Here is a 144,179-nt window from a genome sequence, read left to right as displayed (position 1 = left end):
AATTTCAAAAATCATTGGGGGAAGTGGCAGCAAAACGACTGTTCACGTTGGTGTGTAGAATGTATGGGTCTCGCGACATACCATCTGACTTTCGGAAAAGCATCATCCACACAATTCCGTAGACGGCAAGAGCTGACAAGTGCGAGAACTAGCGCACAACCAGCTTAACAGCTCATGCATCCAAGTTGCTTACAAGAATAATATACAGAAGAATGGAAAAGAAAATTGAGGATACGCTGGATGACGATCAGTTTGACTTTAGGAAAGGTAAAGGCACGAGAGAGGCAATTCTGACGTTACAGTCAATAATGGAAGCAAGACTAAAGAAAAATCGACACGTTCATAGGATTTGTTTACCTGGAAAAAGCGTTCGACAATCTAAAATGGTACAGGATGTTCGAAATTCTGAAAAAAAGTGGGGTTAAACTATAGGGAGTACGAGGGGACGGATATCTCTTCTGAACAGCACTTGCAAGGCGTCCCAGACATGCTCAATAATGTTCATGTCTGGTGAGTTTGGTGGCCAGTGGTAGTATTTAAACTCAGAAGAGTGTTACTGGAGCCACTCTATAGCAATTCTGAACGCATGGGATGCCGCATGGTCCTGCTGGAACTGCTCAAGTCCGTCGGAATGCACGATGGACATGAATGGATGCAGGTGATCAGACAGGATGCTTAAGTATGTATCACCTGTCAGAGTCGTAAACGGATCAGGGGTCCCGTATCACTCCTACTGCACACGCCCCACACTATTACACAGCCTCCACCATCTCTGCTGACATGGAGGGTCCACCGATTTAAGAGGTTGTTACCATACCCGTAGGCGTCCAGCATCTCGATACAATTTGAAACGAGATTCGTCCGACCAGGCAACATGTTTCCAGTCATCAACGGTCCTATGTCAGTACTGGCGGGCCCAGTCGAGGCGTCAAGCTCTGTGTCGTGCAGCCATCAAGGGCACTCGAGTGGGCCTTCGGCTCCGAAATTCCATATCGATGATTTTCACTGACAGTTGTTGATGGTCCAGCATTGAAATCTGCAGAAGGGTTGCACTCCTGTCACGGTGAACGATTATCGTCAATCGTCGTTGGACCCGTTCTTGCAGGATCTTTTCCCGGCCGCATCTATGTCGGAGATTTGACGTTTTACCTGATTCCTGATATTCACGGTACATTCGTGAAATTGTCGTAGGGGAAACTCCCCACTTCATCGGTACATCGGAGGTGCTGAGCCGACTATAACACCACGTTGGAACTCACTTAAATCTTGATAACCTGCCATTGTAACCAGACACTCGTTATCTTATATAGGTGTTGCAGATCGCAGCGCCATATTCTGCATGTTTACATATCTGTGTATTTGAATTCGCATGCCTACACCAGGTTCTGTGGCGCTTCAGTGTATGTGATGGTCTGTCTCACAGGTTTTTCGGAAGTGGCGAATCCATTGTTTCCACTGATTGCTTTGCTCTTCTGCCGCGATGTTATAGTGAGCCACCCGACGCTGGTCCATTTAGTGGACGGATAACAAATTCACTTCGAGCGACCTGTCACAGCTGCAAAATTATCACTCTCCATCCGTTCTTTGTGCCTTTTGACTGGGTGTGAGCAATCACAGAACGCAACGGGCAGCGACTTTTCTCATGTTCAAAATGCCGTGCAGTATGTCAGAAACTGGGTCAAAAAAATGGTTCAAATGGCTCTGAGCACTATGGGACTCAACTGCTGTGGTCATCAGTCCACTAGAACTTAGAACTACTTAAACATAACTAACCTAAGGACATCACACACACCCATGCCCGAGGCAGGATTCGAACCTGCGACCGTAGCAGCAGCGCGGCTCCGGACTGGAGCGCCTAGAACCGCACGGCCACCGCGGCCGGCAAACTGGGTCAATCACTGAGAGTTAAGAAAGCCACCACAGCTTTTATTTTTGGTGGGTTTGTTAAGCCACGATCCGTTTACTTCCATCCGAACATCCTCGGGTGAACAGCAGTTCAGCAAGCCACAGATTATGCTGTAAGCTACCACACCGTTCCCACGTATGGTATATAGCGTGTTACTGTCACAACCAATATTCACTAACAGCCCTCTCAAGAAACATCCACAAAGTGGCAGAAATGTGCCGGTGCCATGATTTAAAATGCTTAATCGCCCAATAAAACATAGGAAGATTAATGTTGAAATGCAGTTACAATGTTTCATTTGTTTGACTTAATCTGTTGTGAGTATAGCCAGCAGTACTTGTTGGGTACAGAAAAACACGTAGTGCTATGCTGGCTTTTCCAGTAGTGCAGAAGTGAGGTGAGTGATCACACAGTATTCTCAGCTGGTTCGCCACGCACCTGTTTTGAGGACGCAGTTTTCCTGAGTCCGATCTTGTATACTTCCAACTTCGACGAGATTATTGCGCTCGATGATGCAGGATGTTTTTCAGCCTCTCGACCAACTTCCCGTACACCTCTGTATGAGGACATAAATTGCAGCATTGTCTTCGACATTGTTTTGGAGGAATCTCGCAATCAAGTAAGAGGTGGAACTTAATTACTTGCAAAAGATAGCTAGTAGGCGGTTGTTATATCCGAAGGCGACTAATTGCAGTGTTCGGAAAGATAATGTGGTTACTGCCACTGGCATATTATACCCAGTTCGAAACTTTTAGAGAATCTGCTGTTGTTACTTACTGAGGGCAATGAATCCGTACTTTTAATACCATTCTGCTACAGTATGTTAAGGTTTGCACGTAACGTGGATTCCCTGTGGTCTCATACACCTTTATGCGGGAGACACTGAGATCAGATTTTCGTGAGTTATAGTACGCACATGCAGGGGAATTCTAAGGTATAGACGAGTGGCTCCCAACATTTCTTGCCGGCCGGTGTGGCTGTGCGGTTCTAGGCGCGCCAGTCTGGAACCGCGAGACCGCTACGGTCGCAGGTTCGAATCCTGCCTCGGGCATGGATGTGTGTGATGTCCTTAGGTTAGTTACGTTTAAGTAGTTCTAAGTTCTAGGGGACTGATGACCTTAGCTGTTAAGTCCCATAGTGCTCAGAACCATTTGAACCCAACATTTCTTAGACCATTACCCCTGAGTCCACTCAGATATTAGCTAGCATCCCCGCTCACCCTCGGCCGTCTGTTGCACCCCCACCCCCTTCTTCCCTGAAGGACAGGGTTTGACAACGGGACACTAGCTAACACACACTGTAAGCTAAACGTTTCGGACAACAGTAGAGTAATCTCTAGCGCGATTCCAGTCTGTCGTGGATGCAGTTGATCGTCACACTGAACAACGTTTGTAACCTGGAACTTAAATACAGTACACAATTAATAAATGTTATCCCTCATGTGCAAATTAAAATGTTTTAACCGTTATTTCTCTTCCACATGTCCTTAAAAAATGTTTCCAAAAGGTTTAGTTGTCCTACTACCACTCCTTTCATATGTGAGCCATCTCAAGCAGCGCAAGTTTAACTATAAACACCCTGTTTGTTATATCTTGAGACTGAAGATCTTTATAATTTACGCCTTCCTGAGAGACAGTCTCCACTCCTTCCAAATTAACAAAGTGCAGACCAGATGTGGCTTGAATTCAAAGAAATAGTATCGGCAGCAATTGAGAGATTAATACCAAATAAATTAACGAACGGCGGAGCTGATCCTCCTTGGTGCTCAAAACCAGTCAGAACACTGTTGCAGAAACAACAAAAAACATGCATATTTTAAACGGAAGCCAAGTCTCCAAGATTGGCGATCTTTTACAGAAGCTCAAAATTTAGCGCGAACTTCAGTGCGAGATCCTTATAATAATTTCCACAATGAAACATTGTCTCGAAAGCTCGCAGAAAATCGAAAGAGATTCTGGTCGTATGTGAAGTACGCTACCAGCAAGACACAATCAATGTCTTCTCTGCGCGATAGCAATGGAAATACTGTCTGCCAAAGCATAGTTACTAAAGAGAGCTTTCCCAAATTCCTTCAACAAAGAAGACGAAATTAGCATTCCAGAATTCGAATCAAGAACAGCAACAACATGAGTAACGTAGGAATAGATACCATCGGAGTAGTGAAGCAAATTAAATCACTTAACAAAAGCAAGTCTTGCGGGCCATGCTGTACATTAGTTAGGTTCCTTTCAGAGTGTGCTGAGAAAATAGCTCCATACTTAACAATCATACACAATCGTTCGCTCGACGAAAGATCCGTGCCCAAAAACTGCAAAGTTGCACAGGTCACACCGATATTCAAGTAAGGTAGTAGGAGTAATCCACTAAATTACAGGTCCATGTCATCAACTACGATTTCAGCAGCGTTTTGGAACATTATTGTGCATTACTTCGAAGAGAACAGTCTATTGACACACAGTCAACAGGATTTAGAAAACTCCGTTCTTGTGAAACGCAACTAGCTTTTTAGTCACACTAAGTATTGAGTGCTATTGACAAGGGATTTCAAACTGATTCCGTATTTCTAGATTTCCAGAGGGCTTTTGACGCTGTACCACACAAGCGGATTGTAGTGAAATTCCGTGCTTATAGAATATAGTCTCAGTTATATGACTGGATTCATGATTTCCTCTCAGAGAGGTCACAGTTCGTAGTAACTGACGGAAAGTCACCGAGTAAGACAGACGTGATTTCTGGCGTTCCCCAAAGTAGTGTTATAGGCCCTTTTGCTCTTCGTTATCTATATAAACGATTTAGGACACAATCTGATCAGCCGTCGTAGGCTGTTTGCCGATGATGCTGTCGTTTATCGACTAGTAAAGTCATCAGAAGATCGAAACAAATTGCATAACGATTTAGGAAAGATATCTGTAAGGTGCAAAAATTGACTGTTTGTAACCTCCCCCTCACTTATCGACCTTAATGACAGTAAAAATTAAACCGCGTGTACTTAATGGAACTTTGGGAAAAGCAATCGTCACCGAAGTTGATCTGTCGGTAAAGAGGGAGGAAAGAGTTACATCTAAATTGAAAGGAAAAATGCAAATGAAACTGGTGGAAATTAATTTTAAAAGGGGGTAAAGTAAATAAAGAAAGTAAATGTGCGGTCGTTACGTTAACAGTTTGAGATTTGGGGAGAATTACGGTCGCCAGTCCTACGGACAAATACTATAATAACTGAAAAAGAATGGTTATTGCACATATAATTAGCACTAAAAGCGTGGCAACTGAAGGTTGACACGGGTTGTGTGAAAACTGAATGTTTGCCAAAAGTAATAAGTTTTCTACACTCTGACTTAACAAAAGAATTAATAAAACCGGAAAATCGAAAGTTAATTTAGTGACTGAAATTAATAGTGAACTTTGTTTCTGAAGCACTACGAAATTCAATAAAATAACGTTAGTCTTGGGCCACCTCAACAATCATTTCAAAAGCTACTTGAATCTACGCAATTTAGAAACAAGAGATTTAACTTTGAACTAGAATTAAATGATTCTGAACAATTAACAATAGTAAAATTTAGTACGTACCAAGCTGAGCTGCAGTCACAAGTAAGCTAAAATATGGTAACAAAACTCGCACTCTTAATTTCTGCTTATGTAATCTAAATATTTTAGCCAGCTATGAATACTTTAACTGAACTTTGAAATTAAAGCAGTGAAATGGAATGCTATTACTTTAATGCTGGCGTATGAATTTCAACGACACTCGAGTTCATTTCGGAAAAGGAAAGGACCCTGCTTGGTAATGCAATTGGGACAATGAGCAACAAAGGTTCATGCTACGTTGCTGTAATTTAGTGAGAAAAATGTAACAGTTTGAAAAGCTGAGGTCTGCCATACAGTTCTAAAACTTTACGTGCTTTTAGTCTTCCTTGTTGGTTGATTGAAGGTTTGAAAGCGTCGGTCGAGGAGGTGGCGACAATCACTCATTGTCAGCCGTAGCTGTTGCAGAAGCTGATGTTGGTGCGCCTTCTTCTCGACACGGTCACCAGCCGTAACAGGCTCTTGATGTGTGCAAGCTAACGTTTCCCGTCCGCGACGCCATGTCAGAAACTAACATAGCAAGTCGAGCGCAATTACATGTTGCAAACCCCGAAATCGCGGCAACTCGCGGGAGCGTCACACAACACACCTGCTCCACTGCCCTACTCCAGCCAGACTCTGCTCTGCCCGCGCTCCATGCGGCAGAGTTAACACTACCAAAGATCCTAAGCACTTTGGTTCTCCACACGACCTATCTATGTAGTCGTTCGATAGCATAGTTTTCCCTAGGCCAGACACAGCGTAAAAATACAAATAATATATACAAAACAAACCAATTATACATCGAAGTAAATGCATATACACTCCTGGAAATTGAAATAAGAACACCGTGAATTCATTGTCCCAGGAAGTGGAAACTTTATTGACACATTCCTGGGGTTTGATACATCACATGATCACACTGACAGAACCACAGGCACATAGACACAGGCAACAGAGCATGCACAATGTCGGCACTAGTACAGTATATATCCACCTTTCGCAGCAATGCAGGCTGCTATTCTCCCATGGAGACGATCGTAGAGATGCTGGATGTAGTCCTGTGGAACGGCTTGCCATGCCACTTCCACCTGGCGCCTCAGTTGGACCAGCGTTCGTGCTGGACGTGCAGACCGCGTGAGACGACGCTTCATCCAGTCCCAAACATGCTCAATGGGGGACAGATCCGGAGATCTTGCTGGCCAGGGTGGTTGACTTACACCTTCTAGAGCACGTTGGGTGGCACGGGATACATGCGGACGTGCATTGTCCTGTTGGAACAGCAAGTTCCCTTGCCGGTCTAGGAATGGTAGAACGATGGGTTCGATGACGGTTTGGATGTACCGTGCACTGTTCAGTGTCCCCTCGACGATCACCAGTGGTGTACGGCCAGTGTAGGAGGTCGCTCCCCATGATGCCGGGTGTTGGCCCTGTGTGCCGCGGTCGCATGCAGTCCTGATTGTGGCGCTCACCTGCACGGCGCCAAACACGCATACGACCACCATTGGCACCAAGGCAGAAGCGACTCTCATCGCTGAAGACGACACGTCTCCATTCGTCCCTCCATTCACGCCTGTCGCGACACCACTGGAGGCGGGCTGCACGATGTTGGGGCGTGAGCGGAAGACGGCCTAACGGTGTGCGGGACCGTAGCCCAGCTTCATGGAGACGGTTGCGAATGGTCCTCGCCGATACCCCAGGAGCAACAGTGTCCCTAATTTGCTGGGAAGTGGCGGTGCGGTCCCCTACGGCACTGCGTAGGATCCTACGGTCTTGGCGTGCATCCGTGCGTCGCTGCGGTCCGGTCCCAGGTCGACGGGCACGTGCACCTTCCGCCGACCACTGGCGACAACATCGATGTACTGTGGAGACCTCACGCCCCACGTGTTGAGCAATTCGGCGGTACGTCCACCCGGCCTCCCGCATGCCCACTATACGCCCTCGCTCAAAGTCCGTCAACTGCACATACGGTTCACGTCCACGCTGTCGCGGCATGCTACCAGTGTTAAAGACTGCGATGGAGCTCCGTATGCCACGGCAAACTGGCTGACACTGACGGCGGCGGTGCACAAATGCTGCGCAGCTAGCGCCATTCGACGGCCAACACCGCGGTTCCTGGTGTGTCCGCTGTGCCGTGCGTGTGATCATTGCTTGTACAGCCGTCTCGCAGTGTCCGGAACAAGTATGGTGGGTCTGACACACCGGTGTCAATGTGTTCTTTTTTCCATTTCCAGGAGTGTATATACAAATAGTAAAACAATTACAATATACAAAGACATAGAAACGTCATATCTTCAGGTAACAAAATAAGGAAAAAATTTGTAGTACAATAGATGGAAATAGGAGGATATGCATTTCCGGCGTTACAAGTTGGTGCTAAATAACGAAAAGTGTGAGGTCACCCACATGAGTGTTAAAAGGAATCCGTAAAACTTCGGTTTCACGATAAATCAGTGTAATCTAAAAGCCGTAAATTCAACTAATTACGAACAATTTAAATTGGAAGGAACACATAGAAAACGTTGTGGGGAAGGCTAACCAAAGACTGCGTTTTATTGGCAGGACAGTTAGAAAATGTAACATATCTACTAAGGAGACTGCCTACACTACGCTTGTCCGTCCGCTTTTAGAATACTGCTGCGTGGTGTGGGATCCTTACCAGATAGGACTGACGGAGTACATCGAAAATTTTCAAAAAAGGGCAGCACGTATTGTATTATCGGGAAATATGGGAGAGAGTGTCACAGAAATGATACAGGATTTGGGTTGGACATCATTAAAAGAAAGGCATTTTTCGCTGCGACGAAATCTTCTCACGAAATTGCATTCACCAACTTTCTCCTCCGAATACGGAAATATTTTGTTGCCGCCTCCCTACATCGGGAGAAACGATCATCATAATAAAATAAGATAAATCAGAGATCGCACGGAAAGATACAGGTGTTCGATTTTCCGCGCGCTGTACGAGACTGGAATAAAAGAGAATTATTGCGAAGGTGGTTCGATGAATCTTCTACCAGACACGTAAATGTGATTTTCAGAGTATCCATGTAGATGTGGATGTAGATCTGTTCAGCACCTTCTGGATGCTGGCAGATTTACGCTAACAATCAGCCAATGCTTAAATTTGTAGTGAAACATGATTAATCTATAACCAATAGGGAATTTGAAACGGAAGCTGCGTGGAGAATAATCGTTACGGTGCGGTTCATAACGCCGCAATGAGTAAAACAACTCAAATTTCGACATAACGACAGAACTGGACATATAACTATCAATGATAGTGATGTGTGGAAGTTATTCGTCTTCTCGTCACAGTGCCAGTATCAAGCGCAACGTTACAGAAATAAAAATGTGGCTCCCATGCGATAAGCCCGAAAATATTTGGAAACTAGTTTACGGAAATAAACATATATTCCAAAAAGTGTCCGGTCGTAGTTTTCTGTATTGATATTGGTAGAAAATGGTTTTCACAATGACATAAATTGTCTTGAGATTCTTGATTGTCAGCAACCAGGTAACAATTTTAAATTCTGAGAATGTACTAATTAACGAGATGTAGTATCCATAATGGAACAGCAAAACTTTTAAATTTTGTTTCCTTAAACAGAATGAGTAGCCTTTTATAGTAAATCTCAAGTTATCTGCAAGTTTATTATTAGCACGAAATCCATTAAAAAGGTCAGGTAATGTACTTTTCTTGGTTGCACACTCGCACCTAGTGAAGAACTTGTTATATGTAAAAAATTATAAAAAAGTTAAGAGAATGTGTGGTGCGGTAAGTAGGAGATTATGAAGTAAAGTAAGGAAGAAAACAATGCTGCGTTTGTAGAAGATTATACTCATGAAGAATATACTCATGAAGTAATTAGTGCTATCGACAGGAGATGTCAAATTGATTCCATATTTTTAGATTTCCAGAAGGCTTTCGACACCGTTCCTCACGAGCGTCTTCTAACCAAACTGCGTGCCTACGTAGTATAGCGTCAGTTGTGCGACTGGATTCGTGATTTCGTCAGAAAGGTCACAGTTCGTAGTAATAGACGGACAGTCATCGAGTAAAACAGAAGTAATATCCGGCGTTCCTCAAGGAAGTTCCTGATCTATATTAACGACATAGGAGACAATCTGAGTAGCCGTCTTAGATTGTTTGCAGATGATGTCATTTATCGTCTTGTAAAGTCATCGCCGGCCGCGGTGGTCTAGCGGTTCTGGCGCTGCAGTCCGGAACCGCGGGACTGCTACGGTCGCAGGTTCCAATCCTGCCTCGGGCATGGGTGTGTGATGTCCTTAGGTTAGTTAGGTTTAAGTAGTTCTAAGTTCTAGGGGACTTATGACCTAAGATGTTGAGTCCCATAGTGCTCAGAGCCATTTGAACAATTTTTTTGTAAAGTCATCAGATGATCAAAACGACTTGCAAAATGATTTAGATAAGATATCTGTATGGTGCGAAAAGTTGCAATTGACCCTGAATAAAGAAAAGTGTGAAGTTATTCACATGATTACTAAAAGAAATCCGCTAAATTTCGACTACGCAGTAAGTCACACAAATCTGAGGGCTGTAAATTCAACTAAATACTTAGGGATTACAATTACAAATAACCTAAACTGGGACGATCACGTAGATAATATTGTGGGTAGAGCAAACCAAAGACAGCGATTCGTTGGCTGAACACTTAGAAGGTGCAACAGGTCTACTAAAAGGACTGCTTACACCACGCTTGTCCGCCCTATTCTGCAGTATTGCAGTGCGGTGTGGGATCCGCATCGGGTGGAACTGACGGATGACATCGAAGAAGTACAAAGAAAGGCAGCTCGTTTTGTATTATCGTGAAATAGGGGAGATAGTATTACAGACATGATACGTGAATTGGAGCGGCAATCATTAAAACAAAGGCGTTTTTCGTAGGGACGGGATCTTCTCATGAAATTTCAATCACCAGTTTTCTCCTCCGATTGCGAAAACATTCTGTTGCCACCAACCTACATGGGTAGATGACCATCACGTTAGAATAAGAGAAATCAGGGCTCACATAGAAAAATGTAAATGCTCTTTTTTCCCGCGTGCCGTTCGAGAGTGGAACGGTAGAGAGACAGCTTGAAGGTATTTCATTGAGCCCTCTGCCAGGCACTTTATTGTGAATAGCAGAGTAATCACGTAAATGTAGATGTAGGAGTGAGGACATATGGCGGCCTCTCAATGTTTATAGCTTAAATGATGAAATCTTAGAATAATGTGAAAACTGGAGATATCATGTCTACATACCAGCATCCATCAGAACAGGCCTCGGAAGGCCCAGTGGTACTGACCGACCACCGTGTCACTCTCATCCGTTCGACGTCACAGGGTGCGGAAATGGAGGAGCATGTGGTTAGCACATCACTCTCTCGACCGTTCTCAGTTTTCGTGACCTCTGCGTCAAGTAGCTCCTCAATTGGCCTCACAAGGGCTGGCACCTCGGTGGCCAACAGCACTCGGCAGACCCGAACACGTCACCCGTTCAAGTGGTAGCCAAACCTGACAGCGCTTAAATTCGGTGAGCTGCAGGGAACGGGTGTTAACATGGCAAGGCCGTCGGCATGTCTACATCTGCATAAATATTCCAAAAGCAGGCATACGGAACATGGCGGAATGTGTCTTGTACCACAATTTGTTCCGCAGTTGTCCGTCGGCCTCGCCCAGCAACAATTCCCGAACTGCCAGCTAATTCGAACTTTCGAATCACGTTCTTCAATCCCGGTGCGAGAAGAGAACTTCTCCGTACTCCTGTAATGTGTCGGTACTCGGGAAGAACAGCAACAGTGTTGCCGCTGTTTTGATCAAACAGATTTACGAGTAATGTACTGTTCTTTTTTCGAGATTCACATTGTCTGTCAGCAGCTGTAATGCACACTGAATGGTTGTGCTTCAACCCTACATTGCCTTACTAGTGCCGGGGCCCAAATGCTACTCATATGGCTAACGCTACTAACAACAGAAATTCTGCAGTGCACAGTTTGAAAATCGTTCGTATGAAGCTGAATATGCATATGGTATTTTGTTTTCTGTCTAACGGGCTCAGATAGCGAGACTTTAATTACAACCACACTGTACATTGGCAGCAGCAGAATTGTTCTGCAGTCAGCTGAAAATGCCGGTTCTCTTAACTTTCTCAATAGCGTTTCGCGAAAAGAACATTGCCTTTCTTCCAGGGATTTCCCTTCAAGTTCACAAAGCATCTCCGTAGTACTCACTTGTCGATCGAACCTACCGATAACAAGCTATCTGCTCGCTTCTGAATTGCGTCGAAGCTTTTCTTTAATCCCACTTCGTAAGAAACCTAAACTCTCGAACATTACTGCAGAAAGGGTTGCACTAGTGTCCTATAAGCCGTCTCCTTTAAAGATGAGCTACACTTTCCTAAAATTCTCTCAATAAACCGAGGTCTTAGAGCAGCACACTACTAACGTTGTATTCCAACATTACAGGCTATTTTTCCTTCTCATCTGCATTAACTGACATTTTTCTACATTTCAAGCAAACTACCGCTCAGCACACCAATTAGACACTCCCTCCAAGTCATCCTATGCCCTCTACAGTGTCATCAGTAAAGAGTCGCAGATTACTGCTCACCGTATCCGTCAGATCGTGTATGTACTGTATGTAGGGAGCAAGGGCTCTCCTGGGGTACTGCCGACGATATCATTGTCTCTGATGAAGATAACCTGCTAGGTTCAATTATTTAAGAAGTCTTCGATCCATCCACATATCTGAGAAGTTGTTCGGTATGCACGTTTCTTCATTAATAATCTGCAGAGCGGCACTGTGAAAACGCTTTCTGGAAATGTAGAAATATGAAATCTGTTCTCTGTCCTTCGTCCATGATTCTCAGGACACCATGTGAAAAAAGGACGAGCTGAATTTCGCTCGAGTGATTCTTTCTAAGTCCGTTCTGAATTTGTGGACAGAAACTTTTCTTTCTCAAGAAAATTCTTTTATCCGAACATTGAATATGCCCAAGAATTCTGCAGTAAACTGATGTTAAAGCAACTGATCCGTAAGTTTTCTGGTCCGTTTTTTTTACCCTTCCTATGTACATGTGCGTTTTTCAAAGCGGTTGAGACCCTGCACTGGGCAAAAGATTTGCGGTAAGTGTAAGCTAAGTAAGGGGTTAGTGCCCAAATCTACTTTCTGGAAAACTGAATTAAGATTCTATCCGGACAATGTGATTTGTTTGTTTTAAACTCTTTCAGCTGTTTCTCAGACCAAGTATGCCTATTTGTGTCTCCTCCATACAGGTGTATGTCGGACAATCAAACGATGAACGACGCTCCTGTCTCAGTGCTGTTTTAAACGCTAAATTTAAAACTTCTGCTTTCTCTTTACTTCCTTCTGTTGCCGCAACAGGCTGATCGATGAGGGACTGGAGAGAAGGCTTCGACCCTCACTAGATTTTACGTAGGACCAGAATTTTCTTGAGCTGTCAGCAAGATATTTCGCTAAGGTATGACGGTTGATTGTGTTCTATGCTTCGCGCATCAATCTTTTTATAGGCGCCTGGATTTCTACTATCTTCTGCCTATCGACATATTCGTGTATGGAATCCGCTGACTGGGCAGACCAAATAGAAGAGAGAAGAAATAGACGTTCGCAGAAGATCAAATGGCCTAATTCATGAAGAATATTAGATTATATTTACTTTCATTCCAATTGATACGTAGTGAGGAGGTCCTCCAGGATGTAGAACATGTCAGAAAAACAACAATACATGACAAATATTTACAACTAAAACAAATAAGCTTATGTACCTTCAACAGGTCCCCAGTGGAATGATTGTCATTTTTATAATTAACGCTATATGAAAGGATCATTTTACAAGACTCATTTACTAATAACGCATTAATACACTGGCTTTAAAATTTAAAAAAAATGTATTATTTATTTATAAGGTAATAAACATACAATAGAACTACTACAATACTTATTTACAATGAACACATTACTGCACTGAAATGGTGCAGAAGTTGGATTGTACTTTATAAAATCAGTTGGTTCTACTGAGAAACACATCAATGGAGTAGAAGGATTTGGCCACAAATAAATCCTTTAGGCTCCTATTAAACTGAATTTCATTGTTTGTTAAGCTTTTTATGGCTGCTGGCACGTTATTGAAAAAGTGTGTTCCTCAATAATGCACAAGTGTTTGTACAAGAGTAAGTGACTTTAAATCCTTGTGAAGATTATTCTTATTTCTAGTATTTATTCCATGAACTGAGCTGTTGGCTTGAAAAAGTGATATATTTTCATGACAAATTTCAGTAAGGAATAAATATATTGGGTAGCAGTAGTTAGTATCCCTAGTTCTCCAATCAATCCTCTGCAGGATGTTCTTGAATTCATATAACTCTTATTGGACGTTTTTGTGCCCGGAAAACTTTAGCCTGGCTTGATGAATTACCCTAAAAAATAATCCCATATGACATTATGGAGTGAAAGTAAGCATAGTATGCCAGCTTTTTAATTTTTATATTCCTATGTCTGACAGAAGTCGCATTCCAAATAGAGATTTGTTTCGACACTTCAGCAGTTCTGTGGTGTGCTCCTCCCAGTTGAATTTATTATCAACCTGTAATCCCAAGAATTTAACACTGTCAACTTCTTCTATCTGTTTGTCATCATATGTTAGGTATATACTCGTGAGACACCCCTTACAAGTTCCGAACTGCATGTAGTGTGTTTTTTCAAAGTTTAGTGACAAAGAATTGGCTAGGAACCAGTGATTAATATCCACAAATGTTTTACTAGCCGATCTTTTAAAGACTACACTTGATTTGCTGTTTATTGCAATATTTGTTTCATCGGCAAACAAAACAAACTTGGGTGGAGGTTACACTCAACAACCGAGCTAGGTTAATAATTGGCTCCTTTTACCGACCCCCCGACTCAGCAGCATTAGTGGCAGAACAACTGAGAGAAAATTTGGAATACATTTCACATAAATTTTCTCAGCATGTTATGGTCTTAGGTGGAGATTTCAATTTACCAGATATAGACTGGGACACTCAGATGTTTAGGACGGGTGGTAGGGACAGAGCATCGAGTGACATTATACTGAGTGCACTATCCGAAAATTACCTCGAGCAATTAAACAGAAAACCGACTCGTGGAGATAACATCTTGGACCTACTGATAACAAACAGACCCGAACTTTTCGACTCTGTATGTGCAGAACAGGGAATCAGTGATCATAAGGCCGTTGCAGCATCCCTGAATATGGAAGTTAATAGGAATATAAAAAAAGGAGGAAGGTTTATCTGTTTAGCAAGAGTAATAGAAGGCAGATTTCAGACTACCTAACAGATCAAAACGAAAATTTCTGTTCCGACACTGAGAATGTTGAGTGTTTATGGAAAAAGTTCAAGGCAATCGTAAAATGCGTTTTAGACAGGTACGTGCCGAGTAAAACTGTGAGGGACGGGAAAAACCCACCGTGGTACAACAACAAAGTTAGGAAACTACTGCGAAAGCAAAGAGAGCTTCACTCCAAGTTTAAACGCAGCCAAAACCTCTCAGACAAACAGGAGCTAAACGATGTCAAAGTTAGCGTAAGGAGGGCTATGCGTGAAGCGTTCAGTGAATTCGAAAGTAAAATTCTATGTACCGACTTGACAGAAAATCCTAGGGAGTTCCGGTCTCACGTTAAATCAGTAAGTGGCTCGAAACATCATGTCCAGACACTCCGGGATGATGATGGCATTGAAACAGAGGATGACAAGCGTAAAGCTGAAATACTAAACACCTTTTTCCAAAGCTGTTTCACAGAGGAAGACCGCACTGCAGTTCCTTCTCTAAATCCTCGCACCAACGAAAAAATGGCTGACATCGAAATAAGTGTCCAAGGAATAGAAAAGCAACTGGAATCACTCAACAGAGGAAAGTCCACTGGACCTGACGGGATACCAATTCGATTCTACACAGAGTACGCGAAAGAACTTGCCCCCTTTCTAACAGCCGTGTACCGCAAGTCTCTAGAGGAACAGAAGGTTCCAAATGATTGGAAAAGAGCACAGGTAGTCCCAGTCTTCAAGAAGGGTCGTCGAGCAGATGCGCAAAACTATAGACCTATATCTCTGACGTCGATCTGTTGTAGAATTTTAGAACATGTCTTTTGCTCGAGTATCATGTCGTTTTTGGAAACTCAGAATCTGCTATGTAGGAATCAACATGGATTCCGGAAACAGCGATCGTGTGAAACCCAACTCGCTTTATTTGTTCATGAGACCCAGAAAATATTAGATACGGGCTCCCAGGTAGATGCTATTTTTCTTGACTTCCGGAAGGCGTTCGATACAGTTCCGCACTGTCGACTGATAAACAAAGTAAGAGCCTACGGAATATCAGACCAGCTGTGTGGCTGGATTGAAGAGTTTTTAGCAAACAGAACACAGCATGTTGTTATCAACGGAGAGACGTCTACAGACGTTAAAGTAACCTCTGGCGTGCCACAGGGGAGTGTTATGGGACCATTGCTTTTCACAATATATATAAATGACCTAGTAGATAGTGTCGGAAGTTCCATGCGGCTTTTCGCGGATGATGCTGTAGTATACAGAGAAGTTGCAGCATTAGAAAATTGTAGAGAAATGCAGGAAGATCTGCAGCGGATAGGCACTTGGTGCAGGGAGTGGCAACTGACCCTTAATATAGACAAATGTAATGTATTGCGAATACATAGAAAGAAGGATCCTTTATTGTATGATTATATGATAGCGGAACAAACACTGGTAGCAGTTACTTCTGTAAAATATCTGGGAGTATGCGTGCGGAACGATTTGAAGTGGAATGATCATATAAAATTAATTGTTGGTAAGGCGGGTACCAGGCTGAGATTCATTGGGAGAGTCCTTAGAAAATGTAGTCCATCAACAAAGGAGGTGGCTTACAAAACACTCGTTCGACCTATACTTGAGTATTGCTCATCAGTGTGGGATCCGTACCAGATCGGGTTGATGGAGGAGATAGAGAAGATCCAAAGAAGAGCGGCGCGTTTCGTCACAGGGTTATTTGGTAACCGTGATAGCGTTACGGAGATGTTTAACAAACTCAAGTGGCAGACTCTGCAAGAGAGGCGCTCTGCATCGCGGTGTAGCTTGCTCGCCAGGTTTCGAGAGGGTGCGTTTCTGGATGAGGTATCGGATATATTGCTTCCCCCTACTTATACCTCCCGAGGAGATCACGAATGTAAAATTAGAGAGATTAGAGCGCGCACAGAGGCTTTCAGACAGTCGTTCTTCCCGCGAACCATACGCGACTGGAACAGGAAAGGGAGATAATGACAGTGGCACGTAGGGTGCCCTCCGCCACACACCGTTGGGTGGCTTGCGGAGTATAAATGTAGATGTAGATGTAGAAGAAAAAGATGGACCCTTGTGTGACCCCACATGTAATTAGTTCCCAGTTGGTGATGCCTGACAGCATAATACATGTCTCTTTCCTAATAACACCTTTTGTTTCCGGCCAGAGATATAAGATTTGAACCATTTTGCAGCATTTCCTGCTACACCACAATATTTTAATTTACTTAAAAGGATATTGTGATTTACATAGTCAAATGTCTTTGACAGATCACAAAATATGCCAGTCACCAGCAATATTTTGTCTACTGAATTAAGTGTATTTTCAGAGTGTAGATAGCCTTCTCAATATCATAACCTTTAGAAATCGGAACTGCGACTTTGGCAGTATATTATTTGTGATAAGATGGTTATGAAGCAGGCAAAAAGGAATACAAACGTCTCAAAAATGAGATCGACAGGAAGCGCAAAATGGCTAAGCAGGCATGGCTAGAGGACAAATGTAAGGATGTAGAGGCTTACCTCACTAGGTGTAAGGTAGATACTGCCTACAGGAAAATTAAAGAGACCTTTGGAGAAAAGAGAACCACTTGTATGAATATCAAGGGCTCAGATGGAAACCCAGTTCTAAGCAAAGAAGGGAAAGCAGAAAGGTGGAAGGAGTACATAGAGGGACTATACAAGGGCGATGTTCTTGAGGGACAATATTATGGAAATGGAAGAGGATGTAGATGAAGATGAAATGGGAGATACGATACTGCGTGAAGAGTTTGACAGAGCACTGAAAGACCTGAGTCGAAACAAGGCCCCGGGAGTAGACAATATTCCATTAGAACTACTGACAGCCTTGGGAGAACCAGTCATGTCAAAACTCTACCATCTGGTGAGCGAAATGTATGAGACAGGCGAAATACCCTCAGACTTCAAGAAGAATATAATAATTCCAATCCCAAAGAAAGCAGGCGTTGACAGATGTGAAAATTACCGAACTGTCAGTTTAATAAGTCACGGCTGCAAAATACTAACGCAAATTCTTTACAGACGAATGGAAAGACTGGTAGAAGCCGACCTCGGGGAAGATCAGTTTGGATTCCGTAGAAATATTGGATCACGTGAGGTAATACTGACCCTACGACTTATCTTAGAAGCTAGATTAAGAAAAGGCAAATCTACGTTTCTAGCATTTGTAGACTTGGAGAAAGCTTTTGACAATGTTGACTGGAATAATCTCTTTCAAATTCTGAAGGTGGCAGGGGTAAAATACAGGGAGCAAAAGGCTATTTACAACTTGTAAAGAAACCAGATGGCAGTTATAAGAGTCGAGGGGCATGAGAGGAAAGCAGTGGTTGGGAAGGGAGTGAGACAGGGTTGTAGCCCGTCCCCGATTCTATTCAATCTATATATTGAGCAAGCAGTGAAGGAAACAAAAGAAAAATTCGGAGTACGTATTAAAATCCATGGAGAAGAAATAAAAACTTTAAGGTTTGACGATGACATTGTAATTCTGTCAGAGACAGCAAATGACTTGGAAGAGCAGTTGAACGGAATGGACAGGGTCTTGAAAGGAGGATATAAGATGAACATCAACAAAATCAAAACGAGAATAATGGAATGTAGTCGAATTAAGTCGGGCGATGCTGAGGGTATTAGATTAGGAAATTAGACACTTAAAGTAGTAAATGATTTTTTCTATTTGGGGAGCAAAGTAACTAATGATGGTCGAAGTAGAGAGGATATAAAATGTAGACTGGCAATGGCAAGGAAAGCGATTCTGAAGAAGAGAAATTTGTTAACATCGAGTATGGACTTCAGTGTAAGGAAGTCGTTTCTGAAAGTATTTGTAAGGAGTGTAGCCATTTATGGAAGTGAAACATGGACGATAAATAGTTTAGACAAGAAGAGAATAGAAGCTTTCCAAATGTGGTGTTACAGAAGAATACTGAAGATTAGATGGGTAGATCACATAACTAATGAGGAGATACTGAATAGGATTGGGGAGAAGAGAAGTTTGTGGCACAACTCGACTAGAAGAAGGGATCGGTTGGTAGGACATGTTCTGAGGCATCAAGGGATCACCAATTTAGTATTGGAGGGCAGCGTAGAGGGTAAAAATCGTAGAGGGAGACCAAGAGATGAATACACTAAACTGATTGAGAAGGATGTAGGCTGCAGTACGTATTGGGAGATGAAGAAGCTTGCACAGGATAGAGTAGCATGGAGAGCTGCATCAAACCAGTCTCAGGACTGAAGACCACAACAACAACAACAAGATGGTTATAAATCCGATTGTACATTACCTTTTCTAAAATTTTTGAGAATGCTGGCAAAACTGAAACTGGACAGAAATTTGACGCTATTACTTTATCTCCCTTCTAGAACAGTGGCTTCACTCCAGCATATTTCAACTATTCAGGAAATATTCCACTGATAAATGGCTGGTTACACATGTAGCCTAATACGTTACTTAACTCAGAATCACATTCTTTAATTAACTTTGTTCATATTTCATCATACCCACTAGCTGTGTTTGGTTTTTTAGATTTTATGATGGACATTACTTCTGCTGTGGTAGTGAGAGTCAAATTCATATTATGGAAGTTACTTGAAATGTCTGGTCTGAGGTATCCCATGGCAGCATCTACAGAACCTGACAACCCCATCTTTTCAGTAACAGTTAAAAATGTTTGTTAAAAGGTTCTGCAACACTATACACATCTGTCACCAATGTATCATATTCTCTTAATGTTATTTGCATGACTGGTTCTACCGGCCTCCTCCTTCACTATATCCCAAATTGTCTTTATTTTGTATCTGATATGACTATCTTTTCCTTTTAATATATTTGCTTTGATGTCCATATTACAGTCTTTAATATTTTGCAGTATTTATTGTAATGTACTATAGCATCAACACCAGTACTGTTGCGGACTTTATTAGCAAAAGTGTTATATTTTTCATTCATGCCATGAGCACTGTAAACATCACTCCAGTGAATGTCTCTGAGGAGGTCGTAAAGCAATCAATTTTTGGGTTATTGATTACCCTCTTGAGTTCAGATTTAACAGATTTTATGTACTGTTCAGTATTAATATTTAACAGAAGGAACTGCATGCCATGGTCTGAGAGGCCATTGACTATTGGTTTTGTAGTATAGTTTTGTTCATTGGACTTTTCTGTGTAGATATTATCAATGGCTGTTGTGAGCAATTGGCTGGCCTATTTAGTAACTTTACAGTGGGAATTAAGTTGAATGATAGTGTTACTAACTCAAATAAGTTCTTATTTGGAGAGTTTTTAAGGAAATCTACACTGAAGTCACCAACAACCACTATTTCTTTGCTTTTGGTTGTTAAATGGGCCAGTACAACATCAATGTGGTTTATGAAGAGATTAAAGTTACCTGCAGGTCCTCGATATGTTATGAAGGATTTTTTATGAAATTAATGAAGAAGCTGAAAATGATGGTGATAGTGAGATAATTGTTCGATATTTTGTCGACTCACAGATTCGTAACTTCACAGTGGGAATTAAGTTGAATGATAGTGTTACTAACTCAAATAAGTTCTTATTTGGAGAGTTTTTAAGGAAATCTACACTGAAGTCACCAACAACCACTATTTCTTTGTTTTTGGTTGTTAAATGGGCCAGTACAGCTTCAAGGTGGTTCATGAAGAGATTAAAGTTACCTGCAGGTGCTCGATATACACTTAATATTATGAAGGATTTTTATGAAATTCATGAAGAAGCTGAAAATGATGGTGATAGTGGGAGAATTGTTCGACATTTTGTCGACTCACAGATTCAGTGGGCCGCCATTTTGAACAATGTTCTTGGGTATAGCCCCTTGTGCAAGTTATACAGATAAATAAATATGCAACAAAAATGGGTCAAGTTGAACTTTTATCATCATCAGGAAACCCACTGTACTTTGAAATTTTCTCAGTTTGTTTACAATTTTCGATTCGGACCTTTCCTGATCGGGGTTCTTCACCTCAGAATGACACGCTTGCGCTTCCCTACCATATCTGAAAGTTTGTGTCGCAGTCATCACGGAATCACACTGTATATAAGAACGTAAGAGTGATTACGAGACCGATAGTCGAACTTGATAAGTGAGCACTTTCCAGATGTACTAAGTTCAATGACATTCAAAACATTTGAAACGAGAGCATAAAAGATTAGTTTTGTTCTACTTATTTTTTGTTCCGTATTGTTACACGATCACGGAACAGATATCACTGTCTTAAATGAATAATAAATTTAGATAATCAGAATGAAATACACTTAAGGCATTCCTGCCAACAAGGACTTCAGCACTTGTCAGAAGCGAGATGAAAACGGGTGTATGAGGAACACGCACACATTTCTGGCCTTTTCAGTAGCACTTTTCTTCGAATCTAGAAGTACTGGATAAGAAAAATAAACGAAACCAGCAATTCTAGTTACGAAGCATGGCTCTCATGTTTTAATATTTTATTTTTCAGTTATTGATACCAAATGTTTAAGTTAAATGCAAGTATCAGCAATAAAAACTAGTTGTTCTCTACCTCACAGTGGTAAAAAATCTAGACTGAACTACTGTGCAACCAGGTTTATGAGGACAGAAATCATTTATGCACCCAGCTTGTGAATATGGATTGACTTGCATTACCTGTTTTGAATACGGTTCCAGGTCACTAATCCTGTATACATAAATGTTTATCCCTGCAAAGTTTGAAATGTAAACGAACAGTGTTTATCAGCAATTCAGTCCAAACTAACGCGCTTACGGCAGACCAGTCCATGCTGAACTTCGTCAAAATTCAAATTCTATCTTTGATGACAATGTCGGTGAGGTGGACGTCAATTTATGCTACTGTTTTATCGGCACACTACGCCATAATCTAGTTACCAGGTGTATTACAGTGGATGATTCTCGCCGAACTTTTGAATACTGATAGTTTCGAAGACCAACTGTCAATTAATCAATTTTACAGTCGATGCTACATGCCTGCTACTATGCACGACACATTAAGTAATGAATGAGAACACACACGTTCACGGAAATGCGCGCAAGAACACACACACACACACACACACACACACACACACACACACTTAAACGTATAAGATATGTAAACGTATACATACACTCACAGCTCATGTTAGAACCGGGTGGTTATAACGGAAGGGCAGCTACTGACCGAGGTCCAGTTTGGGCTGCAATTATTGTATGACAGCGAAAGTTGGTAGATATACTAATGCATTAACGCAAAACAGATTTACATTGTAGAAAATTAGTTCAAATTTTTTGCCATTTGGTGCAAAACTGGAGCTAAGAATTTGAGAAAGACGTATAGAAGTGCTTCCATATGTAATGAATTAGGAACGGGAAGTGGGCGGAAGAGCATAGTGTTGATTTAATTATTAACCGCCACTTACACAATTTGTTCAATATGAGACGCATTCGTAAAACGACGTGATGAAAATTCTCTTGCAGCAGTGCCGTTGGAATGTGAGCAACAGGTTTCTGCATACTGGCCTTCAGGTCGGGTACAGGCTAAACGTGTCCTTGTTGAACGCATTCTTTTGAATATTCCCACAGCCAAAATTCACATGAATTCAGATCAGATGATATTTCAGGCCATGCGTCTGGAACAGTTCTCGAGATGAGAGGGACGTTGCATTTAACAGATCTTTCACTGGGCGACCGACGTGAGATGCTGGCCCATCTTGCATGAAAACGTTTGTTTCCACACAGCTGCGCTCTTCCAAACCTAGAATCACATGCTGGAGGCCTCGATAATGTGCAGACGTCACGTACGTCTGGCAGGCTCTATAGGCGTATCCTCTTCAAAGAAGAATGGATCGAGAATAGGGGTGCTTGCGATTCCACACCTTACAGTCGGATACGGCGGGTGCAGTGGCTCTTTGTACAGAAAACGCGGCTAATAGTACACCAGATTTGGCAGTTCTGTGTATTCACTGCACACTGTAGTGTAAAATGTTTCACGTCACCCCATAAAATATTGTCCGGCAACATGTCATGAGTTTCGATCCATGCCAGGAACCAAGAGCACATTCAGAACACTGCTGTGGATCACATGGTTTCAGTTGCTGCACAGTCTGTATTTTGTACGGGTAACAGTGTACGAGAACGCATAACTTTTCGTACTGTTGAACATGGGATAGACAATACTCTTGACAATGCACGCGCACTATCACTATCTGGGGCACCTGCTGCATGCTCAGCTAAAGCAACAGCAACCTCGTCAATAACGTCTTCTTCCAGGGGCTACACCAAGCTCACCCGTGTTTTCGGATTTCATTACCAGCTCCTTTAAACCATTTAATGACTTCGGACCTCTCCTCGGACCTTTCGGCCGGAGATACCGTCTCAGTGCAGCACTTTAATTGCTGCCATTCACATAAAACAGTTCCTCTGACAGCGAGCGGTCTCTCTTCTCGATAGCCATACTGTTCACTCAACTTCTGATTTGTCAAATGACAGAATGGATGTTATAACGACATAAAAACAGTGTATGGTGGAAGATTCGCAACTAGTAGCCAAAACTGGAACTATTTTTTACCAGCGTACGTGGGTCCCTCGTTAACGCTTTAGAATATCTACCAAGTTCCGCTGCCGTATGATTATTACAGCCCACACTGGACTTCCGTGAGTAACTACACTTTAATTACAACCACCCGGTAATACACTCCTGGAAATTGAAATACGAACACCGTGAATTCATTGTCCCAGGAAGGGGAAACTTTATTGACACATTCCTGGGGTCAGATACATCACATGATCACACTGACAGAACCACAGGCACATAGACACAGGCAACAGAGCATGCACAATGTCGGCACTAGTACAGTGTATATCCACCTTTCGCAGCAATGCAGGCTGCTATTCTCCCATGGAGACGATCGTAGAGATGCTGGATGTAGTCCTGTGGAACGGCTTGCCATGCCATTTCCACCTGGCGCCTCAGTTGGACCAGTGTTCGTGCTGGACGTGCAGACCGCGTGAGACGACGCTTCATCCAGTCCCAAACATGCTCAATGGGGGACAGATCCGGAGATCTTGCTGGCCAGGGTAGTTGACTTACACCTTCTAGAGCACGTTGGGTGGCACGGGATACATGCGGACGTGCATTGTCCTGTGGGAACAGCAAGTTCCCTTGCCGGTCTAGGAATGGTAGAACGATGGGTTCGATGACGGTTTGGATGTACCGTGCACTATTCAGTGTCCCCTCGACGATCACCAGTGGTGTACGGCCAGTGTAGGAGATCGCTCCCCACACCATGATGCCGGGTGTTGGCCCTGTGTGCCTCGGTCGTATGCAGTCCTGATTGTGGCGCTCACCTGCACGGCGCCAAACACGCATACGACCATCATTGGCACCAAGGCAGAAGCGACTCTCATCGCTGAAGACGACACGTCTCCATTCGTCCCTCCATTCACGCCTGTCGCGACACCACTGGAGGCGGACTGCACGATGTTGGGGCGTGAGCGGAAGACGGCCTAACGGTGTGCGGGACCGTAGCCCAGCTTCATGGAGACGGTTGCGAATGGTCCTCGCCGATACCCCAGGAGCAACAGTGTCCCTAATTTGCTGGGAAGTGGCGGTGCGGTCCCCTACGGCACTGCGTAGGATCCTACGGTCTTGGCGTGCATCCGTGCGTTGCTGCGGTCCGGTCCCAGGTCGACGGGCACGTGCACCTTCCGCCGACCACTGGCGACAACATCGATGTACTGTGGAGACCTCACGCCCCACATGTTGAGCAATTCGGCGATACGTCCACCCGGCCTCCCGCATGCCCACTATACGCCCTCGCTCAAAGTCCGTCAACTGCACATACGGTTCACGTCCACACTGTCGCGGCATGCTACCAGTGTTAAAGACTGCGATGGAGCTCCGTATGCCACGGCAAACTGGCTGACACTGACGGCGGCGGTGCACAAATGCTGCGCAGCTAGCGCCATTCGACGGCCAACACCGCGGTTCCTGGTATGTCCGCTGTGCCGTGCGTGTGATCATTGCTTGTACAGCCCTCTCGCAGTGTCCGGAGCAAGTATGGTGGGTCTGACACACCGGTGTCAATGTGTTCTTTTTTCCATTTCCAGGAGTGTATATAGAAAAGAAACCACTTTGTTTCGTAGAACCGGAGTATCAGTAGTTTATTAATACGGCTACGAAGTCTTTCGCGATAGCGTCGTTGGACAATAAGTTCTCGGTTTACTTGCCGCGTCAGATTCAGAGAGAATCCCAAGCTTTCTATGACTGCCTCCATCATCGTCATTATGGGCTTTGTGTGACTGTTGTAGAAATGGACATGATCCCACTTTTATACCTAGAGGACAGCATCTTATTGGCTGCTGCTCAAATTTTCGGCTTTGTGAACCAGAGGTGCTCGTACTTTTATTCCAATCGCACCCCATACTATCGCGACATGCACTGGGTCGTATGAGGGCGACGAAAGCACTCTGGCGACGTTCGTTCTTTTCAGAGCACGACACAGGGGTGCGCCCATCGCGATTCTGTACGCGGAACCGAGACTCGGCGTAAAAGGCGACGTGCTAGCTCTCCTGTGTTCAGTGTTGTTGGATGCGCCAGTGATAGCACACCTCTTTCTGTTGCCGTGACAGTGGTCGACATGGTGACAGCCCGTGGCGCTCCGGTTGTCGTCGCATTCTCTGTGACGATACACGACTTGCTGCAAGCAAATCCATTTCCTGTCTCGAGGTAGGCGATCCTGCACAGCAGAACTAACAAAATATCTGTCCTCTCGGGCTCTATTTGCTTGTGACCACTGTGATACCACACGGTATGTACGCCGGCCGGGGTGGCCGAGCGGTTCTAGGCGCTACAGTCTGGAACCGCGCGACCGCTACGGTCGCAGGTTTGAATCCTGCCTCGGGCATGGATGTGTGTGATGTCCTTAGGTTAGTTAGGTTTAAGTAGCTAAGTTCTAGGGGACTGATGACCTCAGATGTTAAGTCCCGTAGTGCTCAGAGCCATTTGAACCATTTTGAACGGTATGTACACTACTGGCCATTAAAACTGCTACACCACGAAGATGACGTGCTGAAGATGCGAAATTTAACCGACAGGAAGAAGATGCTGTGTTATGCAAATTATCAGCTTTTCACAGCTTTCACACAAGGTTGGCGCCGGTGGCGACACCTACAACGTGCTCACATCAGGAAAGTTTCCAACCACTTTCTCATACGCAAACAGCAGTTGACCGGCGTTCCCTGGTGAAACTTTGTTGTGGCGCCTCGTGTGCGAAGGAGAAATGCGTAACATCACGTTTCCGACTTTGATAAAGGTCGGATGGTAGCCTATTCCGATTGCAGTTTATCGTATCGCGACATTGCTGCTCGCGTTGGTCGAGATCCAATGACTGTTAGCAGAATATGGAATCGGTGGGTTCAGGAGGGTAATACGGAACGCCGTGTTTGATCCCAACGCCTTCGTATCACTAGCAGTCGAGATGACAGTCATCTTATCTGCATGGCTGTAACGGATCGTGCAGCCACGTCTCGATCCCTGAGTCAACAGATGGGGACGTTTGCAAGACAACAACCATCTGCACGAACAGTTCGACGACGTTTGCATCAGCATTGACTATCAGCTCTGAGACCATGGTTGCGGTTACCCTTGACGCCGCATCACAGACAGGAGCGCCTGCGATGGTGTACTCAACGACGAACCTGGGTGCACGAATGGCAAATCGTCATTTTTTCGGATGAATACAGGTTTTCTTTACAGCATCATGATGGTCGCATCCGTGTTTGGTGACATCGCGGTGAATGCACAGTGGAAGCGTGTATTCGCATCGCCATACTGTCGTATCACCCGGCGTGACGGTATGGGGTGCCATTGGTTACACGTCTCGGTTACCTCTTTTCGCATTGACGGCACTTTGAACAGTGGACGTTACATTTCAGATGTGTTACGACTCGTGGCTCTATCCTTCATTCGATCCCTGCGAAACACTACATTTCAGCAGGATAATGCACTACCGCATATTTCAAGTCCTGTACGGGCCTTTCTGGATACAGAAAATGTTGGACTGCTGCCCTGGCCAGCACATTCTCCAGATCTCTCACCAATTGTAAACGTCTGGTCAATGGTGGCCGAGCAATTGGCTCGTCACAATACGCCAGTCACTACTCTTGATGAACTGTGGTATCGTGTTGAAGCTGCATGGGCAGCTGTACCTGTACACGCCATCCGAGCTCTGTTTGACTCAACGCCCAGGCGTATCAAGGCCGTTATTACGGCCAGAGGTAGTTGTTCTGGGTACCGATTTCTCAGGACCTATGCACCCAAACTGCGTGAAAATGTAATCACATGTCAGTTTTAGTACAATATATTTGTCCAATGAATACCCGTTTATCATCTGCATTTCTCCTGGGTGTAGCAATTTTAATGGCCTGTAGTGTATTTCGACAGGGACTTGGCCATGAACTGAAATTATTTCAAAGTACAGAACCCGTTGTAAATCTCAGGGCAGCAGGATAGAAGTAAGAATAGATTTGTGATAATGAAACTCTACTCCAGGAACTACACCAAGGCTAAGATCTCCTTAACTAATACTACAAGGCTCATTTCAAAAGTTCTGCACACTGTGAGACAGAATTAAGGAAAATAATTTATTTTACAAAATACCTTTACAGGCCTTCCGTATAATTTCTGTTCTCGCTTACAACAGCACCCAACATTTTGGCAACTTCTGTATTCTGGGTAGGGCACATCCATTGTTGAGCTGTCTTATTACTCAGGTCAACTCGCTGGAAGCTTCATAAATTGTATCAAAACGTTTTCACAGAGTTGTATACATGAAAGAAGCCTGGAAATACTGACAGGTTTCAGATAGATTATATAATGGTAAGATAGAAATTTAGGAACCAGGTTTTAAATTGTAAGACATTGCCAGGGGTTATGAACTGCAGATTGAAACTGAAGAAACTGCAAAAAGGTGGGAATTTCAGGAGATGGGACCTGGATAAACTGACTAAACCACAGTTTGTACAGAGTTTCAGGGAGAGCATACGGGAACAATTTACAGGAATGGGGGACAGAAATACAGTAGAAGAAGAATGGGTAGCTCTGAGGGATGAAGTAGTGAAGGCAGCAGAGGATCAAGTAGATAAAAAAACGAAGGCTAATAGAAATCCTTGGGTAACAGAAGAAATATTGAATTTAATTGATGAAAGGAGAAAATATAAAAATGCAGTAAATGAAGCAGGCAAAAAGGAATACAAACGTCTCAAAAATGAGATCGACAGAAGTGCAAAACTGCTAAGCAGGGATGGCTAGAGGACAAATGTAAGGATGTGGAGGCTTATATCACTAGTGGTAAGATAGATACTGCCTACAGGAAAATTAAAGAGACCTTTGGAGAAAAGAGAACCACTTGTTTGAATATCAAGAGCTCAGACGGAAACCCAGTTCTATGCAAAGAAGGGAAAGCAGAAAGGTGGAAGGAGTATATAGAGGGTTTATACAAGGGCGATGTACTTGAGGACAATATTATGGAAATGTAAGAGGATGTAGATGAAGATGAAATGGGGGATATGATACTGCGTGAAGAGTTTGACAGTGCACTGAAAGTCCTGAGTCGAAAAAGGCCCCGGGAGTAGACAATATTCCATTAGAAATACTGACAACCTTGGGAGAACCAGCCCTGACGAAACTCTACCATCTGGTGAGCAAGATGTATGAGACAGGTGAAATACCCTCAGACTTCAAGAAGAATATAATAATTCCAATCCCAAAGAAATCAGGTGCTGACAGATGTGAAAATTACCGAACTGTCAGTTTAATAAGTCACGGCTGCAAAATACTAACGCGAATTCTTTACAGACGAATGGAAAAACTAGTAGTTGCCGACCTGGGGGAAGATCAGTTTGGATTCTGTAGAAATATTGGAACACGTGAGGCAATCTGACTCTACGACTTATTTTAGAACCTAGATTAAGGAAAGGCAAACCTACGTTTCTAGCATTTGTAGACTTAGAGAAAGCTTTTGACAATGTTGACTGGAATACTCTCTTTCAAATTCTAAAGGTGACAGGGGCAAAATACAGGGAGCGAAAGGCTATTTACAATTTGTACAGAAACCAGACGGCAGTTATAAGAGTCGAAGGACATGAAAGGGAAGCAGTGGTTGGGAAGGGAGTGAGACAGGGTTGTAGCCTGTACCCGATTCTATTCAATCTATATATTGAGCAAGCAGTGAAGGAAACAAAAGAAAAATTCGGAGTAGGTATTAAAATCCATGAAGAAGAAATAAAAACTTTGAAGTTCGCCGGTGACATTGTAATTCTGTCAGAGACAGTAGGGGACTTGGAAGAGCAGTTGAACGGAATAAACAGTGTCTTGAAAGGAGGATATAAGGTGAACATCAACAAAAGCAAAAGGGGGATAATGGAATTTATTCGAATTAAGTCGGGTGATGCTGAGGGAATTAGATTAGGAAATGAGACACTTTAGGTAGTAAAGGAGTTTTGCTATTTGGGGAGCAAAATAACTGATGATGGTCGAAGTAGAGAGGATATAAAATGTAGATTGGCAATGGCAAGGAAAGCGATTCTGAAGAAGAGAAATTTGTTAACATCGAGTATGGACTTAAGTGTAAGGAAGTCGTTTCTGAAAGTATTTGTAAGGAGTGTAGCCATTTATGGAAGTGAAACATGGACGATAAATAGTTTAGACAAGAAGAGAATAGAAGCTTTCCAAATGTGGTGTTACAGAAGAATGCTGAAGATTAGATGGGTAGATCACATAACTAATGAGGAGATACTGAATAGGATTGGGGAGAAGAGAAGTTTGTGGCACAACTTGACTAGAAGAAGGGATCGGTTGGTAGGACATGTTCTGAGGCATCAAGGGATCACCAATTTAGTCATGGAAAGCAGCGTGGAGGGTAAAAATCGTAGAGGGAGAGCAAGAGATGAATACACCAAGCAGATTGAGAAGGATGTAGGTTGCAGTAGGTACTGTGAGATGAAGAAGCTTGCACAGGATAGAGTAGCATGGAGAACTGCATCAAACCAGTCTCAGGACTGAAGACCACAACAACAACAACAACGTTTCTTAAATTTAGGAAACTAATCAAAGTCTGGTGGGCTCATATCAGGTCTGTACGGTGAGTGGAGACGTGTTTCCCACTCAAATTTGTTAAGTGTTTCTCTCACTGGTAAGACAATATGCGGTCTTGCGTTATTGTGCAGAACGAGGACACCATCTGCAATAATGTCAGACCTCCTCTGGCCAATTATTGGGTGCAAAATATTTTGCGGAAATAGTGTGTCGTACACGCCTGTTACAGACGTCCCCTGGGGAACTCCATTTGTAGCTATGGCTTCACTCACGTGATAAGTAAAGATCATGACCAGTTTCATCTTTGATAATTTGTTGTGAAATTCTTTCAGGCATGGAGATTCGGAACTTTTCCATTGTGGCGACCGAGACTACAGTTCTGGCTTAAAAACTCGTAGCCAGGTTTCATCAAGTGCAACTGTCTTTTTGAGAAACTGTTCTCCTCCTGTTCGATAACGTTGAAGCAATTCATCTGCGATTCTTTTGTAGCTTTTAGCTCTTCACTCAGATCAAGCGGAACCCATATGGCAGCAACTTTTCTCACCTTTAACTTTCCAGTAATGATTCTGTAAACTGAAGTGACGGGTATTCTGGCGTCATATGCAATTTTCTCACATGTTTCTCGTCGATACTCTCAAAATATCATTAACAATAACCTGCGGGGGAGCAGTCTGTTACAGTTGATGCTATTCAACTTCTTTGGTTGTCCTCAGTGCTTACCCGACTTTCACGGATCGAGCACACCGCTGTCATACTGTGTTACTCAATTCTCACACACCTCTCTCAGAGTGTTGGAAATTTACGTTTGGTTTTTTACAAGTAGGGATACGATTTTGATGTAGGACCGCTGGTCACTACATATAATCCGACCTGACTCGATTTCAGATTCCATTTTAAAACTTAATTACTCACGGCACACACACGCGAACTACCAAACACACATACGACCATCACGCCTGAAGTCTCGCTCACAACTAAAATGCACAGTGGGCATATCATTTGAAATGATCCTCCTGTATCCAACTCAGAACTCGTGCCGAGGCAAGTCGGCTAACTATTCCTCAGACTCTGTCTCGTTAGCAGCGGCAGCATGCCGAGGCTAACAACTGTTGTTTAAGTTGGAGACGGGGTGACGCGCTACGCAAGGGTGGTGTCTCCTTACTACCGCAGACCTATTCTTGTCCGGGTCGCGGGCGGACCCGTATTTCTGTTGTTCGGAAAGGTCGCTTTCTTGGACTATACAATATTAGGAAGCATTTTTAACATTTCTTCTGACGTCTGTTTGTGTTTTTCTTGGCTATAGTCACATACAAAGTGCAAGTTTCCTTTCATTTTCGTGTTCGGTACCCGTTTGTCGCTCGGCGCCGGGATATCCCCAGCTCGGACTTCAAATGATGCCGCAACGCTCCGGCTGATTCTGGCTGCCAGCTACTAGATGCGGCTTTGGAATAGTTTCTGAGTTTGATACTTCTTTTACCTGTTATGGGATCGAGGTTTTCGACAAATATTTAAATTATATTTCTGAAATAAGAACATGTTGCAAAATTTCTGCTTGGGGGTACAATGGGAATATCGACACCTTAAGAGATTTATCTTTCTGTGTATGAATATGTCACTTGCATCAAAAAATGATTTCACCATATGTGACACAGGAATGTTAGACACATAGCTGTACCTGAAAAGTCGAAAAATGTGGGATACCTTCGGAGCTATACAAAGCATTTTCTTAAGTCTGCAAACCATCGTTATTGCCCTCAGTACCTGGGTAATATCAACACTCCTACAGGGTAATACCCACAGTATGACATTCGGACAGAATAAGATTCCTTTTCTAAGAAAGTAACACAATTTATTATGTTAACATACATAAAAAAGAGTACAAAATGTTGAAAATGGTGACCAACTCCCAAAAAAATACATAAATAAAAATAAAATAAAATCAATTTCTACTTTATTGAAACCTGCAATTCTGTTTATACTTGTTGCGGATGGTTTTCTTAACCTTACTGTAGGATTTCTATTTTTAAAACCATTAACTCAGTCTTCAGCAGCCATTTCAACAGTTTCACTAAAACTGCACTTCTGGTCTAGTTTGTGGACAAGGTCATAAACAGTTCGCCGCAAATGAAACAGTGCAATGCCAAGAAAAATTATTGTGCCAATGTAGCATATGATTGACTAGTTCTTCTTCCCCCAGGAAGGATTTTTGTCTGAATTTGGTTTTAATCGACAGTAAAGCGTAATTCTTAGTATGTTCAGCTCTCGTGATAAGCTACTCAGCGATCTCCCTGACTTCATTAAACTTCCTGCCTTTTTTAAGGGATTCATCAGTCTATGTATGCCTGTCGGATTTTGTTTTCTTTGTACTCTCATATGAAATAGGATATGAGACCTCACTAAAGTGTTAAAAAATGTTTTTTTTTTCTAAAATTTAGAGCATGGCGACCTTGCTGACATTATCCCAGATTTGTCTGTCGATATTACCACAAAAACCGGCCGTTGTGGCCAAGCGGTTCTAGGCCCTTCAGTTCGGAACCACGCTGCTGCTTCGGTCGCAGGTTCGAATCCTGTCTCGGGCATGGATGTGTGTGACGTCCTTAGTTAGGTTTAAATAGTAATAAGTCTAGGGGACTGATGACCTCAGATTTTAAGTCCCATGGTGCTTGGAGCCATTTTTTTGTATGTATTGAACTTGGACAGTTCACTGTTAGTCTTTAGCTTCTTTTTCCACAGTTCAGTACATCTTCTTCCTGTTTTTATGCTTAATCTGTGTTCAGCTTTTGACGGACTATCCACTGGGCCATCTTACCTGAACGGGGTGCGATGGGGAGTTTCCCTTGTTATTTGACGAAACACGGTGTCGGTGTTGCCTGGTACGATGGTGTTCTCCTGGTCTCTGCTGTATACCGACTGCACGCAGATGGAGTTAGCGCTTCCTCCACTGTGTGGCTGTGCTGCAGTGGTAATAATGTGCATATTCTCGCAATTGATACTCTCCATGCCACTTTGACGTATGTTGCATGGAGTCTCGATGTTGTTGTGCAAAGTCCTCCTGAGGATACGAGAGACACCCATAAACAGAAAGCACGCCACACACCATGGACATCCTCCAGAGAGGCGTAACGACTTCGCTACGGCTGGATAAAGATCCTGCTAGAACGGGACCAACGACGACCGGAGAGAATCGTTCAGAAGTGCAATCCTTCCGAAAATTGCTGCAGATTTCATTGCTGGACCATCAACAAGTGTCAGTGTGTGAACCATTCAATGAAACATAATCGATATGGGCTTTTGGAACCGATGGACCACTCGTGTACCCTTGATGACTGCATGACACAAAGCCTTACGCCTCGGCTGGACCCGTCAACACCGACATCGGACTGTTTATGACTGGAAACATGTAGCCTGGCCGGATGAGACTCGTTTCAAATTGTATTGAGCGGATGGATGTGTACAGGTACGGAGACAACGCCATGAATCCATGGAGCCTGCATTTCAGCAAGAGACTGTTCAAGCTGGTGGAGGCTCTGTAATGGTCGCGTGTAGTTGGAGTGATATGGGACCGCTGATACGTCTAGAAACGACTCTGACAAGTGACACGTACATAAGCATCCTGTCTGATCGCCTGCATTCGTTCATGTCCATAGTGCATCCCGACAAACTTGGGCAATGCCATCAGGACAATGCGACACTCCACACGTCCAATTGCTACAGAGTGGCTTCAGAAACACTCTTCTGAGTTTAAGTGCTTCCGCTGGCCACCAAACGGCCCAGACATGAACGTTACTGAGCATATCTGGAATGCCTTGTAACGTGCCGAACGTGCTGTTCAGGGGACATCTCCCCCCCCTTCGTACTCCTAAGGATTTATGAACAGCCTTGCACGATTCATGGTGTCAATTCCGTCCAGCACTATTCCAGACATTCTGTCGATTCCATGCCAAGTCGTGCTGCAGCACTTCTGCATGCCTGAGGGGGCGTTATACGAGATTAGGCACGTGTATGAGTTTCTTTGGCTCTTCAGTTTTAGTAGAATATCCAATTGTGGCTACTTTGGGTCTTGAGGTGCGCTGTTGATACTCTAGAACTACTGTTGACACAGTGATACATTTTGTCAGTGTGGCGCCAGGCATCCGCTTATACCCTAATTTAGGTAATGGTTGTGCACTTGAGAAATATTTTTGTGACGTAAGACGCAAGAATAACATAGTATGTGTTGCGTGCGTCCTCCCCGCGCCTGACCATACCCTTGATGACTGCACGACACAAATCTTTACGCCACGCCTGGGCCCGTCAGCACTGACATTGGACTCTTGATGACTGGAAACATGTTGCCTGGTCGGACGAGTCTCGTTTCAAGTTGTATCGAGCGGATGGACGTGTACGAGTACGGAGACAACCTCATGAATCCATGGACCCTGCATGTCAGCAATGGACTGTTCAAGCTGGTGTCGGCTCTGTAATGGTGTGAACGTGTGCAGTTGGAGTGATATGGGACACCTGATACGTTTACATTCGACTCTGACAGATGACACATACGTAAGCATCCTGTCTGATCACCTGCATCCGTTCATGTCCATTATGCATTTCGAAGGACTTGGGCAATTCCAGCACGACTATGCGACGCCCCTCACATCCAGAATTGCTAGACTGGCTCGAGAAACACTCTTCTGAGGTTAAACACTTCCGCTGGCACCCGTACCCCCAGACATGAACATTATTGAGCATACCTGGCATGCCTTGCATCGTGCCGTTCAGAAGAGATCTTCACTCCCTCGCACTTTTACGGATAGCCGTGCAGGATTCGTGGTGTCAGTTCCCTGCACCACTACTTCAGACATTACCCGAGTCCATGCCACGTCGTGCTGGGTCACATGCGTGCTCGCGGGGCCCTACACAGTATTAGGCATGTGTACCAGTTTCTTTGGCTCTTCAGTGTATACTATTTATTTACTTAAAAAAGTACTAGAAGAATTATAATTGGAAAAACACATAACAATAGCCAAATGAAACTGAAATTTTCATTAGCATTTCGTTATTATCAGTGAAAAAGAATTAATAGTCAAAGTTAAACAGTGTTATGTTGTAAGCTAAAAATAATTATTTGCGCACGTGTTCACCATTCAAGTTAGATCGAATATCCACATATGTCTGTGCCGCTGCGCTGAACATTTGTTCACTATGAACACAAGTAGGATGAGCGGATAAATTTTTAAGTGAAATTGGGCTCTTATACATGGACTAGAATCGCAATAATCATAAATGTCAGCATTTATCAGAAGCAGAAGTTCTTTTAAAAAACATGTTAGATGTTCTTAAAAAGAAGGAAAGTGATGTTCCAAATCCAACTCGTTACTAGTTGTGACAGGTAATGCAACCTTATCATGTGAATCCCATAAATCATCATAATTTTTGAGGATGCATTTTCTATATCTGCATCTTACGTTAAACATGTTTGTCTACCCTCTTCAACATCTACGTCCATACGAGCTTTTCGACATGACGAGACTCATTCTGTCGTAGAAATGATAATATTTCAGTCTTCGTGTTTTCCGTTTCATCGCTAGTCAAATACTTCGTTTTAAAACGGGAATCTATTAGAGCTGCAATAAATAAATGCAAAGTATTCCTTACATAAGAAAATCTCCTCTGCGAACTTGGATTTACTGGCGATGGCTGCCGACCTACGCAAGACAGTGTACTACAGTGGGCGCCAAGTATATGAAAGCTTTGCGACTGTTACGGTTTTAATTTTCAGGTGTCCAGCGCGAGTGCGCAGTTCTAACAGTTAGTTCAGTTTCGGCGCTTGCTAGAAATCTTCGGCTTCGTCCAAACGTTCGGCATATTTTGGTCGAAGCTGAAGGTTTGGCCGAAGGTGAGATTTTTGGCTGAAAGGGGCCGAAGCCGAAGCCAAAGCCGAATGTTCTGTCGGACACTACTGTCAGGTCTCCTCAGACGTCATACGAGCACCTATAAATATCTACAATGTTCTGGTTTTCCGCTAAAACAAACTCGAGGGCAGCTCTCCGCTTGTAAGGCACATCCGGTATAGATGCTATTTTGAAGGCTACGAATAGAACCGCAATTGCTCGGAACTTCATGAAACTATGGGGGCTGAAGCGGGAATATTTCACAGTGTCCCACAGAAAATTCCGTATTTTTTCAAGCAAAAATGTTTGAGAGGAAAAATGTGCTGCATTAGTTGTTGAACACCCCTCGTACTTATGTCAATCTTCATGCACTGGTTTCACTACTGGAACAGTGTTCACAGACTGGTCATACCAAGTGAACATTTAACTGTTTGCCACGTAACCCATTCACGCTCAAGACAGTTAATGAATATTTTCTTTCAATAAATTATTGTCAGTTCTTGTTCATTTGTGTTGTTTTCAATGTTTCCATAGTTCATTTTTAAAGTTTTTTGCACTCTGACGAGGCTGTGTAGTTGCTGCGTGCAAGTCACCTCAGTAACAACAATTGCTTTCGGTGGAAGGAGTTTCGTTCCTGCCACGTTTATGTTGACTGGCAAGGGCATTTGAGCATTTGACGATCAGAATATGGCGTAATTTTAAATATTGTATAGATATGGGGAACAGACTTTTCTTTTTTAACGGAATACACCGCCATTTCTCAGCATATTTCTGTATATTTCGTGTGTAAATTCGAGGTTTCGGCTTTCACATCATTGTCGAGTACAGTGATCTTAGACCATCAAAGTACGAGTATTTTGCTATGTACTGTGCAAGATCATATTTCACATAATTATGGAGTACAATGTTCTTAGATCACCATCGAAAAATTTTAGACGTCATTGTTCGGATTCGCATTAAAAATAGATATGCCGTCTGCCGCACATATTATTTAGGCATGGTGTCGGATCTTTGGGACCGCTCGCATAACGCGGGAAATCCGTGTTCAAAAAATGGTTCAAATGGCTCTGAGCACTATGCGACTTAACATCTGAGGTCATAAGTCCCCTAGAACTTAGAACTACTTAAAACTAACTAACTTAAGGACATCACACACATCCACGCCCAAGGCAGGATTCGAACTTGCGACCGTAGCGGTCGCGCGGTTCCGGACTGAAGCGCCTAGAACCGCTCGGTCACATCGGCCGGCTATCCGTGTTCGAATCCTGGTCCAGAACAAATTTTCATCTGACTCCGTTGTGTTCTCTCAGTGCTTCCCTTTTAACATTCTGCGTGGTGTCTGTTTGTTCCATATCGTGTCTCCCTACCACTTTCTCGCAACGACGCTCTGAGCGTGTTGTTCAGGGAATTGACTAGTTTGAACCTGGGACCTGTTGCTGGTAAGGAGACGTCAGACCACACATGACATGTAGAGTTCAGAAGAGTTCAGTGAGCCTAGCGATGATATAACCAAATACTTACTGATTTCAGCGTGAGCTCCACTGCACTCCCTGTAAAAGAATCTTAATACTAACTAAATTTGTTGGTTTAAAAAAAAATATCTGGCTGTGTTTTCATCTGACCAATCAGGGTCTCATTGTTAACCTTAAGCTCCGCCTACAAAAATTCTGTCTGTCTAATGAGAAACGTTACACTTTTCGTGGTGGGGCAATGTTTTTAAAGTTTGCAACGTAACAGAGACGCGAAAAAGTCTCACGCTAAAACTTGCAGCTGGTGGGTCCTTTTTGTGTTATCGTAAGATCTATACTGTTCTTCTGGAGGGCTCTATCTTTTAACATGGGCTGGGTGGTGGTCCTGACGTAACAGAGACGCGAAAAAGTCTCACGCTAAAACTTGCGGCTGGGGTGTGGTCCTAGCGGTTAGCTGGCGACATGGGTGTCCGCCCCTTATCGTAGGGTCTTCCAGCTTAACACGGTTCTGCTCTCGGCTTCTGTTCTCGTTTCTGCCCTCGGAACTGCGTCTGTCTCACGGTGGGAAGGTATGAGATGCATTTAGGCATTCTTGTGTTAGTCTGTGGTATTCCATTTGCTCACTCGTTACTCGTATTACTTTGGTTAATTTAATGTAAGGATTTATTCGGAGCTATGTGACATACTACTGGACTTGCTTATCATGTCACGGTTTTCATGGAAGGTGTTGGATTTGCCTGACACCTTACACCCTGCACCAAAAATATACTTCGGAATGTATATCGTATATAATATGTGCGCCTGACAGCATATCGATCTTCCAGTGAAAGTGCACAATAATATCTGATGTATGACATACCGCGGGAATACGGTAGGGCTGCGAGAGAAGAGACAGAGGACATTACTCTGTAGTGTGCGGCATACAGAGATTTGGGCGCGAAGGTGGACGTGCTCAGAAAGTAATAATAATAATAATAATAATAATAATAAAAAGAAGCTGAGTGGACGATCAACAACGAATTTCAACAGATGTCATGCGACGTCAGCTACGACCAAATACAACGAACAATAACGAAAAAAATGGAAAAAAGGCGTTTAACGCGGCTGCTGGTGTAAAGCGGGTACTCCGGGTTTGAATCCCGGGCCGGAACAAATTTTCATCTGTCGCCATGAAATTCCCTCTATGCCCCATAGTGGCAAAAGTCGGAAGTTCCTTTCGTCAAGAAATTTTAAATGGCCAACGGCGTTCTATTTTTTCGTCCGCGTCCCGTTTCGCGTTACGTAACTTTTAACTATTCAAGTGGTGAGGCGCGGCACGCGCTATCGAGTTGAGCTCCCTTCTCCGCGGCCTGGAGGGAATGAGACGCGAATACAGAAGACGTCCTTCCCGTTTCCGTTTCCGGTCCATCAGGCCATCGGCCGCCGCCGCCGCCGCCGCTACTGGAGCGGACAGCAGACGGCGGGGCTCTTGTTTTATGGGCCGTTTGTCTCCGCGTGTCTCCCGCAAACCTCGCCCGCACAGCCCCAGTCTGGCTGCCAGTCGAGGGGAAAATCTGGCCATACAGAAGCTGACAAAACCTGACGGGCCGCAGTAGGGGGAGCGGGCAGAGCCTCTGTGCTGTGCTGTGGCGTACGTCAGTACCACTCCCATCTACGGACAACCAGGACAAAAATGTCCGAATATCTGGTATTTATCACGTGACTGATGTCTACTGGCGTCCCAGATACCTCTTCGGGTATACCACACCAACAAAAACTTCTAAAACAGTATTATCTTCAGTCCTTATGACTTCAGTAAATACTGAGAATAGATTTATAAAAAAATTTCTACCAAAAAAATTGTATGATTTTTAGAAAATTTTGTAATACAATAAGATTATGACTTTCGTAAATTTACATAGTAAATATGGGGTCGACAATGGGGAAAAATAGAAGTGAGTCAGTGAGTTACCATCTGTTTACCTGCGTCCCCAGTACTGCAGTGGTTTAGAAACGATTAGTCTTTCCACCTGGACTTTCGTTGAACGTATTCACTATCGCGATTTCCGCCTATAATGCTATTCTCATGTGACAGCTGTAATAACGTTAATTGGTTAAAGACAAATTTAATTATCAGAATACATTACGATCCAAACATTTTTGTAAAAATTATTATTTTTTAAAGTAATTATACCTCTTTCCCAATCAGTGAACAATGTGTCAATTCGTAATCGTTTCTCTCCTCGAGTCAACTATGTTTACGTATTTCACATATATAATGTGATATGAATCGTCGTCGTCTGTATAAAAAGACATACTACTTCATGAGAATGTGAACAATGTCTTAAACCTGGACTCTAAGCACGAATTAATTCAGCGTCTTGTAAACACATTACTTATTGTAATAATTACTATCGAATTCCTGTCATACCATACTTTTAATTTCGCCTGTCCGTCCACCACGTGTTACATCCATAAACTAAAGGTCTTCAACATTTACTGGGTGCTGCTACAGAGTGTTTCACAATGTTTTGCCGATTTCGGATTTGAATAACACACAAACTAAATCCGAAAAAAAGTTGAACATTGTTCGCAAGGTATAATATTTATTCAGGCTTAACACTGTAATACTGTATCGAACAAATGACGACTATTCGCGGCTTTTCAGCACTCGAGACGTTTCACCCAGTTATTGAACACGTCTTTCGTAACTGCTGGAGAAATTTTGGAAATTTCGTCCTGAGTTCGATCTTTCAATTGTTACAAGCTACTCGGCCGGTTGGAGTCCGCTCTCTCCTTCAAATATCCCCACGGGTTTCTCCACGGCCGGTTGACATTCTGTTCGATGCACTGACAGTTGGACAGAAGTTTCTTACCCAAATAAATATTGCTTCATGAACAGAAATTGCCTTTCGCGGCGAAATCTTGAAATGCTTACGAAAGGCACGTTGCACGTGCGCGACAGATCCACCGTAGGGAAAATAGCACGCCACCGCGAATGCACTTATGTCAGAGAACGAAAGTGTAGTTGTTACTTTGGCGTCCTTTTGATGAAAGAAATTAATATTTCAAGCATAATACTGAAAATTAAATCAAAAACAACGAGCTTTTACAATCAATTCGACGTTTTTATTAAATAGATGTTCAATATAATAATAACAAAAAACACTTAGGGTACAACTGTAGGCACATAATCAGTTTTGTAATCTTTGAACTCATTATTAACTTTAGGATTATTACAATCTACTTTAGCACTAAACTTGACAAATTTGAACAACAATAGAAAAAGCTAAAAATAATTATTAATCTGCATCCTCGCACAACCTTTATTACATACAGCATAAATCCAGTTTTTGTAAGTGGTGCAGTAAACCTAATCAACTACATAGTGGTAGAACCTAAAGTCATACTTACAAATATAACAGAGGTTGTTGTCTTTCACCTTGCCTTTCTTCTTGCTCTTATTCTTACCGATTATTCCCTTCCTGCGAGTCGGCCGTTGTGGCCGAGCGGTTCTAGGCCCATACTGCAGCATTGTTCAGGAGGTAACTGAAAGAAATATACTATGAGAAGAACATAAATGACACTTTTATTCAAAGTCAAAAAATTACACTGAAGTCAGCGCGAGTTATGATGGCCCACTGGAGATTAAAAAAGGCGGGACGGAATGTGTGATCACCAAGGTTGGCAGCGCATGCGCCGCAACGTGCTCGCACACTGGTCACAAAGTTGGTTAGGAGTTCTTGAGACAGGGCGCTCCATTTCTCCACCAGGGCGGCTGACAACGCAATGGGCAGGCCAGTCCACTCGCCAAATAGCGTCCACCTGCGCTGTTCAATCCTGTCCCGCACAAAAATGACGTCAAGGCCGAATGCACCCCTGAAAAGACCCACTTGGGGAGGGAGTACAGTGCCACAATAGCGTCTACGGTGAGATGCGACCCTTAACGTAACCCCACAACAGGAACTCTAATGGTGTGACATCGGGATATCTTGTGTGTGGGAGGGAGGCACGTAATGTGATGGGCTCAATACGTCCCGTCCACCTCTCAGGGTACGTATCATTCAGCACATCCTTCATTTTCAAAACGCAAAGTGGGGGAGCACCATCATGCTGGAAGTCGATGACCAGCTGCAGCTCTTCCATCCTTGGTAGCAGGAGTTATTCGAGCATGTCGAGATAAATGTTTACCGTTATGTTCTTCTCTGTGAAGAAAGGTGAGCCTGTCATCCTATCGTGCATTAGGCCACACCAAGTATTATGCTTAGAGCTATCAATGATGTGTTCACGTGTGTTTTGTGGCTTTCAGGGCCTCAAATCGCAAATTTGTGGTTTTTCGAGGCCCAGAAATACGGAACTTTGTTTCACCCGAAAATAGATACTTTTTGGGCAGTCATTGTCACCCATGGAGGTTAGCATCAAATACAGGAATACATACTGCAAGGTACGATAGTCTCTGTCTAAGGTGCATGGGCCATTTGCACTTCGATAATGCAACACTCTATGGACAGTTTACCTTGCTGCCTGCAATTCTTATGGTGTGGGGGTTCCATTGAAATTGAGGCTGCACTCTGTCAACACGTGCTTCAGAAACAGAAGGGCCCATTCAGAGCAGTCTGTTTGATACGGCCTGTCTAGAGTTTTTGAACCACCTCGTGAAGCACTCCCATATTGGCGTCGATAACTCCGTAGTACCTTTGTCACAGATTTGAATGCTGCATGCTAGGTGACACTATGCACCATCCGTTCTGCCGCCATTTTAATGAATTCCACACCGAATATGCTACAAAGGACTAAGGAACATACTTTTCGATCTATTGCATGTTTTACAATAATCCACGTTTCCCAATCTCCAATAGTTTCAAGTAATGACTTTTTTAAATGATAGCGGTCATTCATGGAAACACAGTATCAGCTGAACGGTTGCACAGTTTTCTTCGAATTTTCCCAAAGAAGATATCTTTTTTCCAAGGATTCCCATTTAATTCCCCCGAACGCTTCTGTTGCATTTTCATATGGGCTACATCGTTTCGTTACAATCCTAGAGGGTATTTTTAATTACAGTTTCAGGCTCTTAACAGTCAATTCAATGCGGTAAAAATTGCAGTAATATCCACTTACATCTCGACTAAATGTGAACATTCCACCAAGACTGGTAGTTAGCACGTAATGCCGACAAATACTAAATTGTGCATTTCACAAAGTATGAAAGTGTGGTAGCTTTTTATTGCAGGATTATTGAGTCAAAACTAGCGTCAGTCATGTCATACGAGGGCATACAGAAAAGTAATGGTGCCGAATTCTCACGTGAAAACGGTTAAAACTTTTTAGATAAAACGTACGTCGTTAACATTCTCCATCCTTATTCTTCAAGCTAAATATTTGCACCCATCTGCTGCCAGAGAGCTCCGAATAGTAGCATGTAACATGGCGGTGTGAAACGTAACTCTGTCGGTGCTTGAGAAACAGTGTGCTGTAACCGAGTTTCGCATTCAAAGAGTTCTCCACATATGAAGCACCCTCTCCTTTAGCATGACAACACCACAACACACACATGAAAGCTGCGACGTCTGCAACAATATGACGCCTTTGGTTCACTGTCATCGAGTATCCTCCATAGAGTACCGACTTGGTCTCATCCGATTTCCATCTGTTTCCAGAACTTCGACAGTGATGAAGCGCTGCAAGTAGAGGTGAGGCTAAGGTTCCGTCAAAAAAGTCAAACTTTCTACACTGACGCTAGCAACAAACTGGTCTCTCACTGAGAGAATTATGTTCGTCGCCAGGGCGGCTATGTTGAGGAATATGTTGACATGAATGATAAAAAGCTGGCAGGTGTGGCCGAGCGGTTCTAGGCGCTTCAGTCTGGAACCCCGCGACCGCTACGGTTGCAGGTTCGAATCCTGCCTCGGGCATGGATGTGTGTGATATCTTTAGGTTAGTTAGGTTTAAGAAGTTCTAAGTTTTAGGGGACTGATGACATCATTTGAACCATCTGAATAATAAAAATGTAGAATGTCACTAATGTTTGTTTTATTTAAAAAGGTTGAAGAGTTTCCACGTAAGAAATTTGGAAGCAATTTTTTTTCATCATGCCCTCGTACAAAATACTTTGGAAATATAGATGCTACACACTTATGGGTTGGCTGTTAAGTCTGTTCATGTTTTGAGGGATGTAAATGAGAAATTAAGCCTGTCACAGTTTTCCCTACCACTATGTAATAAATATCTCTCCTAGTAACTGCTTTACCTACATCACGGAATTCTTTTGCCAAGTCAAATGGCTTGATTAATGGATAGAAGGACAGGAGACCCATACCAGAAACAGACAGCGAACAGTAACTAAATCAGATGTATTCTGGATAAAAGAACTTAAATACATAAAGAATGGGATTTAGCCACCCCGCAATTCTTGGCCATATTGTAGGACCTCCGGTTTGCTATAGATCAAACTAAATGTGCAGAAAGTACGTAAACAAACGAAGGGCAACAATAACTCACCCAGACGCTAAAGAGGGTGATAATGAGAGAAACAGAAGTGAATGTTGTGAATTGAGAATTACGAACAAAAGCAGTTAGCGTCAGGAGTGATGTAATACGCACATACAGACAGTGGCAGAGTGACCAAGCCTACTGCTCTAACGTCGGTGAAACGGTAATACTGTCCGCTTGCGAAGCAAATCGCGTATTTGCATCTTATTAATAGCCGAAGTTGCCACGAGAATTATACTGCGAATAATGTCTTCTAAAGCTGAGAGAATCAACATGTGGTTGCTTTCAAGATGATGGAAGCGAGCACATGTATCGCGAAATGGCGGCATCTACGGTGCCGGTACTGTTAGTCGCGAAGTGAAGCCAACTAAGAACTGTAATGGAACGGGGCTGAGAGAGCATTTCTTTGTTGCTTTGTAACCGTGGATGCAGCAGAGCAGGCTGCCTGCTCCGATGGAAAAGGTCCCAATAGCCAACTGGACTGGGGTTGTCAATGGAAACCAACCACACTGCTTTCGGCCAAGGGGTGCTCAGGTTGGTGAGAGCGTGGAGCACCAATTCTCTGAATGCGGCCAGTGTCAGTTTTCCTATAAGTTGGCGATGCTGTGTCTTGAATTTGAAAGTAACAGCCCCGGAACTTCTCTCGATTTTCGCCATCTAGTGTGAGTCGTCCCGCAATGTAGGTCGGAGACTGGCAACAGCCACATTGAGTCCTGCATAGTTAACTGATGTAAAAGGTATCTTTGTGACACTAGGAAGATATTGTTAAGTCCTCCACTACAGAATCTTATGACAAGTAAAATGCTACAGAGGGTGATTTTTTTACACCGCGTAAAAACTCTAGGGATTGATTGATGGGAGGATACGGAACAAAAAAGGTCTAATGAACTTATATCCGGAAATGCGTGGTTTCCATGCTGGAGACCATTTATTCAGTCATACCCTGTTACAGAGACTGCGGTCTAATAAGCTCTGTACGATGCAGCCACAGTTACACTATGTGTTGAAAATACACTCCTGGAAATTGAAATAAGAACACCGTGAATTCATTGTCCCAGGAAGGGGAAACTTTATTGACACATTCCTGGGGTCAGATACATCACATGATCACACTGACAGAACCACAGGCACATAGACACAGGCAACAGAGCATGCACAATGTCGGCACTAGTACAGTGTATATCCACCTTTCGCAGCAATGCAGGCTGCTATTCTCCCATGGAGACGATCGTAGAGATGCTGGATGTAGTCCTGTGGAACGGCTTGCCATGCCATTTCCACCTGGCGCCTCAGTTGGACCAGCGTTCGTGCTGGACGTGCAGACCGCGTGAGACGACGCTTCATCCAGTCCCAAACATGCTCAATGGGGGACAGATCCGGAGATCTTGCTGGCCAGGGTAGTTGACTTACACCTTCTAGAGCACGTTGGGTGGCACGGGATACATGCGGACGTGCATTGTCCTGTTGGAACAGCAAGTTCCCTTGCCGGTCTAGGAATGGTAGAACGATGGGTTCGATGACGGTTTGGATGTACGGTGCACTATTCAGTGTCCCCTCGACGATCACCAGTGGTGTACGGCCAGTGTAGGAGATCGCTCCCCACACCATGATGCCGGGTGTTGGCCCTGTGTGCCTCGGTCGTATGCAGTCCTGATTGTGGCGCTCACCTGCACGGCGCCAAACACGCATACGACCATCATTGGCAGCAAGGCAGAAGCGACTCTCATCGCTGAAGACGACACGTCTCCATTCGTCCCTCCATTCACGCCTGTCGCGACACCACTGGAGGCGGGCTGCACGATGTTGGGGCGTGAGCGGAAGACGGCCTAACGGTGTGCGGGACCGTAGCCCAGCTTCATGGAGACGGTTGCGAATGGTCCTCGCCGATACCCCAGGAGCAACAGTGTCCCTAATTTGCTGGGAAGTGGCGGTGCGGTCCCCTACGGCACTGCGTAGGATCCTACGGTCTTGGCGTGCATCCGTGCGTCGCTGCGGTCCGGTCCCAGGTCGACGGGCACGTGCACCTTCCGCCGACCACTGGCGACAACATCGATGTACTGTGGAGACCTCACGCCCCACGTGTTGAGCAATTCGGCGGTACGTCCACCCGGCCTCCCGCATGCCCACTATACGCCCTCGCTCAAAGTCCGTCAACTGCACATACGGTTCACGTCCACGCTGTCGCGGCATGCTACCAGTGTTAAAGACTGCGATGGAGCTCCGTATGCCACGGCAAACTGGCTGACACTGACGGCGGCGGTGCACAAATGCTGCGCAGCTAGCGCCATTCGACGGCCAACACCGCGGTTCCTGGTGTGTCCGCTGTGCCGTGCGTGTGATCATTGCTTGTACAGCCCTCTCGCAGTGTCCGGAGCAAGTATGGTGGGTCTGACACACCGGTGTCAATGTGTTCTTTTTTCCATTTCCAGGAGTGTAGTTTCCATTTGCCTCAACGCATGCGTGTACGCGCCGTAACATGTTCTGTCTCAAACGTTCACATCGGCCAGGCTGCATGCGAACAGTATTGCAGGGAGCATGAATACGCCGCTCCAGTCTCCACATCTGAAATGGGCTCTGCGTACACGATAATTTCGAGATGGCCCCATAACCAGAAATCGCAAGGTTTGAGATCCGGTCAACGAGCAGGCCATGCAATTCGACTCCCGCGCCTGATCCCCATCGACCAGGGAAGACACGATTAAGACGCGTCCAGACGTTAACGACGAAGTAGGCTGGAACTCCATGATGTAGCAGCCACATAACCCTTTGAATCATCAATGCCAATTCTTCAAGCAGGGGAGGCAATGTCAGTCTCAAGAAACACCGATCGTTCCGGCCTGTTAGTCGACGTGGAAGGAAGATAGGTGGCAAAATACGGTAGCCAGTTATCCCGGCCCACACATTCCGGCTGCACCGGTGCTGATGATTCACTGTCACCGTACCATGGAGGTTCTGCATACTACCCCACAGATGACTGTTATGAAAATTGAAGATACCACTCCGCGTAAAGAGAGCCTAATCTGAGAACAGGATGGATGACACAAATCCTGGAATCACGGTTGCCTGGTGAAGAAACCAGTGACAAAACTGATCTCGATGTGGAGTGTCTGTTGCTAGTAAGCTCTGCACACGCTATAAGTGAGAAGGGTAGTTACAATTATCATGGAGAATTTTCCACACGGTCGTCTGGCTTACCCTACACTGACACTGCGGTCGCCTTCCACACTCTTAATCACATTTTCGTCCAAATCTAGTATCCGAACATTTTGGGTACGTCCTTTATGACTTCGTGCTTCCTGAAACAACCCTGTCTGAGAAAAACGGCGAAGCACTGCTGCAAACTTTGAATGCGGTGGTTGTAGTCGGCGGGATAGGCCTCCTGATACAACCTTGCTGTCCTCCACCTGCCGCCCGTTGCCTTTTGCTTTCCGTAAGTAAACACCATTTTGGCGAGCTTTCGATTTAAATACGGAATTATTGTGTACAACGCTGTATCACATCCACTACAAATGAGTCAGCAAGAGAAGTGAATCCAACACAACATTACCAACTTCTGTGGCAGGAAGTATGAAGAACAGTACCACATCCTAGGAGGAAACCATGCATACTGCAACTATGGCTGCATGGTTCAGCGAGCGGTCTAAGGCGCTGCGGTCATGGACTGTGCCGCTGATTCCGGCGGAGGTTCGAGTCCTCCATCGGGCGTGGGTGTGTGTGCGTTTGTCCTTAGCATAATTTATGTTAAGTAGTGTGTAAGCTTAGGGAATGTTGACGTTAGCAGTTAAGTCCCATAAGATTTCACACACATTAGAATTTTTTTTTTACATCGCGTATTAGATCGCAGTTTCTATAGTAAAGTGTGAGTGAATAAATGGTCTCTAGCATGGAAACCATACATTTCCCGACATAAGTTCATTAGACCTTTTTTCTTCCGTATTCTCTCGTCGATCAATCCCTAGAGTTTGTGCACAGTGGAAAAAATCACCGTGTATAGTTTTCAAACCGGTTACACAACGTATGGGCGATTATGCCTTTCTTTTTCGTTCCAGCACCATTTCTATCTTGTAATGAAAGAAAGTCTTTCACCATGTAACATGTGATATTTGAACAGGAACGACTTTCTTTAATCTCTTGAAAATGAAAATTTGTTACTTTCCTGCAGCTTCTAGACCGACTGAAAAAGTAATCACAACACCAAGAAGGAGATGTAGAAGATAAAAGAAAGTTGGTAGGCGTGTTTCTACATCTACAAGATGGCGTCTATTCCAGTTTCGCGTGAGTCGTGTAAGAATGACGCTAGTCGTGCCACTATAAGGATGAGAATCAGGTTTACTTTAAATACACGCTGTAACAGTAGTGAGCGCTACTTACTTTGCAGATTGAACTTTTCAGTGGTTGCTTTTACAGTATTCTACGGAAGCCAGTTCATAGGCGTAGGGCACTGATGGGATCGCGTATACGATTGGATTCGCCCCCTCAGCGTCAGCTAAGGCCTAAAAATGGTGTATTGAGTCAGTGAAACTATTTGCAATATAATGAAATAACATCAAAACGACGGCTGTAGTTGTTTCAGTTTATCACGTAAGTGAACGGCTGAAGCCGCGTAGACCACCACCCACAAGGATGGACACACAGAACCTTCAGATCATATACTAGCTACACGATTTACCTCACACTCCGCTTACGAAAGAACGTGGCCTACGACGATTAACGTTACTGGTTTCCGGTTGTTTTATCGGTACTGCACTTACTGGCTGGACTACAACTCCAGCATCTTGTATTACCGCGTTTCACCGCTGCAGTTCGAGAGTTAAGCAGCTTAGCTGCACTGCGGAGGTCACCAAATGGAACTGTTTCTATCGTGACCAATAGAAGACTGAAAAAGGGGAATGTTCTCACTGGATAGTGTACTACTATGAATTCGTAATTTCTCGTATAGTGGATCGCGCACTTGGAACAGTAGCAGAAGCAGCGTTTCTAACAGAAGCAGCAAGAAGAACAACGTCAGTATAATAAAGGAGAGGAAACATAGGACATTTATTTACGGCGTTTCTTACCGTGTTCCAAGGGAAGTGCTGTTTCTGTCCCAATTCGTGAGTGTGTTATTCTACTGTCTTTCATTCGTCATTTATACAGCGTGCAAAACAGCCTTGCTCACACTATGCGACGTGCGTCGCAGACTGCAAGGCTTATACCACAATGTAATTCAGTGTGTGACTCTGAATATTTCGTCAGCAGAGTTTCTAAGCCCAGTGTTATTGTAACATCAATGAAGAAAGACGGGAGGTGATGACCGTGCAGTTGAGCACCCCACAAACCAAACATCATCATCAACGAATGAAGAGGTTGAAACGAAAGAATTGGACAAGAGTCCAATCCGTCGCTGCATTCAGTCTTACAAATATCACAACAGTCTGAAGTAACTCCTTCCAATTAGCAAACGTTAAAACAAGCTACTATCTGTACATTATCAATAAAGTAATCTGCTCTCATTCTTCAAAGATCTGTGCGAATATCTCTATAGCCATCGTTGGTGCGATTTTAGTTACATGATTTAAAGAATAACTGCGGCACGTTAAGCCTCCTGAATATCGTCTTCCTTCTTCTGTCCGCCTTCATGTAAGGACGCATTTTATTGTTACTTATACTATTACAAATAATAATAATAATAACAGTATTCGGATGCACTTAACTGTTTATTTTCTAATAGTCCAATAGAGATTCTGTTTCACATGATATGTCTAGAACTATTCTCTGTTTCAGTTCTAATTACGTAGGAAAGCGAATGGTTTGGTGACGTGTCGTTTTCCGCATCATTATATGCATATTTTCATCTTTTACACGTCGAACCTGTCAATATGAGTTTCCTGTCACTCAGTCCGATCCATGTTTTCTGTGAATCATTTTGTGGCACTATGCTTCATATTATCGCCGACTGACGTCACTAAGGTTACCTGCTCCCCAACAACGACTCTGAACCAGACCAAAACGATATCGATTGACGGAAGAGCTCCATTTTTGGCCTACAGTTGGTGAATTTAATCAAAATTTAACTCTTTACAACATATTTTTCTTTGTTACGCCAGTTCTATGGTCACTGTGATGCATCCCGACTCCGAACAATTTCTTTCCCGAGGAATTAAGCGCACTTATTTCTTTTCAATCACATTTCTTCCTTTATTTTGATTGGGATACATTACATCTAGTAACCGACGTTGTCAATGAGCTGATGACGCACAGTCACTGTCATCATCCTTAGTTCTAATGGCTCTAAGCACTATGGGACTTACCATCTGAGGTCATCAGTCCCGTAGACTTAGAACTACTTAAACGTAACTAATCTAAGGACATCACACACATCCATGCCCAAGGCAGCATTCGAACCTGCGACCGTAGCAGCCGCGCGGTTCCGGACTGAAGCGCCTAGAACCGCTAGACCACAGCGGCCGGCCATCCTTAGTTTCCTTAGTTGTATGCCTGCCAGTAAGGAATGACGTACCAAGTAGTTTCCCCACCCCTGTTTTGGTAGGTACGCCAGTTTACAAGCGCCGCTCACCAGCACATGCGGCACGTCTTAGTCGCTCCTTCACATGTTGCCTCCATGACTCCGCAGTATTAATTTATGTAAAGAACTCCCTACGATGGTGCTCAAAACATGAAGACCACCGTTGCTGATGAAGAAAGATTAACGATCGCAGAATATCATTTATTTTAAATAACCGATTTCGGCACATACAGCAGGCCACCTGCAGATTTTATTGCAGTGAAAAGATTATAAAAGCGCATGCTGATTAGGGACGTCAGCCTTGCATTATGACTCAGCCTACACTATTTCACGTATTTCGTTTTTGCAAATTGACTCCGTCACTTTTTTATATTTTATTTCCTTAATATTTTAAGAATACTGATACTGAATGTTACAGAAAGAAAATTTTCCCAAAAAAGCCATTGTTTTTATTTTACAACTGACATAGCCAAGTGACTCTTATTATATATTTTAATTAATTATCGAAAAACTTGTTTGCCCTCAAGCTACACTGATTTACTCACACATGATGATTATTGCAAATGTCATCCAATTCGCCCTGTCTTTTATAAGTCACGGTATTCTCTAAGCACAACGTTGAAAGTTTCGAGCCGGTCGGAGTGGCCGCGCGGTTCTAGGTGCTACAGTCTGGAACCGCGAGACCACTATGGTCGCAGGTTCGCATCCTGCCTCGGGCATGGATGTGTGTGATGTCCTTAGGTTAGTTAGGTTTAAGTAGTTCTAAGTTCTAGGGGACTGATGACCTCAGAAGTTGAGTCCCATAGTGCTCAGGGCCATTTGAACCATTTTTTTGAAAGTTTCGAGCAAAACGCCAATTCAGTCAAGGTAACAGCTACCTGGGCAACGGCTCCATGAGAACAGCATTATATCCATACACCTTTGGACGCCAATAGGCATTATAAAACGTCTCCTACGCAACAGCATGGTCTTTGACAACGTCTCCATGGGAACAGCGTAGCCTACATACATCTTTGGACGCCAATAGGTACTATATAACGTCGCCTGTGCTACAGCATGGTCATTGACAAGCAACAGCCAACTCATCGCCATTTCCATGGAAACAGCGTCGCCTTGAAGTACCAACAAGTACCACCAGCAGGCGTTCTACGTTCGCACAGCCTTTTGTATTGGTGAACTTGTATTTAAAGTTAAGCAACTTTATTAATCACCTCCACTATTTATTTAAACAACAATACTTGCATATATATAACTGTACTGTTATAATGTTAGTTTTATACTTCATTTGCACATCATAAACACTTTCATGTGGAATAAGATCCTATTGGCTGCAGCTCACGTAATTCAGCAGATTGACGCGCTGTCAAGCACTATTTAATGCTTGACAATACAGCCACTATTCCCACCCCTTCCCTGACAACCTTACTAAGGCCAAGCATTTTGCCTCCTCCCTCTCCGATGTCTTTACCATCCCCGACGATCCCCAGTTCGATTACTCCCACTTCCCAGATGTCCGCGATCGAACTGACACCTCTGTCCCTCCCCTCGCTCCCGGTTTCCAGTACTTGGACAAAATTGCACACACCGAACTCAATGGCCCCATCACTACTCAGGATATCATCGCTACACTCCGCACGAAACGCAACACCGCTCCCGGTCACGATCGTGTCACCTATCGCCACCTTCGTGAAGCTCCCGCCTTCTTTCTCTCCACCCTGGCCAGGCTCTATAATATTGTCCTGTCCACCGGCAACTACCCCGACCTGTGGAAAACCTCCCGCATCCTGATGTTCCTTAAACCCGACAAGCCGCCGTCCGCCGTCTCCTCCTACTGTCCCGTGAGCCTCGCCTCGGTCTTCAGCAAGGTCCTGGAATCCATCCTCACCCGACACATCCACCAGCATCTCCGCCAGCACCGCCTCCTTCCCGTTACCAAGTGTGGCTTTCGGCCGTCCTTCTCTACCGATGACCTTCTCCTTCACCTCACTCATCTCCTCTCTGAACAGCTCAATTCTCGTCGCTCCTTTATCTTCCTCTCCCTCGACCTCGAACGCGCCTATGACCGTGTGTGGCATTCCCGTCTCCTCTTCAAGCTCCAAACCTTCGCCCTTCCTATTAACTACGTCCGTCTGATCGGGTCCTTTCTTTCCCAACGTCCTTCCTACGTCACCATCCATAACACGGATTCCTACACCTTTTTCCCCTCCGCCAGTGTGCCCCAAGGTTCCGTCTTCTCCCCTCTTCTGTACCTTTTGTATACGGTGGACATGCCGCCGCCTTCACTCCCCCCCCCCCCTATCCACCTTCTCCAGTACGCCGATGACACCGCCTTCCTTGCTCTCGCCCCCACCCTGCAGCGCTCCCAACACCTTCTCCAATCCCATCTTGACCGGTTCACCGTTTGGTGCAACCAGTGGTTGCTTAAGGTCAATCCTTCCAAATCCCAGGCGCTCATTGTAGGCAAAACCACCCCTTACTTCCGCTTCCTCGATTTCTATGTCACCATCTATGGCCATCCTATCGCCTTCACCCCACCTTTAAGTACCTTGGCATCACCCTTGACCGTCGCCTCTCCTGGACCCCCCATCTCCAGACAATCCAAGCCAAGGCATGTTCCCGCCTCCGTCTCCTCAAGCTCCTTTCTGGCCATACATGGGATCTGAACCCCTCCACCATCCTCCACACCTACAAATCCTTCATCCGCCCTATCCTCTGCTACACCCACCCTGCCTGGATATCCGCCCCTCCTGCCTTTTACAAATCCCTTCAAATCCTCAGACATCGTGCTCTGAGCCTCACCTATCATATCCGTCTCCCCTCCCCCATGCGGATCCTGTACAACCTTATGCCATTCCCCCACCTCCTACTTTTCCTTGAACAGATATGGATCCTCTACAACTCCCATAAACTAGATCCCCCTCACCCGCTCATCTCTCACATCCTCTCCCACCCCAGTCCTCTGCCGTGCTTGTATTTCCACGTCCCACCTACTCTCCATCTCTCCACTCTCCTTACCCTCTCCCAAGGTGGCTTCCACCAGCTCCCCCTCCCTGATGATGCCCTCCTCCCCTCCATCTACCCCTCATATCAACCTTGATCCTCCCCTCCCACCGCTTCCTGTGTTTTTTTCCTCAGGGCACCCTCTCTCCCTTCTCTCCCCCTTCCCTCCCTCCTCCCTTTCCCCCCCTCCTCCCCCGGGCTTCCCCTCCCCCTTACCTTCATTCCTCCCACTATCTCCTCTGCCATTGGCATCTCTGCTCTCCCTTCTCCCTCCCCCACCACCTTCTTCCCCTCCTGGCAGGTCCCCCGACTTGCATGCATTCAGTGGACATTCGCGCGCTGGAGATCATCACCATCAGTTTTTCGTGTGTGCCATCGTGTTTGTGATTTAGTGTTTTTCACCGCCACGCTCATTCGTTCATGGGTACCGTCTAAATCATCAGTGTTTGTGCACAGTGCCGACAGTTTTTCTTGTTATTTCGTCGAGTGTGAACGGGTTCATGTTTTTAATTATTGTATGTACTGTTTTTAACCACCAGTCTGTTACTTTTCTGTCTTCATTTTCTCTTTTATTGTAATGTTTGTGGCTGCAGAGCGGAGTTTTAATTTTCCGCTGCCATCCCACTTTGTATGAGGTGCAAAATAACAATAAATAAAAAAAAAAGCCACTAGCCCCAGATGATGCCCTCTCTCCCTTAATTTATCCCTCCTATCAAATCTGATCCTCACCTCCCCCTCCCTTCCTATGTCCTTTTCCTGGCTCGTTCTCCACCCCCCCTTTCCATCCTGTTTTTTTCCATGCCTACCCTCTCTCCGCCTACCTTCCTCCCCCGAGTCCTTCTGCATTTCCCTCCTCTACCTTTCCCCATTCCCTCTCGCATCTGCCGTGCCTCCCCCCCCCCCTTATGAGTCCTCTCCCTCCGTTGGTTCCCCCTCCTTTCGTTTTTCCTCTCCTCTCCCCTTTTTTCCTCTCATATGTCCAGGTCCCCCCCCCCGCCCCCCCCCCCCCCCTATCTGCCCTTGGCTGTGGTGTGTCATCTTCGTGCCGACTTTTTAGTGCAGTGTTTCCAGTGATTGTTAAGTTTTGTGCATCTTCTCTGAAGTGTTGCCGATAGACATCATACTGTCGCTGGGTGTGATTCTTATAATTTAGAAACCAGACTTTCGCTGTGTTTTTTAATTGTATGTCTATTATTTTGCTTGTCTGCTTCCTGTGTATTTTATTAGCTTGCCCACTCTTTGTTTTGTGTTTTAACTTTCCACACTTTTCAGCCATTTTACAATTTAAGTCACCGTTTCATAGCCTGCTTTTATTGTTTCTTATCTTCTTACATTTTAAAAATTCTGTAGGCTGAAGAGCAGCGTACCAATTCAATCGAAATTCAATAAAGGAAAAAAAAACACTAGCTCATCGCCTGGCCCTGCCCCCACAGGCCATTCTTCTCCTTCGTGAATCCCGTCGCCTGTACCGATCCTTCTTCTGTGACCAGGACAAAGTCACCTGCCACCGGGAATTACAACAATTACAACGACACATCCGCAACATGCTTACTGTGAAGAAACGCCGTGCCTGGCGACAGACAAGCCCACCTCAACGCCATGCTCCCGATAAACTCTTCCAACTATTGGTCTGCTTCCGCCGACTTATTGGGAACCACTCTACCTCGCAGCACCCTTTCCTCCTTCATGACCGTCCCTTTCCTGACAACAATAGTAAGGTCAACCACTTTGCCTTCCACATATCTGATGCTTTATCCATTCCAGATGATCCCCAATTTGATTATTCCCTCTTCCCTTTCACTACCTTTCCCACTCCTTCTCGCGTCCGCTCTGCCCCCCCACCCCCTCTTTTTCCTGTGTTCTCTCCTTTCATCGGTTCCCTCCTTCTTTCCTTTCCTCTCCTCCTCCCTTTTTTCCCCTTCGTCCGCGTCCTCCCCCCCCCCCCATCTGCCACCGTGTCTCCTCTACAGTGCTGTTTTAGGTGCGTGTTGAGTGTTGTGTGTCCCCTGTTAGTGTTGCGAACGGACACCACACTGTCACTAGCTGTGGTTTTAAACTGCTGCGAACAGAAACCAGACTGTCGCCGTGTCTCTTAATTGTGCCTATCTATTTACTATATGGTTTAAACAGCATCACCGACCCTTTGTTTTTGTATTATTTTCGCAATTTTTTTGCCTTGTTCCAGTTTTAATCAGTCACCGTTTTTTCGCCTGTTTTTTTTCTTTTTATAGTATCTCCTAATTTCGTTTTTAACTTTTCTGTAGGCTGCAGAGCGGCATGTTACGCTGCTGCCAGCCCCCCTCCCCCCTCTGTGGGGGGGGGGGGGGATTGAAATCCAATAAAGGAAAAAAAAGGGAGGCACTAGCAGCAGTTACTGTGTTGACAGCACGCACTTGCTCAGCACATCGCCAGCTCAAAAAAATGAGTTAACATCACACTTCTTTAGTTTAGTCTTTGTACATTTCATGCAAGACTGACTTGGGTAATTACCATGCACTTCGATAATCTTTGCAGTGCACTCAATCGCAGATGGTCTACTGTATGTGCCGAAATCATCATTTTCAATAATTGATATTTTGGATCGTGACTGTTTCTTCATAAGTAATTATCACAAGTAAGATCGCTGGCACTCGCAACCATGTTGGTTAAAATCATGAACGCAACCAGTTACCATTTTTACGACGAGTGCCACAAATCTAGGAACCTAGCTGGGCGACCAGCCATAACTACGATACAGCATTGCGTGCCACTCCGTGTCTCTGCCCTGGTAGCACCAGCACGTGGAATTCCATCCAGGCTGATGATTCAGCTGATCATCAACGAACAGTAGACTGAGCTACAAGGGGAGGGGGCACTGGGACAGAGGTATGTCTATTTAACTGAAACACATTTCAGTACATTGCCGTCCATCTGCACCAGTGGTCAGCGAATACCAATGCAAGAGCAGATTAAGGTGCCAGTAATTTACAAGCAAGTGGGCACACACTAACATTGCTACCTGTTAGTTCTCCAGCAGTAAATAACATAATGAGGCCAGACAATTTCATTTAATTTGAGTTCGAAGTCAATGACGAAGTAGCGTTACTTTCTACAGTAATTCAGCGCTTTGGACCGACTCTGTTGTGTAAAAAAGAATTTATGGTGCACACTATATTGACACCTTCACCACTACTGCAAACCGCAGCTTGTCTCGAACGTACTGTGTGATGGTGTCCAGAGCTACGAAAACTGGAGGAACTTGGGACTATCACACCCATATGACGTATCCAGTGGACGGCACCGACTGTTAGGTACAGCAAAAAGTCGTTTCATTTTATGGCCAAATTCATTATTTTTTTACCGAAGCTGGTGCTATTTGTTGTCAATTCTGAGGTTATTTTTTGTCAAATCAGTTATTTCTGCCAAAATCGGTGTTCTTTTTGCATATTTGGTTTCATTTCTTTTCCAAAGTCGGTGCCCTTTTCTGCTAAATTTAATGCAATTTTATGCTACATTCATTATTTTTTATATATTTGTTATAATTTTTTACACATTCAGTGCTATTTTTTGCCAATTTGACCATCAGTTTTGCCAAAGTCGGTGCTGTCTTTTGCAAAGTCTGATGCTGCTTTTTGCAAAAGTGAGTTTTCGACAAATTCGGTGTTACTGCTTTCTCATATAGGTTTTTATATTTTTTTGAATTGAGTCATCGTTGCCAAATTGTTGCTATTCTTTTTGGCCGAACTCGATTCTGTTTTCGTCACATCATTTAAAGATTATAGCATATGTCAACCTCAATCTTGAGGAAATGAGAAGTCAAAATGCAGTTTCAACGTTCAATAATTATCAGTTACGAATATCAGAAAACTGCCATCCTCAGATTTATAACATTTTTGTGAGGAAAATTACAAATGTCGGAAATCTCGCAAAAATTGACGATTTCGCGTTATTTCGCTAAAAACTGCCATTTTCGGATTATTTTTCGATTTATCGTTTTCGGAAATTTTATTGTCTCTACTGATGGGTAGAGACGTAACTAACCAGTACACACATGTGGTGTCTTAAAGAGGTGGTAAACGTGCAGTGTGTTATTGACTTCCAGACAATACTATAGCCGTGGGAGATGACGGCAAAATAAATCAGGGGACGTTGTATCTCCAGAATCGATTCTGCAGATGCCTATTTATATCTCTCATTGGACACGGAATCAGTAAAGTCCTATGATCATCATATGCCATTCAGGATGTATAAGCACAATCGATTGATGTTCAGCGTAGCAAGCACATCTACGGTTTTACTGAGATATATAGTTCATTGAGGGAATCCCCAGTTGTGATAATTAACTTTGACGATGTTGTGGTAACGTGGCCTATGCAAGAACATCACATAACTAGCCTAAAACCACCGTTTGACAGAAAAACCAATCAAATCTGCCTTTAAGAGTTCCCGTTACTTAAAGACAGGAATACAGCACCTAGGACACATCATAAGCAAAACAGGCTCTTGCGAACAGCCTTAGACAACCTATCAATTCCGAGGAACTTAAAAGAAACACAGTCGTTCCTTATTAGAGTTAACTCGCACAAATTGCACATACATTCAATCATCTCTAAAATAATTGTCTCTTATCTCCTGTGAGCACTGGCAGCTGTAATACTCCGTAACCACCTCAGAATAGCAACCAATACGTCTTCGTAGGGAATTAGTGGCGTGTTGTCATGTAGAAATATAATTGTTACAGACCTGCAAACCATGCTCGTATCCAATAACTTAGAGCTGTAATCATTGTCAGGTCGAAAAAGAGGCACTCTCAATCATTTGTGAAGTAAAAATAATTATATACTCCTCTCAATGGCACAACACTCCATATCATTGGCTTCCGTTTCAAGCTCCTGGAAATAAAAGCGCAGTGACCCCAATGGTGGGCGCTCTACCTCAGCAACTACAATTATGTTATTTACTACAGGCCCACCGCCCAGTCATGGTAAAGACTTCGATACCCACGTGCAGGCTTTCCAATAAATAATAAATGAAATGAGGTGGCCCTCAACTACGTACCCCCTGACTAGAGTTGAAATATTAAAAGTTTTGGCTGGTTTCGTTGTCTAGGGGCAAGGATACGTAGTTGCCGCATTACGGGCCTAATACTGCTGAGTCGATAGTGTACGATAAGAATCACACATGAATCGAATGGTCGAAGGTTTATATCACTCGGCAATTGCGAATTATGAATGTAACATAAAAAATTTATAAATGAAAGATTGCAATTAAATAAAATCTGCAGGTACTAACGTAACGACTTTAAATGATTACGATAGTAGAAGTACTTTTGAGAACGCGGTATATTTCTACAAAACACTTATTGGTGGCGATGGTCCAGAAATTAAATAAAATATAAGTTGAATAACAGGGAAACAATAGATTCCTACAGCACGTAATTAGTTAGGAACAACAACACAGCTCGCGAGATATTCACTTCTAAACTACGTCTTCACTGTAGAAGCCACGGAAATCTCACAAGTGCACAAGTCGGCACTCCAAAGTATTTCTATCTGCCGCAAACTGCTCCACTCTCTCCAAGCCTCTCTCAGGACCGTGAATCCGCTGCGCCGCCGCGTCCAGCACTTTTCGTGTCCTCTGCCGTACTCCTCCGAACTCCCCCGTGTCCTCTTCGGAAACGATGCTCTTCCCCAACCTCCATACGTCTCTCTTAGTAACGAGCGCTTTGATTGGCTAGAGCGCTCCCTCCATGTCTCCATGCCAACTTACAATCATAATGAAACATATTCGAAATACTGGAGTTACATTTAAATAAATTTAAATTAAATAAATAATCCTACGTCTGAACCATAAACACGCTCTAACACACAGTATTAGATACATAAACAAATTAACACATTAAATAAACATATATCAAAGGAATAGAAAAAAGGTAGGCCAGTAGCCTAATGTCACTGTGCTTTCTAAAACACAGTAAATATTTAACCAATTTCTTCATGACTAGTAGATATCTGATATAAACAAAGACATAGATGAATAAATATGTTTACAAGCATGCTGATACCGTTTTTTCGTGTCACTGTGGAGTACTTACGGCCTGACGCGATCGATAGTAATCGTCCACTTTGACCTCCAATAACTCATGTACTATTTAAGTTACATGTCTGTAATTCATACCAATTTAGGTTTACACTAATAGCTTTCTAAAGACACGTAGATCGACGAAATCGAAAGTACCCTTTAGATTTTGGTAATTCCTTGCTGGGTGTTACTTGTATAATTTATCGTCAGATACTAAACTTTAAACCAATAAATATATTGAAAATCTGATTACACCATCAGAATCGTCGTGCAAACAATGGTAATGTACATGTTTCTTTTTGAGGTACCATGATTCATCTGGTTACTATTAATTTCTATACGAACTGCAAAATGTCTGCCATGATGGTTTCACAAATTCCGCCATCTTTGGCACTCCCAGCGTGTCTCCTTCACCGACACAGCGTCACTATGGAATTCCCAGCCACGCGGTCGATGGACCACGTGGTCTGGCCGTTGTGCGGCACCACGCGATTGCTAACGAGCCGCGGCTTACCCAGGGGCCCGAGCGGTGGCCGCCAATTCTGAACTTAGAATATTTCCAGGGCGCCGCAACTGCCCGTTACCTCATACACGGGACAATACGGTTCACGCTTGACGACAATTCGCGTCAACTATGGATGAGATCTGAGCCACAGTAAACGAAATACCCACAGTTACAAGGCAGGACCCATTCTTCTATAACCAACCCTCACATGGGCCGTGAAAACGTTCCTGGGCGAGGAGCTGGTCAAGTTTCGTGACGTCATAGCGTGAAATTTCATGATCCACACCATTCTGAATCGTGAAAAACTAAATAGGAATTTTGCTACGTGGAGATAATCATGGGCAACGAGATGCAACATGGTGATCTACATCACAAGCAGAACTCGGGAGCCACCGTAATGGATTTCGTCGTTTTCAGTTGAAGCCCACATTTGGTAGGTTTTACGTATATTACTAATTACGCCCTATGATGACCACAGTACTGAGGAGCTTTAAAAAACGCATCGTTCCTGGTATAAATTGTTCTATTAAATGGACAGGAAACGTCTTTTTTATGGTAAAAGCATTTTCATATTCTGTTGTTTTTGTATTATAACTTGCGTTATTAAAGCATGCTGTTTCATGGCAATGTCGCGTTAAGATTTGTCAAGAAAGAATCTTCCTTAGCATTAGTTGTTGTAATTAAATGTCATTTAAGTAGTAGAAGATGGGAGCTTTGCATTTACTAAACAAATCGGGAGAATGTTAGTGTAGTTTGTGACTCGTGGTTAAATCCATAAATATTCTAAAAGTGGACGTGTGTGCGTGTTCCCCATCTATTCCTAAACCTCTGGACCGATTTCAACCAAAAGTGGTACACATCTATACTACTGTTAGGCGACCGTCGCTGTGGAGTTAAGAACCACCTGCTGAGCGTGGGGCTGAAAACGAAGCTCAGCCCACGACGCGTGAATTCTCAGAATTTATCCATCCAGTATTTATGAATGAGAGCGACTCGCAGAAAACTTTATACAATTTCAAACCTTTACGAAATTTTTCTCGCTGGCATACCGTTACAGAAAGGTTACAGGAAAAATGTTTATCGCTTAATGCTTTTCCGCAGTTGATGCAGTAAAAGCACTGCATGAGACATGACGTTACAGTTTATTACTTCTTTACTACTAGCTCAATTCGCAATAAATTTTGTAGACAGTATCCACATAAACCGCTGAATGTAGCTACAGTACTATATCACTGTATGACACATAATCAGGAGATATGACGTCATAAACAGTGAGAAGCGCAAAAGACTGTCGCATCGTGCATGATGTTTAAATTTATTACTTCGTTGCTACTAACTCTATTCGCTACACATTTTGCGGATAGTATACACATACGTCGCTGAATCTACCTACGAAATTATGTCGTTGTATGGCGTATAGTTCAGGATATATGATGTCATGAACATTAAGCACAAGGCCAGATGCTGTGTGGAATGGGCGTACGCAGCTATAAATAAATAACTGGGCAATGCCTGGTTTTTCCGCTACTCGTAAACAAACATGAATGATTAAAGCTGAATTTTAGTTTGATCACCATATGAAAATTACGTAATTTGCAGGATTTACGGTGACACGAAGATAATGTTCAAAATACTGAAATTAATTGGAAGAAAGAAGAATTATACGCAAAATTCATTCCTCAATGGGTATAAACACTCATCTGACACTACAGCAAACAAAGTTCCCATTTCAAACATAAAAATCAAAATGAAAGAAATGTGACCATCGCATAGAAAGTAAAGTAAAGCTGTGTTTGAACACCACAACGCTTTACTAGCCATGGTCCTTTTTGAGGTAGTACGGCGTTGCCTTCCGCCCAACACTGAACTGATATACGCATCCAGTTAGAGATAGACGTGCAATTTACCGTGGACTTCGAATGAGGGTGCTCCTTTGCACTACTCACATTAACAAAAATTACAGATCTGAAGGAAGAGATAAGCGACAGTAGAAAACCAAGGATTCACTGGGGATCGAATCCAACACATTTAAAAATGTAGTACAATACATTTTGCACTGAGTCACCGAGCTTTAAAAAATTAGAAGGAATCCTGAATATTCTTGCCTGATTACAGATTCAAATGGTTCAAATGGCTCTGAACACTATGGGACTTGACATCTGTGATCATCAGTCCCCTAGAACTTAGAACTACTTAAACCTAACTAACCTAAGGACATCACACACATCCATGCCCGAGGCAGGATTCGAACCTGCGACAGTAGCAGTCGCGCGGTTCCGGACTGAGCACCTAGAACCGCTAGACCACCGCGGCCGGCTGATTACAGTTTGCAGTCAGTAGAATGCAGTACCTTTAGACCGTGCAAAGGAAGTGTCACCCACCTCAGCAGCACTACTCGGCGATTTATAGACCCATCATATAAAATCTGACCTTACGGTACTAAATCAGCCAACGAGGTATAATATAGTCTGCTTGCCTGCTTATTTTTCCGTCAGAGGCCATTTATTACCAGTAGGCGGGTTTTCGACGCCTCGCCCCACTAAAAGCGGTTGAAGCTAACTAGGATAGTGAATTTACTGGCTGCACTCTCCTTCAGCGCTCCAACAGTAAATAACGTTGGTACTTCTCCAGTTTCCTGGTACAAACCAACACTCATAATGTTGTTTTTCCCTCATGCAAAGATAATATTGTTCAGAGATTTTATTATGTTTTCACGTATTTCTCTTACAGTATACAAACAATAATTTCATGTGTAATTAATAGATGTTAGAAATATGTATAATGTGGCGCATACAGTCACATAGACACAACGTACTCTACATTTAACAGGAATAGACAGTGCAATATACAGGGTGGTCCATTGATAGTGACCGGGCCAAATATCTCACGGTATAAGCATCAAACGAAAAAATGAAAAAAGAACGAAACTCGTCTAGCTTGAAGGGGGAAAACCAGATGGCGTTATCGTTGGCCCGCTAGATGGCGCTGCCATAGGTCAAACGGATATCAACTGCGATTTTTTTAAACAGGAACCCCCATTTTTATTTCATATTCGTGTAGTACGTGAAGATATGTGAATGTTTTAGTTGTACCACTTTTTTCGCTTTGTGATAGATGGCGCTGTAATAGTCACAAACGTATAAGTACGTGGTATCACGTAACATTCCGCCAGTGCGGACGGTATTTGCTTCGTGATACATTGCCCGTGTTAAAATGGACCGTTTACCAATTGCGGAAAAGGTCGATATCGTGTTGATGTATGGCTATTGTGATCAAAATGCCCAACGGGCGTGTGCTATGTATGCTGCTCGGTATCCTGGATGACATCATCCAAGTGTTCGGACAGTTCGCCGGATAGTTACGTTATTTAAGGGAACAGGAAGTGTTCAGCCACATGTGAAACGTCAACCACGACCTGCAACAAATGATGATGCCCTAATAGGTGTTTTAGCTGCTGTCGCGGCTAATCCGCACATCAGTAGCAGGCAAATTGCGCGAGAATCGCGAATCTCAAAAACGTCGGTGTTGAGAATGCTACATCAACATCGATTGCACCCGTACCATATTTCTATGCACAAGGAATTGCATGGCGGCTACTCTGAACGTCGTGTACAGTTCTGCCACTGGATACATGAGAAATTACGGGACGATGACAGATTTTTTTGCACGCGTTCTATTTAACGACGAAGCGTCATTCACCAACAGCGGTAACGCAAACCGGTATAATATGCACTATTGGGCAACGGAAAATCCACGATGGCTGCGCAAATGGAACATCAGCGACCTTGGCTGGTTAATGTACGGTGCGGCATTAGGGGAGGAAGGATAATTGGCTCCCATTTTATCGATGGTAATGTAAATGGTGCAATGTATGCTGATTTCCTACGTAATGTGCTACCGATGTTACTACAAGATGTTTCACTGTATGACAGAATGGCGATGTACTTCCAACATGATGGATGACCGACACATAGCTCGCGTGCGGTTGAAGCGGTATTGAATAGCGTATTTCAGGACAGGTGGACTGGTCGTCAAAGCACATGGCGCGCAAGTTCACCGGATCTGACGTCCCCGGATTTCTTTCTGTGGGGAAAGTTGAAGGATATTTGCTATCGTGATCCACCGACAACGCCTGACATCATGCGTCAGCCCATTGTCAATGCATGTGCGAACATTACGGAAGGCGAACTACTCGCTGTTGAGAGGAATGTCGTTACATGTTACGACAAATGCATTGAGGTTGACGGACATCATTTTAAGGATTTATTGCATTAATGTGATATTTACAGGTAATCACGGAGTAACATCATGCGTTCTCGGAAATGATAAGTTCACAAAGGTACATGTATCACATTGGAACAACTGAAATAAAATGTTCAAACGTACCTACGTTCTGTATTTAATTTAAAAAACCTACCTGTTACCAACTGTTCGTCTAAAATTGTGAGCCATATGTTTGTCACTATTACATCGCCATCTATAACAAAGCGAAATAGTGGTCGAACTAAAACATTCATATATCTTTATGTACTACACGAATATGTAAAAAAAATGGGGGTTCCTATTTAAAAAAATGCAGTTGATATCCATTTGACCTATGGCAGCGCCATCTAGCGGTCCAACGATAGCGTCATCTGGTTTCCCCCTTCAAGATAGACGAGTTTCGGTTTTTTTTTTTTCGTTTTTTCGTTAGATGCTTATTTCGTCACTATCTACGGACCACCCTGTATACATCTGTGTAGTATTAGTGCTTCACAAAGCTCACATTAACTATGTTCACCATATGCACTGAAACGAAAACCTGTAAACTCTTTTCAGTCTGGAACCGCGCGAGTGCTTCAGTCGCAGGTTCGAATCCTGCCTCGGGCATGGATGTGTGTGATGTCCTTAGGTTAGTTAGGTTTAAATAGTTCTAAGTTCTAGGGGACTGATGATCTTAGATGTTGAGTCCCATAGTGCTCAGAGCCAATTGAACCATTTTTGTAAACTATCTACATTTCTTTTTAAAGCAATGATAAATTCATGTATTTCTATTCGGAGTTGATGGAAATATGACTTTATGAAACAGTCCAATAATAATTTGCAATTGTTTTCTTTTAATTTAATACAAAGGAAACAAGAAATGCTACGGCAAGAAGCGAGAAATAAGATATTAACGAGCAAAGGAAAAATGCGACACTCCTGTCTGTTGTACTGTTACTGAAACTGAAAATACTCTTTGACAGAGCACTTCTTGTCACTATTTCAGGAATCATACGCCAGATGAATGAAGCTCCAGCTGCTCCTTCCCAAAATACACGATCTCCTTTGTCATGAAGGAGACACTCTGACTCCATGATTTGCGGCGTCCCTAAGGCTTACAGATGGCACGTTAGGAATCTGGAGCCGACACGTTGATCAGTCAAAGACACATCTTGCCGCGGAAGAATCATACGGCCAGCTGCATTAGAGCAGGCAGCCAAAATCGGTAAACGGTACAGAATTAATTCTGGTTTGGAAATACTGTTCTATTATTCTATATGATCTTCTTCTTTACTTATTCGGTGGTTATTTAATAATGTCTTAGACAGCAACCTTATAATAAAAATTTCAATTGGAGCTTACGACGGTTATAAGGAAAATACTATTACATTGGCTTGACAAAGAACGTCAAGAATTGAAAAGGGAAGTAGGATACGAACTGAAACTTGACGGGTTGAGAAGCCACGTGATGTTCCAACGATTACAGTATCCACTCAAAAGTATAAAGAACTTGACCCTGCGAACCCTCTCTAACCAGACTGCATCCTCTGATTCCGTTGAGAAAGGTGTCATAAAGTGCTTGTAGCCTCTCCTGAGGCAAGGTGGCTCACAGCTCTTGTAATTGGTTGTATGGGGGCTTAATTTATATAATAGATTGCAAATATTTTTGGTAGCTGTCTGTCCGATTACGCAAGTCTCGTAAACGATTGGCCCTGACTAGTTTTAGTACGCAATCTGACTGCTTAGAATGACAACAAGGAATATAAGAAAATTTTCGTTAACACAGTTAATTAATTAAGTCCCCAGCAACTATAAAACCTACGAAACCAACAAAGCACAAGTGTAGCTGTTCTGTATGTGGTAGTATGACTCAACGCACATCTGGCACGGTTCTTCTTCAACAAGACAAGAATTTTTAAATACCAATTATACTGACGTGATAAAAGAAAATTACAAATACTATAATTGTGCAAGAAAACCAAAATTACACTCTAATACAAGAACACAAGCCAGATGCTTTGTTGACTGAACCTGTAATGACACATTATTCAAGACACACAAATAATAAAACAACATAATATTTATTACCTTCATATATATTGACGAAAAGCACTCAGATCATTACAATATCTCCATTGGAATAACATCTGCTATCTCTCCCATCAAATAACTGCATAAAACATGGAACAAACACTCTCCACTATCACATCTCACTCCGACTTCACGACAAGCAGTGTCCACCACAACTTCTCGGCAAGAACTGCTTGCCGCTACGTCTCAATAATCCCTGCCAGTGGAGGCGGCAGAACAATACTCTCTGGCGCGATCTCTGGCGCTGTGGCTCAGTGTAGCCACCTTTCATATGCCCCTCCTCCACGGGCTAGAATTTGATGGTATTTTTGCCAGCATTGGTGGTGAAAATACCACCAAATTCGTCAAAAAAAATACAGTCAAAAATAAAAGATAATATTAATACGTAAATATTATATAACTAGATAAAATTTTGGCTTTGCACTGACCTTACAATAGCCTAATATATAAAATACAGTAAGGAATACAAATTTTTTCATACATATGACTTTACATAATAGTTTACACAAATATCATGTGGTTAAACAGTTCAATCAATAGCGTCAGCAATGACGAATATGTACAGGTAAGAGTCTCATAACTTTTCACAAACAGTAATACACAAAAAATCAGTTAATACAAATATTCACATAAAATGCTTTCATAACAAGTACTTGACAGTTCCAGCAGTAGCACCCAGCAATGTTGAATAGGTGCTACAGCAACAAGTGACATCATCTCAGTAGAAGCAGTCCCTCAGTGGCACCCAGCAATGTCGAGTAGGTGCAGACACCATCAGGTGACATCATTTCAGTAGAAGCAGTCCATCAGTGGCACCCAGCAATGTTGAGCAGGTGCAGACAGCAACAGGTGACATCATCTCAGTAGAATCAGTTCCATCAGTTGCACCCAGCATTGTGGAACAGGTGCAGACACCATCAGGTGACATCATTTCACCAGAAGCAGTTCCATCAGTGGCACCCAGCATTGTGGAGTAGGTGCAGACTCCAACAGGTGACATCATTTCAGTAGAAGCAGTCCATCAGTGGCACCCAGCAATGTTGAGCAGGTGCAGACACTGACAAATGACATGATTTCCATAGAAGTAACTCCATCTGTGCACCCGGTATTGTTGAGTAGGTGCAGAGAGCAACAAGTGACATCATTTCAATAAAAGCAGTTCCATCAGTTGCACCCAGCAATGATGAGCAGGTGCAGAGAGCAGTCCATCATATTCACTATCACTGATCACACTGTTCATCACAGTTTATAAGCAGAAAATAAACATGTCCTATTGGCACCAATCATGTAGAAAAAGTACAAGTAACAGTCCATAATATTAACTATCACTGATCACATTGTTCATCAGCAGAAATTAAACATGTCCTAGTGGCACCAATCATGTTGAAAAGTGCAGGTAACAGTTCATAATATTCACCATCACTACTCAGACAGTTCAAGCATGAACAATAGTTTGAATACACATACAAATGCTTTTACACTAAATATACAAATCATAACAAACACACAAATGATGTCAGATAATTGTCATATTAACTATTACAAATACACAAATACCAGTAAACCTATAATATTTATGGGTGTCAGTGCAAGCCACTACAAAACAAATAAAATAATATTTAGGAAATAGGTGGGTAGGATTAGGAAAGGAAAACACACAAAACACACTCACTCATCTTTCATCCACATTAAGTACTACTGTGTAATTGAATAGTGTTACTGTGTAAATGCAATTCTGTCAAAGGTTTGATGTTCATCATGTGTATCAAGTGGTAGTGGCAGCAATGTATAACAGTCAATAATAGTTAAGTCAATGTCATAGTCATCATGTCAAGACCAATGTTTGCCAAGCCAAATAAAAATGTACGGTTGCTGAACAACTGTCAGTGTGCCAAGATATGCAAATACTTCCTCTCTTCAAAAAAAAAAAAAAAAAAAAATATGTACTGCTTAGTGATTTAACAAAGTGTGTGTAGACTATCTTCCTTCCACTGTAGTGTTCTAGTCTGCTATCTTCATCCTCCTTGTTCCATATAGACCAACAAAAAAATATGCACCTCACTCACTTTACCTCTTATCCACCAAAACTCCAACAATCATCCACTTCACACAATCTCAATACCTCAATAATATCTCTTCAATACGTCGATACATATAAACCTTATCGCCAATATCATTTCACTTCCATAACAACTCTTTCCTCTAGTCAGTCTCCTCGAACAAGTACGGATAAAATCCTAATGCAAACCTCATCATCCCATACAATCCGAAGACACACTGTCAACACACAACCTCTGTGTAATCCATCTGAGCCAAAATCTTCTACTCATTATGAATTATAAACAAAGAAATGCATACATGACCTCTAACAGACTTAGTTCGAATAACTCTCAGTAATTAAGTACGATTACGGAGTGTGAATGATTATAATATTTCACAGTGTGTACACCACTTCAAGAATTATGGCAAACAGAAGCAAACATGTGGAGTATTTCTTGTGTCAGGTGTCACTTCCTATTTCAATTGCTCACGAAGAATGCAGTGTAATAACTGTCAATGGTCTAAACCTAGTGTTGGTATGTCATGTCGTTAGCTTCCTTCCTATTAGCATAAATTTATACAGCTTCCATAAAACCTCAGCTCATGTGACTTCTATGAAGTTTCTTGTACTAATGTTGTTCGTCGAATTATAGCAGTTCATTTTCCTATCTTAAACATATAAGGCACTGAGCGTAAGCAAAACAAGCAATAGCGAGTAAATATACCAGTAGAGAACAGAATGTCAACAAGTGGATGCAGCACAATTCTTACAACGAGGCTCTGCCAAGCGAACAATCTGTAACCTATACCATAGTGTAACCTAAACTCTAAGTTCATACACAGTATATCAACATTTCTATATACTAAATTAAAGAGTAATTATGACAACAAACAGAAATGTGTAAATATGCAATCCATACGCTAAACAGCAAACATATATCTTACGTAATAAACAGGTCATTAGCATCATATCAGCAAAAGCAAATAAATGTTCATATGTAATCTTAATAAGTAAACATGAAGGCGCAAGCAGATAAATCACAAAGTATAACTTACATACCTAACCACATCAGCACAATTAATCAGGTGACAATTATAATTTAAATAAATAGGCACAGCAGGCACATAATTAAAAAATATGACATCAGTGAAAAAGCAGTGCAGCCAAGCGATGCATAATATACACAAGTTACAACTCAGTTCATTAATAATCATTGTCAAAATCAGTTAACGTACGCAAGCACGTCGCTTCACAAGTAAATTCATAGAACATGAAATTTAGCACAAAGTATGAATCACGTAATCGCGAGCAGCAAATTACGTCTAAAGTACGTACCTAAGTAGAAATATGTTACCTGAAAAATAGACTCAATTAATAGTTACCTTTTTAGTTTATTACTTTCTTCTTCGAAATGCCATTTTCTCGATAGCAAGTCGTCTTAACGTCGGACACGCACAGAATTTACCTGAAGTTCTTAAATATTTTATAGAACCGTATCCTGAAAAATACTGAACGTTAATAACATAATTCATCAAGTCACTATAGCTTTATACTGAATTTAATCGGAGAAATTAAACTGTGTATTTGTTTATGGTTGTCAGTGCATTCGCACCGAGCGCTCGATCAGCTGTAGGCGCGTGACGTAGGAAGTAATTGTTTGCGGTCAACGACTGCCTTGTGCGGCGCGCAGACTTCACTGTTGCTTTGAGTATGTGCCGCCGCGCCGCCAAAACACAGCGCGGTATCCTTGTATTCTCTGCATGTTTACGTAAACTGTTGGTTTCTCGAAAGTATGTCATTCCACAAAAATTTTAACGTTAGATATATGTATTCCCTTAGAGCGTCGAGATTTAAGAGTTTCTACTTCAATAGTGTTATCATGAATAATTTTGCGAATTCTATATGGGCCGTTATAAAGCAGAAAAAATTTCCGACACAAGCCTTTTCCTTTGTGAGATAAACGATGAGACTTAATTAACACTTTCTGACCAAATGACAAGATTTTTAAACGACCAGGACGCTTTGCTGATTTCTCTCTTCTAGCAGCCGCAGATGTAATATTTCGTAGAGCCAGGTTGACAATTTCAGAATGCCGCAGTTTCCGTGTAGGCGGAAAAGGAACGATTTCAGAAATGCAATTTGTCGGTGCTTTGTTTTTTAATATCAGTAAAGGTGGTAAAGAAGTTGAATCATTAGGGAGTTCATTCAGAATGTTTTGAAAAATATGAAGATACTGATCCCAAGTTCTGTGATTCTGATGACAATAAAGGCGACACAATTTATTGATTTCCTTCATCCATCTCTCTGAAGCGTTAGATTGAGGGTGAAAAAGTTAAATGAATATTGGTTTAATCTTACGACGCCGTAGAGTACGAAGCCAAAGTTTAGAACGAAACTGTGATCCATTATCTGATATAACCTTATCAACACGACCCACTTCTTTAAGAAATTGTTTGATGAAAGCGTTAGATACTGAACGAGCTGTTGCTTTGCGTAACGGTGTAAAACACACATATTTTGATGTCAACTCCACTGCTACAAAAATGTACGCAAAACCATTAGTAGAGCGAACCACTGGACCGAACAAATCAACTGCAGCCATGTCCTTTAATTTCGCTGGAATGATAGGAAACAACGGTGCTCTGTGAGAAATTGTTGGCGTCTTAGCCTTTTGACATAATTTGCATTTGGCAAGAACAAATCGAATACGTTTTTCCATATTATTGAAGTAGCAATTTTCTCGTAATTTATGTAAGCATTTTCTGGGACCAAAGTGTGCATAACTGAAATGCGTATACCAAATCAGCTTATTAACCCACTCATCAGGAATACAAACTAACCAAACAGAGTTGTCGACCGATTTTCGTTTAAAAAGAATGTCATTGCGAACTAAATAATGCTGTCTGATCGCTACGCTTTCCTTTCTCCTCCACTTCTCTTTAATGTCCTTCCAGATTGGATCCTTATTTTGCTCCTTAGCGATGTCCTGGAGCGAAGACGAAATAAAGTTCTCAAATGCAACACCTTGAATATACATCAAACAATAATTGTTTTCCTTGCAGTCCTTTTCAGCACTTTGTTTCAAACCCATAGGTGCACGTGATAAAGCATCAGCAACAATATTTGAAGAACCCTGTATGTAAACAATACTAAAATCAAATTCCTGTAGGTACAACGCCCATCGTGACAATCTGCCATGAGTTAATTTTGTCGACATAAGAAATTCCAGAGCTCGATGATCGGTGTAAACCTTAGTATGTCTGCCAAACAAAAATGTCCGAAATTTTGTAAAAGCCCAAACAACCGCCAAAGCTTCAAGTTCCGTAATCGAATAATTCTTTTCTGATTTAGAAAGAACACGACTTCCAAATGCAATAGTCCTTTGTACTACAACGCCGTTTTCTTCTATCTCTTGAAATAAATGTGCACCTAGGCCTTTGTATGATGAGTCCGTCGCCAAACAAAAATCTTTAGATAAATCCGGGTGTGAAAGAAGTGGAGCAGCAACTAAAGCATCACGGAGTTGTTCAAATTCTGGCTGAGCTTCCTCATTCCAACACCAATTAGATTTCTTTCCAGATAGTTCACATAAACGAGGTGTGGCCAAATTGTCCAATCTAACAAAGCGTCTAAGAAAATTACAGACACCAAGGAAACTACGAACATCACGTTTTGTGGTAGGAACAGCATAATTACGAATAGCGTCTAGTTTTTCTGGATCAGGAAGAATACCTTCTGTAGAAATAATGTGACCAAGAAATTTCACCTGAGAACGACCAAATTCAGATTTTTCTAAGTTCTCCGTAATGCCAACTCTTGCAAAAATACGTAATAATGAATCCAAAATTTTGTTGTGCTCACTCCAAGAATGTTTGGCAATAAGAATGTCGTCAACATATGAAGTAATATTGTCACGAAGATAAACAGGTAAAATTTCATTTAAGCTACGAATGAATGCTGCTGAAGATACAGTAAGTCCAAACGGTAATTTCCGAAACTGGTAACAGTTACCAAAGGCTAAAATGGCAGTATATTTTCTACAATCAGGGTGGAGTTCTATTTGCCAAAAACATGCGCGCATATCAGTCGTGGATAAAACTTTAATTCCATGAAAATGTTGAAGAAGTTCATCTAAATTTTGTGGACGGTCAGTTTCAGGAATGATGATATTATTTATCTGTCTGGAATCCAGAACCAAGCGAATTGACCCATCCTTTTTAAGAACAACGTGTAATGGGCTAGTATAAGGACTGACTGCAGGCTCAATAATGCCCTGATCTAACATGTACTGAAGTTCATTCTTAACCTTGTCTCTGTAAGCCAAAGGAATAGCGTACGTTTTCCCGCAAAATGGTGTGTGTTCTTTTACTTTAAATAAATATTGTAAGCCTTGTATAGTTCCTGTGTGATGACTAAATACTGTAGCATGTGAAGTCAAAATGTGGTGCAGCTCTTCTCTTGCAACGTCATCTGGCACTTCAGCTTTCTTAACCTTTTCATTAATTAATTCTTCGCTATTAATTATATCATCCATCGCGTCGCTGTATCTATTGTCATTGTCATGAATAAACACACCGTCGTCATAATGCTCAACGAAAACATCAGAAGTAAGAAACCTTAAACATTTTGTATCTGACTCAGATCTTGTTAGACACTCGAAAAATTTCAAACATTTCGGCATTCCGGCAACAGTCAAATTCACACTTCCTTCTTTAAAGTTCAAAATTGCCTTATGTGTGTTAAGAAACTCCATACCTAATATAATTTGTGTACTGAGTAATGGAACAATAATAAAATTAGCAGAAAATTCGTATCCTTGACAATTGAAATTTAGGTTGGTCTGTCGTTTAACTTCTACACCTTTTCCAGAAATCGCTCCTCGAATTGTAGTTTTAGAAATAGGTAACACAGGACAGGCAATAGTCCTTTCACATATACGAAAAACTGATTCACTAATGACGTTCAACGGGCTCCCAGAATCTAAAACTGCAGTGAACTGATTCTTACCCACACATACTTCAATAACAGGATGTAAAAATGCGTCTACATTATTTTCCTTTTCGTCTAACAAAATGTCTCTCATGTCTTCCAGGCGTACGTAGTGTAAAGCCGTAGTGTCATTACTTTCTGAACCGTCTATATTGCTGCCAGAAGCCGAAGCTGCTAGTCATTGTCGATTGTTTGCGTCACGTCTTTGATTATTCGCGTCGTTTCGCGGATCCATTTCTACGATTTGCACTTGTCTCTCTGAAGTTCTGTCACGTGGAGGATGCCAATTAGGTACATCCTGTCTGTTAGATACAAATTCTTGGTTGTGTCTGTTATTAAAATTTCTGTTTTCCTGTCTGTCTGCATAACTACTTCTTGTGTAATTTCGACTGTCACTTCTGAAATTATTGTTGTATCTACTACCCTGATTATTTCTGTAGTAAGAATTTCTATTACTGTATGAATAATTTCTGTCTTGGTGATACCGATTACTGTTTCCATATGATTGATCATTCCGGTACGAATTACCGTTGTTATAATTGTCTGTGTAATTTCTGTTAGAACGTCTGTTATTGTCGTAAGGCTGGTATCTATTGTCCTGTCTGTTACGTCTGTCATTGTCAAAATTACCCATATAACGCCCGTTCCGATCACTATCCCTTTTCTCTGAAAATCTATTGTAATTACTGTTACTGAAAAAGTTACAAGAAGTCCCGTCGTCGTTGTCATACTCAAGTTCTTGCAACAAAGTCTTAAAAGTCTCGATGTCGTCTTTACATCTTCCAGCTAAAGCAATTTGTCTTATGGATTGTGGCATCTTAGTTAAACAAATGCGAATTAATTCAGTCGGGCTATAAGGGTTGGAAAGGAACTGATTCTTTCGAATCATGTCTTCAAAATATTCCGCTGGCGTGCGGAATTCAGACTGTTTGAAATTACGCTGCATGATAAGACTGTGTTTGACTCTGTCTTGCGTGTTTTCGGACCAATATGCCGATAGAAATGCATGATAAAAATCATTCAGATTATTACAATCTCTAATGAGTGCGCGCATCCGCGTCGCCGGTTCGTTTTCTAAATATCCACACATAAATTCCAGTTTGTGACTTAGTAGCCAATTTGGTGGGAGTGCGTACATAAATTGATCTAACCATGCACATGGATGTATGTCATTCTTAGAATTGCGGAAGATCTTAAATTTCCGAACAGTCAAAAAGTGTTTATAGTCAAAGTTTTCGCCTCGTGGCGACAAAGACCTACCGCGTCTGTCCCAGTCCCAATGTCGATTATTGTCAAGTTCGCACGCCTGGCGCTCTCTTGTTGCATCCCGTAAATGAAACAAATTATTTTCTTCAAACCCCTCTGGTATCTGTGATTCTAAATTTCTTTTGCCGTCTTTTCCTACGATTTCGCCTTCAGTTTGTTTGACTTGCTTTTTTAATGCCTCAAATTCCCTTTTTCACGCGTTCATTAAATTTTCCCTGTTTTTCAACATGTTTATTTATGCTCTGGTACTCTTCGGTTTCTGAAAATGGCAATGGAGCTGTGTCATCTGAATCTCTGTCCCCATTTAAACTAAGATTTGTCAATTTATCTGAAATCTCCTCCACTCTTTCCGATAAGTCACCAATTTGTTCTTTCTGTTTATTTACGTCTTCCGTAAGTGTCGCGACTCGCGTTTCAGTATTAACGCATTTAGTAGTTAACTGTTCATACTGTTGTGTTAGGTTATTTAATCTGTCATTTGGTACGGATTCCTCGATTCTCTCAAATATTTCTCCCTTATCTTTTGCACGTTGTAAATTTAACTCTGAAAATTTCTGTACTATCACGCGATCTCTTTCTTTCTGTTCTCTATCCTGTTCCCTTTGTCTAATCTCTACTGCACTTAATCTATTATTGTGAGAATTCAAAATCGGTTGTACTTCTTCTCTGATTTCTTTCTTTAATTCATCTTTCATATTTTTGAAACATGTCCCTATTCGTGAGTCTAACCGTGTTTCCATTGTTCCCATCTGTGTTTTTAATTCAGATCTAAACTGTGTTTCCATTGTTCCCATATGTGTTTTTAATTCAGATCTAAACTGTGTTTCCATTGTTCCCATATCATTTTTTAATTCAGATCCCAAAGTTCCCATCTCAGTTTTAATTGTTCCTATCTCTGTTTTTAATTCAGATCGAAACTGCTCCATTGTTCCCCTATCTGTTTTTAATTCAGATCGTAACTGCTCCATTGTTCCCCTATCTGTTTTTAATTCAGATCGTAACTGCTCCATTGTTCCCATTTGTGAGTCTAACCGAGATCCCAAATTTAATATTGCACTCATTAACTTCTCCGTGTTAACTTGTTCAAAATTCTTTTCGCCCCTAACATTTCCCGCGCAACCAGTTTCCCTCGTCATAGCTGTAAAGCCATCTGTGTTCGATACTGTTCCAGAATCTTCTGTCGTTAATCTCGGATTCTGTGAATTTTCTGATTGCGAAAAATTTTGAAATGGTTCCGGACTATTTTCCCGACTTATTACATTGTTTTCCACTTCATTATCCATCATACTGTTATCCTGTGTTGGCGAGTTCGCCATGTCAACAATTTCGTTATTCTCACTATTCATCATTTTTGCCTTTTTCATTGATCGCGTAATCATTTACAAAATATACAAAACTCGTCACTATATGAAAATTACACACAATGACTCTTTATCTCCAACAATACCATTTACATGAAATGTTTCCCTCAAACACGATTAACGAACAATTGAAATAATTGCACTAGATTGTCAAACGCGTATACAAGACAACAAAATTAAATTATGAAATACCATTAGAAGAATGACAATTACCAAATCTACACATGCAATCTAGACTACAATTACTAAACTACAAATTACTACAACAATACTACTGTCTACTATTTTTACAATCAGAAGATTCCAAGGGACGATCCGAAGCAGCGGTCGCCACGTGCATGGGGGCTTAATTTATATAATAGATTGCAAATATTTTTGGTAGCTGCCTGTCCGATTACGCAAGTCTCGTAAACGATTGGCCCTGACTAGTTTTAGTACGCAATCTGACTGCTTAGAATGACAACAAGGAATGTAAGAAATTTTCGTTAACACAGTTAATTAATTAAGTCCCCAGCAACTATAAAACCTACGAAACCAACAAAGCACAAGTGTAGCTGTTCTGTATGTGGTAGTATGACTCAACGCACATCTGGCACGGTTCTTCTTCAACAAGACAAGAATTTTTTAATACCAATTATACTGACGTGATAAAAGAAAATTACAAATACTATAATTGTGCAAGAAAACCAAAATTACACTCTAATACAAGAACACAAGCCAGATGCTTTGTTGACTGAACCTGTAATGACACATTATTCAGGACACACAAATAATAAAACAACATAATATTTATTACCTTCATATATATTGACGAAAAGCACTCAGATCATTACAATATCTCCATTGGAATAACATCTGCTATCTCTCCCATCAAATAACTGCATAAAACATGGAACAAACACTCTCCACTATCACATCTCACTCCGACTTCACGACAAGCAGTGTCCACCACAACTTCTCGGCAAGAACTGCTTGCCGCTACGTCTCAATAATCACTGCCAGTGGAGGCGGCAGAACAATACTCTCTGGCGCGATCTCTGGCGCTGTGGCTCAGTGTAGCCACCTTTCATGGTCTCTTATATCCTCGATACTGGCAGTGGGACTCAATTGACGTCCGAGGAGGTCTCACCCATGTTCTATCGGGAACAAACATGGAGATCTTCCTGATAACGGGAGTACCTCAGTATTACGCAGACAGTTCATAGAGACACGTGACATTTGCGGATAAGCATTGCCCTGTTGGAAAATGGCACCACGATACTTTTACGTGAGAGGTAACACACGGACGATGAAAACCGTCCGAGATGTACAGTCCTGTTATCAGGATTCCAACAGTCACTACCAGCCGTGATCTTAAGTCATATTCGATGGCTTCCCGTACCATGACACCAAGAGTAACAACACTGCACCTACAAAAGTTCGGAAAAATGGGACACCTAGTAAGGTCGCCTCCAAACTCGGCGACGATGGCCATCTAGTGTAGCACAGAACCCAGATTCGTCGCTGAACACAAAGCGACACTATTCGTCAGCAGTCCACCAGTCAGCCCGGTCATGGCGCCTCTTAAAACGCAGCCAGTTGTGTTCTGATATTCACCGCAGCGTACACATGGGATGCTAATTCCCTAGTCTGGCTGCTATTAGTCTCTGACCAACTTTCGAGGATGACAGAATTTTGCAGGAAATCAATCAGATGACATCGGATGGCAGGAACAGATGTGAAGGGCTGCGATGTGTTTGGTGCACAATATGGCAATCCTTCACATTGGAGCACTGTCATATCCAAATGCCTCTCAAACCTGGATATTGGACTATTTCTATCGCCTAGCCAAATGGAGAGCAGCAATGAAGCCCTTTCCAAACTCTGTCAGGTGTCGATAATGCTGTCTCACACGAGTACACAGCATCGCCGTGAATTTCATAGCTATCAGTTAACATCTGACGCAGTTTACGCCCCATATATACTTTTACAGACCCGGTAAAAACACTAAACGCGAACAACACTAACGCACGTTGCTGACCGTTCTACTTGTCACACACAGTTACAGCTTCATTTACATAACGATAAAATGAAATAAATTCTGACATCAGCAACAACTGGGCAATGAAATGAATACAGTGGCGAGAAGTGAAAATTTGTGCCGGACCGTGACTCGAACCCAGATTTTGCACTTTACGCAAGTGGTCGTCTCAATCTGTTCGGCTATCTGAGCACGCTTTCCATCCTACCCAAATTCCCAATTTGTCGCGGGATACTTAATAGCGTCCCTTTTAAACCATACTCACTGCTTCCCGCATCACAATGGATCCCCGCAAGAGTCAGGTGAGCGAGAGTGCATCTACACTGAAATGATATTATTGGCCGTCAAGCCCGATACATTTATGTATATGTGGTATCTGTTCTTTCGGAAGTATCTGCTCTTTCGGACATGTCTGAAACAATAGACAGCATAGGTGCACAGAGGTGACAAAAGTCATGCGATCGCGATGAGAACAAACACTGTATTCATTTTAGCTGCAAACATCAAAATATCTCGAAAACTACACATCGGATCAAAAAACGTTATAATTCCAATTTGTTTGTCTCTGAGGGGGACATCCAGTTATACCACACTCAACCCACTTACCCCACCCTGTACATGGTTGGCTAGGAGCAACTTCGAAATCTTCAATGGGAAGTCCCGTTTCCTATTGCAGATTACGAGTCTACGACAAAATCTACATACGTTTTGTCTGAAGCATTTTATTCGTTTCGCTACAAATGGAGCTGTAATTGGAGTAATGGAAATAGGTACACAATCGTAATTTACGACGTGCTGCTCAACGGCCTTTGAATATCCAGTGACACGCAGGGCCGCACGTCCATGTTGTGAGGATAGGACAGGCGAGTAATTCCAAGCTTCTAATTGGAAACCCTGTTCGCAGCATTGTATTCCTCCGACATATCGAATAGTGGAATACTCTATACGCCACTGTCGCCATGGCTCGAGGCGAACCCTACTCTACTTTTCCAAGTAGAGTAAGTGTTCAAACGTAGTACCGCCAACTTCAGTACACTTAGTGATTCGATTTTCAAATGACCATACACAGGACAGAAGCACATCTGCGGGAATGTCAGCACCGGCGCTTCTGATGCAGTCGACCAAGTCTTCACGCGTGTTGGCTCTTGCTGGTACACCATGTCTTTTAAATATCCCCACAGAAAGAAATCCGGCGACGTCAAATGCGGCGACCTAGCGGGCCAGTTAATAGGGCCACCTCTGTCGACCCACCGACCATTGTAAACATGGTCTAATACATCCCGTGATTCAGTTGCCTAAAGCTCTGGGCAACCGTCATGCTGAAACCGCATACGTTGTCGAACGTCCAGGGAAATATCCTGCAGTAATAAGGGAATTTCATGTTCCAAAAACGTTCGATATTTGCGTCCATTCAACGTGCCGTCGATAAAACACAGACCAGTGATTGTTGCTCATGATGCTCCACCGTACGTTCACCGACCAAGGTCGTTGATAGTCAACCAGTGAGGATTGTCTAAACTTCAGTAATGCATGTTATGCCGGTTAACGCTGTCATGCTTTGTAAATATAGACTCATTGGAAAATAGTACCTCGGCAAAGAACGTGGGCGTCGTTTGAATTTGTTGATGTGCCCATTCACAAAACACTGCCCGGTTAGGGAATTCGACTCCATGAAGTTCTTAATGTAGTGACACGAGGTATGGATGATATTTATGGCGATGCAGTATTGTGACAATACTACTTACGAACATACCGCAATCGCGGTGTAATCGCCGGGCGCTTATCCGTGGGTTGTGGTGCACTGCCGTTAGTACAACTATTTCATTAGCTTCTTCTGTAACGAGTTTGTCTCGTATCCTTTTGGCGGTCTGTGTGCTGCCATCAGACATAAAGGCCATCAAAACCTTGAAAAAGCACGAACGAGAGCGTGGATTCTCTGGAAAACTCTCAGCATACAAGGCAACAGCAGCCTCAACATTTCTCCTACATTCTCCGTAAATCAGCATCGTTTCAGGTTTTTATTTTGTAGTTGCAACCTTCCTTGTCCACTTGCACGTCTGCTCTCCAAATGATAGGAAGGTGTGCGGGCAGTAAACGATACGCAAGTATCGTAACGTTCAGAGCCACTCTCTGTTCTACGTCTGCGCTATACGTGATCTCCGATCGCAGTGTACTGCCTGTTATGATTAGTCCAAGTTAGCTGCACGGCCACGGTGGCGCGCCGAGTAGTCTCTGTTCAAAATGTCGGAGGAATACAACGTTACCAATGGGGTTTTCAATTAGAAGTTACGAAATACTAGGCGGTGCTACCCTAGCGGCGTGGACGTGTGGTCCTGTGTGCTATTGGATATTCAAGGACCATTGAGTAGCTTCTCCTAAATTACGATTGTGTATCCATTTCTGCTCCTCCGATTCCAGCACCATCTGTGGCGAAACGAATAAAATGGTTCAGACAAATGACGATAATCGACAACGTCATTGGGGCCCCAATTGTTCGCGAGAGGTTTCAACAACATTCTGGACAATTCGAGCGAATGACACCCGTCGAACATTTAGGGGACAGTTCGCGCACAAAATGATGCAGCGGCAACACTTTCGCAATTATGGACGGCTATAGAGGCAGCATTACTCAGTATTTTTTTCAGACACTTCCAACTACTTGTTGTCTGCATGCTACCGCGAGCTGCTGCTGTACGGCGTGCAAAGGGAGGTCCGACATGGTTTTAGGAGGTATCACATGATTTGTTTGACCTCGGCGTACATAAAAATATACATAACAGGCAGTGGTGTGAAAGTCTATGAAGCTACACTTACATCCGATCATATCTTCCAGGTGCTTCACCAGACAGTGAACATACACTTTGTGATCAAAAGTATCCGGACACCCCCAACAACATATGTTTTTCATATTAGGTGCATTGTGCTGCCACCTACTGCCAGGTACTCCATATCAGCGACCTCTGTAGTCATTAGACATCATGAGAGAGCAGAATGGGGCGCTCCGCGCAACTCACGGATTTGGAACGTGGTCAGGTGATTGGGTGTCACTTGTGTCATACGTCTGTACGTGAGATTACCACACTTCTAAACATCCCTAAGTCCACTGTTTCCGATGTGATAGTGAAGTGGACACATGCGGGGACACGTACAGCACAAAAGCGTATAGGTCGACCTCGTCTATTGACAGAGACCGCCGACAGTTGAAGAGGTTCGTAATGTGTAATAGGCAGATATCTATCCAGACCATCCCACAGGTATTCCAAAGTGCATAAGGATGCACTGCAAGTACTATGACAGTTAGGCGGGAGGTGAGAAAATTTGGATTTCATGGTCGAGCTGCTTCTCATAAGCCACACATCACGTCGGTAAGTACCAAACGACGCCTCGCTTGGTGTAAGGAGCATAAAAATTGTACGACTGGACAGTGGAAAAACGTTGTGTGGAGTGAAGAATCACTGTAGACAATGTGGGGATCAGATGGCAGGGTGTGGGTATGGCGAATGCACGGTGAACATCATCTATCAGCGTATGTAGTACCAACAGTAAAATTGTGAGTCGGTGGTGTATTGGTGTGGTCGTGTTTTTCATGGAGGGGGCTTGCACCCATTGTTGTTTTGCGTGTCACTATCACAGCACACATTGATGTTTTAACCACCTTCTTGCTTCCCACTGTTGAAGAGCAATTCGGGGATGGCGATTGCATCTTTCAACACGATCGAGCACCTATTCATAATGCACAGCCAGTGGCGGAGTGATTACACGACAATAACATCCCTGTAAGGGACTGGCCTGCACAGAGTCGTGACCTGAATCCTAGAGAACATCTTTGGGATGTTCTGGAACGCCGACTTCGTCTCAGGTCTCACCGACCGACATCGATACCTTTCCTCATTACAGCACTCCTTGAAGAACGGGCTGCCATTCCGCAAGAAACCTTCCAGCACCTGATTGAACGTATGCTTGCTAGAGTGGAAGCTGTCATCGAGGCTAATGGTGGGCCAACACTATACTGTACAGTAATGTAAGTTTACAAACGGAGCAGAAAGGAACAGTGAATCATTTTAGCGACAATAGGACCTCACGTGCGAGAATCCAATGACATAAGCGACAGTGACAAAGGGAAGATTTTTATTGCGCGGGTTCTGGGAGCGAGTGTCTCGGAACAGCGAAGTTGTTCAGGTTTTCACATATTAGTGTCGTGTGTATCTATGGAAAGTGGTTGATGGACGTTAAGGCCGCGAATGAGTGACAAGTTATTGCAAGTCGACGCCTCATCACGGAACATGGATCTCGGAGACTCGTCCGTTCTGTAAAGCAACATGGACGGCGGTCTGTGGCGTATCTGTCGACACAATACAACGCTGGTGCAGGCGCAAATGTTTTGGAGCACGCTGGTCAGCGTACATTGTTGAACATGGGGATCCGCAGCAGACGACCGCTACATATTCGACTGTTGACGCAACTATACATCTACATCTACATCTACATTTATACTCCGCAAGCCACCCAACGGTGTGTGGCGGAGGGCACTTTACGTGCCACTGTCATTACCTCCCTTTCCTGTTCCAGTCGCGTATGGTTCGCGGGAAGAACGTCTGTCTGAAAGCCTCTGTGCGCGCTCTAATCTCTCTAATTTTACATTCGTGATCTCCTCGGGAGGTATAAGTAGGGGGAAGCAATATATTCGATACCTCATCCAGAAACGCACCCTCTCGAAACCTGACGAGCAAGCTACACCGCGATGCAAAGCGCCTCTCTTGCAGAGTCTGCCACTTGAGTTTGTTAAACATCTCCGTAACGCTATCACGGTTACCAAATAACCCTGTGACGAAACGCGCCGCTCTTCTTTGGATCTTCTCTATCTCCTCCGTCAACCCGATCTGGCGCGGATCCCACACTGATGAGCAATACTCAAGTATAGGTCGAACGAGTGTTTTGTAAGCCACCTCCTTTGTTGATGGACTACATTTTCTAAGGACTCTCCCAATGAATCTCAACCTGGTACCCGCCTTACCAACAATTAATTTTATATGATCATTCCACTTCAAATCGTTCCGCACGCATACTCCCAGATATTTTACAGAAGTAACTGCTACCAGTGTTTGTTCCGCTATCATATAATCATACAATAAAGGATCCTTCTTTCTATGTATTCTCAATACATTACATTTGTCTATGTTAAGGGTCAGTTGCCACTCCCTGCACCAAGTGCCTATCCGCTGCAGATCTTCCTTCATTTCGCTACAATTTTCTAATGCTGTAACTTCTCTGTATACTACAGCATCATCCGCGAAAAGCCTCATGGGGTTTCCGACACTATCTACTAGGTCATTTATATATATTGTGAAAAGCAATGGTCCCATAACACTCCCCTGTGGCACGCCAGAGGTTACTTTAACGTCTGTAGACGTCTCTCCGTTGATAACAACATGCTGTGTTCTGTTTGCTAAAAACTCTTCAATCCAGCCACACAGCTGGTCTGATATTCCGTAGGCTCTTACTTTGTTTATCAGGCGACAGTGCGGAACTGTATCGAACGCCTTCCGGAAGTCAAGAAAAATAGCATCTACCTGGGAGCCTGTATCTAATATTTTCTGGGTCTCATGAACAAATAGAGCTAGTTGGGTCTCACACGATCGCTGTTTCCGGAATCCATGTTGATTCCTACATAGTACATTCTGAGTTTCCAAAAACGACATGATACTCGAGCAAAAAACATGTTCTAAAATTCTACAACAGATCGACGTCAGAGATATAGGTCTATAGTTTTGCGCATCTGCTCGACGACCCTTCTTGAAGACTGGGACTACCTGTGCTCTTTTCCAATCATTTGGAACCTTCCGTTCCTCTAGAGACTTGCGGTACACGACTGTTAGAAGGGGGGCAAGTTCTTTCGCGTCAGTTACGATTGCAGTGGACACTGCATCACTGGTGTTGTACCGTCGACCAATGGAAACGTGTCACCTGGTAGGATGAAACTTGATTTTGTTACACCAGGTCGATGGTTGTGTGGGGGAAGACTGTGATCCAGACAAACGTCTCCCTCAGAGATGTTCCGCGCCAAGTACGGAGATCGGTATGGACAGTGTTGTGCTGTGGACGATGTTCACCTAGTCCTCCATGTGACCTGCGGAAGTAATCTATGGTAGCACCACCTGCGCCTCTTCATGACAGATGTCTTATAGACCGTGAAAGCACCTGCCACCAGGATGGCTATCTGCGTCACAATGCCAGAATCGTGCTATAAAGGTCTGTGGAGTAGGACAGAGAACTGACGTTGATGCATTTGTATGTGACATCAAATTAGCCGGATATCAGACCTGTGGAAGACACGTGAGACTCCATCTGACGCATTTCTTGTCATCAGAAACCATCGGAGCGTCATCTAGTTGTTCGTGTGACGTGTGCGCAAACAACTGGTGCATACCTCCGAAAAATTCCCAGGAACTTGTTGAATCAATGTCAGAATCGCTTATGTACTGCCTTCCAGAGTTGTACCAACAGGTTATTTAGCCAGAGGTCTTCAGTTTCTGGCCCTTCAGTGTACATTACAAACGTTTCTGAAAGATTTCCTACATGGTCCATGCTGATTGTCAGATTAATGGCAGTCAGCAAAAGCAATTACCATGTTGGATTTTTTTATGGCAGTAGAGAAGACGTTGTGTCCAAAAACGCGAAGTGGCTGTTGGGATATTTCGTTCTTGTAATAGGGCAAGATGGTATTTCGCATGTCCCAAGACTTACTATTTCCAAGACATCATGCCTCAGGCGAGATGCTTACGAGTAAGATATAAACTAACTAAAGGTGAATCCTCTAAGAGTTGAGGACCTTATCAGAGCCTATGGGGTTGCATGGGACACTGTAAAACGTAGGAAACGACCATCCTACCTACCTATCTGCTGTCCATCCACATCTGCCGAAACGTAAACCAAGTCTTATTCCTCAACCACGAAATCTATCTCTACATAGAACCTATAGTATCAAACAGAGGCTTAAATGGTCGATTCCAGCAGTATCTTGGCGTATTCTGTCGTTACTCCCTCGTTCTACGTGATTCTTCATGGGCCCCAACTCTTCAGTTCAATATTGTACGAGTATGGCTCCCCTATTTCTTCATGCTCTCTTTGTTGTGTACATCTATCTATTCCCAGTGCGAATGGTAATTAAATCATAGTTGCATCGACATCGTAATCTCTGTGTGTTTTTAAGTGCCTCTAATGAAAAGTCGTCCAGATGTGATGTGTGTACACGTAGTTGTTAAACAAAACAGTCGCTTTATTTTTTTATGTTATACAACTTTCGAAACATTGACGCTGGAGAGCGGATTTCTTTGCTGCCTGTTCGCTCAGTCGCGGACAGTGAAATAATAAGAAAGGGAAAAAATGAATCCATTGTGTCGGCATATTCTATTACTCCCCGCTTATTTTGTGAAATGTCCTCGACTGATTCAATTTGGGGGGGGGGGGGGGGGGGCGTGTTGGTTCGTTGGTTCGGTACGAAGGTGAGGCAAGGCATTACATCAGAATTGGCCTTCGGTGTGTCAGCAGAAAAGAGAAAAGGGTTGGGGGAGGGGGGGGAGAGGGGGAACAACGTGACGTCATTCGGCATGCTGGAGAACAAGCGGCCGGTAACAGGCCGCCAGATTCCAGTGGGAGGAAGGGTGTGGGGTTCTGGAACTGCGACCACTTCTTCCGTTCTTGTCGCCTAATCCCAAGACGTGACTCTTACTTCGGCTCCCAGATTTCTAGCTACCTTCCCAATGTGCCACAGAAATGCTTTTATTTAAAATACAGGGTGAGGCTTAGCGCCTTGCATCACGCCTATGTAATTAAGAGACAGAAGCGAGCAGATAGAGACAATGAGTTATGGTTAACGCACGACAGATGCTCTCAGATCCAGTAGCTAGGTGCAAGTGGTTTCGGCTATGGCTGAAAGGTGTCAACATCTTACGGACTATGAAATTATCAGATAGTTAAAACTGTATATTTGGGAAATAAAGCGGTATTTATTGAGATTATTGCGACTTTCATTATTTAATGATAATTTGATTAATTACTAGCGTGAATGCGAAGTATTACGTAAATGATTATTGTTTTGTCTGTTAATTGAGTATAAGTTAGCGTGAGAACTGTATACAGAGAGAGACAATCATATACAGATGATATTGTAAAGTTCCCGGGTTCGATTCCCGGCGGGGTCAGGGATTTTCTCTGCCTCGTGATGGCTGGGTGTTGTGTGCTGTCCTTAGGTTAGTTAGGTTTAAGTAGTTCTAAGTTCTAGGGGACTGATGACCATAGATGTTAAGTCCCATAGTGCTCAGAGCCATTTGAACCATTTTTGATATTTTAAAGTGCAACTAGCCAGTTTCTGAGCATGGAGAAACAAGATACATTTTACAATAATTGTGTTATTTAAATGGGGAGTTGTTTTGTTTTTTGTGGATTTTCTAAATTTGTTCATTTAGTAAATTGTTCATAATAGCTATTAAGTTGTGGCTGGTCAAAAGTAAAAGACGCGGGATTGCTTGGATTAATACTAATATCGGATTGGCTACGATGTGTCAGCCAATCAGAGTGCGGTACGTTCTCACGTATTTTGTGGGCCAAGAGAATTGCTTTGTGAAGAAGTGCTTTGTGAAGAAGCTTCAGGTCAGTTCGGATCTCAGCCGTCATCACGTTCGGAAGTGTGCATTAGATCTGAGCAGACGTGAAAATTTTACGAAACAAAGGTTAAAGCTTGACTGTGCGCTGCCGCAAAGTGGACACGAACGTGCGGAAAAGACGAATACGTGAAATTCCGATCTCAATATGTGGATTGCTACTTTTGACTAAATCCGCGTTGCTTTTTAAACAAGGCGCGAACTCAAACTCAAAATTCGTAGTGGCCAGATTGTGTAATATTTGGGAGAGCATTCTGTCAGTGACAATGAGTTTGTTATTCCTTTTGGTGCCGGGTTTGGTTGATTACGATAAGCTGGCTATTACTAGTGTGATTGAACGTGGATGATGAAGCTATAACTGCAGATTATCACGGAATTGGTGGTAGTTTGCATCAAAAAAGTCACAACATATTGAGATTTTTAGTTGCAAACTACCTTTTAATTAACCGCTCAGCCAACCCGATGTTGAGAAACATTGATGCACCTGTTGGATTTGTATAATGCTACTTTTTCTATACAGAAATCTGAAACTTAAACACACAAAGAAATCACGTTGTATATAAAGTAATGAAACGTCAGCATTCTCTGAATCTGCAGAGGCAACTTACCTTCTGGAGTGAAAAACACAGAAAGAACAAGTGAGTCATACTCTCTACTACAGTGTTTAATGAAAACGCGTATACTGGTTGTATTAGCGGCTCAGGAAGATTAATATCCCTGCTGAAGGTAGAAAAGCTGTAACAGTACCTGTGATACCTTGATGCGGATTTCAAACTGCATATTCTATCGTAAGTATATTAGAATCGTTAAATGCTGACAAGGGATCAAAAATTAACGACGGAGCCTTGGACTTAAGTTAATATAGTTCCATTTAAGGTGTTATCATCCCAACAGTGAGGCACATAATCGTCTGTGCATGGAAAATTTGTTTCAATAGGTCGCCAGAAAGAAAGGATTTAAGCAGTAAGAATTCAATATGCATTAGAAAGCGATGAAAGAGCTTACTAAACTAGAATGTGAGGAGTTCGATGACCCTAGTATTAGAATGGACTAATAAAAGTCTGATTATTTACCGTACTTCGAAAACTAACCATCAAACCAAATAAAGAGCGTATTGCTTAACGATAGACAAATGCACGTTGAAGATCTGGAATTTCTCTTAAGTACCGATACTATAGCACAACATTTTATGGTAGTGAGACATGGTCTAGGGGAAAACCAGAACGGGAGAGAGCAGAAGCGTTTGAGATGTGGTGCTAGAGCAGAATGTTGAAAATTAGGTGGACTGGTAACGTACGCAGTGAGGAGGTTCTCCACATAATCGGCTAGGAAAGAAATATATGGAAAATACTGGCATGAGGGACGGATAGGTTGGTACGACATGTGTAAAGACATTACGGAATAGCTCCCGTAGTACTAGAGGAACTGTAGAGGGTAAAATCTGTAGAGGAAGACTGAACTGGAATACATCCAGAAAATAATTGAGGAGGTAGTTTGAAAGTACTACTCTGAGATAAAGAGGTTGGCGCAAGAGCGGAATTTGTGAGGGGCAGTATCGAACCGGTCAGATGACTGGTGACTAGTCACAGAAAGTGACTTGACTTCTACTTACGATGTTACTCAACACAACGCTGTACATTGAAAGGCGCCGACTGCCAACCCAAGGCAGACAGACAAAAGCTCGCTATGTCCCGTTGCATCCGCCAGGTCCAGCACAGCACATGGTGCGCTCGCCTCTTACTGGTTATCCGTGTCTCCAAACTCTTTTACTTCATTCACCCCTATTATACGTACTTAACAGAAGAATTCCACCACTGTGCAGTTGTACTGTTAGTGACAAACTGCTACAACCAGTAATTGCCGTAAATCACTGAGCGACATTCAGTGGAATGAACATATAAAACAAATAGCAGGAAAACCAGATGCGAGAGTAAGATTCTTAGGAGGAATCTTATGGAAATGTAGTTCATCCACAAAAGTAGCTTACGAAACACTTGTTAGACAAATTATTAAGTGTTGCACATCAGTTTGGGACCCTTTCCAAGTTGAATAAATGGAAGTGTTGGACAGGATTCATCGAAGAGCGGCGCGTTTTGTCACGGGATCTTTCAGTCGGAGCTAACTAAGGAGATGGTCAACAAATTCGAGTGGCAAACGCTACAAGAAAGGCGTTGCTCATAACGGAGAGATTTACTATTGAAATTCCAGAGGAGTACGTTCCGGGAAGGGTGGAACGACACATTATTCTAAAAAAGAAAATAAGTAAGACTAGGATTTAGCGTCTAGCCAACGTCGAGGTCATCAGAGCGGCAGCACAAGCACGGACTGTTTCAAGCACTGGGAAGGCAATCGGCCGTGCCATTTGAAAGGAACCATCCCGGTATTTGCCTGGGGCTGTTTAGGGAAATCACAGAAAATCAAAATCTCGATGGCTGCACGCGGATACGAACCGTTACTCTGACGAATGCGAGTCCAGCGTACTAACCACTGCACCACGTCGCCCAGTAAGAGAAAAATCGAGAAATTAATGCTAATACGAAGGTGTACCTGCAATCATTCCTGCCACGCGCCATTTGCGAATGGAACATCGAAGGGGCAATCAGATGTTGGTACTAAAAGCACACTGGAATATACATCTTAGGTGGCTTGGAGTGAAGATGTAGCTTAGATCAGGCGAACTTGATGGTCAATGGGGCAATACAAAATTAATACGCCTCTTACGCTTTATAGGTGCAATGCCATAATTTAGATCATAATTAGATCTTTTATAACGGAGAACGGCAAACGCGTCTTGATGCTGGGTGACCGTGATCTAGACTCGCCACACACTGGTTAACGGAGGATAGAGTGATCGTCATAGCTGCACCACTTGAACCGACAATTGGCACGGATGTTAACTTTTAGTTCCGACGCGTACGTTAAAATTCATCGCAAGTTTCTATCTTTACTCATGTTGAAGACAGAGCGCCGAGAAATCGTAGGAATATTTTCGCAACACCGTGTATAGCGCAAACTTTTCGGTCTCAAAAAATCAGGGAGCGAAAGATTTTCTACGGATTTTACGGAAATCGGACACCAGCTGAAAGAGTCGGAGGACGTGCTACAAAGACAGTACTAGAGAAGGGAACGAACCTGCCTTGTAGCCTGACCAAGATGTTCTTCAGTGTGTGCTTTGAGGAAGGACTAAGGGAAAGCAAGGAGAAATCTGAAAATGAATTAAATCTCAGGGGTAATAAATAAAAACATAAAATTTTACTCCTGAAGGCTGTCACTGTCGAAAACGGTCTTCTAAGGTCGGTAGAACAGAATGAATTGTGTCTTCAATACAGGTTATTAGACAAACATTTATAAACGTAATGGACTACAATCGAATTAAAACCGGCGATTCTGGAGTAAAGATGAATGTTGCGCTACAAGTAGTAACTGAGTTTCGTGATATGTGTAACAAAATAACTGATAATGGTAACAGGAAACAGAATATAGTGATGAACCAAAACATTATGACCACCTGCTTAACAGCTTGTTTGTCTATCTTCAGAATGACATACGTCATGTATCAGGGATCTGACAATTTGTTGATAAGATGTGGAGAGTGGGAGGACAAGGCCGTTTTTTGTGCATACTGTTGGTGCAGGTTGCCTACATCAGGGGCAGGTATGCACTCAGGGGCAAACCTATTGTTCTCCTTTGATTGACACTTCATTAACCTATTGTTCTCCTTTGTTTGCTAGGTCCTTAACCTATTGTTCTGCTAAAAGAATCCTTCCTTTTCATTAACAGGTCCTTAACCTATTGTCCCCCTGCCCACTCTCGCTTCCCCCCAAGTGTCAAGAAACTTCCAACCCAGCCCCTTCCCCTTGCTGCTACAGGTACACTTTCAGGTCTGAGTTATTGGAATAGCCCCTTCAATTATTATCAATTTGATTGACTACTTAATTAAATTGATCAAGTAATTAACCTCACCCTCTCTGGTGAACCCCCCTCCCTCCCACCCTCCCTCCTGGAAATTGGCGGGAAAAAGACTCAGTTGATCGGTCATTTGGAGGGAATTCGATTGCAGTATATGGAATATTGTTAAAAAAATTAGGCAGTGTATACGATATTGTTTAATTATTTATGGCAGTGTATGGAACATAGTTTTTTTATTTAGTTAAAGAATTTGTCAGGCAATCGATTGCAGTGTATGGAATATTGGTTAAACAATTTAGGCAATGTGTGGAATATTGTATACTTCAACAATTTAGGAGACTCAAGGTAGTGTATGGAATATAGTTTATCTATTTATTTAAAAGAATTTTCAGGAAATCGGTCACCACTCCCACCACTCCATCCCCATCTCCTCATCCCCTCCCCTCACCCCCTCCCCTCCTCCACCTGGAAATTGGCGGCTCTGCAGTGGAGAGGAAGGATCTCATGAAACGAAAATCAAGGGCATATTATTTATTTATAAAAAAATCAGTTTGCGGTGCTTGGATTTCTCTTGCTCATCATTCTCTGCTGTTTGGAAAGATGCAGGTCTTGTAAGAAGTAATTAAATCGATCGCCTTTCTTTTTATTCCAGTCACACAAGGAATACCGTCACAAAACACACATCACATGTAATTGCACAATTAAAAATCTTTCGATCGCGAAGCACGCACTGCCCGCCATTCCCTGTCCACTGGATTTCATAGTACGCCACCACACCCACTGCCAGGCTTCAGGATGCACCGGCAGTCCCCACGAAGTGATGGCGTGGCTGTCAGCTGCTGAACCACAGGCAGGTATCAGTTCGGGTCTTGTGAACATGAGGAGACGGCATCCCTTTCATACTTGGCACCTGAGCAACACCTGTTGAAACACGTGTTTACCTATGCACCATTTCTGGGTGGTGATGCATAGTTTTGGGTCCAGTGCCAATTGGGATGTTTGCATAGTGGCTCGCCCTCGCAGCTGAAAGGTTCTCAATGTTATACTGACGTCACATGTCTATGTAAATAAGAGCCAAGTCTACTTCTCGGAAATAGTACAGTGCCACAGGAATAGTTAACGGTCGCTTTCGTGATGTCTCAGCTTGTCTGCATGGAAATTCTGGTCCTAAAAGGATCTGTTCGTGAAAATAGCCCGAAATAACAACGAGTACATTCTTCCTGATGATCCTAACACCACAGACCGTCTCTTACTGAATTTACCCGCCAAATTACTGATGCTGCCGGTGTAGGAGTACTGTCCGCCACTTTTTCCTGTAGATAAGACTTCCAGCGACAAAAAACTATTTTGTATAGGCCGCCAATTGTACTAACAGTTAAACCCCGCAAAAGTGGTCTACAGATCGTCAAATACATCCCACGTACTCACTGTGCCGCTGTGCAGCGCCGACAGAGGAAACGCAGTCCATGACCACAGCTGTGGGAGAACATATCAGCCAGAGAGAGGCCAGCCAGCTGTGGACGACCCCTACACCCCAGGAGGAGCTGAGTGGTAGCAGTTCGAATGCTGTCAGTACTCCCAGCGCAAACACTCATCGTGTTAGATCTTCTCAAATTTCCGCAGAGTACACACGCAATACACACTGCCCCAATGGCGACTCAACGCAAACTTGGTATTAGTTCACTATTCACCTGTCCAGGGGAGCCGTGAGCCCAGTCGTCATAAGCCAGAAGCGTTCTCGGATTCTCTGAACTGGTGTACAAAGAATGGTCAAGCCCCAGCTCGGAACAAGGGCATTCGCTGACATGCTGTTTCTGGACCTGACCTGCTTGCTTGCTGCTGTGCTTTCTATGGCCATCTCCACACTCACAGGAATATTGGGAACCAGGCACATATTCAAATGTGTAACTACAATTAAATATTAGGATTGCTGCTACAGTCTGACACCGAGCAATGTACTGGAAATGTCTCCTCTTGATGGCCATGTTTCTGGAACGAATCTCAATATCTATAGTGCACATAATTTTCCACATAAAAAATCTTTCATTCCCCTTACGGTTATCTATATGCTGAATCTATACCTCCCTCACGACAGGACACATAGTAGCGACCACCAGACACGCGTGCATATACCGCCAATACTGTAGTACCAAGGCTCGGTTGGTTCCCGTCGGCCCAAAGGCGTCGCTGTTTCTGCCCCCCACCTGGTTGCTTGCTTGATTTCTACACCCATCTCCAGACTCTGGGGTTACGAGAGCACATGTGTTTTCACATGGTTTGCCAGGGTATTAGACCATTTACGCGATAGTTCTCGATATCAAGCACATAGCAATGTCGGTTACATAGCAGTATCGCTTGCACAATATAATTCTGAAGATATGAGATGGAAATTATTTCACTAGAAACCCGAACTTCAGCGCGGTGGAGCGTGCTGTAAACCACTGAGTAACTAGAAGCTTATCCCCTCTGCAAAGATCTTTTCCTGAAAACTCGAAAAAAAAGAGAAAACTGATATTTCCACTCTCGAGTACCTATGTCGGTGATGTAACGATTCCAAATCATCCTTATAATTTACAAAGTCAATTAAGGAGTTTCTCCTGTCTAGAGAACCAGCAAATGTGTCTTCCACCCGTTTTTCACATGCTAGATGCATACACCACAATCGATGTTCTCTCAACCAAATAAAGGCGTGAAATGTGCAGAAGCAGTCAAATGGACAATGTACAGCCGTGCTCAAAAGTATCCGGTCGACCTGAATTGCATTTCGCCTGATTCGCATGCAAACCGCATAACGCAGCTGTCTAGCAGGTCCTCTAATCGCTCCTCGGTACAGTCGTTTGACTATTGAAAATGGTTCCAACAAGTCACCGCTAGAAAACAATGCTCTATATCGCAACAACTCAAGATGTAAAGTAATACCACGATACTACAAATATCAGGGAACACCTTGTCACAGATAAGACTGTCCTTAAGGCTTGTAAGCTCACATTTATTACAATAAATGACATACCTGAAATGTTACCACTCTCATTATTGCGTCAGATAGGTAATGCACGTACTAAGTTCGTCATATTCATGATTTCCTCTTCAAAGTAACAAACCGACCTTATTATTTAACACAAAATGACATTAAAAATTTAAGTTATTTACGAGCAGCTAGTTGAGAATATGTCAAATGACTTGACGAACCGTCTCGTTCTGCATATGGATTCAAACCCAAGTCATGCAGATTAAGCAAAGATTTCGTGACTGACGGAAACTAACAATCATTCCTGATTAGGCACACAGAGAGTGGTACACCTCGATTTCAAACAGTATCAGTTAGCAAATATCATCTTTAAATTACATAACGCATACATTTTTAACGGACGCGAATTCTTACCCAGTATCTATTGTCCCAGTTAACGAACTACGAGAGATGTTAAATATTGCTTTTTTACAAGTAACTTACTGAAATGCCGTGAGGTAAAGCTTTGTGTTGGACAGGGATTCGAACCCAGAACCTAATCGGATTGATATCGAAGCACAATAAACTGTGACATATCGGATTATCTCGGCAGTAGCTAAATGTTTTAATTGAAATGGCGAGACGAAACATTAATTTTTTCCTTTCCAGGACTCCAACCCGACACCTATCGCTGTTATATTCTCGAGAAAATGAACGTTAAACGTGGGTTTGTTGCACCAGCAGCGACATGTGAGCATGTTTGAACTAGAAATAATATGACGAAGAGTTCAGTGCTGACTGAGAATAGAGCCCCACACATATCGTTGTTGACTACACACAAAGAGACGTCAGCTACCGAATTATTCTCCACCAGCTGCTCGGAATAACATCTTGAACTTACAATAATCTCGCAAATAGTTCTGTGTCTCACTGGGAGTCAAAAACGTCAGATATCGGTAGTGTTGACAATGAATGAAAACACATTAAAAATCAGAATTATTATCCACCAGCAGATAGGTGTTCTCGAGCTAGAGCTTGATAATACATAATGAAATCTTTAGTGCCGGGCCAGGATTCGAACCCATTCACGCGCAATATGTGGTTGTTGAGGAATCTGCAGTTTTGAACAAACAACAAATTGTAGCCGAGCTGTATTGCCACGAAGGGATCAAATTCCGCGTTAAGGGCGGTCTGAGTTGCATTCTCTGCTCAGAACGAATTTTATCGACATACAGAAGTTCAAATAAAAGATGGAATAAGTGTCCTGTGACTCTACAGCGCGTTTGTTTCGTCACTAGAAATAAATAACTAGTATAAGAAAGGTTACTGGTGATAGAGTTTCTACATGTCGCCACTCCAGACTTTATTGTGGCTCAATTTAACGTCTACTAGGTAAAGAAGGACTATCATTTTTCATGTGAATTTCAAACCACAATGCCATTATATCTTCTTTTCTTGGTGTAGCCAGAAGAGAATGGAATCTGTCTCTCCCTATCTAAAATCATTGACACAAGTTGGAACCGAACCCAGACCATAGATTTACGAACTTATCATCAGTCCAACAGACCACCAAATCCTCTTCTCTGTTACTCATTTTCTTATTACAACGCCGTTGCGCCACACTAGATGAGAATTCTGACACACAGGCTCCCTGTAGTAATTTGCAGCATGTTTAGTAAATTCATTTACTTGGTTGACCGAACCACTATGAACTAGCTGCCTCGGCTACCCAGTGCGTACATTCACCTCTATTTTGTAATCACCGAAATAAAATCACGTAACTGCCACCTACACAGAACTGCCACCAGTGTAGGATGCAGAAATTTAAATAGGAATTGTTCCTTTCCACTTGAACTACTCTATTGCGCTATCTGTTTGTTGAAAACGTCGTGCAGTGCAAAACAAAAGCTGTAACTGTTCGTCTCTCAGAAGTCCAGACTCGGCCATATGCATTATCTCACAGCACTGTGGAATGCAGAAGTTCTGGGGGGATTGTTATTGAGTTCTGGAGATGCACTAGCTATGTGTCAGCTAGTAGTGTAATGGTAAGTGTTGCGCACTGTAAATGAAATGGCGTGAGTTCGAGTACATTCACTGCAACATTTTTTTAAACTCAATTCTGTTGTCTGCTGAAGTTATCAATCTAGTGGAACTTTGACCATAATTCCCTTCACTTCTCATCCTAAAATAGTCGCATGTGGAAACAGGGCTAACTTCTGCGACATTTTGTTCATTTCAGGTTTAATAGACAGCTAGGCAGCAGATGCATCTCGAAACTTTTGTATTAAATATAGGGGGAGCGCATCGTGCCAAAATACGTCAGAACATTATTTTCTACATTAGCTGTCGTGTGGTAGTGGCATTTTAACTTTCTTCAAACTTTGTTTGACAGCTTTAACTCAGAACAAGTTTTCTACATCCATGTAATCAATAAACTGCATGTGCATTGTCAGACCGTTATAGATAACATCCGAGAATTCGCATATATCGTTGATGATTAATTTCTCTCTCATGTTTACTATTGTTTTAACAACACTAAAGGAAACCTTACGAAAATTGTGCACTGTATTATAAGAAATGAAATGAATCTACCCACAACAACATTATGACGAAAGTCTGCTTTAGCAAAACTGAGTATCTGTACACAAGCGTGCCTCTATCGACACAAATTAGTAAAATACTACTCACTTAGATTTTGTTTGGATCTGTGTTTAGTTGGCATGCTGTGTCATACTCAAGAGGTATGCAAATGTGGGCCGCGTGGGAATAGCCGAGCGGTTCCAGCCATTCTGCCAGCCGCATTGACAGAATTTATGCAACTTCCAATTTACGGCACAATATTTTGCAAGTGGAGAGATGTCCACTTATATTCTATGACCATGTAGCATATATATGTACCATAAATATCGAAAAACAGGGTACGTATAGAGCAAGAGGTCCGTGGAAACTGAATGTTACCCATTTATCAGATCCTGGGTGCCACGCCGTCTTCCAACACACATGGGCAGATTGTGCAAGGAAATTTCCACTGTACAATTCGGCTTTCTGGTGGTAGACAAAATGTGCAAAGCCAGCTCTAATAAAAGCGATGAAATGTTACTCTCGCGAGGCGCCTGGCAGAGGACCACAATAGAGTTCTATTTTCAGTGCCTACGCGACCTTTATAAAGACGATAATACAGTAGTGGACAATCACCTGCAGACTAAAAGAATCAAGGCGACACTCCTAACACTGACGCGAAAACAATCTGAAGGCTGTAAAGTGAGAACACGTCCGCAAAATGCAGTGCGGGAGGAGACAACATCCATGTACCACGTTATACAAGAGCAAAAAAGAAGAAACAGGAAAATACTGACGGAGCTAAAAACTGCAGACGGTCGCCTTCTCAATACACAAACTGATATTCAAGAAGAAATTTATAAACATTTTACAGCGTTACTAGCTGAAAAACCAATATATGTGGCAGCGCAGGCAGTCCTTACGGAAAGGGCGTGGGGGAGACTTGGTCCAGAACAAGCGGAAGAACTCGCCTCAGACATAATCGAGGATGAAATAACAGACGCCATTCTCCGAAGCCCAATAAATAGATCGCCTGGTCCTGACGGATTACCCACTGAGTTTTATCGCACGTTTTGCCAACATTTAACTAGTAAGTTGACTCTGGTCTGTAATGACATTATGAACATTCGAAATGACAGCCTGAAAGATTTTTGTAAAGGGATAGTGGTGCTAGTTCCAAAAACTCCAGGAGGCAAAACTGTTGAGAATCTCCGGCCTTTAACATTACTTAACACTGACTATAAAATTTTCGCACGTGTCATTATGCAACGATTAAATGCGGTCATTATCAGCGTTACCGGCGACTACCAAACGTGTGTCGGAACAAATAGAAATATTTTCCACACTTTAACTGCATATAGAGATGTGATAGCGATTGCCGAAGCCTGTGACATCCCAAGTGCTCTCGTGTCCCTCGACTTTGAAAAAGCCTTTGACAGGGTGAACCACTCCTATCTCGTACGAACCATAGACGCCATGCATTTTCATCAGAAAATCACTGATACTGTTAAAACCCTCCTGATGAATGGTACGTCGCAAATCAATGTAAATGGACGCTTAAGCAGGCCGATCAGTATCGTAAGTTCGGTACGACAGGGCTGCCCAATGTCGATGACATTGTTTGCCATAGCGCTGGAGCCATTCTTGTACTCCCTGACGCAAGACCTTCCAGGACTGCTCATTCATGGTCAGAAGATTATTTGCCAGGCATACGCAGTTGATGTCAGTTTTGTAGTAACGACAGACGAGGACTTAGAGAAAGCTTTCCACATTGTAACAACGTATGAAGCTGCATCGGGGGCAAAACTCAACCGTCACAAGTCAGGCTTAGTGCACATTGGACGCGGATTAGAACTCGGTGCTGCTGAAAAAATAAGAAGCTTGGAAAAGATCACCTGCCTCGGGATTGAATACACACGCAATATCCGCCGCGCGGCTGCCTTGAACTATAGAAAACTGCTGGCAAAAATGCGCGCTGGCATACGGCAACATAGCCTGCGAACTCTAAATGCCATTCAAAGAGTGTCTTTAGTTAATACCTACATAATTTCCAAAGTAAATTACGTTGCCCAAGTACTGTCATTACCAAAGACTATGGCACAACAAATGTTAGCAGCGCTTGGCCACTTTGTTACCAGGGGTCAGATATTTAAAGTAAAGTATGAAACCCTCACCCTCCCAGTTTGGAAGGGAGGCCTCAATTTGACAGATGTCTACCTCAAAGCAAAAGCCTTGTATGTTAGTCAAACATACAAACAGTGGCACAGATCACCTAACACACTGACGGCTCACATTTTGAATGAAATAGTGCCTCTCAATCTGGACCCACCCGTAGATGTAAAACACATTCTGAACTCGCTCTGTCACTTAAGGTATTTCATCCTAGAACTTAGCTACATACAAAGAAGAATTCCAGAGGCAGATCGACACAAAGTCAAAGCAATTTACGCCACAATGACGGAAAGTAAACCACGCAATATAGTGGAGGAAAAATGTAAAGGTTATAACTGGAAACAAGTCTGGGAGACCATTCACAACCCGCATCTTTCATCTACAGTGCGCTCAACTTGGTACATGGCAGTCAACAGGAAATTCCCGACCAATTCGAGGTTACACAAGATTCACCTGGCTGAAACACTGAATTGTATCAGATGTCACTTAGTCGACACAGACGAGGATAGATTTACTTGCGACGCTGTACAGGACATATGGTCCCTCTGCACACAGAAACTCGCAAGCATAATGCGAACATCACCAAGAACGATAACACCGACATGCCTACTCAACCCTGACGAAGTTCCCTATCCAAATACAAAACGACGTGCAATCAATTGGCTAAAGGGCCAGACTGTATACTACATCCTATCCGAGAAAGAGAAGAGTAAAGAAGAATACTGGATACATTTAACGATGGAACACCAGACACTGATACGAACGACGAAATATCGAGAAAACTATGCTTGTTTTTTTATTAAGAACGTTGACATAGAGTCACTATATTGCAAGAATCTTTACTTTATCACTTCTTTTAATCTCTTTAGTAGTTTTTTTCATATCATTGGCCATACTAATGGGGAAACATTTTTATTCTTTAATTTATTTTATGTTAGAAAACCAAAAAGGTTCCCTGGTAGGATGTCATGGAGACTTTGGTGGCCGGGGCTTCGGAGTTAAGAGAAGCTGAAACAGAAATAACACTTGAGAGATGGACGAGAAAACGAATGTTCGACAACGGAATACATTAGCAATAGCTATTCACCGAGAAGACAAACTCTGAAGCCACCAGTCTGCTGAAATTTCACGCGTACACCTACGGAGAGTCAGGGGTACCAATCAAGAAGTATTTTCATTTCCGTCTAATGAGGAGACATTTAGTTCATTATAATTACAGCTACTGAAGCTAGCCGATGAAGGCAATTTTGGTGAGTGCAAGTGACGGGCTATAAAGGGAGGATGGAGGCCCGAAAAGAAAAAAAAAATCGGTCTAAGGCGCTGCAGTCATGGACTGTGCGGCTGGTCCCGGCGGAGGTTCGAGTCCTCCCTCGGGCATGGGTGTGTGTGTTTTCCTTAGGATAATTTAGGTTAAGTAGTGTGTAAGCTTTGGGACTGATGACCTTAGCAGTTAAGTCCCATAAGATTTCACACATATGGTTTTTTTTTCAAATTTGGCATTTCATAAATAAAGTTATGTATTCCTAGAAACCCAAAATTTGCTTGTCAGCAGCGGAAAGAGGCGTTACCTGTTGCGCAGCATTGTAAGTTTTTCACCATTGCACTATGAGCCGAAAGTATTTTCTTGCGATTTCCTTATCGATGTTTGATCTGACTGCTTGTAGCTCTTTCCCAGAAGGGATAAAAACGTTAGAGTCGGTGAGACTGGAACTACAAAACATAACGGACGCTTTTTCACGGGTCAGCACGTTGCGACAGAGCTGGCGATGAGATATGTGTCTCAGCTTTCCTCTTACGAAGTGAAAAGGGCTAGAACTCGTAAACCGCTATTTGAAGGACGAGATCGTTTGCGATTTCCACGTGCAACGACTTTCCTGGGCTGAAAACCGTAAATTTACAATCTTTTGTTACATCTCAAGCGATAATAACTCAGAGTATTCAATGGAAATGACAGGTAAAATCAAGTGAACTTTGAGGCTTAATTCCATGCACACCTGGAAGTAACTCGTCGATCACAGAGTTGCCAAACATACCGGGCCTTGTTGCCAAATCTCAGTTACAGTACCAGCAGGAAGAAGACGAACCGATGTGATCCTGCAGCGGTCTCGGAAGTGACCATAGCAGGTGTCTCCAAGTCGCGGCTGCTACGGCCTGCAATACGTAATGCGTCTGATTCACATTTCTGTAACTAGGTTTAGGGACTGGAGCGTAGTTACTAATAATACTCAGAACTGACTGCAAACTAAGCATCATAAATCAGTAACTCCCATAGTTGTTTTTATATTTCGTTCGTAAGTGTACTCAAAACTAAGAAACTCGTTCAGAGACGTTTTCGTGCCTCGCCGATAGTCGAGGACAACAAAAAATAAAAATAATAAAAGAGAGAGAGAGAGTGTGTATGTGTGTGTGTGTGTGTGTGTGTGTGTGACAGAGAGAGAGAGAGAGGAATAAAAGAGAATAAGAGAGAGAGAGAGAGAGAGTAAAAAATTGTTGTAAAGAAATTGAATCGTGGTATGTAAAGAAATCTATCATTAAAATGACACGTTCCACATCATTACGAAATGTCGTATTCATGATCTATGGAACAAGAATTAATCTAATGTAATCTAATCTAATCTACTCATATCATATTGGTGACTAGCCATGAAGAGTCATGAATTACCGAAATTTTTGCCAATACCAGTAACCAAATCTCAACTTGAAAATAAAAGACGACAATTTTTGTAATAAACCTGGACTCCTATCAAGACCCTTTCGTCCCTGTTAACTAACCACGAAAGATGTCTGCTATACCTGCGTTCTGAAGTAACAAAGTTTGCGTTCATTTAAAGATGAAGTGCATGATGTGAAGTTCTGTGATGGCGATACGAACCCAACACGTAATCGGATTGTTAAGTAAGTAATATCAAATTTTACGTATCGGTTTTTCTTGCGAGCTGCTAGGTGTTTGAATCTAAAATAAGGATATTAACTTTTGTGCCTAAGCGACAATCGATCTGCACACCTACCGTGCATCCACGAATGTAGCTTAAGTATCAGTTGTTTACTCACCAACAGTAACATGTGTGCGTGTTTGACCAGAAATAACGACATCTATTGCGATTGTTGGCGACACATGAACAGACATTAAAAATGCACGTTAATTTTCATTAGCAGGCCGGTGTGCACGTGATAGGTCTTGAAATAAAATTATGAATATTTTTGAACTGGATCAGGATTCGGACCCACGTACTTACCTTTGGAGGAGACCTAGAGAAGAGTGCAGTCTTGGGAAATGGAACTCAATGATTGAACTATACTGTTCCGAGAGATTCAGATCCTCGAGAGAGGAGATAAGAATTCGAATCACAATCCAGCACCAAATTTTTCTACGTCTCTAGTTCAATCAAGTACAAGTAAAATAAGAGCCCTGTTCCTTTAAATGGCTGTCGGTTCATCAAATAAAATAAAATTTTCTAATGTAAGTTTACTGGCGACTGTATTGCTGTTCACCATGACTTCCGCAATGTCATTTCCCAACGTAAACCGGCTCTGCCCAGTTGGTAGTGAAGGAACGTGATGCTTAATGCGGATTCTGGATTATAACGTCTTTCTCTTGAGGTTACCAGAGGTAAAGTAAATCTGTTTGTGCCTCTTAAAAGTAATTGCCTGAACCCACGCATTGCACCTGTGATAGTTCGTTCCACCAGATCATTGTGGCCACATTTCCCAGCCCCAGGAGTGTGCTGTAACAAATGATGTGCTTAGCTTACAAAATTAATCACGGTGGAAAAAATGCGAGTCTATTAAATGGTTAAGTAGAAGCAAGCTTCGGACGCGGAGATTATGCTGTTCTCATGTCAGCAGGACTTTTCTAGGCATCATAGGCTCGATGTGAAGCCATTTTGAAATTTTCACAAATCCAGCAAATTTCTTAGTTCGAGAAAATCCACTGTGAAGTGTGAATTTACCGGATAATTCGATTATTACCGTCATTATTACTATCATTTTCTTCATACCGCTGCTGGAACACATGTGCTTGAAGATCATTTAATGCCTTTTGGTCATTATAGAAGTAGTTGCGCAAGAACAGGTTCTTTCCCTGTCTACAGCATCCTTTTCATGTTAATATCAAACAGACATCAGCAATTACTGGTAGATTACATTAAAACTAAAGTAATTGATGAAGACGTTACTTGATAACAAAAACGCGCTGCCTTTCCTTATTTACTTGCGCTTAGAAATGGCTGTCGAGTGCTGCCAAACCAAAAGGGAAGAGATCTGACTGCCTTTCGATATACGTCGCTGTCAGTTCTTCCATATGATTTGGTTGACATGACCTGTTTCAAGTTGTGTATGACAGACAGTGTTTTAGATAATCAATTTTTTCCTTTGCATTAAACAGAAAGATTTTCATTCTAAGCTATCCAAGTACAAAATTTTCGCAATATTAGTTCTATAATGTAGGAAAGTATTTCACAGTTGCAAAACTCGCATCCGACTCATTGACCTTACACTCAGTCGCTGACCATAAATTCTAGCTCAGAGTGACACCAGAGATTGCCAGTGCTCTTTCTCACCGGAAAATACGCAATTCACTCATTGGGCTCCATAAGTACACTGTAACAGTAATTTCTGTGTGTATGCAATGCATACGGATTAGAATTTAGTGGTGCTCTCTCTTCCACTTCTTTATACAATATGCCTGACCTAAACAGGCCCTTTATCATTACAAGCCCTGGGCAGTGCAACAGTAATGTGCTTATACTGACAACCTGACTGTTCGTTTTACCTGATTATGTAATCATTTAAATAAAACAACATGACCTTCCAGTGGGAGACATTTCGTCACTCTTTTCCTTCTGTGAAATTTGTCAGTAAGCTTTTTGCCTTCCAACCAGCGAAATGCGGCAGAGTACGGCCGGTACACGATTCACATACCACGATTTAGTGCCGTTAAGACGATTTATTTAAACGTCACAAGAGTGCACTTAAGTGCAATCGATTTCGAGGTGCAAAGTGTTTGTTATCTTACTTTTGTGACAGGTGGGCATAAGTGATTTCCAAAGACTTTTTATTGTACTGAAATAATATTTTGTCACAAAGTAACAAGGTAAGTGTTTTATTCGTATATGTTTTGTAGGAAACTGTAATCTTGATGGAAGATTATACACCTAAAAGTTTGACACAACTGGTAGGAGAACACGCTGCATATTAATCAAACCCCGCGCCTCCTCTCCATATCCTCCTATGACACGAGCACGGGATTCTTCTCGCATACCGCTACAGAGTTGTTCCTAGCACAGCTGAGAACTGGCAACATCGTCACAAACATTAGGCAACACTGTGGCAGTGCAATCACTTCCGCGTATGGTACTGAATTGACTCGCTAAATTCACTTGATATTCCCTTTCCATTTGAATGACTCGTGCTATATAATCCTCATGTAAACTAAGACACTGAGACAGAAAATTCGATTTTTTGCCTAAAGAAATGCTATTGTTCACACAAGTGACAACTTTTATTATCTTTCACGATGCGTTATGGGGCTGAGCGAGAAATACCGTAATGAGAGTGGCGTACAGGCAGCAGTGTGTCCGTAGCCCTGTGGTACCGCCCGTGTCTCGGGTCAAAACGGCTCAATCAGTCGTCAGTTCTAACCGTGCTGGGGGCCCGCGTATGCGAGCTTTTTTTTCTGATATATTTTATGGAGCTGCGAATTTCAAGAAAAAATTCTGTATCGAAATGTAATTTAGAGATGATATTTGCTAACTGATACTGTTTGAAATCGAGGTATATCACTCTGTGTGTGCCTAATCAGGAATGACTGTTAGTTTCCGTCAGTCACGAAACTTGGGTTTGAATCCATATGCAGAACGAGACGGTTCGTCGAGTCATTTGAAGTTCATACATATTCTCAATCAGCTGCTCGTAAATAACTTAAATTTTTAATGTCATTTTGTGTTAAATAATAAGTACGGTATGTTACTTTGAAGAGGAAATCATGAATACGACGAACTTATCACGTGCATTACCTATCTGACGCAATAATGAGAGTGGTAACATTTCAGGTATGTTATTTATTGTAATAATTGTGAGCTTACAAGCCTTAAGGACAGTCTTATCTGTGATAAGGTGTTCCCTGATATTTGTAGTATCGTGGTATTACTTTACATCTTGAGTTGTTGCGATACAGAGAATTGTTTTCTAGCGGTGACTTGTTGGAACCATTTTCAATAGTCAAACGACTGTACCGAGGAGCGATTAGAGGACCTGCTAGACAGCTGCGTTATGCGGTTTGCATGCGAATGAGGTGAAATGCCAATTCAGGTCGTTCGGATGCTTTTGAGCATGACTGTACATGGGAAGGAATAATGGTCCAGCACAAATACACGTCCATATTCAATCTTCTCAAATTTCCACGTGATCACAAAAGCATTCCAACACATACTAAGTGTTAGTTCGCTATTAGGCCGTCTAGAGGACGACACCCTTAAGTCAGCTACATTCCTGCTTTGCAACAGACCTTTCCATTAGGCCAGCTCCTGCCGTTAGCGGGAATCGTGAATCATTCCCGCCATAGGCCACCGCCGCCGCGGGCCATGCACCCATACACAAAATCGTCCTAGGAATCCGACCATATACATATTTGAACACAGTGCTTACAATTAAATATTACGATTGCGGTCTCTTATATTACATTCAACAATGAGTGAAGGGTTGCAAATACCACCTACAGACGGCAGTGACTCTGGAAATAGGGATAACTGTACCACTCTTACGACTGGACGTTCTTTTCCCTTTGCTATCACAATATTCCTTGTCAAATCCACACCTTCCTTACGACTGGACATAGTCATTTCCTTTGCACATGTTGGAATAGGACAGCACTCCCAATCTTGTCTCATTCTCGTCTCAACCCCTGCTTCCCTTTCATGTCCTTCGACTCTTTTAAATACAGTCTGCTTTATTTGCAAGTTGCAAATAAGCTTTCACTCCCTGCATATTATCCCTACTACTTCATAGTACCAAAGAGTGTATCCCAACCAATATTTTACAAAGCTTTTCATAAATCTGCAAATGCTATAAACGTAGGATTGCCTTTCTTTCACCTAACTTTTAACGACTGGACACCCCAAGGATCTTAATTACTCTGAGGGAATGCCTTCTACTCCAGCGTCCTTCGGAGTTATGTCGAATTCTTGTCGCAATATCGTGTATTCGAACCGCCCCCTCTACCCTTTCTATAATATTGCATTTTGGCTTACTTCTTTCCCTTCTCTTCTTACAACTGGCTTGCCGTCGGAGCTCTTGATATATACAACTGTTTCTCTTTTCTCCGAAGGTCTCTCTAGCCTTCCTGCAGGGTGTATCTATCTGCCCCTTTTAAAGCTTTTAAAGCCTTGCGTTTGTCCTCTAGCCGTTACTATTTACACATTTTGAGTTTTCTGTTTATTTCATATTTTAGACGTTTGTATTCCCTTTCAGCTGCTTAATAGGCTGTATATTTATATTTTATCCTTTTGTAAGTTAAATTCAGTGTTCGCTATGCCATCCAGGGACTTTCATTAAGCATGTATTTTCATCTAATCTGTCTCATCAAAAGTATCCGAAAATCTATATACAGTGTGGTCCATTGATCGTGACCGGGCCAAATATCTCACGAAATAAGCGTCAAACGAAAAAACTACAAAGAACGAAACTTGTCTAGCTTGAAGGGGGAACCCAGATGGCGCTATGGTTGGCCCGCTAGATGGCGCTGCCATATGTCAAACGGATATCAACTGCGTTTTTTAAATAGAAACCCAATTTTTATTACATATTCGTGTAGTACATAAAGAAATATGAATGTTTTAGTTGGACCACTTTTTTCGCTTTATGATAGATGGCGCTGTAATAGTCACAAACATATGGCTCACAATTTTAGACGAACAGTTGGTAACAAGCAGGTTCTTTAAATTAAAATACAGAACGAAGGTACGTTTGAACATTTTATTTCGATTGTTCCAATGTGATAGTTGTACCTTTGTGAACTTATCATTTCTGAGAGCGCATGCTGTTGCAACATGACTACCTGTCAATACCACATTAATGCAATAAATGCTCAAAATGATGTCCGTCAGCCTCAATGCATTTGGCAATACGTGTAACGACATTCCTCTCAACAGCGAGTAGTTCGCCTTCAGTAATGTTCGCACATGCACTGACAATACGCTGACGCATGTTGTCAGGCGTTGTCTGTGGATCACGATAGCAAATATCCTTCAACTTTTCCCACAGAAAGAAATCCGGGGACGTCAGATCCGGTGAACGTGGGGGCCATGGTACGGTGCTTCGACGACCAATCCACCTGTCATGAAATATGCTCTTCAATATCGCTTCAACCGCACGCGAGCTATGTGCTGGACATCCATCGTGTTGGAAGTACATCGCCATTCTGTCATGCAGTGAAACTTCTTGTAGTAACATCGGTAGAACATTACGTAGGAAATCAGCATACATTGCACCATTTAGATTGCCATCGATAAAACGGGGGCCAATTATCCTTCCTCTCATAATGCCGCATCATACATTAACCCGCCAAGGTCGCTGATGTTCCACTTGTCGCAGCCATCGTGGATTTTCCGTTGCCCAATAGTGCATATTATACCGGTTTACGTTACCGCTGTTGGTGAATGACGCTTCGTCGCGAAATAGAACGCGTGCAAAAAATCTGTCATCGTCCCGTAATTTCTCTTGTGGCCAGTGGCGGAACTGTACGCGACGTTCAAAGTCGTCGCCATGCAGTTGCTGATGCATAGAAATATGGTACGGGTCCAATCGATGTTGATGTAGCATTCTCAACACCGACTTTTTTGACGTTCACGATTCTCGCGCAATTTGTCTGCTACTAATGTGCGGATTAGCCGCGACCACAGCTAAAACACCTTCTTGGGCATCATCATTTGTTGCAGATCGTGGTTGACGTTTCACATGTGGCTGAACACATCGTGTTTTCTTAAATAACGTAGCTGTCCGGCGAACGGTCTGAACACTTGGATGATGTCGCCCAGGATACCGCGCAGCACGCATAGCGCACGCCCGTTGAGCATCTTGATCACAATAGCCACACATCAACACGATATCGACCTTTTCCGCAATTGGTAAACGGTCCAATTTAACACTGGTAATGTATCACGAAGCAAATACCGTCCGCACTGGCGGTATGTTATATGATACCACGTACTTATACGTTGGGACTATTACAGCGCCATCTATCACAAAGCGAAAAAAGTGGTCCGAGTAAAACATTCATACTTCTTTACGTACTACACGAATATGTCATAAAAATTGGGGTCCCTATTTTTAAAAACGCAGTTGATATCCGATTGACCTATGGCAGTGCCATCTAGCGGGCCAACCATAGCGCCATCTGGTTTCCCCCTTCAAGCTAAACAAGTTTCGTTCTTTGTATTTTTTTCGTTTGACGCTTATTTCGTGAGATATTTGGCGCGGTCACGATCAATGGACCACCCTGCATGTATATAAGTACCCGGTAGAGGGTTTACCAAACCATTTTCACATCATTTCATTTCTCAAACGTTACACCGTTGAACCGTGCCCGGAAAAAAACGAACACTCCAATCTTTCCGTGCGAATCCTCATTTCTCTTACTTTATTATAATGATCGTAGGTGGGTCTCAACAGAATAATTTGGCATACTGAGGAGAACGTTGGAGATTTGAAATTTCGTGAACAGGCGTCGCTGCAATGAAAAACGGCTTTGTTTTAATAATTGCCATCCGAACTCGAGTATCAAATCCGAGACTCCGTTTCCCCCATTTCGCGATAATACGTGGTGATACAGTTAAAGTAGTCCGCCTCTACTTTGAATGTAAATGCGATATTTGGACTTCTGAAATAAACAGCTACAACACTGAACAGCTTTATGCAATAGTAGATTGTCAGTATTCTCCTATGAGCATATCAGTTTATTTCATCAGTGAAGTTAGTCGTTTGTCTTTGAGAAATGGAAAATGACTTTCTCAATTGAAGAAAGAATTGAAATTGTGGAAGCATATGCGAAAAGAGATTCGATTACGGAAACTCGCGAATTTTTCGGGGTCAAGTGTCCGGATAGAGGACTACCAGCGAAAAGAGCGATACAGTGTCTGTATAACAATTTGCGCACCTACGGGTCTGTGCAAAATGTAAAACTACCAGTAATTCCTTCTGTTCGCACACCAGAAGTTATTGCAGACATTCGCCGAAGAATTATTCAAGCCTCAAAGAAGTCTACAAGTAAATTGGCCCAATATGCACATAAAAGTAGGAGGAGTTGCCAGCGGTTATTGAAAAGTCTTAATTTGAAGTCATGTCGTGTGACTGTTGTTCATGAATTACGGGAGGATGAGGCACGGTTTCATCTTTCCGATTATTTGAATTCACAGAACACGAGCTACTGGGCAACGGAGAACAGTAACACTGTGTGATGGTTCAAATGGCTCTGAGCACTATGGGACTCAACATCTTAGGTCATAAGTCCCCTAGAACTTACAACTACTTAAACCTAACTAACCTAAGGACATCACACACACCCATGCCCGAGGCAGGATTCGAACCTGCGACCGTAGCAGTCCCGCGGTTCCGGACTGCAGCGCCAGAACCGCTAGACCACCGCGGCCGGCAGTAACACTGTGTGTCGGCGACTTCTCCGTGTTGAAAAAATCAGCGTTTGGTGCTGTGTAACAGGAACGCGCACCATTGGGTCGATATTTTTTGACTCTACCCTCAACATGGTTGCATATATTTTTGATGCGCTTTGTGCTCAACTCACTGAATATGAAAGATAATACTGCTTGTTACAGTAAGATGGGGCAACATGCCACACGTCTAAGGTATTCCTGGGGCGAGTAAATGATTTATGCACTGAAGGACGAGCTATCAGCAAACATTTATGATCACCACTTTCCACGGATCTACACTACTGGCCATTAAAACTGCTACACCAAGAAGAAATACAGATGATAAACGGGTATTCATTGGACAAACATATTATACTAGAACTGACATGTGATTACATTTTCACGTAATTTGGGTGCATAGATCCTAAGAAATCAGTACCCAGAACAACCACCTCTGGCCGTAATAACGGCCTTGATACGCCTGGGATTTGAGTCAAACAGAGCTTGGATGGCGTGTACAGGTACAGCTACCCACGCAGCTTCAACACGATACCACAGTTCATCAAGTGCAGTAACTGGCGTATTGTGACGATCCAGTTGCTCGGCCACCATTGACCAGACGTTTTCAATTGGTGAGAGATCTGGAGAATGGGCTGGCCAGGGCAGCAGTCGAACATTTTCTGTATCCAGAAAGTCCAGTACAGGATCTGCAACATGCGTTCGTGCATTATCCTGCTGAAATGTAGGGTTTCGCAGGCATCGAATGAAGGGTAGAGCCACGGGTCGTAACACATCTGAAATGTAACGTCCACTGTTCAAAGTGCCGTCAATGCGAACAAGAGGTGACCGAGACGTGTAACCAACGGAACCCCATACCATCACGGCGGGTGATACGCCGTTGTGGCGATGACGAATACACGCTTCCAATGAGCGTTCACCACGATGTCGCCAAATACGGATCCGACCACCATGATGCTGTAGAAAGAACCTAGATTCATCCGAAAAATGACGTTTTGCCATTCGTGCACCCAAGTTCGTCGTCGAGTACAATGCAGCGTCAAGGGTAACCGCAGCCACGGTCTCCGAGCTGATAGTCCATGCTGCTGCAAACGTCGTCGAACTGTTCGTGCAGATGGTTGTTGTCTTTGAAAACGTCCCCATCTGTTGACTCAGGGATCGAGACGTGGCTGCACGATCCGTTACAGCCATGCGGATAAGATGCCTGTCATCTCGACTGCTAGTGATACGAGGCCGTTGGGATCCAGCACGGCGTTCCGTATTACCCTCCTGAACCCACCGATTTCATATTCTGCTAACAGTCATTGGATCTCGACCAACGCGAGCAGCAGTGTCGCGATACGATAAACCGCAATCGCGATAGGCTACAATCCGACCTTTATCAAAATCGGAAACGTGATGGTACGTATTTCTCCTCCCTACACGAGGCATCACAACAACGTTTCACCAGGCAACGCCGGTCAACTGCTGTTTGTGTATGAGAAATCGGTTGGAAACTTTCCTCATCTCAGCAGGTTGTAGGTGTCGCCACCGGCGCCAACCTTGTGTGAATGCTCTTAAAAGCTAATCATTTGCATACCACAGCATCTCATTCCTGTCGGTTAAATTTCGCGTCTGTAGCACGTCATCTTCATGGTGCAGCAATTTTAATGGCCAGTAGTGTAACAATATGTGATTTTTTTCCTGTGGGGACACTTGAAGAGCAAGTTCTATGAAACCAATACAAGAACTGAAAACTGTGAAGTTGCCATCCCCGATATCCGAACTTTATGTTGGGTGTATCTGAATATGCTTAGACGTGCACATGTGTGTATTCATGTTGCAGGGGTCACACTTTCAGCATCTTCTATAAATGTATTTTTCTCTGTATTTTTCACTGTAACTGGATGGTTAGAATATTTCAGCTCTTAGTTTTTGTAATTTTACGGCATTGCCTTCATACTTACATGGGCTACCTTTATCTCCGACTTCCTGTACAAAAGCAGAATTTTGTTATTTGCTGCGTTTCCTGGCGTTGCTGTTTTAGAGGCCGCCATTGTGGCGTAATGTTATGGTCCGGACAACGTTTGTTGGCCGTGGACCGTGTTGCAACTACAGCGCGGCACTTGTTTGTGTTGCAGGTGCCGTGGTCGTGATCGGCGATGGGGGCCTCGACCCGCGCTGCTGCCGCCGTCGGTGCTCGGAGAGGCACGCCTCGGTGTGTAGCGGCGGTACTGAGGCGCGGCCGGCGTTCCGGCGACCTCTCACCAGTGGCTGGAGCCGCTGACACCTCCTGCAGCCGCAGGGAAGCCGCCGCCAACTGCACAGCATGAGCGACTGACGACCCGGTGCTACGTTAGCGGCACTATGCGGTACTGACCTCTACCTGTGCCCACTTTCACAGGGCCTTCTCTACTGCTTCCGTTCCGTCTTCTGGAACTGATCTCGCAGCGATTTTCGTCGCAGAAAGGGATAGTGACGTTGCCGTTACCAGTACAGAGATTGTTGACTGTTTCTTCCTAGAGACCGCTGCTGTTCTTCTCTAACGTACAGAGAAAAAGGACATTGTAAAGGTCGGTCACTGCGGGTTTGCGGTTTTGGTTACACCGTAGCTTGCGAGTCGTAGGTATCTATTCATATTGCCCTCTATACGCGTTCTGCCGATGTACATAGTTAGAGAAAATTACTCGCTTGACTACTAACCCCGCATCACTTTACAGCAAGAAGAGGCTGTATATGTTTGTGGAATATTTTTGTGCGTGTTACCATGGTGAAGCAGCGTCGTGTGAAAACAAGTGCAGCACAAGTATCCTGACGAAGGTCTCCCTGGCCTGCGTGCGTGTATAAGCAGGAGCGGCGTGTTCAGAGCAGCAGGTGCCCGCCATTGTTGCGTCTCCGACGAGTTGCGACTGCGGCCCTCATCTGACAAACTACTGCGCCCGCTGCATACCAGGCTTCCGAGGGGACCGCGGCCTACGCTACTTCCAGCCAGCGGCCGCCTGCGCAGCTGTGGCCCCGCTTGCCGTCCCCCGGGGGGCCGAGGTTCCAGACGGCGGCCCTGGAGCTGGAGTGGCGTCGCCGTGCCTCGATGGCGTCGCGGTTCCGCAGTCGCCACAGCGCGCACTCAGAGCTGAGCGGCGGCCGTCGCTGAGACGACTCCCGGCTCTTCCAGGTAGGCGCGCCGCGCTAGCGGTAAAGGAGGCGCGTGTGCGAAGACAGAGGGGAGGGGAGTACTGTGGGCTCTGTTCGCCGACAAAAGCTTAAAAGCGGTGGCTCGTTTTTATTTTACAGGTTACTATTCCTTGCTGTAGGGGCTCTGATTTTTGATATACAGGGTGATTCAAAAACAATACCACAACTTTAGGAATTTAAAACTCTGCAACGACAAAAGGCAGAGCTAAGCACCATCTGTCGGCGAATTAAGGGAGCTATAAAGTTTCATTTAGTTGTACATTTGTTCGCTTGAGGCGCTGTTGACTAGGCGTCAGCGTCAGTTGATGCTAAGATGTTGAACGCTCAACAGAAAGCTTTTTGTGTTATTGAGTACGGCAGAAGTGAATCGACGACAGTTGTTCAGCGTGCATTTCGAACGAAGTATGGTGTTAAACCTCCTGATAAGTGGTGTATTAAACGTTGGTATAAACAGTTTACAGAGAATGGGTGTTTGTGCAAAGGGAAAAGTTCTGGACGCCCGAGAACGAGTGATGAAAATGTAGCACGCATCCAGCAAGCATTTGTTCGCAGCCCAGGAAAATCGACTCGCAGAGCTAGCAGAGAGCTGCAAATTCCACAATCTGTCCGTAACTACCTGAACGTCAACTACCCGAGGTGATGGATCGGCCGCCAGGCAGCCCGTGACAGAGCACTTCATCACTGGCCTCCAAGAAGCCCTGATCTTACCCCCTGCGATTTTTTCTTATGGGGGTATGTTAAGGATATGGTGTTTCGGCCACCTCTCCCAGCCACCATTGATGATTTGAAACGAGAAATAACAGCAGCTGTCCAAACTGTTACGCCTGGTATGCTACAGAGAGTGTGGAACGAGTTGGAGTATCGGGTTGATATTGCTCGAGTGTCTGGAGGGGGCCATATTGAACATCTCTGAACTTGTTTTTGAGTGAAAAAAAAACCTTTTTAAATACTCTTTGTAATGATGTATAACAGAAGGTTATATTATGTTTCTTTCATTAAATACACATTTTTAAAATTGTGGTATTCTTTTTGAATCACCCTGTATTTTGTCTAAACCAGCAAGGCGAAACAGAGGCCACTACTTCCACCACATCAAGTGGATTTAGTGCTCACGTACTCACACTGAGCCGTGAACACTTTCCAGTTTATCAATGGGGAACAGTTGAACATGATTACTACTGTTATCGGTGCCATACGTGCAATGGTCGTGCCACGCGCGCGATATTGAATCTTTATACTATCGTTAGTGGCGCGAGACCTGCACGACCTTATAGCAACCGTTATAGTTCCACATTATTCTGTTACACTAGGGTTGAATTCATGTAAGGAAAGGGAGAGAATGTTAGATTTACGGACTCATTTATTAAACAGTTGAGAATCGAACAACAACCAAATGGGGGTGGGGGGAAGAGAGATTCGAGTTCAGCAGCCTGCCCTAACGTACGTTCACAACACGCCACGATAGCAGGAGGAAAGGAATTTTAGTAACGATCGCCGTATTATCAAATAGAATCCCATTTAGAAAAGGAAGGGGCTGCGGGCGTGCAACGAACACCACCAGGAGTTAGCCAAAGACTAAGAAGATGCTACTGTGCGTGAATTGCTCGGTAGCCTCCCGTACTAAAGCAATAAAACCGGCAAGACGCGAAACTATTCACAATGACCTATCAGGTTCCCTCTGGGCCGCAGGGCGCAAATCTACAGCGCATGTCGACGCTCATGCTTACCGAACTTCATCTCTTGGAAGCGGCACCTCCGGTCTCTGGCACGGTCACACTAGAACTGCCCAACAGCCCCTTTGTCCAGCATCCACCCGCGGAGGGCCGGTTAACGCCCGCCAGCGAAAAACGGGCGTGCACCTGAACTGGCCAATCATAAGGCCGGAATTTCACAGGGAGGCGACCTCGCGACGTTAAAATCGAGCAGAAATAGCAGCTATGAGGTTGGTAAGGCAGGCTGGGAAACTGAGAACAGGAGAAACTTTGGCCACTACTGAACTTTCAAACGACACCTCGTCCTACCCTGGCGATCGGAAAAAGGATAGGAAACGGGGAGCCATCATGGCTGCTAGGAAGACTGCTGCCCTCACCCATAAATAAAGAAAATTCCTGACGCCAAGCTCCTCTCACGGATCAGTGTGAGACAAGCTGTAAATATCGTCAAATAAATCAGGCAACCCATAGAAATTATTAATATTACCTGAATTATTATTTTACGGAATACCAGCATGCTGGGATTAGAAATATGAAATGCGAGCACTGAATGGTGAATGAAATGCACGTCTTTCAAGCTCAAGCCGTTGTCTTCTCTGGTAGCTATCGACGCTGGTGTAAGGGCGTAATTTAGCTCCTGTTCCTTCCGCCTTTCTGTAGAAAAAAAGCAAAACTTTAGGTTCTTAACGTAATATTCACTTTGTCGAATACGTTCCAGTACAGTTTTTTTATTTCTGATTTTGAAATACTAAAAAAGAACAATTATTGTTTTTATGTTACTGGATATGTGCGCGTCCTAGAAATGAACTTGGCCATGGTTCCGCGCAAGCACACTGGATGGCAGGGCTGTGCTTGGCAAGACACTGCCTGGCGCTTTACTCACGGTGACAAAATGGATGCCGACTGTGAGCAGAGAGTGCACATTAAGTTCTGCGTTAAGCTCGGAAAACCTCTAGTGAAACGTGGTCAATGATTAAGCAAGCATATGCAGGCGAGGAACTTTCAAGAAATAGTGTTTTCGAGTGGTTTCGTGAAGGCAGAGGTACAGTGCAAGATGATCTCAGAGTTGGTTGCCCGTCTGCAGCACATACCTATGCAAATGTGGAGAGTGTAAGGCAGTTATTGCAAGAAGATCGTCATGTAACTGTGAAGACGATGTCAGAATAACTTAATTTGAATAGTGATGTGCGTCATAAGGTTTTATGCCAAGATTTAGGGGAAGGGAAACTTATTGCAAAACTCTTCCCTGACACACTAACGGACGAAAAGAAAGACAGGCGAAGAATTTTTTGCTGCACCACTGGAGAGAGCCAGATCTGATCCCACATTTCTGTCAAAGATTATTACTGGGGATGAAAGTTGGTGCTACCAGAATGACCCTCACATGAAGCATCAAAGTGCTAAATGGCAGAGTCCTGGATCTCCACCCTCGAAAAAAGCCGAACCACAACCTTCGAGGCCAAAGACAATGTTGATCGCATTCTTTGACAATAAAGGATTAGTTCACAATGGGTCTGTTCCTTCGGGTCTAACAGTAAGCCAAAGTTTATTTCAAAGTCTTGAAATGTTTGCGACAAGCAGTTCACCGACCTCTAACCTTGCGATTTTTTTGTTTTTGTTTCCGCGAGTGAAAAGGCGAATGATAGGAAAGATTCATCCAGATATCACAGACTTCCATCGAGCTGTGTCAACTGAGGTTACAAGCATCGCTGCTGAAAATTTCCCTGTTGTTTCCAAGACCTCGACAAGCCTTGGCAAGTGTGTATAGATAACGAAGGAGACTACTTTGGTAGGAGCTGGGATCGTTACTTGGTAACAGCAATTTTATTACTTGGTGAGTGTAATTTTCTACTTAAAAAAAAACCTGTCCTGGATCTTTTCTGACAAAGGGAGTACTTGTCATGTATGGTTTATGCCACCTGCAACGGATGCTGCAATGGCTACGTACCTTCACCATACACTTGGTGATCAAAGGTATCCGGACAAATATTAGTGAACACTAATGTGGGGCGTGTCTAGCCTTCGCCGTTATAGCAGCTTGAACAATGTTAAGAAAACGTTTAAGGCTGTCATGTATCGCATGACAGATGTGCTCAGATCCAGTAGCTACGAGTGTGGCCGACAGATGTCAGCATCTTACGGACTATGAAATAATCAAGTAATTAAAGCTGTATATTTGGGAAACAAAACTCTATTCACAGCGATTATGGCAAATTTCATTAATTATTGCTAATTTGTTTAATTATTAGTGTGAATGATGATGTTAATGAGAAGTATTAAATAAATCAATATTGTTACCTCTATTAACTGAATATATGTTAGCTTGACGACGGTGTACAGAGAGCGTGAATCATACTCAGAGCAAATTGTAAAGTGCAACAAGCCGGTTTATGGGAATGAGAAAACAAGATACATTTTAGAATAATTTTGTTACATAAGGAGGGAGTTATTTTGATAGTTATGGATTTTATAAACTTGCACGATTTAATAGTAATATTGGATTGGTTACGAAGTATATCAGATACGCAGAGGACACTACGTTCGCGCGTATTTTGTGGACTAAGAGAATTGCTTTGAGAAGCCTAAGTTGAATTCGGATCTCAGCCGTGATCATGTTCTGACGTGAATATAAGGACCTCTGAAGAGTTGTGATGACTTTGTACAATAACGATTAAAATTTGACCATGAAGTGCCGCAAAGTAGACGCGAATGTGTGGAAACGACGAACACACGAAACACCGATTTCAATACGTAAACTGTGAGTTTTGAATAACCAAAATCCACATTGCGTCTAATACAAGGCGTGACCGCAAACTGAAGTTTCGTATTGGTCAAATTGTGTATATCTGATCGAGCACAGATAATATGTTTTGTAATCCTTTCTGACATTAGATTAAGTTCATTACCATTAGCTTGCTATTACGAGTGAATGTGGTTGCTTGTGAGTGCTGAAACTAGAACTTAACATTAGCACAACCTTGGCAGTGTTTTTTTTTTTTGTATCAAACAAGTCCTGATACATTGGTGTTTTCACTCACAAACTACCTTTCAATTAATCGCTCAGTTAACCTCATACTGAAAAATATTTTTTGCGCCCGTTGGATTCGTCCTGCTTCTACTACAGGTTTTTCACTAGAGGAAAATCATTCGTTTTTAATAGGGAAGGTGTGTGAACCGGATTGCAGCAGAAGAAATTCACCACAAGGTGAGCGGACGCCTTCTATAGGACGAGCAAAATTATCTGCGCCGTTACAAACTCGTCCCAAAGGGATTCCATTAGGTTCAGGTCAGGGCTTTAGGGAGGCCAGCGCTTTTCAGGAATGTTGTTGACGACAAAGCATTGCCTCAGATGTGGTGCTTTATGACAGTGTTCATTCTCATGCTGATACAGTCATTGCCACCGAATTGTTCCTCTTCTGAAGCCATTATAGGAGGGCTGTAAAAGGTGTTCATACCATTTTGTTAAGCGCAGTAAGGACCCATAGTCTAATCAAGAGAAACACCGCCATACCGTAACACCATCTACTCGGCACTTCACTACGTAACATGCCAGGTGACGATCTTCAGGCATTCACCAGACCCAGACCCTTTGCTAGAAGCAGGGTGTGCTGTGAATACGGCCACTTGCTCATCAGGAACTTCGTGTGTTTGCGGATAAGACTGATGCTAATTCTATCACCCTAGTTCAAGTAACTCATAGATTACCGCAATGTAGATAATATGCTACTTGAAAAATCACCTCCCGTGCACATTGGAAACATTGTTTGATAAGATCTTGAACTCGTCAGGGGCTTCGCCCATTGATTATGACTGGAGGACCAAAATGGTTCAAATGGCTCTAAGCACTATGGGATCAGTCCCCTAGACTTAGAACTACTTAAACCTAACTAACCTAAGGACATCAAGCACATCCAAACCCGAGGCAGGATTCGAACTTGCGACCGTAGTGGCAGCGTGGTTCCAGACTGAAGCGCCTAGAACCGCTCGACCACAGCGGACGGCAACTGGAGGACCTGAGCTTTTTAATTGAATAGTTTACTTTAATTGATACTTAATGATAGAGTTTGATGTGGTAAACATTAGTTTTACTGAAACAATATGCAATTTACTCAGAGCATATTAACGCCGGGATTACAAACAACTTCACAATGAATTTTTTATAAATACAAAAAAAGTGAGAAAAATGAATGGTTATTATGGTAGCCACCAGCATAACGATGGAGAATTATGACTGAGATGGTTCTCCGACAAAGGACATGAAATACCTTCTCAGGCGTGATTGTAAAACTTTATAATTACTGAATAACGAGTATGAATCTGAACACAGCCGTCAACAGATCATTAAGTAAAGGAGGTAACATAAAAATCATCAACTTATGGATGAACTCCAATGAATTGACCAACTATCGATACGAAACATGAATGGCTACGGGAAAAAGTCTCTTTGAAACATGTATTAGATTGAAGAGAGCATGCGTACTAATACGTGAAGCACGTAAATTAAATTATGAAAAATGAAAGTGGGGAAAACACGAATGAACTTCTCTTCATTCATTATAGCGTCTTCACCGAAGTCGTGCAGACGCGGCCTTAGTGTGACTGCGGTTGAGCTGGCTCCAGACAAGATACTCTGCGCCATGTTGCTTGCATGGGCCGATGTGATGTAACAGCTAGTAGCGGATCTCATCAACTTCCTGTTCACCGATTGTAGATACCAGTAAGTTCAAATTAGAAATTCGAAACCTTGGCAAAAGGCCGAAGTCAATAAAAACAAATACAAGTGTTGAAACAGAAACAGCATCAGAGAACAGAATACGCGTGAGAATCCGAAAACAAAACCAGACTGAGGCTCAGAATGAGAATCCCTCTCTAAATTTTGGTAGCCTTTCTTCGGACTTCGGCAAAATCTTTCTAGCAAATCCCAGAAGTGGTCTAAGTGTTCCTCCAATCAGCCATCTGGAAGTCTGTTCGCTAGCTCCCACCATCAGGTAAAAGATGTATCCGCCAGTGACGTTCTTGTTTGTGGAAATGAGAACCGAGTGTCACCCCGTTTCTACGACCAGATTTGCTTGTCGGAAATTCTGGAGATTTTGTAGACCAATGCAGAGTGTTCTCACGGAAAGAGCAGAGTTTGGACATATCGCAGACCCATGTGCGACCATTCATTTAGTTTCTAGAAACGGTGTCTGGAGACCAAAACACAGCAGGATAACGACAAGCAGACAGCTGTGGACCGGACCGTAAGTTTGCTAGTAAGTGAAGTTCTTACCCCTTCCACCAGTTTCCCATTCTGCTATAGGGCACGCTAGCCGATCGTTCCACCGCCCACTGTACGAGGCACCCGCAGGACAACTCCTGGAGGACCTGCACTTTGAGTGACGGACAGCTTATGAAGAGTGTTCGCGACATTCCATCTGTTTCCGTCCTCAGTGAAGAGGAGTTCCCATGATCCAGACCAGATAAATTAAAGGGAAAAGCTACTACGAGAAGGAAGTTTTAGATTAGGTACACAGAGGCGAGTTATTTACATTGCTACAAGCTACTCTCTAATCACTCATGTAATCAGCTCTCAAGAGGAGTTAGAAGTCGACAAACGAAAACTGAATAGGAAAGTAAGTGAAGCAAGAGAGTGTTGCATTCAAATTCAGGATGCGAATAGGATAAAATGTGAGGAGAAAGGCCTGAAACAGTTCGCCACCTCACACCTTCAGTCAGACTGCCACAGGGGTAGCGTGAGTCATTACTCCGAATCACCCGTTTTCACTTACCCAGTGGCCAGCGGTGTCACTCTTTGTACCTCATCAAGCATCACTTTGCATTCAATACAGTGACGCATGAGTTATGAGTAGCTCCTCAATCGTTGTTTGGACGCTGATAACCTGGATATTGTGAGCCCCTACCCCCACACACTCGGCGAATGTATACCGATTATTTTAACTCCCTCTTCACAGTGATTGTGCTAGCTGGACAACTGATAGTATTTTCATTTCATGCTCTTTCCGACGGCCACTCTTTGGAATGGTCGACGGTCCCCGTCCTTCGGTACATGAGCTCTGCCTGGTTTTGTTTTAGCTAGTGTTGTTCCTACACGTTTTTGTTTCAGCATTACATCACTAACAGTCAACTTGGACAGGGTTGAGATGGACGTAGTGAATTTGTTACTCAGGTGACTTCCAATAACTCTTCATCAGTCGATGCCACTGAGTTTTCCTCACTGACCAACTCTTCTGCTACTGCTTGCCTTCTGACAACACAACACTCCCCGTATCTTTTGGTGCTGGCGGATCCGCTTCTCGAGACGTCTAATGGTGAATTATGCATTACATAGTGCCGTCCGGATACTTTTGATCACATTGTGTACCGAAAGCACCTTAAAACCAATTCTAAATGTTCCAAACTCACGCTGCAGACAGGCGCACATTGGAAACATTGTTTGATAAGATCTTGAACTCGTCAGGGGCTTCGCCCATTGATTATGACTGGAGGACCAAAATGGTTCAAATGGCTCTAAGCACTATGGGATCAGTCCCCTAGACTTAGAACTACTTAAACCTAACTAACCTAAGGACATCAAGCACATCCAAACCCGAGGCAGGATTCGAACTTGCGACCGTAGTGGCAGCGTGGTTCCAGACTGAAGCGCCTAGAACCGCTCGACCACAGCGGACGGCAACTGGAGGACCTGAGCTTTTTAATTGAATAGTTTACTTTAATTGATACTTAATGATAGAGTTTGATGTGGTAAACATTAGTTTTACTGAAACAATATGCAATTTACTCAGAGCATATTAACGCCGGGATTACAAACAACTTCACAATGAATTTTTTATAAATACAAAAAAAGTGAGAAAAATGAATGGTTATTATGGTAGCCACCAGCATAACGATGGAGAATTATGACTGAGATGGTTCTCCGACAAAGGACATGAAATACTTTCTCAGGCGTGATTGTAAAACTTTATAATTACTGAATAACGAGTATGAATCTGAACACAGCCGTCAACAGATCATTAAGTAAAGGAGGTAACATAAAAATCATCAACTTATGGATGAACTCCAATGAATTGACTAACTATCGATACGAAACATGAATGGCTACGGGAAAAAGTCTCTTTGAAACAGGTATTAGATTGAAGAGAACATGCGTACTAATACGTGAAGCACGTAAATTAAATTATGAAAAATGAAAGTGGGGAAAACACGAATGAACTTCTCTTCCTTCATTATAGCGTCTTCACCGAAGTCATGCAGACGCGGCCTTAGTGTGACTGCGGTTGAGCTGGCTCCAGACAAGACACTCTGCGCCATGTTGCTTGTATGGGCCGATGTGATGTAACAGCTAGTAGCGGATCTCATCATTTTCCTGTTCACCGATTGTAGATACCAGTAAGTTCAAATTAGAAATTCGAAACCTTGGCAAAAGGCCGAAGTCAATAAAAACAAATACAAGTGTTGAAACAGAAACAGCATCAGAGAACAGAATACGCGTGAGAATCCGAAAACAAAACCAGACTGAGGCTCAGAATGAGAATCCCCCTCTAAATTTTGATAGCCTTTCTTCGGACCTCGGCGAAATCTTTCTAGCAAATCCCATAAGTGGTCTAAGTGTTCCTCCAATCAGCCATCTGGAAGTCTGTTCGCTAGCTCCCACCATCAGGTAAAAGATGTATCCGCCAGTGACGTTCTTGTTTGTGGAAATGAGAACCGAGTGTCACCCCGTTTCTACAAGCAGATTTGCTTGTCGGAAATTCTGGAGATTTTGTAGACCAATGCAGAGTGTTCTCACGGAAAGAGCAGATTTAGGACATATCGCATACCCATGTGCGACCATTCATTTAATTTCTAGAAACGGTGTCTGGAGACCAAAACACAGCAGGATAACGACAAGCAGACAGCTGTGGACCGGACTGTAAGTTTGCTAGTAAGTGAAGTTCTTACCCCTTCCACCAGTTTCCCATTCTGCTATAGGGGACGCCAGCCGATCGTTCCACCGCCCACTGTACGAGGCACCCGCAGGATAACTCCTGGAGGACCTGCACTTTGAGTAACGGACAGCTTATGAAGAGTGTTCGCGACATTCCATCTGTTTCCGTCCTCAGTGAAGAGGAGTTCCCATAATCCAGACCAGATAAATTAAAGGGAAAAGCTACTACGAGAAGGAGGTTTTAGATTAGGTACACAGAGGCGAGTTATTTACATTGCTACAAGCTACTCTCTAATCACTCATGTAATCAGCTCTCAAGAGGAGTTAGAAGTCGACAAACGAAAACTGAATCGGAAAGTAAGTGAAGCAAGAGAGTGTTGCATTCAAATTCAGGATGCGGATAGGATAAAATGTGAGGAGAAAGGCCTGAAACAGTTCGCCACCTCACACCTTCAGTCAGACTGCCACAGGGGTAGCGTGAGTCATTACTCCGAATCACCCGTTTTCACTTACCCAGTGGCCAGCGGTGTCACTCTTTGTACCTCATCAAGCATCACTTTGCATTCAATACAGTGACGCATGAGTTATGAGTAGCTCCTCAATCGTTGTTTGGACGCTGATAACCTGGATATTGTGAGCCCCTACCCCCACACACTCGGCGAATGTATACCGATTATTTTAACTCCCTCTTCACAGTGATTGTGCTAGCTGGACAACTGATAGTATTTTCATTTCATGCTCTTTCCGACGGCCACTCTTTGGAATGGTCGACGGTCCCCGTCCTTCGGTACATGAGCTCTGCCTGGTTTTGTTTTAGCTTGTGTTGTTCCTACACGTTTTTGTTTCACCATTGCATCACTAACAGTCAACTTGGACAGGGTTGAGATGCACGTAGTGAATTTGTTACTCAGGTGACTTCCAATAACTCTTCATCAGACGATGCCACTGAGTTTTCCTCACTGACCAACTCTGCTGTTACTGCTTGCCTTCTGACAACACAACACTCCCCGTATCTTTTGGTGCTGGCGGATCCGCTTCTCAAGACGTCTAATGGTGAAATATGCATTACATAGTGCCGTCCGGATACTTTTGATCACATTGTGTACCGAAAGCACCTTAAAACCAATTCTAAATGTTCCAAATTCACGCTGCAGACAGACGCGGTAGAATGACAGTACTAGCAGTCCTTTTCCACTGTGCATTGCCCTATCACACGCCACCTTACATGCACACAGCTATAGCTGACTACTTAACAATGATCGATTATGGTGCGTTCCACGCTAATATCAGTTATTTAGATTATTTCTAAACATTAGACTTGTTACATCCTATACACCCTCCGAAATAGGGGCAATAAGAGCGTCTTGCTCTCACTACTGCCTCATGCCAGTACATTATATATGTACCAAGTTTGTTTGAAGTAGGTTAAAGCGTTCCTGAGATATTCTGAAAATCACACACACACACACACACACACACACACACACACACAATCTTATTCAAGATGACATCATAGTAGTGCATACATTTTTAACCGCATGCTGAAAATCTATTTGCGTCGACATTTTTTTTGTTATGTGGTGATCAATTTATTATAATATTAGCTTGTATATCGTATTTGTATTGTACACCTTTAATTAACTACGTGTAATCCAATTAAGTGCAGCATCAGCAGTGGGTAGATACAAACAGTTGCCAGAATGTAATAAAAATATGTCATAATAATTATTATTTCCATAACATTTATTTGTTCCCGACCAGTGCTGAATTGTTTGTAGTTACCCTTCACAAAGTTATTTAATGAATTATCCTGAAAATTTCAATTCCTTTCAATCACTCTCTAAAATTAAACGAAAACAATGACATCCTCATTGTGTTAGTAATTATCCAGGGTCAGTTTCCTGGGTGTTGGTTATTACGTTGAGATAAATGAAACACTGGATATTATCAGAAGTGTTCGATCGAGTATTATCGCAAGACGATGTGTATACAATGTGCTAGTGTCGTACAGCATGATTTGTGCATACGAGACAGCACCATACTAGGGATGTATGTACGGTGGCGCTCTGTTTTAATTACACCAGATGTACATGGTGTTTTTAAATGAGTGGTGCTGTTTTAAAACTTAAAAATACGAGGGTCGTCCACAAAGTAAGTTCCGTTTCTTTTTCTATCCGCGGCAGTGCTACGATCGCAGTTCCGAGCATGTGGCACAGTTACTCTGACTCAAGGAGAGGACGTGTACGCCGTTTTCAGATCGCTGCTGCCGACGTGTGCCTTGTAGTGATTCTTTATAATGTCAGCCGTAATTGAAACTGCCGCCGCGTGTGAAATCAGATCTGTGATTAGTTTTCTAAATGCAAAGAAAGTTAAACCAAAGGAAATTCATCGGCAAATCTGCGAGGTTTACGGACAAAATGCTATGAGTGATTCAATGATTAGAAGATGGGTCAGACTGTTCAATGAAGGACGTGATCAACTGCATAGTGAAGAACGAAGTGGACGCCCTTCTGTGGTTCCTGATGAACTGGTTCACACAATTGAAGTGGAGAGTAAGCACAACCCTAAGTTAACAGCCCGGACCTTGCTCATAGCGACATTCATCTCTTACTCCTAAAATCTGTTCTTGGTGGTCAACACTTCAAGGATGATGACGAGCCGAAGGAACATGGTACCACACGGTTGAATACACAGGCGGCAACCTTCTATGAAGAAGGCATACAAAAACTTGTGCCACGCTATGACAAATGCCTACAAAATTTCGGAAGCTATGTAGAAAAGTAGTTTAACAGTAGTAGATTTCTGTACAATAATTTTTTTCTGTATCTGTACACGTTTGTTTTATGTAACCAAACGGATCTTACTTTGTGGACATACGTCGTAATGCGATTTATTACCTTATAATTTTTAAAACTGCAACATTCATTTACAAACACACTGTATATCGACATGGCTCTGATTCATATTCATCGTTTATACTCAATACCAACCTCTAGAATCGACGTTCTAACAGAGGTTGAAAATGTTGACTTTTATGTCTCATTAGTATGTCGCCAGTAAGTGTATCTCTAAATCGACATTTCGTCTGACATTCTGCAGAATTTGCCCTGAGCGTATCCTGATGTTAGAGAGGCCGGATAAGATTCCTCAACGCACCAATTGAATAATTCATTAGTAATTTTCGTTGCATTTGATTTCCCATGTCAATAAAAGAAGCACTTCCCAAAAACTTGAATTCTAAAAACTTCCAAAACAATTCTCAGTCTATCACTATCTTCTACAATCCGCAAACCTCGTGTTCTGCTGGTACGTAAATTTTGTAAGTTCTCTTTGACTGGCTCTCCCGTTGTACTGTATATTACCACGAACCTGCTAGTCGATGACAACCTTTGGATCCCCCAGTGTGGCTTCATTCCAAGGCTGATGAGCGACAGACCCAGATTACGTGATACAGTTGTGTGATAGGATTCGAGCGATAGTTACACGAGTACAGTGTGTGTCAGCTGAAATTTTCTCGCAGTCTTTTGTAGCTCATAATAACTTCAGAACATCCGTTCTGATCATTTCACAAGTATCCGATACTCCATCCTTGTTTAAATTGTTATGGATTTCGTATTATGCACTCGTTGCAACGATCAACGATGAAAAGTGTCTGAAATAAGTGGTGGTACACACTTTTTACGTGATTGTTATTCTTAGCCCCAACGGTAGTGTGTGTTGCTCTGGATGAAGCCTGTCATAGAGTCTAGATCTTGTCAATGAAAATACAGAACGAAATGGAAGATGGGTACCAGCTGTATAATAAGAAAGTGTACGATAAGGTTTGTATGAGGAATTAGTAATGGAAGGACAAGGAGGTGCCGTGGGGACTTTTCCAAAAAATGGCTCTAAGCACTATGGGACTTAACATCTGAGGTCATCAGTCTCTTAGAACTACTTAAACCTAACTAACCTAAGTACACCACAGACATCCATGCCCGAGGCAGGATTCGAACCTGCGACCGTAGCAGCAGCGCGGTTCCGGACTGAAGCGCCTAGAACTACTCGTCCACAACGGCCGGCGGGACTTTTCCACTTCGATGTAGTTTGACATGTGGAGTGCACTGCTCTACATTACGTTTTCTAATGAAGAGTGAAAGACAAGGGACAAAAGTCTTTTCATCACACTATAGTTTTGATATGATAACAGATATTTCAACCATAAATTTAAGTTTTGAACTGGTGTTGACTAACTTTTTTTTGCTGTTTGCCTTCTTGTTTTTTTAAAACTCTTCTAACATACTGAAATGTGTGTGTGTGTGTGTGTGTGTGTGCATGTATGCGTTTGTTTGTTTGCGGGTGGGTGTGTATGTATGTGTGTGTGTGTGTGTGTGTGTGTGTGTGTGTGTGTGTGTGTGTGTGTTTGTGTGTTCGTGTGCGCATCCGCGCCTCTGTGTCCGCTTGATCATTATTCAGTATGAAGTCAAAGACGGTGATTACGCTCTGTTCGGTATTAAGGATTTGAACGTGGTCCAAGAAAGGTAGATTTAAATTCTGTCCGATATTCCTTTATGTAATCATTCGAAAAAGAAATCGTGTAACTGGCTTCGGTTGACTTTCCATCTTAAAGCTGACTTTCCATCATAAATTGATTCTAAGAAGTCACCAAAACAGTTTTACCTAGATCTCGGTTTCTTTCTACCACCACAGTCTGTTATCTGCCACTTGCAAATTTTATAGACGCATTATTGGAGTTTGAAACGTCGCTATGATGAATTTTTATCTGTTGCTTGCGTACCTTTAAACTTTACTGTCAGCTGTATAGCTTTTATTTCTGGTAAATTATCCGGACAAAGGATGAGCGTTAGAAATCAAAGGCGTAGTCGCCCAGATGGCAGTTGGGTGTCATAAAAGAAAAAAATGATCGTCTCTTTTTCCCCACGTACTTCGCTGACAAGGATCGTAACTAAAGTGATTTAGAGTAGCTCTACAGCAAGAGAAGGAGCATATTCTCCACGTCCTTTTTGCTCTTTGAATATCTCGGTCGTAGATATCTCATTATTAAAACTGTCACAGAAATCTGTGCACGATTTAATGCCTTTTTTTAATGAATAGCATCTGTTGGCTTTCGCCGATCGAGATACATCTTTTCATTTATTGAATGCTTCTATTTTTAATGGCTCCTTGCGCTTTGCAGTTTACTCTTCGCACTCCTTTTTGTATTAATCATCCTATCATGACAGTACTGGCTTCAGCTAATTGAGCTACGAAATGCATTTGCGAAGTTATGGTAGAAGAACCACACCCACAAAAATATAATTTAACTTTTATGGCCCGCCTGGTAATCTGTTTCTCATACTTGGCCTCCGCGTTTTATTAGGAACCCACTTGTAGTCTTTAGTGTGTAAATTGTCAGAACTCAGAAGACAACTGGTAACGGCGCAGGGATGTTTAATTCGGAATGTTTCGGTGAACATTTTCAGATCCTGAATTCGTCTTACAGCTACGGAGAACCTGCTGAAAGCTCTAGTCGGAACAATGGGATTGGAAATATTTTTATTTCCGGGACAATATCGTCTTATTCAAAGATACAGCATATGGGTCGCTTATGTGTGTTTATAGCTGTGTCGAACACTTCGTCTCCTTTGAAACTGAGCCAGCATCCTGATCTCTGTTACTGACTCTGTTTCTGCTTGGACTTATCTTTCATTCATTTAAATTGTTATGGTACTTAAACTTGTGATGCGGACTCGAAATTTCTTAGAATGTTCTTGTACCGGATTTTCATTTAGCTAATGACTACCGTACGTTATATCTTCGCGTATACGCTCGTCCCTGGTTAACAGAAGAGAGATGGAACTGCGCAAACCAAAAGGAAGTAGTTTATCATCGGATTCTAAATGGTATGATAAAAGCGTACTTACTTCTGCAGCCGAGGGGAAGCGAAGTGAGTTTCAAGGACATAAGGGAAATTAAACGGAATATAAACAGCGAATTTTACATACAAAATGCAGGACAGTGCTACGTGACTGAAGAACAAATGCAGTCTGATATGGAAGTCGATGTAGAAGACACAGGAGATCCAGTATTAGAGGGACAGCGTAATAGAGCTTTGGGATTTATTGCGACGCAATAAGGCGGAAGGTAAAGACAACATTCATTCGAAATTTCTCTCATGTTTGGGGAAGTGGTAAGCAAATAACTATTCAAGTTAGGTTGTAGAACTTATAAATGTAGAGACATACAGTCAACGATTCCGAAAAACATCATCTACACAATTCTAAAGACAGAAAGAGCAGATAAATTCTAGAACTATAGCCTAATCAATTTTAGAACTGATGCATCCATGCTGCTGAGAATGACAACATACTCAAGACTGAACAAGAAATCTGAGGCTCTGTCAGATAACTTAGGAAGTTTAAAGGCATCGACCAAGAGTCCCCTCCCCACACATGAACCATGGACCTTGCCGCTGGTGGGGAGGCTTGCGTGCCTCAACGATACAGTTAGCAGCAGCGTAGGTGCAGCCACAGCGAAGGGGCATTTGTTGAGAGGCCAGACAAACGTCTGATTCCTGAAGAGGGACAGCAGCCTTTTCAGCTGCTGCAGGGGCAACAGTCTGGATAATTGACTGACCTGGCCTTGTAACATTAACCACAACGGACTTGCTGTGCTGGTACTGCGAACGGCTGAAAGCAAGGGGAAACTACAGCCATAATTTTTCCAGAGAGCCCGCAGCTTTACTGTATGGTTAAATGCTGATGGCGATCTCTTGGGTAAAATATTTCGGAGGTAAAATACTCCCCCATTCGAATAGACGGGCGGGGGCTACTCAGGAACTTGTCGTTATTAGGAGAAACAATATTGGCGTTCTACAGATAGGAGCGTGGAATGTCAGATCCCTTAATCGGGCAGGTAGGTAGGAAAATTTAAAAAGGGAAATGGATAGGTTAAAGTTAGATATAGTGGGAATTAGCGAAGTTCGGTTGCAGGAGGAACAATACTTCTGGTCAGGTGAATACAGGGTTATAAATACAAAATCAAATATGGATAATGCAGGAGTAGGTTTAATAATGAATAAAAAAAAAATACGAGCGCAGATGAGCTACTACGAACAGCATAGTGACCGCATTATAGTAGCAAAGATAGACATGAAGCCCACTCCTACCACAGTAGTATAAGTTTATATGCCAACTAGCTCCGCAGACGAAGAAGAAATGTATGATTAGATAAATAAAATTATTCAGATAATGAAGGGAGACGAAAATTTAATAGTCATGGGGGACTGCAATTCGATAGCAGGGAAAGGAAGAGAAGAAAAAGTTGTAGGTGAACATGGACTGAGGATAAGAAATGAAAGAGGAAGCCGCCTAGTAGAATTCTGCTCAGAGCATAACTTAAACATAGCTAACACTTGGTTTAAGAATCATGAAATAAGGTTGTATACGTGGTAAAGGCTTGGAGACTATGGAATATTTCAGATACACTCCTGGAAATGGAAAAAAGAACACATTGACACCGGTGTGTCAGACCCACCATACTTGCTCCGGACACTGCGAGAGGGCTGTACAAGCAATGATCACACGCACGGCACAGCGGACACACCAGGAACCGCGGTGTTGGCCGTCGAATGGCGCTAGCTGCGCAGCATTTGTGCACCGCCGCCGTCAGTGTCAGCCAGTTTGCCGTGGCATACGGAGCTCCATCGCAGTCTTTAACACTGGTAGCATGCCGCGACAGCGTGGACGTGAACCGTATGTGCAGTTGACGGACTTTGAGCGAGGGCGTATAGTGGGCATGCGGGAGGCCGGGTGGACGTACCGCCGAATTGCTCAACACGTGGGGCGTGAGGTCTCCACAGTACATCGATGTTGTCGCCAGTGGTCGGCGGAAGGTGCACGTGCCCGTCGACCTGGGACCGGACCGCAGCGACGCACGGATGCACGCCAAGACCGTAGGATCCTACGCAGTGCCGTAGGGGACCGCACCGCCACTTCCCAGCAAATTAGGGACACTGTTGCTCCTGGCGTATCGGCGAGGACCATTCGCAACCGTCTCCATGAAGCTGGGCTACGGTCCCGCACACCGTTAGGCCGTCTTCCGCTCACGCCCCAACATCGTGCAGCCCGCCTCCAGTGGTGTCGCGACAGGCGTGAATGGAGGGACGAATGGAGACGTGTCGTCTTCAGCGATGAGAGTCGCTTCTGCCTTGGTGCCAATGATGGTCGTATGCGTGTTTGGCGCCGTGCAGGTGAGCGCCACAATCAGGACTGCATACGACCGAGGCACACAGGGCCAACACCCGGCATCATGGTGTGGGGAGCGATCTCCTACACTGGCCGTACACCACTGGTGATCGTCGAGGGGACACTGAATAGTGCACGGTACATCCAAACCGTCATCGAACCCATCGTTCTACCATTCCTAGACCGGCAAGGGAACTTGCTGTTCCAACAGGACAATGCACGTCCGCATGTATCCCGTGCCACCCAACGTGCTCTAGAAGGTGTAAGTCAACTACCCTGGCCAGCAAGATCTCCGGATCTGTCCCCCATTGAGCATGTTTGGTACTGGATGAAGCGTCGTCTCACGCGGTCTGCACGTCCAGCACGAACGCTGGTCCAACTGAGGCGCCAGGTGGAAATGGCATGGCAAGCCGTTCCACAGGACTACATCCAGCATCTCTACGATCGTCTCCATGGGAGAATAGCAGCCTGCATTGCTGCGAAAGGTGGATATACACTGTACTAGTGCCGACATTGTGCATGCTGTGTTGCCTGTGTCTATGTGCCTGTGGTTCTGTCAGTGTGATCATGTGATGTATCTGACCCCAGGAATGTGTCAATAAAGTTTCCCCTTCCTGGGACAATGAATTCACGGTGTTCTTATTTCAATTTCCAGGAGTGTATATCACTAGGTCTAAGAAAATTAAAGAGACCTTTGGAGAAAAGAGAACCACTTGTATGAATATCAAGAGCTCGGATGGAAAACCAGTTCTAAGCAAAGAAGGGAAAGCAGAAAGGTGGAAGAAGAGTGTCTATACAAGGGCGATGTACTTGAAGGCAATATTATGGAAATGGAAGAGGACGTAGGTGAAGATGAAGTGGGAGATATGATACTGCGTGAAGAATTTGACAGAGCACTGAAAGATCTAAGCCGAAACAAGGCCCCGGGTGTAGACAACATTCCATTAGAACTATTGACAGCCTTGGTAGAGCGAGCCATGTCAAAACTTTACCTTCTGCCGAGCAAGATGTATAAGACAGGCGAAATACCCTCAGACTTCAAGAAGAATATAATAATTCCAATCCCTAAGAAAGCAGGTGTTGGCAGGTGCGAAAATTACCGAACTGTTAGTTTAATAAGTCACGCCTACAAAGTACTGACACGCATTCTTTACAGACGAATGGAAAAACTAGTAGAAGCCGACATAGGGGAAGATCAGCTTGGATTCCGTAGAAATGTAGGAACACGTCAGGCAGTACTGACCCTACACTTATCTTACAAGATAGACTAAGAAAAGGCAAACTCTCGTTTCTAGCATTTGTAGACTTAGAGAAAGCTTTTAACATTGTTGACTGGAATACTCTCTTCCAAACTCTGAAAGTAGCAGGGGTCAAATACAGGGTGTGAAAGGCTATTTACAATTTGTACAGAAACTAGATGTCAATTATAAGAGTCGATGGGCATGAAAGGGAAGCAGTGGTCGGGAAGGGAGTGAGATAGGGTTGTAGCCTATCCCCAATGTTATTCAATCTATACATTGAGGAAGCAGTAAAGGAAACAAAAGCAAAAATTAGGAGTAGGAATTAAAATCTATGGAGAAGAAATAAAAACTTTGAAGTTTGCAGATGGCATTGTAATTCTGAGAGAGACAGCAAAGGACTTGGAAGAGCAGTTGAACGGAATGGACAGTGTCTTTAAAGGAGGATGTAAGATGAATATAAACAAAAGCAAAACGAGGATAACGGAATGTAGTCGAATTAAATCAGGCGATGCTGAGGTAATTAGATCAGGAAAATAGACACTTAAAGTAATAGATCAGTTTTGCTATTTGTGGAGCAAAATAACTGATGATGGCCGAAGTAGTGGTGATATAAAATTGACAATGGCAAGAAAAGCGCTTCTGAAGAAGAGAAATTTGTTAACATCGAGTATAGATTTAAGTGTCAGAAAGTTTTTCACAAAGTATTTGTACGGAGTGTAGCTATGTATGGATGTGAAACGTTGACGATACCTAGTTTAGACAAGAAGAGAATAGAAGCTTTCGAAATGTTGTGCTATAGTAGAATGCTGAAGAGTAGATGCGTAGATCACGTAACTAATGAGGAGGTATTGAAAAGAATTGGGGAGAAGAGGAATTCGTGGCATAACTTGACTAGAAGAAGGGATCGGTTGGTAGGGCATATTCTGAGGCATCAAGGGATCACCAATTTAGTATTGGAGGGCAGCGTGGAGGGTAAAAATCGTAGAGGGAGACCAAGAGATGAATACAATAAGCAGATTCAGAAGGATGTAGGGTGCAGTAGTTTCTTGGAAATGAAGAAGCTTGCACAGAATAGAGTAGCATGGAGACCTGCATCAAACCAGTCTCTTGTCTGAAGACCGCGACAACAAAGGACCAAGGGAGAACAATGAGAATGGAAGACCATGAAAGATGGTATTGAACTTGAACGGTTATAAGGCAGGAGCAGAGTATTTCGCAACCACTGCTCAGTCTATACATCTAGGAACAATGAAGGAAACTAAAAAATGGTTCAGGGGCGGGATTAAAATTTTGGGTAACAGGTGATCGATGGTAAGAATCTCCGATGACATACCTATCCTCGGTAAAATTGAGGAATAATTACAGGTGCTATTGAATGGTATGAACAGTCTAACAAGCACGATCTATGTACTGAGAATAAACCGTGGAAAGACGAAAGTAATGAGGAGTGGTAGCATTAAGAACAGTGATACACATAACATCAAAATTGGTGACCACGAATTAGACGAAGTGAAGTAATTCCTCTGCCTAGGAAGCAAAATAACACATAGCGAACGAAGCAAGTAGGAAGCAATGAGTACACTGACACATACAATGGGGAAAATCCTGGCTGAATGAAGTTTATTGATACCAAACATTGTTCATAATTTGAGAATGAAATTTTTAAGAGTGTTCGTCTGCTAATAGCAGTATATGGAAGAGAATTATGGACTTTGGGGAAACTGGAAAAAAAGAGGATCGATGCTTATGAGATGTGGTGCTACAGAAGGGCGTTGATGAGAAATAACAGTAAGAAAAGAGGTGATTCTTCGCAGAATAGGCAAGGGCAGGAGCATGTGAAAAACATTGACAGAAAGAAGGGACAGGACGATAGGACATGCTTTACGACGTCAAGAAATAACTTCTATGGTTGGTTCAAAATGGCTCTGAGCGCTATGGGACTTAACTGCTGAGGTCATCAGTTCTCTAGAACTTGAACTATTTAAACCTAACTAACCTAAGGACATCACACATATCCATGCCCGAGGCAGGATTCGAACCGGCGACCGTAGCGGTCGCGTGGTTCCAGACTGTAGCGCCTAGAACTGCTCGGCCACACGGTCGGCAACTTCCATGGTTGTTGAGGGCTGCTGTATGCGGTAAAAATTGTAGAGGAAGACAAAGATTGCAATCTATCCAACACATAATTTAGCACGCTGTATGCAAGTGCTAGTCTGGCGAGCTAGACACAGGCTGATCTCGCAAAGAAACAGAGAAACAGCGGAATAAGTGCCCTTTCTGGGTAGGAAATACGAGACGATGTGTCCGATTGCGATGACAACAAAAGAAATACTTATTTCAGCACACATGTCTTCCAAAGACGTGTCGTAAAGACTGTTTACCATATCTTGTTTGTGAAAACACAATCGTTGTGACTTCTTCATTCTACACGTTAATGTGAAAATATCTCGTTGGAGCATGTGCTGTAAGCCTAATATATCATTGAAGGGTAAAGTTTATGTCTATTTCAGCGTATCACCTGTTTAAAGCCGTCCACGACTGTGCATATTGTTACTTCGTAGTGAGTCTGTATGGGGGTGTGGGCAGGGTACAGACAGCACTATCCTTTGTTAGAACTACGGCTGTAAGCCACAGGGCCGATTCTTCCACCTTTTCTGCCATCGGGAATAGTTTTCTTCCTTCAGCGAGGTCGGTTACCAACGTCCTTCCAGCCTCACTTGATTTGCAGGCACTCATTTGACTGGGTCTTATTCGCCGCTGTACTGTAACTCTTCAGGAATATTCCTGTCAACCATCGGGACCTAACGTATATGGCCTGAGGGCTCGCAACCCAATGTGTCAGAAGAGGTTAAGTCCAGCCCTAACTTAACTCGGGCATAAACCTGCAGGTAATCTAACTGGCGTTATGCCGACACCCCTCTGCACAGGCTTCACAACCTTGGGACAGGCAGTCAAGCAATCTGCCTGTGTAAACCTGCTGCCAGTGCTGGAATATTGTTGATACAGCCTGCCGCAATGGCGAGCTGAATTACCTTAAGCTATGGTCCGACACGAAACTGAACGGCCTTGGTCGGCTACATAAACCAAGCAGCACGCTGCCGTAACAAAACTGAGCCGAGCAACTATAAATACTCGTCGCCTGGACCGTAGCGGTATATAGCTTTCGACTGCTGTCCACAATGAGATGTACTGTAAGTCAGTTGATGTTCAATTTGGGATCAGACAGCTTCATCACGTCTACCCGCCTCATCCACTAGCTGCCGTTGTGCGAGTCGTTACCAGACGTGATGCTGTCGGAGCTTTAAGTAACGCCATCCAGTTTGGCCTAACCCCAGGCTCCACTTGGCATTTGGATATCTCCAGCGGGTTCTGGGTCCGGGACCAGAGTGTTACGCACCTTGCTGGCTGTCGTAGCAGCCAGCTGCCCACACATGTTATTGTACTCAGCTGGGCCCGTAGTCGGGGCTGGCAGTCACGCACTGCTGCGACCATGTACGCCACCTTGCATTTTGCTGAGGTAGCCACTGCTTCATGGGGGTTAACGCACGCCTTCAAGGCACCACCCACAGCCACTGTACGAGCATGTTCATTGAATGAAGCATACCTGATTTTATGACCACAGTGAAACAGGTAGTTCGCAACCAAGATCTTGCTCACCATCTTGATTCGACCATCCTGACAGTATTTCACTGGGCAGAGCGACAGGGAAGGCTGGGCTGATTGAATCAGCGGCGCTTGAGTCCAAGATCCTTCAGATGACAATGGGATCTAAGATAAAAGACGGACAGTATAGACTACGAGGAAGAGAACAAGCTGTACAGGGATAATGAATGGCTGATAGAGTCAATAAGGGAAGGACGACGAAAGTTCGTTTTCACGTGTTCAGGATGGATACAACCCGACTAATGAAGCAGGTTTTTGATGTACTGGAAAACAGACGTAAAGTGTCCGATGAACGGTGCAAGCAGGTTAGGACGGAACTTAAGAGTATTGTTCTGAGTCGGACGATATCTGTAACTGACCAAGAACTTAAAAGGTTTTCATGACGAGCAAAAGCTAAAATGCAGATTGGCAGAGGAGAAGAGGCAGGTGGGCAGTGAAACAATACAATGATTATGCGCTGCGAGAAAGGGTTCCAGAAAGACCTTGTAATTACTGACTTGGTCTCTAATGGCCCTAAACAAGAGAAAAGAAGTTTATAGTTCTCCACATTTTCTGCCCATTCCGCTTGTAACATTCACACTACATCCAATTAATGATAACCACACCGAGGAGATGAGTATCGTAGCCAGTATCAGTCAGCATTAGTCTGTAGACCGCCCAGAAATGTCGGCAAAAGCGAAGACATATATTCATTTTTTCTTCTTCTGGAGACACGATGGCGACTTTTTAGTGATGTACCTTCGCGGATAGGAGGAGCAGCTGGTGCTGTCCTAAGTTAAACAAGTGTAGAACGCCAGGTTATCAGCTGACGCTGAGCACTCGTAATATGCGTTTGAAGTGGGATGGACGCTGAGCACATGAGATCACTGAAATCTTCAAAATGCAAAGCCCAAACAGCATGACGAAGTCTACGGTGAGAAAGCTAACCCTGTGGCGTAATATTTACTAGTTAGAACCATCTTTACATGGAAGAAATCCCGATGAAGCTCCGAGAATGGCGTATTTTTCCATCATGTACGGAAATCGAGACTCTAAACGCCCCTAGAGAGACGCTACAGTTCTGCGGAAGACAGACTTACAAATTTTCTTATCAAGCTTGCCAACACACATCGGTTAATTTAGGCGCGTCACCTAAATAGATAATTATGGTTGTAACTGAATTACCCTCCGTAACTAACTACCCGCCAATAAAGCTACACAGAATTACTTGAAGTTTTACTTCATAGAGATAACCACTACTAAATGAGGAATCGCGCAAAGCTAATCCTGCAACTACACTGCCGAAAAAATTAGTATACTTTTTTTACATGTTTCCATTTAATTCAGGCACTGTTGTTCAACAGTGCATGTGGAGTACATCAAACGATTACCTTTACGTATCAATTGGACAAGCGGTTCTGAAGCACCAGGTATCGACCTGTGTTGAAACACCCATATTAGTACGTGGTGTAGCCTCCACAGTTGGCACTGCAGGTGCAAACTTTGGTATCTAATCGATCATACAAATGGCGAAAACTGTTCTGGGATATGTTTCGCCACGCCTGCTCGGCCTGCTAGCGTAGCTCTGTAGGAGTTGTTGGTTGACATGTCACGCGAGTCATTTCTTGTCCCATCATATCCCACACGTGCTTGTTTGGAGACAAGTCCAGACATTGTGCTGGACAGGGAAGTTGCTGCACGTCTTGTAGAGCACGTATAGTTTCACGGGTATTGTGTGGGCGAGCATTATGCTGTTGGAAAACTCTCCACTTTCTTGTTCCAAGAACGGCAAAAGAAGGGTCTAAAAACTTTCTGCACGTACCGAGCGCTGGTTAGCGCCCCATCTAAACACACCATAGGTGAAGGAGAGTTGTTATTCATCTCACCCCAGACCATGAGGTCTGGAATGGGGCCAGTGTGTATGAACGAATGTACTCTACGAGACGGCGCTAACCAGGTCAGCGTCGTAAGTGCAAACGACCACACTTGAGTGCAGGCGGAATCTACTTTCGTCATTGAAGATCATGGCGCGCCGTTCCATCTTCCAAGTGCTCCTCTGACGGCACCAATCGAGCCGTGCACGTCGTTGCTGTGGGGTAAGTAGACGACGGGCTAGAGGTTTGCGTGTCCACAGTCTCGCTGCTAATAACCAGTTCTCAACAGTCCGTGTTGACACGTCTGGGCTCACAAACCCTCTTATCTGTGGTGTGGTAGCCGTACGATCTGCCACTTGTACCCCTACAATAAAACAATCCTGGCTGCATGGACGTTCAGAAACTCGTCTACCGGTATGAGACAGTTTACGTGACCACTGATAGCGGAGTTGTTTGTACAGATGACGCAGCACGTCCAACGTGAGTGGCAATTATCCGAAAGCTCTATCCCGCCACTTGGAATGCCACAATTTGACCCATTTCAAATTCGATCATTACGCTGTAGGAAGCACGTGTGCGTCTCCGTGGCATGATTGTCTCCTTACCCCACACATTTGCACCACACTGAGCCTTTTGGCTGTGAGAATTCCTTGTTAAAGGGTACACACAGATGGCACTCTGGTGGCTATGCCTCTACGCTATCTGTTGGTAGGCGACATCGAAACCATTGCCAATATATCTATTGCCTTCATCGGATCAAGATCGACGTCTTATTTCCAAGTACAGTAATTCTTTTTCCAGTAGTGTATGTCACAGTATTAACTGTAACGTGAAACAAAATTACGTTATGCACAACTGCAGATGCTAGACCACACATTAACACTCATTCACTCTCTCTCTGTCTCTCTGTCTCTCTCTCTCCCTCTCTCTCTCTCTCTCTCTCTCTCTCTCTCTCTCTCTCTCTCTCTCACACACACACACACACACACACACACACACACACACACACACACACAGAGAGAGAGAGAGAGAGAGAGAGAGAGAGAGAGAGAGAGAGAGAGAGAGACAGAGAAAGAGAGAGAGAGAGAGAGAGAGAGAGAGAGAGAGAGGAGGGGGGGGAGGCAGAAAGATGAGTATCAATAAGAGGTAGAGATAAACCGCTGTATAGCAACATACGTGTTTATTTATATTTGTATTTGAATTGCTTTATATTATTTTTAACTATTGTGGAAGTTGTACAGGTAGAAATTGTAAAATTTAGGCATGGGAAAAATCTGTGAGCTCATCCAAAATAAAATTAATTATGTACGTATTTTTAAGAAGTAGGAAGTCTCCACAAACCTACTACGCTGTCGTTGCAGGAGGAGACATGATAACCCTGCGTGATGGCGTCGCAGGCTGTGTATAGCCGGGTCATAACCGGCTTACCGGCGACTTGAGTGAAATAATGTAGTTCTAGCGGACCAAACACCCTCTGTGCAGTTAATAACCGTAGCTGTAAATCGGAGCTTGCTCCAGTTAAGGTTAATTACCACACTGACAGACAAAATATTCACCATATGCAAGCAAATTATATTGTATCTCACAGCATAAATTCTCTACTCAAGTCCGGAAAAGTCACGAATTTCACAGTTGAGTTAAATGAACAAAACAATTTAATGCCGGGGTCCCAAAAAACGAGAAAAGGGTAGAGGACCCGTTCAAATTACAAGGTTATGGAATTTGTAATGGGAAACCAGGATAGACGAATATGAAGCAATGTCTCCAATTTGGAACAGCATTTACAGTGAATACAAAATAATATGTTCTAGAATTTATTTTCAAGCAATATCACCAATAATTACAACTCTAACGTATAAAACAATGAACTAAATCTACATAATTATAAATGCTCATCCTTCTACAAATGAATAAGAATTTTCTGACAAAAACAAAGGAAGAGATAGATAAATTATCGAACAAACTGTGAACAGAATAAATAAAACGGATGTAAAAATCTAATTGGGAGTCTTCAACGCCCGACTGGGAAAAGAAAGTAAATTGGAAAATGGAGTCCAGATAACTTTAAAAACAGGAATGGTCAAAGACTTCTGAAACTCTACAGAGAACACAACCTTCTATCTAAAGCAACATACTTCAAGAGGAAGCCAAATAAACTTAAAGCATTGAAACACCAGACTGGAGAAAGGGGCAATGGCTGTATACACAAAAATTTTCATAAGGAAATCTACAATGTTACTGTATAGAGAGGAGTAGACACAGTCTCAGACAACTACTTAGTTACAATTGAAATCACATTCGCTCCATCAAAGGAAAAGAACGGAAAAACTAATAAACCAAGAAGGAGGTATGACCCACATCAGCTAATTAAAAATGCCAAATACCAACAAACACCAAAAAGCATTAAAGTAACAGATAACCTAGAAGAACTGGTACCAAGTCTCAAGAAACAAGTCGAAGATCTAGCTGCTCTGAACCCATGAAGAAAACATTCATGGTGGAGTTCAGAATGAAACAAATTCCACTACGAAGGTAAAAGTTTCAAACACACAAAACAGAAGAAAATGCAATCAACATGAGAAATGAAAGGAAAGAAATCACTCAAAAATTAGGAGAATTAAGGGAGGGTTCTATAAAGACATAAGAAATTCTATAGAAGATAATTATCACAAAACCAATTCCAGAAATTACTAAAAAGTCTTTGGGAAACAACTGTAACAATATGAGCCTGCTGCACTTATACTGAAAGATGAAGATGGAAGAATGGCACGCAGTAACAAAGAAAATGCTCAGAACATGGTAGAAGCGTGTAATAAACTGTTCAATTTTAAAGAACCCAAAGAACTCTTACACATCGACGTGAATATCCCAATTAACATCGAACCTAACAAATTAGAACCCCGATCTTTCCAAGTAGTAGAAAGAGTCCTCAAAGGACAAAAAATTGTAAGGCATGTGGAGAAGATCAGGTTTTTGTTGAAATGTGGTAATATACAAGTGACACAGTAAAGACCTCGTTACACAAGACTAGCAAAAATTTTGGTAACAGAACAATTTCCTAAACATGGGACCACAGGCGCTATCTACCCACTACACAGGCAAGGGGATACGAGCAATCCAGACAGCTAAGAGGAATCTGTCTTCTAGACTGTACGTACAAGGTTTTATCCAAGATCCTACATGGAGGAATCAAGGAACTACGAGAACCGATGTTAGAGGAATACCAGGGAAGATTCAGACTTTGGAGAATATGTACAGAACAGATCATTTGTTTAAAATTGATTGTAGTATACTAGAGGAAACGGAACGACCTTCGAGCGCTAACATTTTTAGATATTAAAAAGACATATGACTGTCTCCACGGACCTTCAGTACTAAAAGTTTTAAGGAATCTGTGATTCTATCCAAAACTAACTAAAGTAATAGGACTTACTCTGACCAATGCCAAATTGAAGGTGAAGCTTAAAGGAGAAATTTCTGAATCATTTCTTATAAAATCAGGCTGAATAGAATGTGCCTTTCTATCACCATTACTGTCAACTGTGAACTGGAATACATAATGAGAGAATGGTACAAGGATAACCCAAAGAACATAAGAACTGGAAGTGTTAAAAATGATGTAAGTTTGAACTGCTTGGGATTTGCTAATGATCTTACTCTCCTAGCCAACAGTATTCAAGAAATCAGGCAACAAGTTAAATCACTATAATAAATAGCACAGAAAATTAGCCACAGAATGCCATCTGTAAGAAAAAGAGAACAGAGATTATGCTAACTGACCCACCACTTGCGAACAAAATTACAGTAGGGAACTAACAAATAAAACTTGTTGATAAATTTGAAACTTACAGTCCGAATGGGAAACCAGCATGTCAAAACAGAATAAAAACTGAACAAAGCAAATTACATTACCAAAAACAGACACAAAATGAAAAGTCTAAACACAGACGCGAAATTAATGTAGACAGAAATAATATTAATAATTAGGTGACCCATAAATCAGCAATATCAAGTAAATGAGCATTGGAGAATAGCTTCAAATGAAATAGTGTACAAGAATATAGAACCAGTAATGAGCACGATCAGGAAGAAACGTATCTCATTCTCTGGACAAGTGATGAGAACACCTGAAAACACAATTATTAAGGGAATAACAGAAAAATTGTGGAATAGCAATTCAAAAGGATCACAGAAATTAAGGAATATATAAGAGAACTGCAAATTAGAGTGGATGGCCTGAAAAACAAAACCAGAATACTGCAATACACACAAACCAGACCACAAACCAAGATCAATAGCAGGGCTACAGGAAGAGTGAGCTCAGCTGAAGAAAGAAAGAAAATATTTGAAAGAATGAAGAAGTATTGAGCAGACATAAGAGCAAAGCACCCTACATGTAATAATAAATTATAATGATCCTCCTGTAACCACTGTACTATTAAATTGCCTTGTTGAATTATTATTGAGCTGTATTGTATTAGTGAATGACGAGAACTTATATAACTATTTGTATAATTAACTAGAGTGGCCAAATGAAGGCCTTAAAAGAAAAAATAATAAAAATAAATTAGGACTGTAGCCTTGTATGGAGTGTAACGTTGACAAGAACCAGTTCAGTCAGGAAGAGAATAGAAGCTTTTGAAATGTTGTGCTATAGAAGAATGCTGAAACCTGGTTGGGTAAATAGAAAAGCTAATGACGAGGTACTGAATGGAATTGGGCAAAAAACCATTAAATGACTAAATGTGCACCTAAGCAGCCGTATGACCAGCGTGACCGACTGCTACGCAGGAGACCCGGGTTTGATTCTCGGTACTGCCAGGGACTTTTTTCTTCCTGGGAGGGCTGGAACAGGGTACACATGAGGCCAGCTGAGGAGCTAATCGGCCGAGTAGTAGCGCTTCCAACGTGAAGAAACCCGACAACGATAAGGAGAGCGGCGAGCGCTTCCATACCGCATCTAGTGACGCTATTGGCAGAGGATGATATGGCGGTCGGTCGGGCGCCATTCGTCCATCTAGAGCCAGAACACGTAACTTTACCTTTTATTATATTTGCTTGAATAAAAGAAGGGAAAGGTTGAAAGGACGCATCCCGACGCAACATTGAATACTAAATGTGGTAATGTAGGAACGTGTGAGGGATGATAGTGTTAGAGTGAGACCTAGGCAGGCTCAGATGTTTGTGGGTTGCAGCAGTTCCTCAGAGATAAAGGGAACAGACTAGCGTGGGGAGCTGCACCAGTCCGTCTTTGGGCCGAAGACCAGGACAGCAACAACAGCAACATGACAGATTCGGCTTTATGGACTTGCCGCGATAGTTGCTTAAAAAAAAGTGTCCAAATTCAGTCTCCAGATCGGTTTCCTTTATTTCCGTATTACCGGTTTCCGGCCAGCAGCCCATTTTCACATCACTTGTTCTAGTTAAAGAGTATCTTCCAGAATGAGATTTTCACTCTGCAGTGGAGTGTGGGCTGATAGGAAACTTCTTGGCAGATTAAAACTATGTGTCCGACCGAGACTCGAACTCGGGACCTTTGTCTTTCGCGGGCAAGTGCACTAGGTCGCGAGCTCGAGTCACGGTCGGACACACAGTTTTAATCTGCCAGGAAATTTCAAAGAGTATTTTGTCGATTGTGGAACTGACAGTTCTGACAATGGACTCGCAGTTCCGCAGACGACAGATACTCTGCAACTGTAACAAGCGATGTGAAGATGGGCAGATGGTTCGAAACCGGTCGTACGGCAATAAAGGAAAGCGGTCTGGAGACTGAAATTGGACACTTTTCTTTAAAATGAATTCCATTCCCGATGGTGACACATCTTATACATTTTTAATAATTAGTTATTACTACAACATTGAAGTGTAAGTACTTAATTAATGATTCGAGATGTACACTCCTGGAAATGGAAAAAAGAGCACATTGACACCGGTGTGTCAGACCCACCATACTTGCTCCGGACACTGCGAGAGTGCTGTACAAGCAATGATCACACGCACGGCACAGCGGACACGCCAGGAACCGCGGTGTTGGCCGTCGAATGGCGCTAGCTGCGCAGCATTTGTGCACCGCCGCCGTCAGTGTCAGCCAGTTTGCCGTGGCATACGGAGCTCCATCGCAGTCTTTAACACTGGTAGCATGCCGCGACAGCGTGGACGTGAACCGCAGTTGACGGACTTTGAGCGAGGGCGTATAGTGGGCATGCGAGAGGCCGGGTGGACGTACCGCCGAATTGCTCAACACGTGGGGCGTGAGGTCTCCACAGTACATCGATGTTGTCGCCAGTGGTCGGCGGAAGGTGCACGTGCCCGTCGACCTGGGACCGGACCGCAGCGACGCACGGATGCACGCCAAGACCGTAGGATCCTACACAGTGCCGTAGGGGACCGCACCGCCACTTCCCAGCAAATTAGGGACACTGTTGCTCCTGGGGTATCGGCGAGGACCATTCGCAACCGTCTCCATGAAGCTGGGCTACGGTCCCGCACACCGTTAGGCCGTCTTCCGCTCACGCCCCAACATCGTGCAGCCCGCCTCCAGTGGTGTCGCGACAGGCGTGAATGGAGGAACGAATGGAGACGTGTCGTCTTCAGCGATGAGAGTCGCTTCTGCCTTGGTGCCAATGATGGTCGTATGCGCGTTTGGCGCCGTGCAGGTGAGCGCCACAATCAGGACTGCATACGACCGAGGCACACAGGGCCAACACCCGGCATCATGGTGTGGGGAGCGATCTCCTACACTGGCCGTACACCACTGGTGATCGTCATCGAACCCATCGTTCTACCATTCCTAGACCGGCAAGGGAACTTGCTGTTCCAACAGGACAATGCACGTCCGCATGTATCCCGTGCCACCCAACGTGCTCTAGAAGGTGTAAGTCAACTACCCTGGCCAGCAAGATCTCCGGATCTGTCCCCCATTGAGCATGTTTGGGACTGGATGAAGCGTCGTCTCACGCGGTCTGCACGTCCAGCACGAACGCTGGTCCAACTGAGGCGCCAGGTGGAAATGGCATGGCAAGCCGTTCCACAGGACTACATCGAGCATCTCTACGATCGTCTCCATGGGAGAATAGCAGCCTGCATTGCTGCGAAAGGTGGATATACACTGTACTAGTGCCGACATTGTGCATGCTGTGTTGCCTGTGTCTATGTGCCTGTGGTTCTGTCAGTGTGATCATGTGATGTATCTGACCCCAGGAATGCGTCAATAAAGTTTCCCCTTCCTGGGACAATGAATTCACGGTGTTCTTATTTCAATTTCCAGGAGTGTAATTCGAAAATTCCAGCTTTTAGGTTAAGATTCGACATAAAGTAGCGCAGGAGACCTGCGCCCATCATGTAAACTTGAGAGCACTTTTTACGTCAGTGCTAAATGGCTCTATATAAACGAAATGGTCACTTGTTGCCAAGTTTCTATATTGACGCGTTTCGGACGCCGCCCGTTTTCAGAACGTATGTCAAACGAAATACAAGATCATTAGCACAAGCGCAATTTACAAATGACACGACAGTGTTACAAATATATTCAAAAAATAATTGGTTCAGTGCCGTTATTGATGTGGCACTATACCCACACTCCTCGACACCTAGCGGGACATTCTGGTGGATTTTATAACAGCGACTCTCCATCGATTCAGCACTAATGGTGAGGACGGATGCACGTGATATTATACTGTGTATGAAGGATA

Source organism: Schistocerca cancellata, chromosome 7 (assembly GCF_023864275.1).
Source record: "Schistocerca cancellata isolate TAMUIC-IGC-003103 chromosome 7, iqSchCanc2.1, whole genome shotgun sequence".
Lineage (NCBI taxonomy): Eukaryota > Metazoa > Arthropoda > Insecta > Orthoptera > Acrididae > Schistocerca > Schistocerca cancellata.
The sequence above is the reverse complement of the archived record's forward strand: the minus strand, read 5'-3'. Positions refer to the sequence as shown.